This window comes from Dermochelys coriacea, chromosome 6 (genome assembly GCF_009764565.3).
Source record: "Dermochelys coriacea isolate rDerCor1 chromosome 6, rDerCor1.pri.v4, whole genome shotgun sequence".
NCBI lineage: Eukaryota > Metazoa > Chordata > Testudines > Dermochelyidae > Dermochelys > Dermochelys coriacea.
This window is the reverse complement of record NC_050073.1, coordinates 41,570,207-41,692,102: the sequence shown is the minus strand read 5'-3', so window position 1 is coordinate 41,692,102 and position 121,896 is coordinate 41,570,207. Positions and strand designations below refer to the sequence as shown.

Below are 121,896 nucleotides of genomic sequence, written 5' to 3'. Positions count from 1 at the left end.
TTCAACCCAAATTTGTGTTGACTCCTTCATAGAAAATAACTAATAATGAGGAAAATCAGAAACAAATATAAGAAAATATTTCCTTACACAGCCCACACTGATTCATATCAGTGGACTGGATTCTCACCATAGGAGAACCACCTACCATTTACACATGGACACACAGCGATGAAAATGTAGTTATAAAGCAATGGCTTTCCCTTTGTTGTGACATAAAACCGAGGGCCAGATTAGATTAAAATGTATGAAAAGCCATGGGAAGACACTTTTTACTTGAAAAGCTTGATGAAGAATCCGTTATGATTATACCAAATTGTCGCATTAAGGTGTGGGATGTTCCCCAACACACACAGGAAAGCCACTTTTAAACCTGATAGAGCCCAAAGGACCCACGCAGAGACCCTATACCTGCATAGTGTCTCTGGGCCCCATAACACATTCTCCTCTCCCCAGTAACAATGGGGTTGCACTGTTAGGAAACCCTCTAGCTTCAGCTGCCCAGTGTCCCCTGGCTGGTCATAGGGAATCTGCTGAAAGACACATCCAGCTTGTGGCTGTGCTGGGAACAATGTGCATCACACCCAGCCTCACCCCCTTACAGTCTCTGACTCTCCCCTCTTCCCCATGTGGAGCCCAGACTTTGCAATACTCTGTCGTCAGCCACTTGATTCACTCTCCACATCATTCTGCTCTGCGGTCACTTCTCTGCACTGTCAATCACTTGGCATGACCATTTATTTTGCTTTTGCTGACGTCAACCATTTCACTCGCCTTTCACCAGAGGTTAACCAGAGTCTCAGGCCAGCTGTGTTCCTCTGGCAAGATAGCAGTGCACTAGACACAGGATAACGTCTTACTTCTGGCCATAGCTAATACACGTGAGTGTTTATGGTTTCCAGCTGAGCAGTCTGTGTGGTAATGTGCGATAAAATGCTGACCAGCTGTATTTGAACCAGAATGTTGCTTCCTGTTCCTGAGAGATGAGTGTGAAGTTTTGGAACTGAAGGTCTGGAAAACATTTTCCCATGGGATTGTGGGATAGAGTGGGCAGACTCTGAGCTATGTCCACACTGCAGAATGTCTGAGCTTTGACCCATCACAGCGGAACTTGGGCTCTGATCCACCCACCTAGCAGGAACCACGGGGATGAGTCCAGAGGGATTCCTGGCCCACGTCACACTCATTTCTGTATGGACAGAAGGGAGGCTTGGGCTTAAACCCGAGTCTGAGCCCAGACTTAGTATGATGTGTAGACACCCTTCCCCCCACCCAACATGGTTGCAGAGCCCAAGCTCCAACCCAAGCCCAAATGTCTATACTTCAGTTTTATAGTTCTGCAGCCTGAACCCCACAAGACTGAAGCAGTTGACACAGGCCAGCCAAGGGAGTTTTATTGCAGTGTAGACATACCCTAGGCGCCCCTTTATGCCAAATGGCAAAGGGTGCACCCAACACACTGTCTTTAGATTATTTAGCCAAACAGTGTCTTGTAAGGTATATAAAAACTGGTGACATGCTGGTTATTAATATTATTGTGTGATGCATGTACAGTTAGCATGTAAAGAAATATGTATGTGTGCTGGAAGTATGTTCCTAAAATACGTGCAGCCCAAGCATTCTAAGGAAAGTGAACAAACAATCATAAGCAAAGGAACGTTGTTTCACTCATTTGCCTTTGTCTCTAATGTAAATTGAGCAAGGTGAGGCCAGAGACAATGGAAATACATTTACATCTAAGGTAAAAAACGTGATTAAGACAATCAAAAAAGCAAATTGAATAGAGGATGAGGAAGACAGCATAGCATCTACCAGCAGGGGAGAGAAACTTTGTCTGGATTTACTTTGTAAAGAATACAGTTCAAAGGTTTACTGGACTGTAAGAGGAAGGGGAAAGAACCCCCTAGTTATCCAAAGGGGACAACACCCTCTGATTCTGTTAGAGTTGGAGCCTCAGGCCTGAAGGACTGGAAATGCTGTAAACTTGATGTAAGTGAGAAAACTTCCTAGGCAAAGATTGCAACCTACTAAAATTGAGTTTTAGTCACTAGACCAGTGGTTCTTAACCTGGGGTGCATGCACCCCTTGGGGGGGGGTGTGCGAGATGCCCTTTCTGGGGGTGTAAGGCATGCCAGATTTTTTTAGAAGGTAAATCATCAAAAACACAAATTAAGCACAGGCACGTAAGTACAACTACTATGTTTCATCAAACCTATGTATTTATTAATATTATACATTTTTAACGATAACTGTAATATACAAACAACAAATATATCTAGGTTTAAAGAACTGACCTACTTCAAAGATTTTTTATAAGGGATGCGAGAACATATTTTGATTTTTGATAAGGGATGTGAGAACATATTTTGAGATCCAAAGCGGTGCAGGCTGCAGTACAGGTTAAGAACCACTGCACTAGACAGATTTTTTGTGTCAGAACCGTACCCGTTTATTTCTCTCTTGCTTGGTATCACTTAAATCTCTGTTCTTTATTACTAAACTTAAACTTACCGTTACTATAAAACATCTCGGTGCTGTTATATTGAGTTAAAGTGTGAGTCTTCAGTTAAACTGAGAGACTGGAGTGTGCACTGTCTCTTTGGAGGCAGCAAACGTAATCATTTCTAAGAGTGTCCAGTGCGAGGGACTGGACACTGCAGAGAAATGTTTCGGGTGTGGGGGGGGGAGACATTGGTTCACTGACTGTTACCTGCAAGGCAAAGACTAGCAAAGTCTCTACAAGTTTGCTGGTGAGGTGGACAGGGAGCTGACACACAGTCCAAGCCCCAGCAAAGCATATGCCTTGCTGAGGCAGAGGGGTAACACAGTGACTCACTGTTCTGGCTCTCCTGAGGAAAGAGTCACAGCTGGTATTATACTTATTGCTTAGTGATTATATTAGAGAGACTGAGAGACCTTGTAGGAAATGAAAACAGCAGGAAACCTATTTATTTGAAATGTAACAGAAGTGCTCAGTGCCAAGATCATCAGCTAATCATGTGAAGGGAATGACCTCAAAATTAAAAGTAATTTTGAATTTTATGTTAATGAACTATGAAGGGGAGGGTTATTCAGAAAACACTTGCAATGTGAAGACTGATTATCTGAGCAATGAGGGGAAACTGAGGCAGTGCATCCAAACTGAGGCAGAGGATGGATTTGAAGCCAGACAAGATAAGTCCCTGCTTCAGGGACCAACAGAATGCTTGTTATCTTATGACCAGGAGGAGTTTTTAAATTAAAACTTCAGTCTGGCAGTAAATCACTCTTTTCTTCTACACAAAATAAGACAGAGGAGCCAACTTATGGATAATGAACAGGAAGAATTGAAGTTGGGCTTGCATAGAAAAGGCTGGTTGTGGGGAAGGTGGGTTTTTTTTGTTTTTGCAACTAGCAGCTGAAAGAAATTAGAAGCAAAGGCAGAATTTGGAACCATACAGAAAATCTGTTTTGACTCACTTTCAGCTTTGGGAAAAAGCACTTCAGATTTCCATCCAGTGTAATCAGACACCTGCCTATGTAAGGAACAACCTCCCCTCCTCCTCTGTAGATGCAGAGCCATTATATCTGTGATATTATTCACACATCTGTCATGTCAGGGAGCCGGGCAGTTACCTTAGTAAGTGGGTAATTACAGGAGCAAACAGCTTTACAAAATAGTACAGTATATGGGATGAGGATGGGGAGAACACCTGGCCAGGTAAGTGCTTGCCATGTCTCTTTTTTTTAGGTGGTGGTGATGTTCATGATTTCATATAAAGCTTCATGTGTGAGGTTTCCTAACTCAGTGTTTAAATACAATTACTATAGTCAAGGCAGTCATGGGCAATTCTGGGACTTTATAGTTAACTACTGCAAAAGATATCAACAGTTTATAGTTCTTAGCACAAGAAATGAAATAATGAAGTGACACTGTCATCAAAGAAACACTTTCTTTGTTCCTTTTAGAAATACAGATTTTCATAACCCATTTTAGAATCTCTTTCTTGCAGTCCTGATACAGTATGGCAAGTGGTGGTAAAGCAATGAAAATAGAGTACAGTCCACAAAACATATAAGAAATAGGAGTGGGGGGGAATTCTTTCATTCTTTAATATTGTACATTTAACACAAGTAGATCATTTCTTATGGTAAGAACTGAGGTTTAGTTTGATTTGTAGAGCCAGATTTTTGCATAATATTATCCATTTCTGTGGGCATTGAATAATTGCGGATTCATTTTGTCCCTGCAATCGTGTGCCCCAAATCAAGGCTTCTAGATGGCTAAGTGAATCAAATGTTGAACAAATTATGGCTGGACTGAATATTTAGTACTTAATCCATCTGGCCAGAATGTGATGTCTGTACTCAGGAAGAACAATAATTTGCACCAAAGGTACTCCCTTTGAAATCAGTGTGGCTAGTTGTGGATTAACATACTTCTCAATGTGCATAAGGGTATCACAGTCTAGCCCCTAGTCATTTGTTACTAAGGACAAATTTGAAGACTGTGGCATGAGTTTGGATTGTCCTCTCACACAGTGCAAATCAGGAGTTACTCCATTGAAATCAGTGATGTTACACTGGAATAAGAGGAGAATAAAGTCACAAATCTTTTTCCAGGAGACTAGGGAAAAGTCCATTCCAGAGGTCCTGGTCCCTCACTAATTTCTCTGGGACTGATCTCTCATTGATGTGAGAGGATAAAACACAAGTTCAGGATGCAGCTCGCTGGAGTCCCCAGAGATTCTTTGCTAAAAGATATAGTCACAGCAAGGGAAACAAAAGACCATATAGAATGACACTTGATAAAGCAGAACTTCTAGATCTCAAGTCGTGCTGGTGACTTTAATATACAGCAGTGGATGATTACTTTATTAAGTATATTTTCACACCTTTTCTCTTCATTAAATGTCTGCTCACAGTTTTCTCAATGATTGCAATTTCTGTGAGTGCATTTTGGTCCATAGCTCCTTTCACATTATGAAGCTCTAGTATATGAAATTCAAGCTTTGTTTAACTAGTTTTCACCTGGCATATAGGTTACACTGCATGTTTTTGGCCCCTGATTGGATTAGCATAACTTCTAGGAACAGGTTTTGGTGCAGATAGTGACACTGACAAACTAAAAATATGTTTACCACAATTATGCTCCAATATTTGCTTACAATTTTCTATTTCTGGAAACACTCCCACCAGCAGACTAGTTTACTTGGAAGTTCACAGACAGCAAACACAACATGGATATGAACACTAGCTAAGTGAATTCACTAAAATGAATACTAATGAATATTTTTCATTTTGGCCCTATTCTAGCAATGAAGAGTCAGAAGAGCTGATTCTCTTCTAGATTTCACTGTCTTAAATCAGGATTAAGTCCACTGAAGTCAGTGGAGTTACATCAGTGTACATGACAGATGAATCAGCCCTGGAGTTACTATTATGGTTCTTGATCTAAAGCCCATAGAAGTCAGTGGAAGTCTCTATTGATTTCAGTGGGCTATGGATCAGAACTATAAATGATTTATTTGTCATGACAAGACCAGTGAGCGAAGGCTCAGATATCTCATCTTGGATATGATGGGAGGCAGACAGACTTTATTCAGTTGATAACGTTGAGCTTCAGTGAAACCAGTTTGCTTTTTATTTGGACAGAAAGCAGAGGCAGACTTCTGTGGAAGTGCTGGCTCCATCCTGAGGACTCTCATCCCAGGGACCTTCCTCTTCATCCTGGCTGTGGGACTAACTTTGAACATGCCCGTCATCTGGATCCTCGTGTTCCGGGTGAAGTGCTGGAACAGGAGCACTATTTTCCTTTGTAACTTAGTTTTGGCTGACATCACTTGGATCTTAACCCTCCCCTTTCTGATCTCCTACCATCTGAATCAGCTGCATTGGATCTTTGGAGATGCTCTTTGTAAGATTACCAGGATAATTTACCATGTTTGCTATTACTGCAGCATCTACTTTGTCACTTGTCTGAGCATGGATCGCTATTTGGCTATAGTGCATCTGCTAAAGTCTCTGTGGTTGTTGAATAAACAACAGTCACTACTGATTTGCCTCTCCGTATGGGCAGTAACTAGCTTGGCCAGTGTGCCAATCCCCTACGTTGCCAGCACCCAGATATGCCCAGACAACAAAACTATTTGCTCTCTTTATGTATTTTCCAGCTCCACCTATATAACGCTTCCCCTTTCCATGTCCTGCACAGTTGTTGGCTGCTTGCTGCCTTTTGTTGCTATTTGTTACTGTTACTGTTACTGCAGCAGTGTCAGGACACTGCAAAAGACTGGCCTTCATCACTTTCAGAAAAGGGATAAGCTCACCAAGCTCATGTACTCTGTTCTGATCATTTTTGCAATCCTTTATTCCCTTACCACCTGTCAAGAAACACCTGCATCTTCTTAAGAGCATTGTGGCCCAATGCCAGTAGGTCCATTGAGCATGCAGACATCGTGTTCTTTGTAGAGGTACCAGTGTGTAGCCTTAATACTTGCATCAACCCTCTCTTCTGTTTCCTGTCAGGAGGGGATTTTCGAGACCAGGTTTGTAAAATAGCCTCCTCTTATTGTCACACCAGAACCTGGAGGAGTCAACAACAAAGGACATCTGTATACCCAGTATAACTCCATTCCCTCACAAAACTAATTTTGTCAAGCTGAAAATTTTAGCCCCATTGAAGTCAACGGCAAAACCCCATTGACTTCAGTTGTCAGGAGTTCACTGTTTATATAGTACCTTGGAGATGCTTTGATCTCTCAGATTTGTAAGAACCATTACCTGGGGAAATTTAATTCTGGAGATGTGGGAGATGGTTATAAGCAATAAAATTATTCAGGAAGTCCTAGAGTCTAAAATTTGTGTGAATCCTGGTTCCATTTTATTCAAAACACGAAAAATTAAGGAGGTAGAGAGTAGAGCTGGAAAATGAAGTTAATGTCACAAAAAGTATTACTTTTCAAAGGGTTCAAAACAGATCTTTTTTTATCAGAATTGATCATGAAATTTTATAAACAAATTTTGTAGCAAATGTGTCATTGAAAATGTTAACAGAATGCATACTGGTATTTTTCATTTACCAGATCCCCCATTCCAATGAACAAACATGTTTGTTTATTGAGTCTTGTTTTCAATTTTGATAAAATTTCAATAAACTTTTCAATACTTTGATTTTTTTCAAAAATATTTTTAAAATGTTGTTTTTAAATGAAAACAAAATTGTATGTTGATAATTTTTCATAAATTTTGTTTTGAGAAAAGCCCATCTTGCTACAAAAACTTTTCACTCAAAAAATAAAACCTTGGGTACAAGAAAATGTCTGCATCTGGCAATAATTTCAAAGGTTAAGGGGGACAGATGTGTGCATTATTTTTGCTCACCTTAGAAAGTAGAGAGTGCCTTTTCTTCTTTCTGGGGCTTCTTGATCCTCCACCAATTCTACCTCATGAGTAATATACAATTTCTTCATTTTGGTTGCATTGCAGCTACCTGGATTTACTCCTTGTGCAGATTTTCTCTGTGCTATAAGGCCTACAGAAAAAAATCACTGTATTGTGATAAGGCTGCAATACCTTTTGAAGCTTATTCATACCAAACATATCGTGATGGATAAACATCATAGGCCATCTCATTTCTATAAAAGAACATATACTGAAATTGGGAGATACCAGGTGCTTGGATGCAATCAGGAACCAAAAAGCTTGGTTACACTATCTTTCCTCCTCATCCACAGAGACCAGAATGGGCTTGGTTCTAATCTTCTTTACATTGACATAAATCAAAGTAATTACACCTGAATGAAACTTTTGTAAGTGAGATCAAAATCAGGTCCAGGTGTTTTGCAATCCTTATCAGCCACTTGTTAATCATTTTCATTTTAAAATGTTTATTAGCTGCTTTACATTTTTCCATAACCCTTTATGAAACAGCAAACGATTCATTAAGAAAAGGTCTTGGAGGAGAGGGTGAAAGAGGTTAAAATCTCAGATGATGGAATCCTTAACTAAATGGAATACATTCATTAAGAATGAATAAAGCCTCATTTTCAGAAGCACTGTATACCCAGAGCTCCCACTGAGTTTAGTGGGAGCTCAGCACTTCTGAAAAATCAGGCCACAAAACTAACTGGAGACAACTTCTGCTTATAGAGTGGCATTCATCCACATGCAGGGTGCCCATACCTGGCCTTTTGCACTACTTTGCTCCTTTACAGGGAAGTGGAGTATGGATAGAATGTCCATTCATGGTGACTCCTATCCCAATATGTGCCAAGGAGGTTTTCATGCTGGCATTCAGATAGCTTACTGGGAGCAGACAGGGAACAAGATAGTGGATCAGTACTTATGAGGATCCAGAACCCATGCTAAGGGCTAGCAAGAATCTGCTTTCAGCCCCACAGACTGTCCATAGGTTGAGAAAGGATTTCCAGCCCTTGCATCCTTGAGGAATTCCCTGCATAAGCACCAATACTTTCTAAGAAGATTCCATTACATTTAAGGTAGTACTTAGCTTCCTGTAGTTGAGTCCCAACAGAGAAATTTGCAGACTTTCTTATAATTCCTTCCCTTCGGTGCCCCACCAAATCCTACTATTTTTCTCTCACTTGACATACACTCCCATTACCATTCAGGATTTATGACTTACTCACCATGCTTCTAGTCAAGGAGGACTGATGGGGGCTCTCTGTTAATACCGCTTCTTAACTGTCCGGAGGTGGGGTGGCTTTTGAATAACAGGCAATTGATTTATTAAGCTTTTTGGAAAAGAACAGTCAAGGCACAGTGTATATGTGAAGTTAAGATGCCCATGCAGACTGAGACAGACTGCAGTGCTTGATACCTTAGGTGTAATGTTAACCAGATGTGAAGGTACTTCTGGATGATTTATGATGCATACTGATGATGAGGCATGCACCATTCAGAGGGTGATTAATATTCTTGCCATAAATCATATAAAGCAGGCATCATGCAATGAAAATCTGTTGAAGCAAAGAAACCAATTCAGTTTAGAGGGTGACATAATATTAGACTGGCTGGACTCGTGGATTCAATAGAGATCTCTAGCAAGATAAATTGTCTCCAGGGAATGCTGTTTCCATGAACTACAGGTGCCTCCCAGTAGAAGAGAGTGTGAAGGTGAACACAACCATGCAAACAGAAAGGATTTTTAGAAAGCATTTGCATCCCAGAAATTCAGTTTAGGAGTTTGTGGCTAATGAAGAACTTTCAAATTAGTGCTAATAAGAAGTCAAAACTCTATTATTGGCCTGATTCAAAATTCACTGAAGTCACTGGGAGCCTTTGCAATTAATTCAATGGGCTTTGGATTGGGCCCTTACAAAGGAGCTGACAGCCAAAAGTCATGAATATCTGACAACATGCTCAGTGTGAAAGGAACGGGTGGTCTCCAATTCTTAGTAGACAAGTGCTTTGTCACAAATGGCTCTAATTGATACCAATATTGGGAAGCTGAATCTTCATCAGAAACTCTGAAGGGGCATGAAGACTGGGTTAGTTTCTAAACCTGAGAAGTGTTGGACATTGTGTTGGGCATATTGCATTGCCCCTGCCCATGCTGTCCATGTTGTGGTGGAAAAATGCAGGCAGACAGATGACAACTCCATTTTCTAGGTCTGTTCATCTGACACCTTCTGAGAAAGGGCTCACAAGCAAGTGTGAAAAGTCAACATACTGTGACTAAGTCAGGAAACTAAACTGTACAATTAAAATGGAGAAAGACTCTGACACTCTTACTCATGTCGTTCAGTGCTCTTAACTTTGGACAAAACCCCTTGATTTTAATGGAACTACTTATAGAGTATGGTACTGGTACAGTCACAGTGAGTAAAAGCTAGCCCATGGTTCAGAATGGGTGAAACTGTTGAGAGAGAACAAGAAAATAAATAGCTAAGTTTAAGAAGTTATATACTGCAGGAATTAATTTATCCAACGAACTCTCCTCCCTCCCTTTGGTGTTTTCTCAGTACCTGTGGCAAGCAGCTATAGCACTGCATTTTCAGTGCTCAGATGGTGTTCTTTCCTTCCTGTTTATAGAGGTCTCATGTTTGACCCCTGCTTTCCTGTAGTTTAATGGATGTTTTTCATGATTAAGACATGCTTAATGTTTTGGAAATAGCCCTTCTATATTCCTGAGCAGGACTTTAGAACACCCTAAGTGAGACAGTCACTGAAGTACCTATGGCAGGTTTAGGATCAGAGCATAAGGAGACAGGACCCTTGAGATGTTTAGTTAGGAAAGGGTAGAATACTACCCAGCAAAACACATTGTGCTTAGTAAAGCTGCTAGATTTTATATTGGGTAAAATCCTCAAATCCCTATTTGATTTTTTTACTAAGGACTTTTTTTACAGTCCTTACAGAGACAAACTCTCCATTGGCTTCAGTAAAAGTGTTGCCCAAGTAAAAACTTCAGGGTTTGTTTTCTTATTATCAATCACTGTTATTTCTTAATCATATATACAGTAGTGGAAATTTGCATGGCATTTTACACACACACATGCACAGAGTAAGATGTGTTCCTTGTAGGACTGTCAAGTGATTAAAAAATTAATCACAATTAATCGCGATTAATCACACTGTTAAACAATAATAGAATACCATTTATTTAAATATTTTTGAATGTTTTCTACATTTTCAAATATATTGATTTCAATTACAACACAGAATACAACATGTACAGTGCTCACTTTATATTTATTCTTTATTACAAGTATTTGCACTGTAAAAAAACAAAAGAAATAGTATTTTTCAATTCACCTAATACAAGTACTGTAGTGCAATCTCCTTATCTTGAAAGTTGAATTTAAAAATGTAGAATTATATACCAAAAAACCCCCTTTGCATTCAAAAATTAAACAATGTAAAATTTTAGAGCCAGCAAGTCCACTCAGTCCTTCAACACAGAGTACAACATGTACAGTGCTCACAGCTTCCTCTAACAAAGCCAAATAGCTCTTCCAGGGCATAGCGCGTCCTTTTCCAACATATAACAAGAATGTTTGTGTATAAAAGGTGTAAAATTAGCCATCATATGATGAAATGAAATAAAATGAACCACATCCCCAGCCTCAGGTTAGTCTGTTCCCCAGCGACATTTGGAAATGAACACTGTGTTCAGGAGAACAGTTACACAAGATCATGTCAGGATCACAGATATTTCAAAAGCAATGGAAAACAGAAGGGTGCAGTGTTTCATTCTCAAACTAACAAGTGTCTTACACCCCTGATCCCTTGTTCTCTTGAACACAGCACAGTCATCAGCATGCTCATTAGCAGTGTCCTAAAATAAAGCAGAGGTTTTTCTGCTACTTTTAATGATGTACTGTTTAAATGTTCCCAGAGGGAAAAAACTGAGAAACACCCTAGTTACTCAACAAAGCTGTGGCAATACACTCATTCGGTTGCAGAGGCTTCCTCAGAACCTTTCAAAAGCTTCATCTTTCCTTTATGTCTTGTGGTAAGAAAAAGGACATTTATTCTCATGTTTGCCTTGAAAAATATGGACTCTTTCCCCAAAGAAGCTATCTACCATCATTTACCGCTTTAAATATTTATTGTGAAAAAAAAGCCAAAATCTTTCTTGCTCATAGGCAGTGAAAGAATCGTGTTTCAAAAGATAACAGAATATCAATGAGAGCTTCTAACTTCAACAAGACCTGAGACAAACAACAATTAGAACTGACTGGGTATTTTTTGTATTATTGTGGTAATGAGAAAAATGAAATAGAAATTTCCTCAGAAAATTAAGAGCCATTACAAGATTTTTGCCATCTTAAACTGTTCTTATAAGAAACTTTGCAAGAAAGCACTGTGTCTGTTCAAACAGAATAGTTACATAACAGACAGGAATGACACATTAGGAGTCAAAGTTGCTCATTAACATAGTGCAGTTATCCTGGTTTTCTAAAAACCTTTAGTTGAGCATCTCCATAGATAACAAAACCCCTCCAAAATGGGGTAATCTATTGTGGGAACTTTTTTATGCTTAAGAGGTATTTTTAGAACTGGAGGGTCAAGGACCCAAAAATGGCCTTTAAAATAATATAAAAGCAACAAAGCAACAAAAGGAAGTTGACACTGTGCTTCTAGAGGGGCTGGGGCTGATCCTTATTTACACAAAACTCCTTTTACATAGCTCTGGCAATCTGAAGGTATGCTGAAATAGCATAAATTATATTTATATTCACTTTAAACCCCCCTTTATACTGTCAGGGTGGTGTAAAGTAGCCTTAATGTAATTAAGAATAAGCCACGTCTGTTGTTTAAGATTTAATTCAACTTTTAAATCCAGCAATAAAGGATGTTATTAAAACACAAACAAAAATAGATTAGATTATATATAATAAGGTAAAACAGAGGTCTTGACAATTTATGATAATTAAATATCTCAGAATAGCATTAATAAATGAACACACGTTAACACCAATGTGCTTGGCCAGATTTCAATGTAGGTAATTACTTCTCATTGACTTAAGTTCCACCACCATAAACTTTTGTATAGTGTTCCTATGCACTGCTAAAATTGTTGCTGTTTCATCCAGAGGTAGTTGCACTTCGATATGTTATATGACTGATTGCTAAAGACCTTTGGGATCCTTTGGTATTAAATTTTAGATGAGCACAAGAATGTAAAGCATCAATGTTGCTGTGATAGACAAGAACATAAAAACGGCCATACTGGGTCAGATCAAAGGTCCATCTAGCCCAGTATCCTGTCTTCTGACAGTGGTAAATGCCAGAGGTCCGAGAGGGAATGAATAGAACAGGTAATCATCAAGCGATCCATCCCCTGTTGCCCATTCCCAGCTTCTGGCAAACAGAGGCTAGGGACACCATCCCTGTCCATCCTGGCTAACAGCCATTGATGGACCTATCCTCCATGAACTTATCAAGTTCTTTTTTGAACCCTGTTATAGTCTAGGCCTTCACAACATCCTCTGGCAAGGAGTTCCACAGGTTGACTGTGTGTTGTGTGAAAAAATACTTCCTTTTGTTTGTTTTAAAACTGCTGCCTATTAATGTCATTTGATGACCCCTAGTTTGTGTGTTATGAGAAGAAGTAAATAACACTTCCTTATTTACTTTCTCCACACCAATCATGATTTTATAGACCTCTATCATACCCCCCCTTAATCGTCTCTTTTCCAAGCTAAAAAATCCCAGTTTTATTAATCTCTCCTCATATGGAAGCTGTACTCCTAATAATTTTCTTGCCCTTTTCTGAATCTTTTCCAATTCCAATATATCTTTTTTGAGATGGGGCAACCAGATCTGTACGCATTATTCAAGATGTGGGCGTACCATGGATTTGTATAGAGGCTATATGACATTTTCTGTCTTATTATTTATTCCTTTCTTAATGATTCCCAACATTCTGTTCAGTTTTTTGACTGCTTCTGCACATTGAGTGGATGTTTTCAGAGAACTATCCACAATGACTCAAAGATCTCTTTCTTGAGTGGTAACAGCTAATTTAGACCCCGTTATTTTATATATATTGTTGGGATTATGTTTTCCAATGTGCATTACTTTGCATTTATCAACATTGAATTTCATCTGCCATTTTGTTGCCCAATCACCCAGTATTTTGAGATCCTTTTGTAGTTCTTCTCAGTTTGTTTGGGATTTAACTATCTTGAGTAGTATCTGCAAATTTTGCCACCTCACTGTTTACCCTGTTTTCCATATCATTTATGAATTTGTTGAAGAGTACTGATCCCTGTACGGACCCTTGGGGAACACCACTATTTACCTCTCTTCATTCTGACAACTGACCATTTATTCCTACTCTTTGTTTCCTATATTTTAACCAGTTACTAATCCATGAGAGGACCTTCCCTCTTATCCCATGACAACTTACTTTGCTTAAGAGCCTTTGTCAAAGGCTTTCTGAAAATCTAAGAACAAGTTAAGCAAGCATATTTATTTATAAGGCATAAATAAAATTTATGATATCAGATTTCTCTATAACAAAAGCAGAAAAGCTGCAAGTGTTGTAATACAGTGCTGCTTTGTTTGACACTTTAACTGGGCTTTGTCAATTGTTCAGAATTTCCATTATAAGTTTTTGATCAGTATCTAGCCGTCTATGTTAAAAGTAAACTAGTTGGAAAAAATGAAACTAGAACCTCCCAATGTAGCTTGAAAATTTGTAACTGCAGAGCAGTCAAATATGCTAACCTAAAATCAAACTCTCTCTATGTTCAGGCTGAAATACCATACATACTCTTACAGGAAAAATAACGAGGAGTCCTTGTGGCACCTTAGAGACTAACAAATTTATTTGGACATAACCTTTCATGGGCCACAATGACTCCTCGTTGTTTTTGCTGATACAGACTAACACGGCTACCACTCTGAAACCTGTTACAGGAAAAACAAAAACTTAGTCCCATTTACATTGCATTATTCGCTTCCACCACCAGACGGCACAAGCAGTGCCTTCTACCAAATAAAGCATGCTCTTGATTCTTATGTGTCAAACTTTTGAACCAACCCAGAATTAGATTCTGACATTATAATAAAACCCAAAACTTGAGTGCTTTAAAACAGAAAAACATACCTTTAAATAAATGCTCTGAACTAGTGCAATAATCTCATTTTTCTTTCTTCTTCTTAGAATTATTAATTTTATACCTTTGCCAAGCAAATGCAGCAACATGGAAGTGGAAGGAGGAGAGAGAGGACTTTGTAGAGTAATTTTTTCCACTGGAAGAGAAAACAGTGACAAAGGGAGTCTCAGAATATTTCCCAATTTAATTTATTCTGTTTACTTTGAACAGAGTTTGCCAGCAGAGCTACACACAGAGGATTCTACTTGCCAAAAGACTGCACAGTCCAACACTGCAGCCAGCTCCTTGTTAGATCCTTGGTGTCTTTCTCTCTCTCTCTCTGTATCTTTTCTTGTGACCTACCTGTGCCCTGTGCTCTCACCCCAAAGCCACAGGGCTGTATTTTCAATAAGCATGAGCTAATTCAGGGTAGATCTGAGCATTAACTTTGCTTCTGTCCAAGATGCTTAGGAATTCCTCAGCCTGATTCAGCTAAAACCATATTCAGTAGAGCCGCAAGAAGAGAATACTTACAGGGGGCCTTTAAATTGTATCTCAGACTGCTTTGTACTGCTATAGTGGAATAATATATTCCAAAGTATGGCATATGCAGAGATATTATTTATTATTATTTGCCTTGTGGGAACTTCCAGCCACCCCTGGGAGGATCAGGGTCCCACTGTGCTAGATGCTGTGCAGACACACTAGAAGACACCATCCTGTCCTTGAACAGTTTACAATCTAATAAACCAAGCAACATATGGAGGGTGGAGGAACAAGAAGCAATCAATTATATCCAGCTTTAGTACCTACATTACAGAATCTCTAAACATAATCCCTCAGTAGCCTTTACTTCCATATTTGCCTGTAGGACTGGAGTCATAACCTCAGGAGAAAGTGAGGCTAGCTGGTTATGAAGCAGATCTGCAGCTACTTCTGAGAAGGTACCTCAGGCAAAATCATCAAGGAAGCAATGTTAACCAAACTGAAACTCTATGTGACATTGGCTGGCATCCTGAGTGCTTCAACAACTGGGCTTCTGAGCAGGACACAGCACAGAGACCTCACTAATGGATGTCCTCCCATGACAATGGGTAGAGGCCACATTTGGGTTCTTAAATGATCTTGCAGCTTTCAACAGAGTTGACCACTGGTTAGGTGCTACTAATCAGGCCTTCAGGACATAGCTGGATCAGCCAAAGGCTGCCTAAATTCTGCCAAGGACAAGACCAGCACAGACCCCTGATGGGGAGAATGGTGCAAAGATGCATTGAAGCCATGTTTGTGTTTCCTTTTCTTAGCTGTAGCTAAGGATCTGCCACAGGATTTATTTAATGAGCAACCTATTAACATAAAACTAAATTATAAATCAGTCGTTCTCAATTCATGGCCAGTGGGCCACTTGTGGCCCAATCAGCACACATCTGCGGACCATGTGACATCCTCAGGCCCATACAGGTAGAATATATATTGTGTGGATGTGGCCCACATAAACATAGACAGCTACATATGAGACCCATAGTGGTAAATAGGTTGAGAACCATTGTTATAAATGCACAGGAAATAGATGCCCATAGGTTTAATGAGCTATTGCTTCTTCCAGACACATTCTCCCTTCAATCAATTTCTCTGCCCTCACACTTCCTATATGGCCTGACCTCTTTCCAAGAGAGATTATAGTTCTTTGCATTCCTTTGGAATTTTATAGTTCCCCAGTCCCAAAGGAGGTACCAAACTGCACCATTGTTAAGGTGAAATCCCGGCTTCATTGACGTTAATGGTCAATTGACTTCAATGGACCCAGAATTTCAGACTTAATCTGTGAGCCTGGCACACTAGTATCATTCCCAAATTGATTTGGATTCGGTTGCAGTCATGCACCTTACTGCTAAATTTTTATGGGATAAACAATTGTGAGCCTCAAAGAATTGTACTTTATATTATGCTATTTTATTGAAACAGATTTTCAAAGCCTCCAAGGGGCTCTGGATACCCCAAAGTCTCAGGCTGAATGTGAGTGTGTGCGTAGAGGGGAGGGGTCTTTTAAATCTTTTAAATTTACATCTACAAAGTTGCACTTTTGTAGATAGGATTCTATCATATAATACCACTTCATTGGTGGATCTGTGTGCATGTCACATAATAAGAAAGGACAATACATTTTGTAATGAGTGATATAGCTAAAGCAAGGTTGCGGCAATCTCTAGAGAATCCAAATATTTTTAAATTAATCAAAAATCATCAGTTTATTTTACTGATGCAATCTACAGATATCTAATATGATAACACTGTGCTGTGTTCATCAGCAACACAACTAAATTTAGCAAGCTGAGTCAGATACCCAGTCAGTGATATATATTATCAGGCTGATTCTATAAATCTCTAGATACTATTGTGATGAGTTCTATAGAAAACTTAAGAATGGATGGATCAATATTAATATGAAAAACTGAGTTTTGAAAAACCCAGTCATGAACTCTCAGCTTCCATTTTGCTTAATTCATTAGGAATACAGACAGTCAGAAGACATATAGGGAGACTATGCGAGACTTGGGGCCATTTCAGGCACCCAAACCTTCAGTTTTCAGGAGTGGGAATGCTGCCTGATCAAACGGTGCAGGATCAATCATGAATATAATTGTCTGCACTCAGCTCCATGAGAAAAACTTTGGAGATATGCAGCATCCTGCTGGACTCACACATCATCCCGCAATTGTTCCAAGAGCTTCTTTGAGAACAGTGTTCTTATTGGATTGTTTGAGACAGATTTATCTGCTTTCAACCAATGTGTGCAAACTCTCACAGTGCTATCATAACTGGTATTTACTGCATAAGGGCCTGATCCAATGCCCACTGATGTCAATGGAAAAACTCCAATTGATTTCAAGTGTGTTGACAGAAAGACTTTAATAATAATAATTAACAATGATTCATATCTTCAGGCCACCAATTAAATAGGGAAATCTCTAGTGTCATTTAGAAGGCTGACTGGTCTGGGCATGTTTTATAGCACTGGCCATCATAGTCTCTTACTACGCAGTTGAAACTGCAGTTGAGACAATTAGTAGAGCTCTCACTGGGAAAGGACTCAGGAAACTGCTAATATGGTATACACTAGGCATAGTATGCCCACTTCAGAACTACCACTGCACCTATGGATGGTAGCATTTTAACTTTCCAAGGTCCATTGTTAGAGTCTATTTTTATATACGTAAGGACTAGTTCATTTTTTTCAATGCAAGAGCACATCAATCCTCTAATGCTATTCTTGGCTGGTGTTAGGCTGGATACAGATGGACATTATTTTTTAGTTCTCCCAAACCAGTGAGCAGTCCTTATTCAATGAGCTTTAGTAGTAGCAGTACAATAACAATGTGGCAGTGCTAAGGAATCTAATTCAGGCTCAGAGCCCATTCATAGTAGGTACTGTGCAAATGAATAATACAGAGATAAGCCTCTGAGGCAAAAACTAACACTATAAAGCCCTGATTCAGAAAAGCACACTTTAAATTTTAGATATGTGCTTAAATGCTTCCTGAACAGGGATGCTTTTCTGAATCTGAGTCTAGAACCTTTCTCCATTACTGACTGAATTATTCTCTATCCCTTCTGCCTCTTGGAAATTTCTATTAATAAATAGGTTTCAGAGTAGCAGCCATGTTAGTCTGTATTCGCAAAAAGAAAAGGAGTACTTGTGGCACCTTAGAGACTAACAAATTTATTTGAGCATAAGCTTTCGTGAGCTATAGCTCACTTCATCGGATGCATTCAGATCACTGATCTCCCCACTGTATTTTCCACTGAATGCATCCGATGAAGTGAGCTGTAGCTCATGAAAGCTTATGCTCAAATAAATTTGTTTGGTGCCACAAGTATTCCTTTTCTTTTTATTAATAAATAGGTTTTCTTAAATATCTGCAATGGTAAACTGGAGAAATGAAGCAAGGAGACCCAAAGGACAGATGCAATTATAAAAATTATGGATGGCAATAGAGACTGTAATAAATCCTAAAGTTCCTTTCAACAAACAAAATGAGAAGTATAAAGAAGAATCTATAATGAAACCTGCACTGAAGGCAATATCCAGTATTTAGCATTCTGTATGAAGCAAAGCTGAATTACAGTATGAGGAATCATCTTATTTTAGGAGCATATAGTTTAAATGTACTTTCTATTGTGGTATTTTATGGTGCTTTCATGTCTTTGAAATACCATTACAAACTGGAATCTACTATCATTGCAATAGCTGTAGTGTTATAAGAATCGGCCTTACTGATATGAACGCGCTTTGCTGATGTAAAATATCATTGTCCTTCCACCAGGGGGCAACATTAGTAAAAATATTTAAATAATCCAGAACAATTGTTTTTAGAATATTGTGGCAGGACTATATATTTTAGCAGGAAATTATTCTTTTCACCTTGATTTTTAAAATATGTTATTTATAGAAACGTTTGTTACAGAGAAAGTAAGCAAGTGCAAGGGCTTCAATTTTCAAATAAATTTGTTTTTAGGTACAGAATTATGAATTTCCTTTTTTCTAATTAATAAACATTGTAATAGAAACTCTGAGATGGATTTCATATTGGAAAGAGATCTAAGATAAATGTAATACATCATGATTTAGAAATAAAACATTACTTTTAACATGTACAATCAACTGCTAGGTGATTAAAATGATAAATGACTACCAAATTCTGTTTGCAGTGGATATGTGTACACTGGAAAGCTTGTCTCTTTCACTAAGAGAAGTTGGTCCAGTAAAAGATATTACCTCGTCCACCTTGTCTTTCTACGAAATTCTGGAAAGATAAGATGACCAAACTCTCAGAACGTACCTTGATCACTGAAGTGGTGAAAAAATATCATATGTAAAAGTTATATTAGATATTACACAAAAGTGTCATTAAAGGACAGGTCACAAAAGTATAAAAATTACACATGTATAAGCGTTAGAAACCATGTGCATGTCTAATATATAGATCTAAATTATGACAATATATTAGAGAGCTATAAATATTGAGCTAGAAATAAAATATGATTTTAAATGGACAGACAGATTCTATCTATTTATGGAGATGCAACTGTCAGATTATAGCTGGGATTAATATTCCGATGTATTTTGCCATTGGTGCCCTGTTTTTCCAGGAGCTCTGAATGACTATCTTTAGCGACATGATCACGTCCTTTGTTTACATTAACAGCACAATTGAATTAAGTGCAATAGTCTCTGTATGTAGCAAACTCTCCCGTAATGCTCTGTAGTCCTTGCCCTGAACAACAGGGTCGGACTATGCGTCAGAAAAAAGGGGAGGGGGGGCTAATGCGAGCGCCCAAAAGTAAATTGTCAGCGTTTCATAAACTCCAGTTTCCCTTTTAGCTGCATCATCCTCTGGAAAACCGGGAAGGGGACGATGACACGGCTCCTCTTTGGTTTCCATAGCATCCAGTCTTCAAGCCCCCCGCAATGAATCCGCCCAGTTCCCCATGAAAGTTGGCAGCCCGGGAGGCTCCCGGTTGCGCTCTCCCTGGTGCTGAGAACACTCGGGAGCCACCCGAGAGCCAAGGGCGCTGTCTGTGGTGCTGAAATCACTCGGGCACACGCGGGAGCGACAAAGGGCGCTGGGCAGATTAGAATCACCAACCCCCGAGGCGCGAACTCCCGGTCTACTCTCGATCCTTGCTCTGGGCGCGCTGCCCTGGCAGTAAGTGGCTGCTGACCTGCTCCCAGGAATGAAGTGCTAGGGCTGCTATTGTCCGAGAGCTTGGAATTTAGCCGTCAGGTTTTCTCAGGCTGGCACGAGCTGGGCATTGGGAACTTTTGCCTTCTTCTTTGGAGTGATAAATTAGATGACCCCCTCCCCACCCCACACATCTCTCAATCCCTACGGATTAGGGAAACGTTCAGCAGAAAACCAGGATTTTAAACACTGGACCATCTTCTCCTAGGAAGTAGGGTCATTCCTCCTCCCAAATCAGCCATGGCACTGCCTCCACCGTCTGCCAATGAGTCCTGCACTTCCGAAAAGACTTTCTAATTCTGGCTTCCAACTCTGTTCTGTTAGGAAATCCGTGGGTTGCATGTAGCGTGCTCGCTCGCTCTCTCTCTCTGGCTCTCCCCCCCCGCCTCTGTCTCCCTTTTGCTCTCTTGCACACACACACACACACACACACACACATAGACTCAGGCTCCCTTTATCTGGAGACGCACCGATAGCCATTTAATGGGAGAAAAAGTTAGAGATTAATCCAATATGAGCGATCTTAGCTGTTCATAGCAGTGCCCTGTTCAACACAGAGTGGAGCCCAGTGAAAACCTCTGGAGGCATGGAGTCGGTAAAACAAAGGATTTTGACCCCCGGCAAGGAGGGAATGAAGAATTTTGCTGGGAAATCGCTCGGTCAACTCTACAGGTAAGAAAGATCTCTTTCCGGGGGCTGGATTTCTTACTGGAAAGAATGGGAGGCTTTCCTTAGCCTAAAATTGCTGGATCAGTTCGAATATACGCTATTTGTGTACGTTTGGTTGCGGATAGACTGATCGCTATTTATAGGTTTTCTTGATATCATCCGGATCCTACAAACTAACGCTATACCATTACACTATGGCACCGAAATAACTTGCATAGTTGGCTTGCAGAGGATGTTTTTAAATATGTCCTAAGAGATTTCCCCCATCTTTCTACCCCAGAAATTTGATCTCATTTTAAAAATAGAATTTACAGAGAGCAGCACTCCTCTATTTTTATTTCATTTCAATGCAGGGCACCCATAGGATCCCTTTCACTTTCCTTAGAGAGCATATTTTTTTTTAAAAAAAATGAAACTATAAAATCTTTCCTGATTTCGATTAACCGGTTCCCTTGTGTAACCGCCCGTCAGATGAAGAAAAGCACTGAAATGCATAAATAATTGATAACTGAACGATTTTCTCTTTGAAGCTAGGACAAATATATTGAGAGAGACACCTTCAATTATTTATCCGTCTGCATAGAAAAGGGTCCATTTCTTTTGTAGAAACTGCACAACCGCAATGGATGAAATCATAAAGTTAATCCAGCAATAGGGGGGTGCGTGTATTTCCATCGTCTTCAGGTGTGTATATAGATGCACGCAACCACACACCTGAAGTGCATTGACACGGAATTTGAACACACCATTCCTCGATTGGAACACACCATTCCATCATAAATGGCCCTGTGAAATCTGACAACTTTAATGACCTCCCCCCCCGAATATGATTTTTTACGAGAAAACTCCAAAATAAAAATCGGGAGAATATATTTTCGGACATTTTCCTTTAGAACAAAGTACCCCACTCTCGCCAACGTTATTAGAATGTTCTGAATAAAGCAAAATGCGCGATTGTCTTAATACCTACAGTGGAAGTTGCTTTTCCCCACCTATGCGGCAGTGGAGAATAGGAACAGTATTATTCCAACAATAGTGGTACACGATTTACAACTTCCTCTGTAATTTTGAGAGGAAAGGAAATATGAAGTAAATCATCAAGTAAAATGATGCTTTCTATTGTAATAGAAACTAGTACAGTTAGAGTCTAGAAATATATGGTTATTTTACCACCAGCCTACATAAATTCAATGGTTTTAAACTGACTGAAAATATCTAAAATATCTGGAAAACAGAATAAATTAGTATGGGCCTCTCGAATATCATGGGAAATGTACTTTTCTTCTCTACGCATATAACTACAATGATCGAGTTCAGCACTAAGTATTCTTCGATAGATATGAAAACACACCTGCAACTCACAATACCTTCTATATCATATTTCAAACAGGTTTTTAAAGAATGATCTAAATAAGGCACTCTTTGAACTTCCGAGGATTTAACAAATATTCCATCAGGACTAGCCACACTTCAGAGAATCAACGTATAATTTTCTATTCGTAATTTTAAAGTGGAAATAGTCTGTTTATTATGTCCCATGATCTTTGCTTCATTTCAGGGGGAATCAAATCAATTCCTTGCGAAAGCTGGTGCTCAGATTTTATCGTTTGAATGAACCAGTTTTAACTATAAAATATATTGTTCTATTTTAATTACATTTTTAAAAGGATGGGGATCTTGCAACCCTGACTCCGGGGAGTAAGCCTTACACCAGTGAATAAAAAGAGTAAATTCAAGTGAGTACGTGTTGCAGGGCATGGCCCATCCTTTCTTTCTACATAATATGAATAATGTTTTGGGTCTGATCCTGCCAATCGTAACTCATCCATTACTCAGGGGAGTTGACCTGGGTTGAATTACTCACCTGCGGAGAATTGTTCACGTGGGCAAGGCTTGGCAGGCTTGGAGGCAAGGCAGCGGTCTAGCAAAATGGAATGTTTGGATGCAGTTTTCCAATACCCTGTTCTGCAGGGGCTGCACTTCTGAATAGTTAATCTGCCTCTTTTGCATCCTACTATAATGTGGGGAATGTTTTAGCGATAAACCCAGCACATTTTTCCCTCAAAAAGTCATATTAAGATTTTTCTCCCCTATAAAAATAAAATGCACGTACATGTTTTGAAGCATACTGTGTGGGTGCAAATGGCTGCATTGATTCATTATATTATAATCAAAATGTGTAAATATTAATGTATGGATTTTCCTTTAGACGTTTAAACTTAAACCCCTGGGAACTTCGATTTAATAGTTTGGTAAATGTGGTCACTGAGAGAGCAGCGGAAAAAACAGACCTAGAGTAAGTCTGGTTAATAATCAGAGTGCAGATTATTGAATGTAATCTTTACAAATTCATGTTATTAATATTGCAAGGGTATTGAGTCATCTACAGATAGGTAGATCTCAAACACTGGCATGTTTCGTTAAAATGGCTATGACAGCCATTTTGCAGATCTGGAATAAATAGAAATAATTGCTTATCTTTACAGCATTTCTTCCGCTTCCACATTCACAAGCACTGTAGAACTAATTCCTCTCATATTTATAATGTAATAACAATAGAGTTAAAACTCCAAGATAATTTTTCATCTCCCAGCAAATCCCTTTGAATTAGACAACATGGCGCCTCTGCAGTGTTGCAGCTGATGTCTTCTTAATGTTTCCTACATATTTAACCAGAGATCTTTAATGATAGATGAACAGTTCCATCTGCTGCTCCTCCCTCTTTTGGGGGGAAATGAATAATTATGCATCCCACAGGTCTTGCTAAAGAACAACTGAAGATGATTTTTCAGTCATAGTGGCTTTGCCATTCAAGTGACCTGTTCGGGAGAGTTGGCTTCAACTCTCTTGCTTGTCTTTTCCCCTTATGTTGGGCAGAGTCCTAGAGAAGAAACAGAAGCCTGGAGACAACATCGAACTCACAGAAGATGGGAAACCCCTGGAGGCGCCCGTGAAGAAAGCCCCAATGTGCGACTGTACCTGCTTTGGGCTCCCCCGGAGGTACATCATTGCCATCATGAGTGGACTGGGATTCTGCATCTCTTTTGGAATCCGTTGTAACTTGGGAGTAGCCATCGTGGATATGGTCAATAACAGCACCATACACCGAGGAGGAAAAATTATTAAAGAGGTGGGAATCACTCCCCTTTAATCCCGCAACACAAATATAAACCATTATATCCTCAGGATAGAGTAATAACAAAGAATGATAGACTAAGTAAGACCCCTTTAGATTTTTATGATATTTCCAATCATTCTAAAAATAACAATAATAAAATCGAGACGGTTTCCTCCTTCTGCTATAATCTGCTCGCTTCTGGGTAGGAGAAGCCTACAGTGAACTGCCCCAGAACAACGTCGTATTTTATTTATAACAGAAAGGACAATGATCCAAAGAATGTGGGGGGGGGGAATAAAAGCTCGATTGTGCCTATTTTGTTTTCTTTCTTTCCCAGACCAAGAGGTCATTCCGTGGCACAAGTGTGTGTACAGATATTTTGCTTTTATACCCAGCTTTGGGGACCTCAATCATTTCGTAAATTAAATGCACGGAATAGAGAACATGAGCATGAATAAAACGACTCCAAAGCAGCTGCCCAATTCTCTAAAGGAAATGGAGTGGTTTGTTGCGGAACGTTTGGAAATATCAGGATGAATGAGTTTTGGTTAACAAAATGCAACGCTGTAAAAGTAATCTATGGCCCAATGAGAAAACCATTTTCATTTATAAGGTGCTTAGCCATATGTATATCGTCTATGTACACAAAGACAAGAATATATCTGATGTGTAAATGTACACGTGTAGCAATGTATACATTTATATATCATATAGAATATATATTTTTGTATATACACATACACATGTGTACATACACAGAGGGATAAACAGGCAGCTAGATAGACCGATATGGCCGTTTTCGATTCCACTGAGTCCATGCTATAGATATATTCGACGGGCTCCATGCAAATGCAGGTGATCCACTTATAATGAGCCAAATCATTTTTTCCCTCCAAAATACCTTGAAGCACTTTCTTCATTCCCATGTTTGTGAGCTTACCTGCGATGTAGGCAACTGTCTCTCTCTTGGTCTCGCTCTCTCTGTAGAGAGATGTATTACAACTGGCTGTGTGTGCCAGGGAGCGTGAGAGTGAGTGTGAGTCTGAGTGTGTGTTTGTGTGCAGAGAGAGAGAGAGGGGCCCTTTCTTCTCTCCTCCCCGCACCCCCTTCTCTAGACTGGATCGGACAGAAAAAAATATACTTGTTGCCACCCCTTTCTCTAGGAGATTCAAGGGAATCTTTGGTTCCAAGATTCCCATATTTTTAGGGTTAACAACGATCACGAGATAGAAATCATGTCTCTCCTCTCTCCTCCAGTACTAATGCCAGATTTTTGTAGGCATTCTAGCATATTTGTTCTAGAGACCAATTTTAACGCAAATCGATTATTTATTTTGGTTGTTAGCATCTTGCCCCATTTCTGTATCGTACCGGCTAGTAAATGGGCATGTTCAACATTAATCGAAATTCCGCAAAGATTGCCTAGCGTTAAACTATTATTAACAAATGCTTTCGTTTGGCCTGCTTACATCCTTCCTGTTTTCTTTCTCCCCTTTCTCCTTGCTTTTTGCACTGGAAGAAAGCGAAGTTTAATTGGGACCCTGAAACAGTTGGCATGATCCATGGCTCTTTTTTCTGGGGATATATAGTCACTCAAATCCCCGGGGGATATATAGCATCCAGACTAGCAGCTAACAGGTAATGACGGTCTAATATAAATATATAAATGTATATAAACAGAAAAACATGGATACTATACATCGGATTCCTATGTTTAGATTTTGACTGTTAAAACAGTGGGTATAAATGCAGGCACATTATGCGAATAGCAGACGGAGCAGGGTGTCTGGTTCGTTAGTGCTATTCTGCTGATGGCTTCCTACAATTGTCATCTGTTGAATTCAGTATAAAGGCAGCTTTCCTCTCTTCTTTATGGCTGTTACAGGGGCAATAGCGGACGGGCACTTTCCTTCGGTAAAACTCCACTCACTGTAAGTAAGATGAGCCTTTATGGATGGTGTAGACGAGACAAAATATGTTAGGCTTTGATTCGTAGTATCAACTGCGGCGTGCAAACCAAACATGAACCCCAACGTAACCATCTGCCTCTGCAAGCCAGCATTTATTGCTGGCACTGCAGCACATTGAGGCAACAGTTATACAGCGAGGAATTACTATTCAACTCAAGTCACCGAGACGCATATTTCTGAAAAGCATGGGGTATTGAAAAATATGTCTGTGTTCATCTGTAGTCATAGGAATAATAATGCAATAATTTTGAAGGTCAAGAAACAAGCATTCGAAATAAATGAAAATGAATCTTGGAATTGTATTTTATTACCATTTTAATTATTTTCTGATTTTATATGGATTTCATGTTTGTTTCTTGTCCTTTAAAATGTATATTAAAATAAAGTTGCTATGATTATTTTTTACTTTATTCAGTTTCCTTTTCACTAAGATTATCACGATAGAATTTTACAAAGTTGAAAGACACTGAAATCCCTTTATTTATTTAAATACAATCTTTTTTAAAAGAAATGGGGAAAATAGCAGATATCAGTAGTTATTAATTGACATGGAACTGAATATAGTCCACTCTGAATAAAATGGAAGAAAAACATGTTTCAATGAGCTTTGCACAATGAAAAGGAAGTGCAGATGGTGCAGGGTCTTAAAGATTCGTTTCTATGGTGTCTGGCAATATTTCAAGCACCCAGGGTGTGATTCCACCTGTTAATTAGATCCACTGAGTATTCAAGACACACGAGGCATTCATATCCATCCTTAATGCCACAGACTCATCATTTGGAGACGTAGGAAAGGTCCTAGTGCCAGTCCTCTGGAGCAGCAATGGACTAGGTATAAATGGATATTAAAAGGGAAGGTGCAGTTTTAGCTCACAGGAGTGTGTAACATCAAAGGTAGGACTAGGAGCTTTAGACAGACTTATACAATTTAGTTCTCTCACCAGGACATGGTTTTTTATTTAAACAAGGACACAAATATACTTGCCAAGCCTGCAGTTCTCTTGAGAGCACAGAGCTCCATTAAAAAGATAAATCAATGAATGGTGAGATCCTTAGTTGTGTAAATTAATGTAGCTCTATTGATGCCCATTTACATCAGCAGAAGTTTTGGTGCATGATTTTGGAAATAAAACAAAAGCAGTGTTAATAACAGTAAAACAGTATGATTTTATCTTTTAGTTAAAATGTCCCTTTCCCCAGCTTTCCAATAATAGATTAGAAATATAAAGGCAATTTAAAAAAAATTCACAAGAGTTCATCCCCTAAAAGGCCTTTATTGTATTGTCCATCCAAATACACCACCTTTGCCTTCCTTTCTCTACCAAATCCTGTAATCTTCATCCAGTCCATTACAATTTACTTCAATGGGAATTTTGCCTTAATAAAGACTGTAGGATCTGAACCAGAGAGTCAAATTCCATTCTTGATTATCCTAGTGTAATTCCATTTAAATCATTTGACTCAGTACAGAGTTATAAAAGTAGAATCGCAATCAGAATTAGATCAAATAGGTGGAAAATCCCTGGAAGTCACCGGTAAAATTTCTGTAGTGGAACATGCAGCCTGGAATATTTGAACCAAATTCTGCTCTCCATTACACTAGTGTAAATCCAGAGTCATTCCAGTCACTTCAGTGAAGTAGTGTGTATCTACACTAGCATAGCAGAGAGCAGAATCAAGGTCACTAGCTGTAATAGCCAGGGAAGTCTTGGAGACAAATTCACCAGTGATGCAAATGGTAGTGTAAATTACACATCCAGCTTTATAAAACATCTGCAAATGGCAAAGTAATAGAAGTTGCACAGATTTTACATTCAATTTGTGGAAAACATTAATATAAATGTTAAGGGATAGAAGTGAGGTGCAGCAGGAGAAAATTTACAGATAAAGCAAGTTCCCAAACTTTAGGGCTTGGTGGTGCCACCCAGGTACTCAACTGAAATGAATGGGGTACTGGAGGAAGAAAAGTGCTACTCGGCGAGGTCTGAGAATCTAGCTCTTTTATATGCACACCATTCCCAACAATCCTAAGGCCTAAATGAAGTCAAAGTGAGATGTGGCTACTTAGGTGAGGGCTGAATTTAGCAGTGTAAGTTACCTACACCCTATTTCTAACCATATTATACCTGATCTTTAAATTATCTCCACCATTTTCATCAGTGATGAATTTGGCCAATGAGGTCCAATGGGAATTTTGCAAAGAGTATGGACTACAAAATTGGTCCCTATGCTCTCCTAGTTTGTACCACACCCTCCAATAATGCACACACATGCACAAATTCCCTGGGCCAGATGTTCAGCGGGTGTAGATTAACATTGCTCCATTAACTTCAAGGGGATATGCAGCTCCTCCAGTAACTTCAGTGTAGCCACACATGCCAGCTGGAGTACACTAATTTGAACCAGTAGAATATCCATTTAAAAATGAACCACCACATCTAAGTGGATGATAAAGTATTTTATTATGAACCTCATTATATGTCTTGGAAACATGTCTTGGTTTTTGCTTGCATACGGAGCAGCTCAGAAATTGCTAGTGGCTCTGAGGCTAGGAAACTAATTTCATGTGTGCTCTTCATACTTTGCAATACAATAGAACTCACCATCTTCCACAGAGGGTATTACAGGCTTAGTCATGAGCTAAAGAGAAAAAGATGACTCACTGTCAGAGAGAGTGAGAGACAGTGATTAGGTTGATGGGAATGGCATGAGCATAAGAGTGACTCCTAGCTTCCAGGAGTGTCAAGGAAAAGGGGGGTGGGATTCACCAGGCACTTAATTTGTTATTGGCAGGGTGCTGCTGAGTATGCAGGAGCTTGCTTGTTTGACATTAAGATTCAGTCCAGAAGCCCACTTGTAGCTAATTACAAGGATTTGGACATATCTCTAAAATGTCATTCATTTATTAAAACATGGAAAAAATCAAACTCCAGTTCAAACACATTCATGTTCACATCATGGAATCCTTCCTACAGTCCAGTAATTCTCAGTTTAAATTGAAGAATATTTTTATTTTGTTGAACTGAAACGCATTAGCCAGGCCTTTAAAGCTGTCCCCCCAAACCATCATCTTGATCTTGCCCCCTCCTGCCAAGCAGGAATCATCAATGGTGAGCCAAGCCATGGCTTCTATTTATTTTTCATCTGGTCAATCAATGGAGAGCTTTTTACTGGGATCATGGATTTCTTTGCTAATTGCAGAAACCAAAACATTTGCTGCACGTTGGCTCACTTCCTAATTTATTTGCAGCCTCAATCACAATTCTTCAGGTTCACATTTAGTGTCCTAAGACAAAGAGGACTGAATAGTGATTTCTAAGATCTGCTTATCTAATTATTTTTGCATGGTAGTTTGGCTCATGGTTAATTTCACATTTGCAACAGTGAGATTCTTGTTCCTTCAAGAACTGTCTGTTTTTAAATAAGAAATCCATATATCTCCATAATAAGATTGATGGTTTAATTCAAAGATAAATACATTTACAAGACTGACAATGGTGGCAAAGAAAATAATGGTCTTGGACAATTCAGAAATATATTTTTGAGTTGTCCTTGATTGACTCCAATAACATTTTCAGTTTTGAAGTCAATGGGACTGTTTGCATGAGTAGTAGGAGGTGGGTTTGGCATTGTATATTTCATTCTGATTTGCATAGTTGACGGACTTTCTAATCCTCTGTTGTGCTGAACACCCTCAACTCTCATTGACTTCAATGCATTTAATGACTCAAGACAGAATCAGCACTTTACAAAATCAGAATCAGGCCCTAAGTGCCAAAGCTCATTTTTAACAACAAGTTTCAAAGGTTGCATCTCCCTGTGTAGTAGCTAAAAATGCAACGGAGATCCCTCCGGCTAGAATGCAAGAGTCATCTCTTCTCCCTGAGGAGGTTCTGTTTTGTGGTTCTGGTTTGTGTTCTGCCACATAGGAATCAGGACTAACAATTTCTTTCTCCCCAGACCCTCAAGATCTGGGAATATTGTAGGACTAGTGAGCTCACTTCTGTTCAACTTCTCATATTAAACAACACTACTTTCCTCCCAAGGCTAATTTGTACTGGGAATGGAATTAATGGGATTTGCAGAAAGAGAGAGAGAGAGAGAGAGAGATCCTTAGCTGGAGGAAATGTTGTCATGACGCAGGGCCCTTGAGGTTGCTGTGGCAAAGGAGGAGAGGTGGATTCCAAGAACTACCCCAGAAAAATGTGCATGCACAAATATACTATAGATCAGTTGCAATACCATGCCCATTGATGGTCTCATGCAAGACGAGCAAGTTCAAGCTCATACTACTTGCCCAAAGGTCTAGAAATGACGAGTATTAATTATTATTGGTTTTATTGGATTCACTCTGGATTTCCTCAGGATAACTTACATCAAAATGCATCCCAAGGAAGGAAGGAGGGAAATGGGAGCACAATTATATTTGCATTTTTTAAAAATTCATTTGAATATTTTCAGTGAAACCAGGAAAATTCCACTGCACTATCACTTTTCTGCATTGCTAAATCAACTGAGTCAGAATTCACAATGCAAGATACTGCCAATTGAAAGTCCTAAAAATCATATCTGGATGCTTTTAAAGGTTTGAATGCCAGTATTACAGTGGCTTCCCACAAGAGTGCCTAACATTAGGGACTAACAGCATTTCACAGTGTCTGAGTGAATAGCACTCCATGAAATGCTGACTGTTCTCTAACCTTAACCCTCAGAGTTTAGAGTTAGGCCATAAAAATAATCATGGTTCATCTCAGACCAACAGAGATTTTTAAAGCAAATGCACTTTACACTGATTGAAGCTTTGTTAAATAAATAAATAAATAAATATTATTTGTGGTTTGGGAGTTCTTGAGCTCTTATAATTAAAAATGTCATATATAAAATTGATGACCAAGATGGTTAGGTATTTTATAACCATGTGGGGGATCGGATATTTTGCTAAAAACATGCAGAAATTATTTTTCCATAATTAATTTCACTGTCCATTTGTAGCACAGCAATGACAAAATATAGAATATTTTCTAAGTATTACCCTTACACCATAGTCCAGAGAAGGTGATGTAGTTTGTTTCATTTCACTAGTATATCAATTGATTAAACATACATCATAGGATATTACGGCCCAGTCCTGCAAATCTTAACACATGAATGGTTGTGCTTAAGTCAGAGGGCTCAATTGTTCCTTGAGTCTGACCTCTGCTTGAGGCAGGAGAAGGGTATTGGGGAATCAGTTACAAATCACTTATTCTGTGCCAGTCCAGACCCATCATTTGTTAGAGCAGCCTAGGGACTGCATTACCTTATGCCACAAGTACAGATTTCCCTATCGGAATTTAAATCAATGAAAGACTCATAGTGTAGTGGAGCTCTATCAATTCCCTTCCCATGTATCCTCTTCCCTATACTAGGGGAGCAGTTGGCACATGAGTCAACTCTACTGGGTTTATACCAGCAGGAAGTTCCCACTTCCATCATGGGATTTTCCACTGATGGGTTGCAGCAAGGATCTGGACCCTTTGCATCACCTAAGTGGTACAAAGTGGCTGGAGTGTAATGCAGAATCAGGTCCAAAGTGATAAATCTCATGACAAAGGTTTTACACAACCAACCTCTTACCTTGTAGAGGCAACATTGTCTAATGGGGTGAGAACAGGACTGGACAAAAAGAACTCTTTAGTTCTTATCCTGTGCTAACACTGACTGATGGTGTGAAACAACTCACTTAAGACAGTTCAATGGTGCCATTTAGGCAGGTCCTGCATTGTGGGAATCTACTGCCTAATGCCCTAATGGGAAGCTGCAGGAGGAATTCTGATGCAGGGAGACTGATCTCCTCTCAGAGCTCAGTGACACACAAGAGGAGTGAACCAATGTTAACTATTTCCCCTGTTGTGCTGGTCACACTCCAGGAGATAGCACAGAGGGAGGCACATGGGCCTGACTCCTTCTTGCCACTCGCACTCCCCTTTTGGGCACTGTGCAGCCCTGCAGGTGAATGGAAGGGATACTCCTATAATTGTGACAGGATCATTTAAGTAGAGGAGAGATTCCTTGTGCCTTCCATTTCCAAGCCAATGCCTGTAAATGAACCAATGCTGATGAACACATTGAGGGTGCTGTGAGGATTAGCTATGTGTGCATCCTTCAAAGATGTAAATCTCTATCTCTAAGTGCTGAGGGTTAACTGGAGTTTACCTTTAAACTAGAAAAGTAATGAAATTCTGAATTTAACCTTCTTCTACCTCCCACCTCCGTGAATGCTACAGAGGTCTGAGAATAACGTGTGATTTCATGTACCTGTTGTGCTATAACAGCAAAGTGAAAACGTGTGGAACTGTAATATCACTTTCATATTGTTTTGCTGCATTTGCCAAGCAGAATTCTAATAATCTACGATAGTTAAAATAGGATTTTTAATTGAAAACAATGGGACCACATTCTTATAAGACAGGCTAAAAATCCAGGGTGAAATCCTGGCTCCATCGAAGCTAACACCAAAATTCCCTTTGACTTCACCACTGATTGATTTCACCACTGATAGACAGCTAGATAGGGTAGGCTCATTGAAGTCAATGGAGCTATGCCAATTTACACTAGCTGAGGAGCTGGTCCCATGTGTGCAATTTCATGCTTAATGTAGGAAAGCAATACTTGTATTTGGACATGAAAATACGGAGTTGAGCATCCAAGCGGCCAATCAGATGGACAACTGGTCATGGGCACAAAATAAATACATAAATAAATAAATCCATTCAGCAGGAGTAATTATCAGTCATTGCTTGTGAAAATTTGGTTTTTGAAAATCAAACTATAAAAGAGTTGCATGCTTCTGTTGAGTAAAACAAAGGTCATGAACATTTTAAATGGTGAGTGTTCAGATGCTAGAACTTTCCCATATGAAAAATCATGTCAAATATAACAGAAGATAATGATTTTAAAAAAGGAAAGAAACAACCTATGAAATTCTATGGCAATGACATAAGGTTTTCTTTCTTTGTTGAATCCTGTGGGTCAGATTCTTAGATAGTGTAAATGGGTATAGTTCCATTAAAGCAGCTGGCCTAATATGTTTTTAGTTCATTTCACAGAATGCTGCTGAATTTCTGTAGAACCTTTGTTAATTTAATTTCTATTATATTCTATAGCATTTTCTCATGATGGCTTAAATAGAAATATATAAAGCAACCTGTGACTTCAAGATCTTCCTTTTATTTCAGTTTTTAAAATCCAATTCACGAAAGCAGTAAGGACTGAATTTCTGATCACCCTTACAGCAAGTAATCCTTTTGATTCCACTGAGATTACTTGCATGAATAAATTGAGCTATATTCCATACAGATATATCAATGCATTTCTTCCCAAAAGGTCAGAAATATTTTAATCTGAACTGTGGCATTAGAGTGAGAGTGAAATTGTTATTATTGTAACCAATGCCTAATTAGTAAAATAATAATAATAAAATAATAAATAATAATGTAAAGCCAAATCTTTCTAAACTATGGTATTCTGAATTCAAAGTGTGACTGCAGCTTAATATCTTTCTAATCACTTTTTTGCAGGATAAATTATTCCACACTCATTTTGTATACAGAAGTAACAAAGTATTCTTGTATTTAACATAGAGTATTGTTATATTTAACAAACAATAAATGAGTCATACTGTAACTGGGATATGTAGGAATGTTTGATTTCCTGTTTGGTTCTGCAAGTTCTAATTTCTTCCCTTCTAATGTAACTGCATTATAAAATAACCCCTGAGGCTATTCCTGCCAACCCTTCCTTTCATGTTCACTTCACAACCATGCAGCTTGAACTGGGTTATGCTGCCAGGCACAGGTGCATGCCTCTTCTGTTTCCAGGCAGAGCAGCCAACACAGCACAAAGCACTAAGAAGTCTCTGTCACCCCACTGTGTTGCAGAGCCTTTTAAGTACCACTCATGAGGGTGGCTGGTGGTGCTGCTCCCTGTACCATATGGCTCTGGATCCTTCCATTTTTCTGTCATGAATGATGAAACCATTTTCACAATTTAACGATTCACCAAGGGATTTGGGTGGGGTTTTTTGTTTGATAAAAGCAGGCCTCAGATGTGTGGCAAAATTAATAATGCAGCCAAGCCTTTATTAGATTGGATTAGATGGTGAGGGATCAGCTTTTACATATTAATGTTTCACAAAAGGCTTAAAATAGGATTTAGTATGAGTAGCACACAGACACCTCCCCCATCCCATGTAGATGCATGAATGGAAATAGCCGGTTTCACCACATTTTTTAGATGATGCGCAAAATTGCTGTTCTGGCACAGCTCGTTGAGATACACCACATTATTAACAGGACCAGCCTTAAGGCTAACAGTACCATGGACAAGCACAGACAAAACAAAAGCATTAGGGATAAGAGTTCACCTCTAATTTTGGTGGTAGCTTCTTGTATATGTCTTGCTTAGCAGCTAGGTTGGTAAGCCTTTCTGATATTCATGGAACAATCCCAGTTTTGTTGGGCTTATTCTGTATCATTTGTACTCGGAGGCCATTTCAGCAAAGTAATTAGGCATGTGCTCAACTTTGAACATGAGCCATCCTATTCCTGTTTAAGTAATTAAACATATGTTTAACTTTGCATCAAATGTTTCCTGAAATACCTTCAGACTGATGCAATGCCATCATCATGTTCTGAAAATGTTGAGACACACTAAAGACAATTTGGAGACTATACCTTATGGATCAATCCTGAAGAGTCTCTGGAAATGTGAAGTCTCTCTCAATACTTCTACTGGTAAATAAAATGGGATTGGAAGAGAACCACTAAATGATATAAATCTTAAACTTATTGAGAAGTTCTGTTTTTCTTCATGGTCAGGACTATGTCAGCTTGGTGACATACCTGCTCCTCACTTTGAAAAGAGTTGTGCTCTTAATGCAATAAATATAAGCATTTAAAACAATATCTCCAAATAGGTGTCTCAGAATCCTTGGACCAAGTTAATTGACCAAATTCTCAAGATCACACACATCAGTGACAATGCTGAATGTCACTCTCCTGTATTGCCATCTAACCCATGAAAATGTTTGCATATGGTGGGCAATGTACAGTGCTGGATGGTAGTTTGTCTAAATATTAGGGCTGTCAAGCAATTAAAAAATTAATCACGCGATTAATAGTGTGATAAATTAATTGCGTGATTAATCGCAATGTTAAACAATAATAGAATACCATTTATTTAAATATTTTTGGATGTTTTCTATATTGTCAAATATATTGATTTCAATTACAGCACAGCATACAAAGTGTACAGTGTTCACTTTATATTTATTTTCGATTATAAATATTTGCACTGTAAAAACAAAAGAAATAGTATTTTTCAGTTCACCTACTATAAGTACTATAGTGCAACGTCTTTATCATGAAAGTTTAACTTACGAATGTAGAACTATGTACAAGAAAAATCTGCATTCAAAAATAAAACAAATGTAAAACTTTAGAGCCTACAAGTCCTTGTTCAGCCAATTGCTCAGACAAACAAGTTTCTTTACGTTTGTAGAAGATAATGCTGCCTGCTTCCTGTTTACAATGTCACCTGAAAGTGAGAACACTTTCAGAAAGTGTTTGCATGGCACTGTTGTAGTCAGCATCGCAAGATATTTACATGCCAGATGCACTAAAGATTCTTATGTTCCTTGATGCTTCAACCCCTGTTCCACAGGACATGCGTCCATGCCGATTACGGGTTCTGCTTGATAACTATCCAAAGCAGTGCGGACCGACGCATGTTTGTTTTCCTCATCTGAGTCAAATGCCACCGCAGAAGGCTGATTTTCTTTCTTGGTGGTTTGGGTTCTGTAGTTTCTGCATCAGAGTGTTGCTCTTTTAAGACTTCTGAAAGCATTCTCCATGCCTCATCCTTCTTAGGTTTTGGAAGACACTTCAGATTTTTTGCATTTTGTCAAATTTGCAGTGAAAGTATTCTTAAAGCGAGCAACATGTGCTGCATCATCATTTGAGACTGCTATAACATGAAATATGTGGCAGAATGTGGGTACAACAGAACAGGAGACAAAAAATTCTCCCCCAAGGAGTACAGTCACTAATTTAATTAACACATTATTTTTAATGAGCGTCATCAGCATGGAAGCATGTCCTCTGGAATGATGGCCAAAGCATGAAGAAGTATATGAATCTTTAGTGCATCTGGCACGTAAATATCTTGCAACATCAGCTACAACAGTGCAATGCAAATGCCTGTTCTCACTTTCAGGTGACACTGTAATTAAGACATGGGCAGCATTATCTCCCGCAAATTAAAAAAAACTTATTTCTCTTAGCTATTGGCTGAATAAGAAGTAGGACTGAGTGGACTTGTAGGCTCTGAAATTTTACATTGTTTTGTTTAGTGTAGATATGTAACCAAAAACCCCTACATTTTTAAGTTGCACTTTCATGATAAAGAGATTGCATTACAGTTGAATTGCACTACACTATGAGGTGAATTGAAAAATACGATTTCTTTTATAATTTTTACACCGCAAATATTTGTAATAAAATAATATAAAGTGAGCACTGTGCACTTTATATTCTGTGTTGTAATTGAAATTGATATATTTGAAAATGAAGAAAAACATCCAAAAATATTTAATGCATTTCAAATGGTATTCACTTGTTTGACATTGTGATTATTTTTTTAGTTAATCACATGAGTTAACTGCGATTAATCGACAGCCTTACTAAATATAGAAGTTATGATTAAATCTGAGAACCATATCTTGTTCTAATTAAGGCTAGATTGTGCACCCATGTTGCTGCGAAGATATAACACCCAAGTTGGACTTCAAATGGGATACAGTGCTCCCCAATTGACAGTGTTACTGTGTCTCTCCTTGGCCCCAAGCACACAAGTATGAGCTTAACTTTAATCATGTGAGTATTCCCATTGACTTCCAGTTAAGCATGTGCTTAAATGCGTTGCTAGACTGTTGTAGAATAAGTGATATTCAGGGTCTTTGCAAATTCTCAGGCCTTGAGCCTGCAAACCCTAGCAGAGCATGCAGTAGAGAAAACAAGGTGGCTGCACTCCAGTGCCAGTGTGAGCAAAGACTTCATGTCAGCACAGTTAGTGTTGAAAACTCTATTTAGTCTTCAGCACCAAATGAGCAGCGTAGATATCAAATCACTTGTCGTCACGGCAGTTATCTCAGTTTATAACCTCGGGCTTCTCCTTAGTTTAAGTCCTGTATGCACACAAAACCTTTTAAATCATGTGTGATGGTGCTTTTAACTCAAGTTGGCTGGCCCCAGAGTGGGTTTAGACTAAGGCCTGAATTAGCATGATTCCTCAGCTGCTAACACAATTACTGTGTATAGTGCACACAGGCTAATTCCACACGAGTACCACTAGTCCTCCGACGCCTTCCCACAATTCTCCCTGTGTGCTCAGAAAAGACAGTTCCCACAATTCACTAGGAAAGAATTAATAGAGTAGCTCATCTTACTGTGGTGCTAAGAAGCATGGGATGTGCGCCAGAATTCTTAGTGTTGCACATGAGAGAGTACAGTGCCTGTGTGGACACAGCAACTTGAGTGCTATTTTGCAGTCTGGCTGCTCTTGCTTGTGCTAGGGTAACTTGAAAGGACTAAATTGAGGGTTGAGAACATGAATTTCCTGGGAATGTTGTGAAGACCAGAAGTATAACTGCACTCAAAAAAGAATTAGATAAGTTCGTGGAGGATAAGTCCATGAGTTGCTATTAGCCAAGATGGTCAGGGATACAATCCCATGTTCTGGGTGTCCCTAAGCCTCTGACTGCCAGAAGCTGGGACTGGATGATAGGAGATGGATCAGTTGATAAATTGCCCTGTTCTGTTCATACCCTCTAAAGTGTCTGGCACTGGCCACTGTCGGAAGACCGGATTCTGGGCTAGATGGATCATTGGTCTCACCCAGTATGGCTGTTATCAGAGTAGCAGCCATGTTAGTCTGTATTCACAAAAAGAAAAGGAGTACTTGTGGCACCTTAGAGACTAACAAATTTATTTGAGCATAAGGTTTCATGAGCTACAGCTCACTTCATTGGATGCATTTGGTGGAAATGTTATGTTATTCTGCAGTGAAAACATACTCTGCACCTTCTCTATGGAGGATTAAGCCCTTATGAATTTCTACCTAGGGTGAAATTCACCCACTAGTTTGGCTGTGTGAGTTCTGGATAGACTAGTGTTGAGGGAGTAATGTGGGCTGAGTGAGGAGAAGTGGCTGGTAAGTTGGGTCCATGAATACACAGACACAGTATTCCTACGCATAATTCATATGGGCCACAAATCCTGTTTCCAAGCAAGGGCTGGTGTAGAGTGATGGCTGTTCTGCCTGTGGGTTGTCCCAGCAAACCCAATGGTTCTCACACATAAAGCTTGTTTCATTAGGCTTTACATGAGTGTTGTTGTATTTCACCCAGAAGGAACGAAGAATGCTGAAATAGACCAAAAAGGTATCCATCATATTGCATGTTTTCACTGATGACAACTCCAGTCTTTGCTTAAAATGATGTGAAGATCACAAAAGGATAGGAAGGGGATGGTGAACAAAACTAAACAGAGTGTATTAGTTTGGTCTGAGATTGTTTGGGAATGGATGTGGGAAATGCTGTTCTTCTTGGTGAAAATACTTAGTTCAGTAAATATAGGAAGAGTAAAAAAAGGTAGGGGAGTTCCTCTCTCCTAAGGCTTAAAGATACAAGTGTGCAGTGGTGAGAGATCCTGGTGATCATGCAGAAATGCACACCCAATTGCATGCCTAGGGTTGTACATATAGCTGCAGCCATTGCAAACCAAATTCTGTCATCAGTTATATTGGTATAAATTGCCATTGTGGGCAGCACAGTAGAAACATGTGCTCAGGCTCAGTGCAGATCAATAGTTAATAGAGCAAGCAAGATACTAGGCCATATTTAAAAAGGGACAGAGAATAATAATGAAGATATCAGAATGCCACTAAAATCACTCAGTGGTATGCTCTCACATTGAATACTGGGTTCAGTTCTGGTCAGCCCATCTCTAAAAGGGAGTGAACAGAAATAGAAAAGGTCCAGAGAAGGGCAATCAATGTGATTAGAGGCAAGAGAAGGCATCCATATAAAGGAAGATTAAAGAGAAAAGGATTAAAATGAAAAGAATATAATCTGTAATTGCATTAGCTGGAATAAAAAGAGATAAGGAACATCTATCCTCATTCTTCAGGACATAATCAAACACTAACCACCAGGGTTTTTAGGACAGAACTTTCTTCATTACTGAGAAACATCTGGTTCTTGTCAGAGTTGGAGACATGAAACTGGACTAGCCACACCATTGATCTGAACCAGAATGGCAATAACACTTATGTTACTAAATCCAGAGTACCAACATTCACTCCAATGGAGTTAATTTCAGAGAGTTATATCAGTGTAATTGAATTCACCATTTGACCCTGCATGTGCAGTTATGACCATCAAAAATGAGAGCAAAAGTAGGCTGTAAATTAGAACTGAATATTGGACCAAATACTTTGCTGGCGTACATCAGCAGAGAACATGGCAATAATCTGTACAGAACAACACTTTGGAATAAAGCAGCATAAATAAATACAATTTAGCTAGATGAGATACCTCTGAGTCCTCCACATGGTAAATATATCACAAAACAATTCCATAAAGTATTTTAGATTAAAACATACTGGATTAATTCTAAAAACAGCCAGTGCATCTAAATTAAGAGAGAAAAGTGGGAATAACAAAATGAGACCAAGAGCTTTAGTAAGGTACTTTGAATGAGCTTCTCTTGTATTGCAACATGATCTACTAGATTATATATGTAAGGACTAAGGCATCCCAAAGCTAATGTATTAGAAAGAATGAGTCAAGACATTACCTAGACCTAGAAGATTATATTGAGCTGTAAAGTGAAACCCCTGGGTTGAGTGTTACCCTCCCATGGATCAATAAATGTCTTCCAGCAATGCCAAAATATACATTCACATTTCAAAACCAGCCTGTGAGCAAACAATGGAGAGGGCAGCTTGACAGTCACATAGGGCCACATCTGGGTCATTAGAGTCAGTGGGAATTTTGCCATTGGTCTTCTAAGTGCCTCGTAGCAAAATAAAGGCAGAAGTTATTATGCATTATTGATGCACTGGATCATTAAACTCACCCCTGGAGTTTCACTATGCCACTCAGTCTAGCCCTTCTAGATAATGTCTAGACTCCTCCTGGTGAATCAGTTAGCTTTTGGGTGTTTTATTCTTTCTTCCACATATGACCTGATGGATCATGTTGCAAAACAAGTGCAGATCACTGAAGTACTAATGCTCTAAACCAGATTTGTATATACTTGTACCTTGATGCAAACTCAGATGGATTTAGACTTGACAAAAATAAATTTAGTCTGGAGAAAAGAGGAGGCTTAAATACCTGTCTTAAATCTATCAAGCATGGAATGAGCAGATCATTTGTGGATCCTAGAGAATCTACCAGAAGGAATGGTCTTCCACACAGAGGCTTGTTACCTCTACACAGCCCCCTGGCCCACTATCTTTCCTTGAAAGTACAATTCCTGTAGTCACTATCCAGGCTACTAAAATACATACAGCCTGCTGTCCCCAGAGCCCTCTTGGAGTGGGGGGTTCTTAGTGAAGCAACTGGGGAAAAGATATGTGCAACTGACAACTAAAATTGTGGGAGGTGTAAGTGTTCAGCCAGTGCTCAGCACATCTCAGGATTTGGTCATCAATGTCTCTGGACATTCTGGGCCAGTTCCTGGCCTCTGCTATGTCCCCTGGAATTGTTCTTGCACTGAAAAAGAAATGGAGGGCTGGCTTAAATTTGCTGTATGGGAGTTACACAAAGGATTTCCTAGGTTATGTAAAGACAGTGTAGCTAGTCATATACTGCCTGCTGCTGGTATTCTGCTGTAGATGTGCCAGGGATAGGAAAGAGTAGGATAGGTTGTGGGCACAAGATGTTACACTCCATTAATTGTGGGCTGGCAGAATAATCCCACTGAGCATTATCAACTGGGCAAGTTAAAGCTGCCTTGCTGTAACTTGCACTGGGAAATGAACTAGCCCTGGCTTTCCCCCAAATCAGCATGATGGAAAGATAGCAGAAAGCAACCTATATTCATTCCTCAGGTGCTCAGCAATCAGACTTCAAACACATCTAAGGATCTGGTCCTGGGAGTTTTTGCACTTTTAAAAAATAAACTGCTTTCATTTCTAGCAATATTTGTACTTTTCCACAAAGGTGGATGCATCATCTGGGAGGAAGGAGTAGTGGCAGGTGCAATAATAGGCATCTTCCCAATCCACCAGCCTATCTACATTTCTGGATGCCAAATACTTGCTTCTTACACAGGGAGCAACACTCCCACCTCACTTTGATGGAAGAGTTTGGAGAAACTTTGTAAAGGGAAACTCATGGATTTCCCCTTTTCCTTAATCCGCTCCCAAAAGGTTTTCTGTGGCTACAGAGATCTGGATCTAAGACATCAAAGCACTGAGTACTTTAGTACTACACTGTTATATAGTTGTGTAGTACTAAATCCTGAACTCCTTTTACAGTTTCTACTCAGTATCTCAAACAGGCAAAAACCTCATTTAGTCACATTTGCAAACCTTCATTTCAATAACAAACTATTAATTCACTTTGGCTTTCCACAAACATTCCATTTTTGTTTTCAAGAATGAATGTGGAAAGGCAACATACTGTGAATACTTGTACAAAGGCATTCACACAAATGTGCACACTAGAAGTGTTCACACAATCATCTGGAAAAGTATGGGAGTTGACCAATCCAGGAGCGAACACATTAAGAATGACAATTATGAAAGTGAACTCGAAGAAATGTGATGATTGCAGCGTGTAAGTAACAAATAGGCGTGGATCATTCACTAAGAGAATACAATAAATTTTCTCTAGATTTAGCGAGTTTTGTTGGCCAATTAAGACGCTGTTATTGTGGCCGTATACAAGCACAGTTTATAGGCTTCAGTAATATATAATTGTTATTTTGTGATCCTTAAACAATCCTGCTGTTACTTCTTGGCACTAATAAACTGGGCGGTTTCTTCTCAGCTTCTGCTTCATGATCAAATAAAATGCCATGTATTATTTTGATGTACTTTACTGTAACAATATAATATGAATCTTTTGTCTCTGTTTCTGAGAACCTTGGAAACAAAATGCTTCATCTTCAGTATGTAGTTCCTTTTAAATAAAATGGAGCTTGGCAGCTTTGGGGGTGAAATACTCTTTGTTCCTTTTGTAGTTTAGAAATAGTTATGGATCCAAACCAATTTCTACTGAAGTCAATGGGAGTCTTTCCAATAGCTTCAATGAGAGCCTTGTGTGTATAAATAATTACATTTTTAATGAAATTTCATGAAAAAATCTTCATAATTTTGTTCTGTCATTTGTCACCTGGAAATATCTTTTTAATTTTTTTTTGCATTAAATGGCGTGGTTTAGGTTTGAACTCATTAAACCATTTAGCATCTTTCAATCTAAAATAGTCTCTTACAAATAACCAAAAAATTTGATTTTCAAAATTAAGGATTTTCTTTAATAGTAGTACAATATTTAGTGAAAATAATTTATATTTAAAAGGATTCTACATTTTGATTTCCATAGGATTTTTACATAACGTTTTTACATTCTGAGCATAACAGCTATGGTTTATCTAGCAATTTGTCAATGCTATCAGTGAATGGTATCAATAGAACTATGCCAGGTTACACCAGCTGAGAATCTGATCCCTCAATCTGTAAGCATATAGAAGTGGCTCTTAGCTTTTGAGTATCATCTTAATAGCTTTCATTCACAGTCTTTGGAGTTAAACACATGTCCACATTATCACCACCACTAAGGACACCTCCAAACCTGCACTCCTGCTTCGTATCATATCTCTAACCCAATCAGCCACCCATCTGCCTTTAAGGAATTTGAAACTTTTTTGGCATGTATCTGTACTACCATTATTTTCAGTTCACTTTGGGATCTGGTGTTTCTTCCCAGGCAGCAGCAAACAGTGTCTACAACGTTCCAAAATACTGTGTAGTCATACAGTGCCAGGTGCATGCCAAAGGCAGCTGACAACAGCGGAGCTGCAGGGCTGTGGGGATGAGAAACCCAGAGATGAAATACGTTTATTCTCTTTCATTTCCCTCAAAGGAGGGCTATGAACCAATCAGTTTAAAGGCAAAACAAACAAAAAAACCGAAGTTCCTTCTGCAACTTCTTTCCATTTTAATCACTTTCTTCCTGAGTCATCATCATCTTTTGTTTCCCCCATTCCCATCTCAACTATTCCAGTTCCTCCTTAAAATTGCTTTTGCTGTTATTACTCCTTGTATTACAGAAGCACAAATAGGCATACCTTTTGGCATTGAAACCTGCCAATGTGTGTTAGCATCAGTGGAACATTGGAGCTCAGTAATCCTGGGTACTACCCCTGGCTTTGGGAGAGGATTGCGTCTAGTGATTATACCAGTGATTAGATATAGGATAATCTAAGCCCATAGGTTTGGCACACTCACTCTGAAAGGGAGTATGGCTGCTTGGATAAGACTTGGGCCTACCTGATAAGTGACCTGAATTATAGTCCCAACTTTTCCTGAAGTGACCATGTGAAATTTATTTCTAAGAAGTGGAGTTAATACTTGGCTGATGTCTACACTTGAGGTATGAGGCCTTGTTTGGTAACAAAGGTTATGAAGTTTCCAGAATTATAACTAGCAGAGATGAGACCATAAACGTGTGATTTCCTCTCACCCATCTTAGTGCATATTCCCCTAGGCTATAGGATATTTGGAGGAGAGGTGTCTCTCTCTGAATGTTGTTTGACTTGCTGGTGCAGCTGCAGAATAGGCAAACAGATTCCGCTCCAATGTACTATGTCCAAGACAATCCAGTACACTGCAGATCCCCCCAAGATAGGGCCCCCATTATGATAGGTGCTCTTCACAGTCCCTTCAGTTCCCAGAGGTGTTTCAGCAGTGCTTGTGATGGCTTCCACAGACTCCCATTGGATCAGGCCCCAAAAGAGAGACTGGAAAAGATTCTAGGTAAAAAAAAGTTAAAGTGTCTAGTGACCTACAAGCCCAAGTGCCACTGACTTTCTCTGAAATGGTGAGGTGATATATGGGTGAGCTAAAAAACCAAGTAGGATGGGGAGCAGTGAGGAAAAGTAAGACAAGAAAAGATGGTGGCAGTTAAGGGAAGGATTGGGAGGGTGGCTTAAATAGAATAATGCAGCAGTAGCAGATGTTTTGAAAAATGGTACTCTTTGGTGCAGGGACCATCTTCTTGTTCTGCATTTGTATAGCTCCTAGCACAATGGGATCTTGATCCACAATGGGGACTCAGAGGTGATACCATAAGGCAAATAATAATGTTGCTAAGCTAATTTGGATAGGAGCTAAGTGTTTTAAATATAATTGGAGGAATCCTGATATTGCTTTAGACATGTATGTGTTTTAGAGTAAGATCAGAATATAGTGTGCAAATAAGTAATTTAAAAGACCAGAACTTTGATCACAAAGGATTTTAATTACTCAGATATTGATCTGGATAGGATTTCAGTAAAAACAGTGGGAAAATATTTCTGGAAATAGTGCATGTTTACTTTCTTATCTGCTTTGCTGAGCAGAGTACAGGATTAGAGACAATTCTGAACCTAATTTTATCAGATGAGCCAGGTATGAGAAACAGGACTGAAGCTAAGGAGCATTTCATGTATATTGATCAGAATATTATTAGAATTTAAAATACTAGCAAGAGTGATAACTAGAAGGAAGCAATCAACCAATTTTGATGTTAAGCAAACTGATTTTGTGGGACTATAACATATTCTGAGAAAATTGCAACTTCAATTCCAATCTGTGGGGGACATCTATTCAAATGGGAATATAAAATATATACTTAGCAATGTTATAAATGAAAACTATCCTGGTTTAGTTCAAACCAGAATAAATGTCAGCTGTGGAATATGTGGTTAACCAGGGTTATATAAAGTAATAAACAGAAGGCTTATAAAAATATAAACACTCTGCTAATGAGGAAGAATATGAGATCTATGGAGAACAAATAAGCAAAACAAGGTCAAAAGACAGATGAGCAAAAAGGAAACACTATGTTCAACTGCAGGAAATAATAAGCTGTTATATATGTGGGTGTGCATAAAAAGGCATAGGCAGATATAGAAGGATATATTTACTCAAGACTTAAGGTAAAATAGAAAACTGGCTCCCCAAAAACAGTAAGGCATTAAAATGGTGCTATTTTTAAATTTTGCAACAGAGAATGAGGATAAAGAGCTGCCTAAATATGGAATAATATTTTTGGTGCTATTTTATCCTAGATTTGAGTTCTTATCTATTTAGAATAAAAATAGCAGGGGAACAGGTTTTTAAGAGGCTGTGTTAAAGCATGATACTATATTTAAAATAACTTGTTATTAATAGCCTTGTGGGGTTCTCTGTTTATTGTGTCATCTGCTTATAAATGCTACTGAACATTTACTGTTATTTGTAGTTCTAAATAGGTCCCATTTGGGAGATATGTTTGTGATCATTCGGGGGGGGGGGCATCTTCCTTCCTCTTCTAGAAGAGGACAGGTTTAAGGAACCAACTTATATCTGTTTGGTGGAGACTGAAACAAAGGTCATTCTGGGAAATATAGCCTTAAATTGAAAACTAAACTGTGGAAAACAGGCTCTAGGGGCTGGAGTCTGAACTCAGTTACAGTTGTGTAGATTTGGAGTCAGTTCACAAAAGCAAAAATTTACACTTATTTCTGCATTCCAGTCAGAGAAAATTTTGGGAATTACGTTCTTATAAGGAGGTGGTAGTTTTTAACATACTATCCTTCCTGGCCTGACTGCTGAAGGGAATGGTGCTTTCCACTGATTTCAACTAAGTTGCATTGATTCATACCAGCTGAGAGTCTAGCCCAAGGAGGTGCATCAGTGAAAGAACAGACTTAAAACATGTGTGTTATTATTGCACAAGACACTTAGCTAGATGATCTATTCAAAAAATAAAAGGAAAAAAAAACAAACCAAAACCAAAGAGCCCTTCATCTCTACCTATGAATAAAATAAAACTCACCTTGCATTCTGTTTTTGCCACACTTGCATAGGACAGTTACAGTCTATTGCTCTAGAGAGGATGAAAAAACCACTCTAGAGCAATAATAAAAATGCATTTTTAAAATGAAGTTCCTAAGAAGCTGAATTTATTTTATTTGTAAAAAAGAAAAAAATATTTTAATACGACATCTCTGTAGTATGCTTGAACATCTGGGAGGGATCTGATTAAAATGAAAGGAAATGAACTGCACATGCTTTTGACGGGATTCATCAACCAGGAAAAATACCTATACATTAAAAAATGAAGAGTTAATACAGAATTCAGACATCTAGAAAAAAATACAGAAAATGTTGTCAAGCCATGCCATATATATATCCTGTCGGGAGCTAGACGTTGTTTAAAGTGTTGATAATAGACAGCAACAAAGAAGAAAAAAAAGGTATATAAACAGAGGCCTCTTCCTGTACAGCTGCCCTTTACCAGTTGTCAAAATTAAAAGTACAGTATATTTAATTTCCTATTCAGGGATTTGTATCAATCTGTAGCCTGAAATAGATATATATGAAACATACATATCTTTGGAATAATTCTTCCTTGTAACTAATCATTCCTTCCAGCTTGTTCAGACTAAGGCCTGGTTCTCACTAAGTTTGGTCGTTAGCCAAAGATAATGTTGACAAATGCCTTGGTGACCTCTTTCCTATCAATCAGCTCTAGATGTGATAGCAAAATGTTATGTAATTGCGGTCCCTATGATTTATTTTAGCATTACATCTTTTCATAAATAAATGGCCAAGCCTTGGCCACTGGCTGCATCCTCTTTGTGTAGCTCCAGTGGCACAAAGGGGACCCTGGGCTGGTGTAATGATAGCATGGCCAGTTGGATGCTACCTGCTCCCATCCCACCGTCCACCTAGCATATGGAACATTCTTGGGTGGACAAGTAGCGTGGACCAGGAAAGGAAGGGGACAGAATGCAGTGCCAGAGGATTACTGTGCTCCAGCAATGACTATCCAGTGGAGTGGGGCACCTCCTTCGACTCTCATAGATAAGTCCCTTGCCTCATCATGGTGTATGCTGTCCTCCTTGGGGAAGCTGGGGACGCACTTCTCAATATTCTGTGCCACAACTCTGTGGGAAGCACTCACTCCGTGACACTTTCTGGGCAGGAAGCAGAGGATGGGGAAAAAAAAGAATCATTTGATTGTAACAATGGGCATTTTTAAAGGAATCAGTTTTTCAATACAAATCCACTTGCAATTACAAGGTGACAGAAAGAAACATAATGAATACCAAGAGACAAAAGGGACAAATCATATAAGGCCCAAGACAAAGCCCACTTAGGAATCTTTCCATTGAATTTTGGATCAGACCCATAATAAATGTCAAGAGGTAGGAGAAATGGAAACTAAAATAGACAGCTGAGCTATGTACAGTCCTGCAGACACTTCTGTAGTAGGGAAGTTGAATGGCTCCCTCTTTGTTGGATCTTGTCCTAAAAGACGATATAATCATAGACAATAGTGACTAGACTGAGATCTTGTTATGTAAGTAACTCTTTAAAACATTCAGATTGTTTTCACTGTTATGAGCATCATGTAGATTTTGTATTAACAGACAAACTTCACAGGAATTAAGATTATAAATGATCTGGTTTAACCAAAATGATCGTTGTAGGTTTCACATGGCATGTACAAAAGTTGACATATTTTTTGGATAAATGTGGTTTACTTCAGAGACATTTAGTTAGTGAAAATGTGTGTGCTTTTTGAGCACTGCTGTAGAACTGTTATATACAGTCATATAAGCCATTCTGAGCTTTTATAATGAGCAGGCTATGGAAACAAATGATATTTTAGGAAGAATATATAAATTTCACAGAATTGTCATGGAATACACACAAAATCATCTATGCTGTAGAACTCATTAATTACAAGATATCTACAAACCACTTTAAAGATGAGAAGATCTATATTGTTTACTTTAAGCACTATTATGAAAGGCCAGATTCTGATACACTTTGAAATATTCAGTGGCACCAATAAAACTGAGGAGTAAAATGCTGCTCATCATAAGGCTGATAAAATTTGGCTCTAAATTAGCAGACATATTGTATATTGTTCGACTGCAGGATCAAGGCTTTGAGGTAAACAGATATTGTAATGAATGTTACAGTGGGTCATTTTCTTAAAGTGAAGAAGAGTTTGAATATTATTGTTATATTTCAAATCTGTTTGTTTTAAATATTAACAGGCTAAATTGTCAGTTATCCACTGTCAATTACACCGGTGGAAGTCTGTTAACTTCAATAGTTACTTCTGATTTATATCAGCATGAGACAAGAGTCAAGCCCTTGGGGCCTGATTTTCAGGTGTGTTAAGCATATATGAAAGTCAAAAGGAGTTATGGGTGCTCTGTAATTTCAAAATGAGGCCACTAGTTTCCAAGTAGACACTGTGATTAAAGAGTGTACCTAAGGAAGAGATTACATTATACTACATTAACTATGTTACACTACATTTAAAAAATGACATTTACCCTAATTTGGATAAAGAAAAGGAGTACTTGTGGCACCTTAGAGACTAACAAATTTATTAGAGCATAAGCTTTCGTGAGCTACAGCTCACTTCATCGGATGCATTTGGTGGAAAAAACAGAGGAGAGATTTATATACACACACACAGAGAACATGAAACAATGGGTTTATCATACACACTGTAAGGAGAGTGATCATTTAAGATAAGCCATCTCCAGCAGCGGGGGGGGGGGGGAAGGAGGAAAACCTTTCATGATGACAAGCAAGGTAGGCTAATTCCAGCAGTTAACAAGAATATCAGAGGAACAGTGGGGGGTGAGGTGGGAGGGAGAAATACCATGGGGAAATAGTTTTACTTTGTGTAATGACTCATCCATTCCCAGTCTCTATTCAAGCCTAAGTTAATTGTATCCAGTTTGCAAATTAATTCCAATTCAGCAGTCTCTCGTTGGAGTCTGTTTTTGAAGCTTTTTTGTTGAAGTATAGCCACTCTTAGGTCTGTGATCGAGTGACCAGAGAGATTGAAGTGTTCTCCAACTGGTTTTTGAATGTTATAATTCTTGACGTCTGATTTGTGTCCATTCATTCTTTTACGTAGAGACTGTCCAGTTTGGCCAATGTACATGGCAGAGGGGCATTGCTGGCACATGATGGCATATATCACATTGGTAGATGCGCAGGTGAACGAGCCTCTGTTGCCCAGTGGGAGAGCTTCTAGCCACTAACGTAGCTACCACACCTTGTTGTGGGTGCTTTAATTATGTCAACAGGAGAGCTATGTCTGTGTAAGGTCTCTAGTATAGACATTGCCTTAGAGTTCTTTAAAGGTGTCAGTAAAGTAGTGGGTAAAAGAGAACCTGTTGATATCATTAATTAGATTTCCAAAAGGCCTTTGATAAGGTCCAGTGCTAGATGCTACTAAAGAAATTGAGTGGACACACGGTGAGAGGTATTGTGATGGATAAAGGTGGGCTAGGAGATTGGAAGCAAAAAGTAGGACTGAAAGGTCAATTTTCATTGTGGTCAAAGGTTAACCACGGGCTGCCTCAAGGTTCCATACTAGGTGTCCATGTTGTTTAATATATTTATTAAAAGAAAATAAGAGAGGGGAATGAGAAGTGAGGTAACAACATTTTTAGATGATACAAGGTTATTTATGTTCGTCAAGTCCAAGAAGACTGAGGAATTTCAGAGGGACTTAATCAAACTAGGATAATGGACAACATGATGGCAAATGAAATTCAGTGTTGACAAATGCAAAGTAATGCACACTGGAGGGAAACAATTAAACCAATTGTATACATTACAGAATTCTAAATTAATGGTACCAGCTCAGGACCTGAGTGTAGACAACTCAACTGTAGACAACTCAATGTGCAGCTGTGATCAAAAAAGGAAACAAGACGTTAGAATGCATAAAGAAATGGGATGATAAAAAATAAGAGAACATTATAATGCCTCTATATAAATAGATGGTGTGACCTCTTCTGGTATAGTGCGTGCACTACTGGTCATCCATCTCAAAAAAGGTATTGCTGAATTACAGGAAGTTCAGAGAAAAGTGATAAAAATGATTGCAGACCTGGAAAAAATCTTTCATATGTAGAGAGATTATAAAGACAGGGATTGTTTAAATTAGAAGGGTGATGAATAAGAGGGGCATGATAAAAATATGTAATGGCAGAGAAGGTAGAACAGGAATTTCTGTTTTCTGTGTCTCATAATGCAAGAACAAAAGGGACACACATTCAACAAAATTAAAAGATAAGAAATTCAAAATTGATAGGAGAAATTTTTCACACAATGTTTACTTAGACTGTGGAACTCAATGCCACAGGAAGATGCTGAAGTCAAAGTCATTGAAGCCAAGAACTTTGGAAGATAAAAACGGTGATTGGACATCTATATGGGTATCAAGAAGGTTCAGAGTCTTCATAATTACTGTTACACATTTTGGAAAGGATATTAAACCTCATGCTTTAGGGCTTAAACCAGTCACAGACTATTACATATCAAGATGAGCCCTATGTGTGCAGGGGGACTGATTACGCTGAAATATACTGTGCTGGCCACTTATCAGGGAATATTGGACTAGATAGACTGAGTCTGCTCCAATCTGGTAATTTCAGTGTTCCTCTGTAAAGAATGTTCATTTAACATATACTATACATATATGTGTCCACATGTGTGTGGGTGTGAAAATTTCTGTTGTTTTGACCACTACTGCAATCATTTCTTCGGTTTTCTTTTACAGGGTGTTTGGGGCTGCTATATTGCTGACTGCCACTCTTAATATGCTAATACCATCTGCTGCTAAGGTGCATTATGGGTGTGTCATCTTTGTCCGGATCTTGCAGGGCCTTGTAGAGGTATGGAAAAGAAGTTGGAGTAACAAGAAAATGTGATTGTGGATGTTCTTTAGTTGCTAACCAGCAGTCTTTGTTATAAGTGAAAAAAAAATACGATTCCAGTTAAGAGTTGAATCCTAGTGCAATGAAATGCAGCTATTTGAACTGTTAGGTCACGTTTTCAATGCATCTTTCTTTCACTTATAAAATTACATGGTAAAATCCCCCCCAGCTGTTCAGAGGGCCAGCACAGGGCATACACACCATTTAATTTCCACTTAAGCCAACACTGCATAGACCTTGATCTGGGGGGTGTTTGTGGACAAGCACCAGAGAATAAACATTTTCTTTAAAATCAAGTTTGTGTTTCTATAATAGGCATTGACCATGCACCCACTGACATCAGTAGGAGTTTTGCAACTGAGTTCAATGGGAGCAACGTCAAGACTGTATTGTAAATTTGATTGTCTCATGAACATTTTTAGACCAGACTTTAATACATGGTCTCCAGATCACCAAATGAACCAATTTTTGAATGCATCTTATTATATAAAAACCTTAGATTTGGGTGAACAAGCTACATGCAAGGTGGATAATCAGTGTACTACCCATATTTCCATGTGAAAGTTTGGATACCTCACTACCTACTATATAAATTTCCATGCACAAATACAGGCCCAGTCTTACAAATTAATTTATGTAGGCAGATCTTTACACCTCCCATGGAAGAGGGAAAGAGAAAGAAGACTAGGAGATAAAAAGTAAAACAAGATATTTTTAGACTTGTCACATTAAACTATTCTCTTTCCCTCTTTGATGGAATTCTGCATGCAAAACTAGCTTCTGAATAGGATTGTGAAGAATGTTTGCATGGATTCTGGAAACATCCTAATTGGAGTTTTGGGTAACTTGTTGAAAATTCACAAAAAAAGTCCAATTTGTAAAAAAAGAAAAAGTTTTGAATTTTAAAATTATGTTCAGTTGAAGATCAAATATTACATTAAAAGAAGGGAAAATACTACTATTCTAAAAATATGCAAAAATCCAAATTTTAATTTTTAATGTGTGATTAGCTATTAAGTGAAATTTTTGTAAAAACTTACTGTATATTGCAAGGTTGCAAGATGGTCCATAAAAATATTAATAATTCTGAGTGAAATTCCATTATTTTTATACAGTTAAGGCTAAACCTGTGTTGGAGAGAAGAATCGTATTGTAAAATGAAATCAACTGACATTGTTCAGCTTTCCTTTTTCATATGTGCTTAAAAAATGTATTACAACAAAGACAGTGAGAAAGATTTCACTTGCAATATTTGCTAGTCTCCCAGAATCACAGTGCTCTTGTTTTCTAGGGTCAGGGAGAAGGGAAAGTGGCAGATTATTAGCTTCTATGTCATTGTACTTTCCAATTACATTTCTGGTGACTAGAACTTAGGATAGCTCAAGTATGGTCGGAGGGAAAAAAACCTGGGTTTAGGAGAAGTCAGGAGGCCCAGAGTTCTAATCCTGGCTCTGCCATGGATTGATGGGTGGCCTTGGGCATGTCACTTCACCTCTGTGCCTCACTTTCCCCACCTATTATTATTGTAATCATCTATTTCACAGGGGAATTGTGAATATTAACTAGTTATTAAAGAACATATGGTGTAGTAAACATATAGGACTTGATCCAATTTCCATTCAAATCACTGGGAGTTTTTCCACTGTAAAACGGGAGTTGGATTGTATCCATGCAGTGCTATAGAAATTCTAGTATAATTATTAGATCATTATTTTCTTTATATTAGTTTTAAACAGAAATAAATGCACAAACAATACACTGACTAATTGATAAGCTCAAGTTAACTTGTGGAATGCCGACTCCACAGGGTGTCACTTATCCTGCCTGCCATGGGATATGGAGCAAGTGGGCCCCTCCTTTAGAAAGAAGTAGGCTAGCAACCACGTCCTTTTGTGGTAAGTCACCCTTAAATATTGTCCTCTTCTCTTCTCCCCTGCTCCCCCAACAGCATTAAATAGTCCAGTAGAGAATGTATTTCTATTTTCAATCATGTCTCTCTTGTTTTATAGGTTCCTATGCAGGAGCTGTTATTGCAATGCCTTTAGCTGGGATTCTAGTACAATATACTGGATGGTCTTCTGTGTTTTATGTGTATGGTATGATAGTTTGTTTACCTCCCACCATTAATACAGGAATCTAGTCTGTGCTGTTAACAGCTTCATTGTTAACATAGGATGAAAATAAAGGAAGACTAAAGTTTGAGTCTAAAACATACAACTTAGAGAAATAGGTGTTGAAGAAGGGAAAATGTGAAGGAATTGTAAAATTAGAATAAGAAGCAATGGTCTTAAAGAGGAGAAATTTCGGCTGAATGAAAGAGAGAATTACTTTTATGATTATGGTACAAGCTAAATAGGAAATGTACAATCACCAATTCATGATGCCCCATTCTCCTCCCATTTACATCAGTGTAAATCAAGAGTAGCTGAACTGAGATTGATTGGCAGATCCTCAGATGGTGTAAGTTAATTAAGCTGCACTGATTTACACCAGTGGAGTATATGGCCAATGGAATTAATTATTCAGTGTAAAACTTGTATGAAGTAGAGAAAGATCCCATAAAGAATGAGAATAGATCTGAACTACTGGGAAAGATTGAGGAAGTTTGAAAACTGCCCTGCAGTAATGCAGAGAACGGGATTAGATGCCTCAAAGTGGCCACAATTTTTAGGGGTGTATTAGAAATGTATAAGCCAGAAGAAAGACTAAAGCATAATGGTAAAATTTTATATTATATGCATAAACACACACTCTACGTAATCCCACTGAAAACATGGGGTGTAAGGCATGGTTTGAATTTAGTCCTAAAGGTTTATTTCTCTAATCTAAAATGGCTTTTAACCAGAAAAAATACCTCTTTATGGTATAATATAATTAACCAAACTAATCACAGGAAAAAATACAGAATACCCACACAGCTCTAATTAACACTGTTCATTTCACATGCCTCCTAGTATATCACACCAACAGAATCTAGAAAATTTCACATAAGAACTGTTACTTAGACTAGACATTTTTAAAACCCATTTCAGTGTTGGTATGAACAGGGAATAAGTTCACTCAAAATGGCACAGAAATGTGGTGGAAACAGTGCCACAATCTTATATTTTTCAAGTAAAAATGTTAGTGTAGCAAATTACTAACAGTGACATAGGATAAGTAGAAATGAAATTTCACTCTGAAGCTGTTTCTATGCAGTGAAATGTACCAGTGGCTATTCAGGACTCAGTGATTCTTCATTTATAGCAAAGTCATTATGTAAATGAAATGACAGCCTCATTATGGGCCCAACCTGGTAAACACTTCTCACCGATAGTAAGTGTTTGTGGGATCTAGTCTTTGTGAGAACGACTCAGTAAAGAAGGCAACCCCAAATGCCATTGAAATGAGATGTGCTGGTATTTTTCCTGGTTTGTTGCTTTAGTGCATTTGATTTCCTTTCAAGGTCCTTCTTCCTTTTACATTTTCAACAGGGAGCTTTGGGTTGGTCTGGTATATGTTTTGGCTTTTGGTGTCATATGAGAGTCCTGCAAAGCACCCAACGATCACAGATGAAGAGCGCAGATACATAGAGGAGAGCATTGGAGAGAGTGCCAACCTCTTAGGTGCAATGGAAGTAAGGACTTTATATATATTTCCATACATACATACAGCGGTATCAGATTATAGCATGGTTTTTGGGTGGGGAGGAAAGGGGTAAAATAAACTTAATAGAGTTAACACCACTCAAGATAGGATGTAGTTATTCTAAACAATTCAACTCTCCAGAAAACAAATTCCATCAGACATGTCTGTATGGCTCGTGCTATTACATAAAGCATACAAGGCTTAACTCTTCCCTCCTTTTAATGGGACTACACATGGAGTAAAGGACTGCTCTATATAAGGGTGACAGTAGTTCAAAGCTCTTGATCATGGGAAAAGTGGCCTATGCCAAATGAAAAGGGCCTGAGATAACCTTTTCACATAGTTGGCAAATCTCATGAAGCTTCTATTCCTTTAGTTACCGTTCCCCAATTATCCCCCTTTGCAGCTTCCTTCACTTCTTTGTTAGCTTCCCAAAGCTTTCTGCTCCCTCTGCATCATCCCCCCCAGCTCAACACAATCCTTAGTATGTACAGATATCAAGTGCATAAATTAGGCTTTGTCCAGTGAGTTTGTTTTTGCACAATACAACAGAAATACTATGCTATGGAACCACTGATGTTCAGTTAATCTACATCAGTTGCATTTTTCAGTTAGCTTTTTTTAAAAAAATCAGTGTTTAAAAGTGGCCTATGCTATGAGTGTTTCTGAGGATATTCTTTTAGGAGCCGTGCTGTCTCCCTCACAGGTGCAGAGTAGCTGCCATAGAGGGGAACTTGAAGGTGCTAATCCTCCTTGGAGCAGTATTAACTCCTAATCAGACATTGTCTCTGTGGAGCTTTCCTGATATTGCAGGGAAAGCAGGAGCATGCTGTGGAGTGGGTGTTTCTCCCTCACACTCCACTCCAGATCTAGTGCCTCACCACATGTGAAAACCCTGGGGGTTGTTAGACTCTAAATAAGGTTTCTAGGTCTAGAACAGATGAAAGTGTTTCCATTTGATCCCTTCCCAACCATTTTACTGTTAAAATGGGGAACAGATAATGTAGAGGAGAAATTGGGATGCACAATGAGATGCTGAGAAGTAGAATCAGATAGGGCTGCATCACCATCTGGTCTAAGTTCAATTTGTCTGAAAGCTTATGAACTGAAGTAAGAGAAGCTCTCACAATTCTCTGCCTCCAACTATTGTTTTTAAATCATAGTATATAGCTTAACTGCAGAGATGTAGGGGGATAATAGTTCTCACCTCACCACAGCTTTGAGAAACAATTGTAACTTCATTATCTAAGGCTGACTTCAAGAAGAAGTCCTCACGATTCCACTGGAGTCTCTTTCCAGTTATAATGAGCCCCCTTTCAATGAATGGATCTTTGGGCCCTGTGTAGTTTGAGATTATCCTCTACAAATTTACATCTCAGAGAACACTGTGAAGTCTGGTATGAAATGGAGACATTCCTAACAGCCATTAAGTAAACCTACCCTGCAAAATGAGCACTTTCCTATTCCTTTAATTTCTAAAAAGGTTTAAAGAAATAGCTTTACAAAGGCTAACTAAGGAAAATCAGCCATTGCTATTTGTTTCTTAACTTTCTAGCCTCCTCTCTTACCCTACCCACCTTCCTAGTCCAACCTTCCTTTATCACTGATTCCCAGATATCTCTCTTTATTGCATTTTCTAATTGGGTCAGACCATTTGCTCTTGATTGAGCACAGGCTTAGGTCACTTTTCCCATGATCAAGAGCTTTGATCTACTGTAGACAGCTGTAGTATCCAGTTTGAAATTCACTGGTACTTGTACTCCTCAATGCCATAGGTGCTTTTGAAAACCCCACACTTGATGAGAGAAATATGCTCCAGATTGAAATTTTAAACACAACGTCTAAGGCTTGTGCAAATATTATTTAAAGAGAAGTCAGTATATTCTGCTCAGGTTTGGGTTGGAGATTTTCTGTTTCATTTATTTGTACTTTCATTATTTAAAACTGGATTCAGAATTATATTTGGAAGTGATTAGTGTGTATTAATGGCTTAATTGCTTTTGATATGTGCAGTATGACATTCTTCCCAGGGCATTCACCAGGCCCTCCTCACCAATTAAGACTCACTTAACCCTGTCTAAGGATCTTAAGTAGAACTTAATAGGTGCACAGGGCATTACACATACTCTGTGTATTAGAGTGAGTTTCACCACTTCCCTTTGGAACCATGCCAGTTTTCAAGACATAATGGACCTAATCCTACCTTCAGCTGCACCCAGGAAACCTCTTTGAAGTAATTTCCATATACTCCTATATCGAAGAAACCTGGCCCAATGTGGCGCTCTAGTCAAGTCACTGGGACCTGGATCATCAACTTAAACGTTGTGATAGTGAGCAACACAGTGCCTAGAAAAATCACAGGAACAACCGTTTGAGCCACAAAGCCTGAGCTATGTGCCTAGACTCCTTATACAATGCATGCTGAGAGACAGGCACCTAAGCATATGATACACAAAAGCCAACATGCTAGGTGGGGAGTCCCCTAGATTAACTAATGGGAGATGCTGAAGGAGGGCTGTGTCCTAAACCCTGCCAAGAATTAGATGCCGATCTCTCCATGTGATACACAATGAGGAGACCTTCTCCTGGAGTCAGGTGACTTAGGTGCCTAAGTTGTTTCTTGTAAGAATGAGTTAGGTGCCTACTCATTCCACATACAACAGCAGGAGGAGGAGGTGCCACCTATCTTATAACTTTTAATCCAGTGATTAGAGCACTCCCCTGGGACATAGGAAACCAAGGTTCAATTTCCTTCTCTGCCTGAGGGGGGATCAGGATTTGAACAAGGAGCTCACACACCACACAGAGGCACCTGTTAATCACAGAGCTATGAGATAGTCTAATGGGGGAGCCTCAACCTCTCCTGTTGAAGGTGTTCCACTGTGTTTAACTAATTAAAGAGCCATTGGAGCAGGTGTGTGCCCTAACCATCAGGCTATCGAGTCATTCTCTCTCTCTGGTCCAGTGACTATTTAAGTCTTTATCCAAAGTGGAATTGCTTTAACAGGCAAGGTCTGGCTCTGTAGTTCAGGAGGTTAGTGTTATGCCTTGGCAGGCAGGGGTAGAAAGTTCAAATCTTGCTAAGGGCCTAGGTAGTAATCTCTGCATGAATGGAAGGAACTCTCTATGAGAATGCCCCCTAACCTGCTCGTTGGAACACTCTCCTGAGAGAGGTGTGGAGCTCCCTGTTTAAATCCTTTCCTGTTCCTCAGATGGTGATGGAGGCAGAATAGAACCTCAGTCTCCAGAATCCTAGCTGAGCGCTCTAACCACTGAGCTAAAAGTCATAACGTGGGGATCACCTGACAGATTTCAAAATGGGACCCAGTCTCTGAGCATGCATACCAGACTGGGCTCCAAGAGTGAGACAGATGCTCCTCTGCCTATCTTCCCCTGGATCCTTTTGGGACTTAGGTAGGATATAGGTGTCTGAAAGCCTAGAGTGAGGTGGCAGTGCACATGCCCAGAGGCGGAAACTTAGGTGCTGAAGGAACTATTACCCTGAACACTTAGGTGCTGAGTGAGTTTAGGTACCTACAGAGTTTGGCAGCAGTCAGGCAGGAGTTTGGTGCATCACAGCATTGCCTAATATGAATGACTGTATTGAGTAAATTTGAATTGCTTCACTGAATACTATTGCAGACATTTGTCCATTTGCTCAGGTTTCTATGCCAAGTCTTTGATCCTCCACATACTTATGCATATGTTTTACTTTATGAACATTAAAGCTAATGGAACTATTCATGTGTAAAGTTAAGCACCTGTTCCCTTGAACAGTAGCTAAAATAGCATGCATGATAAGGGAAGCGTAATATTCATTAACCAAGAAAATATTAACTGGGCTTTTCTTTCCACGTTTCAGAAATACAAGACTCCATGGAGAAAATTTTTTACTTCTATGCCTGTCTATGCAATAATTGTTGCAAACTTCTGTAGAAGCTGGACTTTTTATTTGCTGCTTATTAGTCAGCCTGCTTACTTTGAAGAGGTGTTTGGGTTTGAAATAAGCAAGGTATTTAATCATAATGTAACATCAGATATTTTTGAGTAGCAATAACTGAAGAATCATGTTTGTAGATCTTTCCTTGGAGAGGGAAAACTGTAAGGCAGATATTTCCCAGTGTTTTATAATTCTTGAAGCTCCTCTCCAGTACAGAATATCACCATTCTTTTTATGTACCAGCATATGAGTGAAGTGACAAAACTGAAAAGGGATCGTATCCTTTTGATTAGGCTAAAATTTACACATAGTGCACTCACTAAAAAATTTTTAAGAGGAAATATTTTATAGTGACCTCTTTGGAGCCATATTGGAACATGACTTTGCACCAGTTTTTGGGGGTGAAGCATGCAAAGTGCCTCTGCCGAGTAGACTGCATAAAGGCCCATCACAACTGCAGTCTGTCAGTGTGGCCACTGGAGACCATGGTGCCCCCAAGACTGTGGAGAAAGTAGGAGCATCCCCTTCCACCTCCCTCCACTGGTCTGGAGAGTACACTGGTAATGAGGGGGACAGCAAGCTGCATCATCCAAAAAAAATGGTGCAGCTTGCATGGTCCCCTATGCATTGGGACATTCACCCAGGAATTGCACCTCCCATTCTCCCTGAGGTTGATGCTGTTATGCATCATCCCTTACATGGGTTAGTGGCACAATCTGACCAGTAAGGACTGATCCAAAGCAGTCTTTCCATGGAAGTTGGTGAGCAGATCAGGCCCTTGATTTGCACATTAGATAGATGGAATAATAATTTATCACCTGTGTGTCTTCGGTCCTATGCTGCAAAGACTGAATAGAAATTTTTCTTAGCTCAAGTGGTAGGGGCCTGAGGTTTTGGTGCAGGAAGGTTTAAATTCTATCCATGTTGTTACTATGAAGGTCCAAGTGTCTATGGCATGCAGCATATTAAGAATCAGAAAACTCTAGGTAGCCACAGAATTGTTTCAGTATTATAGGATAAAATCACAATTATGTTATGGCATTCAGCAGTCAGATGGGCATAAGCTGCAAAATTCATATCCGGATTCTGCACCACTCACTCTCTCTCTCAAAGTTCAGATTGAGTTTTGGGTTTAGCCATCACACAGAGAAAGGGACTAGTGGTGAAATTCAGGTCCAGATCCAGGATTGGATTCTGATCACTTATCTTCCCACCTCCAAAAACTGTTTTTGATTCCACCCCCTCCTTAATATACATTATACAATAGTGCAGCTTCAAAGATAAGTGTGAATGGTCTATGGGAATTTAACACTGCTTCTAACTTTTTCACAGAAGAGGAAATATTAGCAGTTCTAGTTCAAATTCATTATGCCCTTTCCATTTGCTGATGAACAAGCAACATGGCTGCTTATCATGTTTCACTTGTTTTTGTGTAGCAGATAAATTAATCTGGAAATATAAACGTTAGTCTTCATGTGAGCCTATGTACTGTTCAATGTTCTCGATTAAGGAAATGAGTCTATTTGGGGGTATTCTAAGAACTTTTTTGTAGTGTATGTTTCTAAAGAAACCTCTTCTATTGGGCATATGATTAGAATGGTCATTTCATATAGAGTTAGTCTTAATGTTTTAGCCCCCAAAATTATTTTAAGAGCTAGATATTCAAACAATGGTCCACCTATTGTAAACCTAGAAAAAAATATTTTTGGCATGAGGACCAATATTTTAGCTCTCTCGCATGGAGCTTGTTTACTGACAGTGGTTGCAACTGAAAAGCCAACATTTACCTGCCAGTATCCTATAGTGGTACCTGAAATACTGCAGCTACTTCCTATTCTAAATATCTGACTAAATTGGAGTAACACTTGCTTTCATGAGTGATGAATCTGGCCATCTGATTAGCTTTCTATCTTGTAAACTACAGCAAAGTACAGAATTTCACGCTTCAGATGGAAAAAGGAGGAGATCATTTTCTTCCTTTGATCATAGTGCATTTTGTAAAAGGTATCACAGAAATGCTGTTTCCCCACAAACCTTCATTTTTAATATTATCCTTGGCATAAATAATTATATTTTCAGTGAAGGATTTTCTGTGAAGTTTAGTGTGTGTATGGAGCCAATCGTCAGAAAAATACCACTGATTTACATCTGTGTGTGTCATTAGTGTGTAGCTTACATATGATTTCTAAACATTGAGTATTCTGGGCCTCATCCTCAATTCCTTGCCCATTACAAAGTTCCACTGGCCTCAATAGGAGTCTGAAAGTTCAAGGAATGTAGATCCAGGATCTCTGTGCTTCTTGATGCTTTTTAGTTCTGAAAACCCGTGACTTAATTTACCTATTGATCTGTATCCTGTAATGTTTAGTACTTAGAGTTCTGTGCATGATTCCCAGTTTGTCTTGCCTATCATTTAGCAAAGAAAATGGCAAGTTACAATCATGCACATTGTCACATTTCACTCATTTAATAAAATTAAAATCAAGATGCCTGCTTTAAACACCTACCCTGGACTTGTAGAGAATCAGTTAAGTAGTTGTTTGCCTGATGCTTCAGAAAATGATAAATCAATATTTTATTATGGTGCCAACACTTCCCATTTGTCATTATTTTAGGTGGGTATGTTATCTGCTTTGCCGCATTTAGTGATGACCATTATTGTGCCTATCGGGGGACAGATTGCAGATTTCCTAAGAAGCAGGCAAATTCTTTCAACCACTACTGTGAGAAAGATAATGAATTGTGGAGGTAAGTCACTGTACCTTATTTATAGGTTTCCCATATACCTTGAAGTTTGCAGATAATACTAAACTGCTCAAGATAGTTAAGACCAAAGCAGACTGTGAAGAACTTCAAAAAGATCTCACAAAACTAAGTGAGTGGATAACAAAATGGCAAATGAAATTTAATGTGAATAAATGTAAAGTAATACACATTGGAAAAAATAACCCCAATTATACCTACAATATGATGGGGGCTAATTTAGCTACAACTAATCAGGAGAAAGATCTTGGCGTCATCGTGGATAGTTCTCTTAAGATGTCCAAGCAGTGTGCAGCGGCAGTCAAAAAAGCAAACGGGATGTTAGGAATCATTAAAAAAGGGATAGAGAATGAGATGGAGAATATCTTATTGCCCTTATATAAATCCATGTGTGCCCACATCTTTAATACTGCATACAGATGTGGTTCCCTCATCTCAAAAAAGATATACTGGCATTAGAAAAGGTTCAGAAAAGGGCAATTAAAATGATTAGGAGTTTGGAATGGGTCCCATATGAGGAGAGATTAAGGAGGCTAGGAAAAGAGGAGACTAAAGGGGGATATGATAGAGGTATATAAAATCATGAGTGGTATGGAGAAAGTGAATACGGAAAAGTTATTTATTTGTTCCGATAGTATAAGAACTAGGGGCCACCAAATGAAATTAGTGGGCAGCAGGTTTAAAACAAATAAAAGGAAGTTCTTCTTCACTCAGCACACAGTCAACCTGTGGAACTTCTTGCCTGAGGAGGTTGTGAAGGCTAGGCCTATAACAGGGTTTAAAAGAGAACTGGATAAATTCATGGAGGTTAAGTCCATTAATGGCTATTAGCCAGGATTGGTAAGGAATGTTGTCTCTAACCTCTGTTTGTCAGAGGGTGGAGATGGATGGCAGGAGAAAGATCACTTGACCATTACCTATTAGGTTCATTCCCTCTGGGGCACCTGGCACTGGCCACTATGGGTAGACAGGATACTGGGCTGGATGGACCTTTGGTCTGACACAGTATGGCCATTCTTATGTTCTTATGAATGTGATTTAGAATATAGCCCATAAATAAATTGCATATGTTCATTTAGGAGCCATGGCTATGTTAAGTATTACTTTCACCTTTTACTTGTATGATAAAGATGTGGCTATTAAACAAATGTGGTTACTAACTGAAGATGACCTCCAAGCAGAGATATAAAGTTGTCCACTTATGCCTTCTTATTTCATTCACTGGAGAAATTATTTAGAGGGACAAAGGGACAGTTAGATATTTAAAGGTGCAGATAGAGCCTAGTGAGATTTTCAAAGATGTCTGAGGAGGTTAAGTATTCAAGTGTCATTGAAGTCAAGGGGGGTTTGGTGACTAACCAGTTTAGGAACTTTTGAAATCCCTTCAGACCTATCCACATCTAGACACCAAATTTCTTCTGAAAATCAGGCCCAAGATGCCCAGTAGAGTTTCTTTCTCAAGCTCCTTTCCCACTCCTTGATCCTCCCTCTTTTTTCTTCCTGGCCTTTGGGACATACAGAATTTTACTGAGGGAATGGTGGTTGCCACCATGGGATGAAGGTTTCATACATGTCTTTCCCCTGTTTTATTTCCTCCTGTCTGCCCATTTTCTCCTCACTGAAATTCAACCCCCTTCTGGTGTAGACATGTGTTAGCCATTACAAAAAGATTACAAAGCAGTGGCTTTAATAAGGAGACATTAGAAAAGTTCACACACTGTATGAAATGTGTTATAGGCAGAATTCTAGTCTAAGACTTCTTAGAGCTATTTGAAGTTACTCACAGTAAATTAAGGTAAAGGGCTTCCCAACAATTCAGTGTGCACCAAACAATATTATTCAAATAGCTGAATACATACAAATAAATACACTATCACATTATTGACCTCCACAATTGCAGACAGAGTCTAAGTGAAAAATGAAGTAGGGGGAAAAATTGGCCCAGTGTGTGTAATTTTTAGCCATCTACTATATACTTCTGTGTGCCCTTGAAAAGTTGTTATATGCTCTTCACATTACTCACAGTCTCAATTTCTAGTGACTGGACATATGAGAAGAGAATATAACTCTTACAGTGAAGCTCCTTAAGTTCGAGGGTGAAATTCATACTTAGGCCCTATGCGGCACTTCAGCCTTTAATACAGATAGCCATAGGGCAACTTTCACCTCCATAATGGAGGTACTGCATTTGGATCACTGTGAAAAGAGACAGACAGTTACAAAAAGCTGGTATGCAAGTACTGAACAAAGGGGTTATTTGACATTGCAAAAGTGTGTGTTTTCTTGGGGGGAAAGAATTGTATAATTATAATACTAATTTAAATAATGAAATTTAAAAAAATAATGGTTTTTCACTGCTTTTTCAAAATGAGTACCAGGTCTGTGCCTTATTGCTAGCAGTTTTTAATAGGTAGTTAAAGCTGATGTGTTTCCTTATATTATTTCCCTAGGTTTTGGTATGGAAGCAACTCTTCTTCTGGTGGTGGGGTATTCTCATAGTAAAGGAATGGCTATTTCATTCTTAGTGCTTGCTGTGGGCTTCAGTGGATTTGCCATATCCGGTAAGATACCATTTCTGCTAATAGGGGGAAGTTTTCATCTCAAGAAAAAGATAACATGAGGTCCTCACTCAGTTTTCAGTCAGTGACATTAAAATTGAGTAAGAACCTCAGGATTCAGCCTGGTGATAATTATTTATTATCATTTTCGGAGAAAAGAACAATGAATACCACACCTTATATATTATATTTGCTCAAGTATTTCCATTCCCTGCCCCCATATACCCTGCATGTAGATAAATGCAAATATATTACTGTAAATTTTGCTTTGGAATCTGCCTTCCAACAATCTAGCTTGAGTTTTACATGTTGTTTCTACTATGTATTGTTTTCTTGATGTAGTGCATATTCAGAAGCTGCTTTCTCTGTTTTAAGGTTCTGTACAACTCTGTTCCTGCCTACATCTCAGCACTCATACTTCCCTTCTCATGCACTTGGCATTACCAGGGTCACCTGCCTTTGCCTCATTTTCCCACTGTCATCTTTGCAACCTCTCCCATGCAGGCACAAATGGAGTTAGGCATTGTGATACTCAGCATTACAATGTGTAACTTTTAGGTGCTTAGAAAATCACTGCAATTCACAAATCTTGAGTTCAACACCTAAGTTTCTCTACAATGAATGGGGAGAAATAGGCACCTTAGACTGCAATTCACAAAATCCAGCATGCTAAGCAGGCAGTTGCCTAAGCTACCCAATGGGAGATGATGACGATAGGGGTGTATGCTAAGCCCTGCCCCAGTCTTGGAGATAGGCACCCTATCTGTGTTAGCAATTTTCAGCTGTGAACCTTCTCTTGCAGTCAGGCGCTTACACTGTTTTAGTAAGTGGCTGGCATGGGGCAGGGAGAGGAGCAGCAGTTCCCTCATAACTTTTAACCCAATGGCTAAGGTATTCACCTGGGATGGGGGAGACCCCAGGCTTAAATCTCCCATCCCCTTGAGCAGGAAAATGCATTTAAATGGGGCTGTCTCGTGTGAGTGCTCCAACCATTGGGCTATGGGATATTCTGGTGTTGAATATCCATCAGTCTCTGCTGTTGAACCCTCAATAAATAATTAAAGAGTCACTGGAGCACATGAACTGGATCTTTCATCTCCCAGCTGAATGCTCTAACCACCAGGCTATAGAGTCATTCTCACATTTGTGCTCTTGCTCTTTCTGGGGGGGAGGGGGAGAGAGAGAATTCTAGTCCCCCTATTCTAAAGTCTTTAATTATTTATCCATGGTGGAACAGGTTCAACAGCAGAGACTGAGGAGTTCCCACATCAGACTATCTCATAGCCCAGTGATTAAAACACTCACTGGAGAGGAAGCAAATCTCTTAGCCATTGGAGGAATTTGGGAGTGGTGGTCTTCCACCTCACAACTGAGTACCCTAGCCACTAGGCTAAAATTTATGAGGGAGTTCCCCCCCCCCCGACCCTTGGCTGTTGTGTGTGAGTTTGCTTGAGGCCCAGTTCAGTAGGCAACCTCTGAGCATGCCTATGGGGATTGGGCACCTCATGAGATTTAGGTGACTGAACTCCTATTTTCCCCTTGTTTGTGAATCACTCTAGGGCTTAGGAGAGAGAGAGAGAGAGATGACTGGACACCTAGAGGGAGGCAGCAGTGTGCATGCCCCGAAGCAGAAACATAGGCACTTAGGGAACGTTTACTGCAAAAAAGTAGGTGCTGATTGAATTTAGGGGCATAGGGGTTTCAGCAGAAGTTTTGTGCATCACAGTGATCCCAAAACTGGGACTTAGGCGCCTAACTCCTTTTGTGCACACAAGTCCTTATATCTGGAACAGCCTCCATGATCATTTATGTTAAATATTTACTATATCCTTATTCCAATCTCTCATTAAAACCCATTAATCCTGCAAGACCTATCAGCTTTTGTTCTTCTACTGAAACATAACTTAATTCCATCATTATAAAACACCTCTAAACCTAGTAACAAACAAAATACCTAACTAAGAGGACTTTGTGGTGTATCCAGTGTTTACCACAAACTTTCTGTAAGAAATTGGGTCCTGAAAGGATGTATTATACTTTATTTTTTATCAGTTATCCTCCCTACACCATCTGTCTTTTTTTCTCCAATGCCTAGAGATCCAGGTATTCAGATTCTGTTTTCATATATTTTTGGTGTTTATTTGGGGGAATTTTAGAGTCTTGTAACTTCCTAGAAACACTCCCTCCCCTCCCCCAGATTCTTAGAACAGTGGCAGTCTACATTTGAAAAGAATTTACTTGTTGGAGTTGCAGGCAATAAACACAAATTTTTTTTTACATCAAACAAATATGAAATCTTTTTAAAATAGTCTCCTTATTGATTTTATCTTACCCTCCCACACAAAAATGACCATTACCCTGATGCTTTGTGTGACCAAGAAGAGAAATGTGGAGAAAATGAAGAGGAAGTAACATAGGCTGTAACAGGAAGTGACACACAAAATCTGTAATTTACAACATGAAAAGGATGTTAATTACACTGCAAGTCCCTCTCTGAGAACTTTCCCCAAAGCCTAATCATTTTGTGGGTTCAATTTCCCGCCTCAGAGTTTGTTTTTTAAACAGATTTTTTTGGGGAAAAATACATTTGGTATCATTTTATAAGCTGTTTTCAGTTTAAATTTAAAACCCGAATCTGTCTCATATATTTAGTCTTACTTCACATTGTCCTGTAAAGCACCCAAAAAATGGCTCTATATAAATAGTCATGGACACATTTTATGGTGGGAATGCATGTTTGTATTTGTGTTGCAGGATTCAATGTCAACCATTTAGACATAGCCCCAAGGTATGCCAGCATCTTAATGGGAATTTCTAACGGAGTTGGGACATTGTCTGGAATGGTTTGCCCTATAATTGTTGGAGCAATGACAAAGAACAAGGTAAGCTGTAATGTGGTTTTCAAAATAATTCTCATTAAATTCAAGTGGAGCAGTTTAATTCCACTAGTATTAAAGACAAAACCCATTCCTAAAATTACTTTCCATATCCCTTAACTTCTGGCTTTATCCACTAACTATCCAGTACTTTGACTTCCTGGAAATCTCTGAGCAACCTTTATCATACGCCACCTCAGTCAGGAGTCTCCTGCCCTTTGACTTCCTCAGCTCTGTTGAATTTCCCAGACTGCACCGGTTTTTATGTGAATATTTATTACCCTCTCTTAAAGTAACCAGTTCCTTCATAAGGCTCGACCCTTCCAGCACACAAACAAGTGTTTAAATTGTTTAGTTGGAATTAATAGCAAGTTTGACACATTTCAAGTATGAATTTTGTACATTTAAAAAAAACACATTTAAAAATATTCCCAGATTAAATAGTCCTTGAAACTTTTCATAACTAAAACTAAAGTACAAAAGGAGAATAAGATCTAGTGACTGAAAGTACTCATGGAAGAGAGAACAAGTATAGTGCAGGGGAAAGCAGTAATAAAGCTGAATGAATTGGAAGCAGTGCATTTGTTTCATGATACTCTGAAATATAATGATGTTTTCCTTTTTTTAACTGGTTAACATTTTCACTAGGGATGCCCTCTTATCCTCTTTGATGTCAATGGGTGTTTGGCTATAGTTTTCAATGGTTCCAGGATTGAGGCCTAGAACTGGAAAAGACAGTCCAGATTCTTTGGTCTAACTGAGCAGTGCTTGACGCAGATTTTGCATTTCCCCAATACTGGGGCCAGGACCTCACCAGCAACACTCTTTTCCCCTCAACCACTGCCACACCTCTGCCAGATGCCAGCAGGCAGAATTTCCTCAGGCAACAGGATATTTCTCAGGGTGCTAAATATTTTGGGTTTCCAGTTGTTTTGCACTGCACACAGCAGTGCAAGAGAGCTGAAACCGACCTGAGTATTGGCTCAGATATTTTGGTTAGCTGGTCATGTTGACTTTTACATATGGATTAATGATAAAGGAAGTGCCTTGTTAATGGATTTTTACAGAAGTTAGCCAATAAGTAACAGAAATCTCCTGCAGCTGTACAAATTGATCTTTTAGACTAGGATTATCAAAGGAACCTGAGGGAGTTAGATGCCCAGGAGTTGGGCTCTTTTGAAAATTACAGCCTCAGTGCCTTAATTAGCCCTTTCAGCTCAGAACAGCCATCCAGTCTGTGCTGCTATTTTGACTTAGCAATACGCTTCTTTACAGACACGTGAAGAGTGGCAGTATGTCTTCCTTATTGCTGCTTTAGTGCATTATGGAGGAGTTGTATTCTATGGCATATTTGCTTCGGGAGAGAAACAACCTTGGGCTGACCCTGAACAGACAAGTGAAGAGAAATGTGGTTTTATTCATGAAGATGAACTTGACGAAGAGACAGGGGACATTACTCAGAATTACATAAATTATGGTACCACTAAGTCTTATGGTGCTACGACCCATGTCAATGGTGGTTGGCCAAATGGTTGGGAGAAGAAAGAAGAGTTTGTACAAGAGGAAGTCCAAGACTCATACAGCTATAAGGAAAGAGAAGATTATTCATAACAAATCTCAATATTGGATATAGTTTGTAGTGTTTGTGATTAAATTCATTGTGATTGTTTGCACACAAAGAATGTGGTATAAACATGTAAACACATATCAAACAGGAAGGTCTGTTTAAAAATAAGGTTACCATTAAAGTGCAATCTGTATGAATTGTGATATGTCATCACCTCTACTTGGGTGTATCCATTCTATAAACATTAGAGTTTTAAGGGTTTACTGGTCAAAACTATAGAGGCAACTAGATAGTTTCAGTATACATGAGCTAAAGCTCATAACTAAGAATTAAAGCACAACTAACCAACTAAGTTGGCACATCTAATAGTCTGTTTAGAAAGCCAAAACTACTTGATCTTTAAAAAAAATGCACTTATATATTTGTTACACTGTATTGGAAGAGATCATAAACTGATTGTGTTAACTATACAAGTTTAATCAGTAAAATGTAGAGATTGTGTGTTTGGTCTAAGACAAGGACTTTCTTCAAGAAGGAAGGATTCAGTCCTAGACATCTATAAAGGGATTGATACATTTCTCTCCAATGGGAATTGGATCAGGCTCTAAAAGGCATACTGTATATTTATGGTGGTTACATGCTGCAGGCTACTCTGTGATAAATAAAATAATTTATTTGGGTGTTTTATATCAAATGTTTAGGCACAAATTCTTATTTGTATTCTTTACAGAATATAATGAAATTATAGTATGTGTCATGTTCTTCCTTACATTTACCAACCAGTATAAAAACAACATATAATGTTCAATCAGAATTTTCATGCAGACTATAAAACAACTTTTGCAAGAAATGCTTCAGTGTATTTTTAGTTATAGTAAATTACTTTGTACTGGTTGCAAATCACTTTAGAAGAAAAATATATAGCCTACAAAAAGATATACACCCCCACCCCCCATAATCCAAAGAAAAAATTACTGTGAGCAAATAGCCCTACACAAAATGGATGTATTTGTTTTACAGAATATTTTGAACTAAATGAAAGAAACAGAAAATAATTTAATCATCCTTCTTCTCTTGATAGTTTTCCTATTTTGTCATATTGTGGCACAGTTGTATAAACAGATAAAAGTTTATTGAAGATACTGTAATTATAGAAAATGTTATTTTACAGATCCCTGAATTCAAAAATGTATTTGTCAAATAGAATTATAATAAATGCTGAATATGAGTAACAATCCTCACAATAAACCAAAGTGGCAAATAACTAGTGATGGATTTAGGAAGAGCATTACTTCTACTTTCATTATGCTTATCTTCTCTTAGCATAACTCAAGAAGAATTGCAACATTAGTGTACCAAGCAATAAGTGCAATGCATTATAAAGTGAATAATATTTTAGTCTATATAGTACCTTTATATTAAGCTTGTTGTAGACATTTGGGATTGTTGGGATTAAACCAAACCAAGCCAAATTAAAGTTAGCAACACTTGACCGCTTCCTAATGCTCTAAAAATGACAACGGTGATCCATTTCCCAACTCAAATCAAATGAATATTATTGTATGTAACAATCCATTCTGGATTTTTAATCTGTTCATTGTATTGTGCTAGTGTTTGGAGGCCCTGCTATTGCAATATACAACTTGAGGATTGTTTCTTCTTCTTCTTTTTTAAATGCAAATCATACCTTGACCTTAAGGGAAAAAAATATTTTGCTTTGTGCCTCAAAGTGATGTAAAATGTGACCATAGCTTTTGCTGTGTTTAATGAAAAGATGTGGACTGTGTCACTTTTGTTGCTGCAAAAAGTGTTAATAAAATGCTCTATTTATCCTTTTATATAAAAAAGAGTATTGTAATCTTGTTTGTTTGTTTGTGATGCAGACAAGTATAAACAATTTGAATCATGTTACTACAATTACTTATTCTGGGGTACCTCATGAGCCCTGCTGTGCACCTATGCGGGGGAGTAAAAAGATATAAAGAGCCCTGCATGGGCTATTCACATCACCTATCTATACACAGATGTGTAGTAAGAGAAGCAGCCACTACCAGATTGTTATTCCCCCTTCCCCACTCAGGTGAGCGAGGAGTGTGGGACAGGGATGGGGAACAGGTGGAGCAACATGCCAACCAGGGCAGCAGAGCTGGCACACAGAAGGAAGTAATCTGTGCCAGCAAAAAGACTGGTGCACTTTACTACCCCCTGGAACAAATGAGAAGCCAGGCTCAGAATATGACTCACAGAGCTGGAACCATTTCCTGCCCTGTTCCTACTACTCTACCTCTTACTTAGGCTACTACAGTATATAGGGTTGCAATCCATCCCTTTATAGCAGTGGGTCTCAACCAGGAGTACATATACCCGTGAGGGTACACAGAGGTCTTTGCAGGGGATACATCAACTCATCTAGATAGTTGCCTAGTTTTACAGCAGGTTACATAAAAAGCACTACTGAAGTCAGTACAAACTAAAATTTCATACAATGACTTGTTTATACTGCTCTATATACTGTACAATGAAATGTAAGTGCAATATTTATATTCCAATTGATTTGTTTTGTAATTCTATGGTAAAAAAGAGAAAGTAAGCAATTTTTCAGCAGTAGTGTGCTGTGACACTTTTGCATTTTTATGTCTGATTCTGTAAGCAAATAGTTTTTAAGCCCAGTGAAACTTGAGGGTATGCAAGACAAATCAGAAATCCTGAAAGGGGTACAGTAATCTGGAAAGGTTGAGAGCCACTGCTCTATAGACAATCTTAATAGAAATGAGTGAAATTCCACCAGTCCCAGAGTGAGGGTGGGTATTTTTTAATAGGAGCTTAATGGTGTTCAATTGATTTTACCCTGCAGAACAGAAGGAATTGTAGGGCTCAAAAAGATGAGGCAGAACGATTTTTGTCCCAGACTTTCCCACTCTTAGGCTAGACTAGTTATTAGAACACAGTGTCAGGTAACATTTGAAGTTATCTTTAATTGCTTCTGTGGGTCAGGGATGTCATGATGGGATAGATACAGAAGATACAGAAAGTATAATGAATAGCACCAAGAATACTGTGGTATTATTTGTAGAAAGTGGACGACTCTGACAATGCAACTAATTAACAAAATCAACTCGTCTCAGTTTTCAATCTATCTCAAAGCTTCTGTATCTTTAGGAATTATTTCCATCACATACTTTCACTAAGTTCAGGCAATATTTTTTCTTACTAGCTTGACGTCTTTTCATTTCTTCAAACAACGGAGGCACTTTAATTTATCTATTAAGTACTGCCCCATTCATCCATTCAGAACTCAGAAACCCAACAATGACCTTATTTTATAGGACTGTGAGAGCTCTGCCATTTTAAAGGAGATTTTTATAGGAACAGGAACACCTTCTGGTTTGCAAATTCTTTAGAACCATTGAAAAGAGTTCTGCATATTTTGCAAAACTTTCTAGTATGTCTGAATATGTAAGATTGGGCCGCATTGTAATATTCATCCATCATTTAAAACTATAATGTATATACCACTTTTCATCTTCAAAGCCCTTTATTAACACTAACCTGTAAGCACACAAGGCATCTAAGTGATTTTTTCTGTCTCTTCAAAAGATGTATACCCTCCCTGAGATCTCTCATTAATCCTCCACCTTCCTTGACTTTCTCCTCCACTCCATCCACAGGGTCTCCCGCCTCCTCTCTCTCTCTCTCACACACACACCTCCTAGTGCTTTCTAGTTTCCTGAGCATGCGGGAAAGGAATCTACATAGCAGGGCAGGAGGAGGAAGGGCTGTAGGCATCTTCCCTACAGATATGTGGGCTGTTATGCCCCAGGAGCCAGCCAACAGCAACGTGACCTCAGAGGTGAAGGGGAGAGACAGACTATTGTTTGATCCAGGGGACCATTAAGCAGGAGGAGGATATGTTTACGGAAAGGGGAAGCTTTTTCATTTTTAATTCCCCTAGGATGGAGATGGCAGAATTAGGAGGGAAGTGAGAAGGGAGTTGAGGAGACGTGTCCCTTTCCCCTCCCATCTTGGTGATTATATGTATGCCTCCCTCTGTTCTAGGCTTTATCTTCACAAAGTATCATTACTTAACCCCCCCTACTCACCTCTTCAGCTTCTCCTTGACTGTGCTAATTCCAGACCACAAGTCCCAGTCCTTCAATCAGTTCCATTGACTTCAGCTGAATTCTGCATAGGCCTTAAGGTACACCTGCCTTGCCCTTTATTCTTCCCTTTATTCCTTGCTGCTCTGATACATGTGACTTGGTGACTGTCGTGAAAGGAGGGGAAATGAATTGTCACACAAATCTTCACTGTCCCAGTTAGCGTTTAAATTGGCAGCATTAAATATAGCTCAAAGTCAGTTTTGCCATTGACTTCAATGGGGCCAGGATACCACCCTCTATGTCCAATGGCTAAGATCTGTAATGATTTCACATGGATGTTATCACTAGTCTAATGACCACTATGTATATTTGAAGCCACAATGGCTGACACCCTTTTCTGTTCACATGTACTCTTTGTTGCAGAGATGAAGTTATCATAAAACACTCTCTGCCTTCAGAGGTGGTCATGAAATTTAATGGAGCAAATTCCATGAAAACGCCTTTATATGGAGAAAAAAACCTTCAAGGTAAAGGCTGCATTATAAGTCACAAAAGAATATCTGTGAATCAAAATGAAATTCCCCTTCAGTATGAAGCTTAGAATGGGAACAAATACTGAAGTCAGAATAAATGTCACAGTTCAAAGCTGTTCTGTTTGAAAGATCACATCATAGTCGTAAGTCACTGCTTCTGAAAGATAAAAATGTTTTGTTCCTTTCAGTGAAAGCTATGTGGGAATTTGAAGATTGAGTATTTATTAGTCCAACTCTAGATTAACTATTTAAGAACAGATGCTTTATCCTTGGTTTTCTTTTGCCCTCTCAGCTTGTTTAAAAAATAGCTCATGCTGCACTCTGAGATTTAAAAGTAAATTATAATTACACCTAGAACTGCACTGGACTACTTTTAATTTGAATTTGAATATCTATATAAATTCTTTTCAAGCCACCAGCTGTGTCTGATGTTGCTAGTCTAGTTCTTCTTAATAATTTTTCAACATGCTATCGCCTAAGGCACAGCACAGAATAATCACTGACTGGTATTGTGCAATTGTATATATTTACAAGTGTGTATCTGTATAGTATATGTAATTTATTAAATCCAGCCAGAACCCCTTGTTGTGTGTGCTCTTTCTCCCACCTTTGGAGGTAACGCTATAGAAAGACTGCTAAGTAATGCACCCTTTTTAGGGTTTTTATACCCCCCCAAAATCAGAGTATTGTTCAAAATTTCTAATTTGGGATTTTGATGTATAGCAACCCCTAAGGAAAATGCCATGGATAATCCATCCTCAGGCAAGTCATTGTCTGCAGGAAAGAGAAGACCAATGCTGTCCGAAAGGCAGATGTGACCACATTGGAATTAAACTTTAAATATTAACATTTAAAGATAAATAAGAAATTACAGAAAGTAAAGCAAAGATGGTGTTTAGAAAGTTTAAATGATTAAATGTAACAAAGCAGCCTAGATTCTCTGCTACATCAAACTTCTGTTCAGGCAGCAGTGAGGAAGGGGACAGGTCAAAGTACTGGTAAAGCTCCCTAATTTTCAGCATGGATCTTGCAGCATCCTGAGCCTGGGGGCTGCTCTAACTTCTGCCAGCTGCCAACAGTCCCTAAGAGACTGTACATCAGATGAGCAAAGCTGGAGCACAGCATTTTCCAGCCATACCCCCACATTTGTCCCTCTTGTCTATGATATGCCCTCTGTACAGGAGCTAAGTGACAGTTGACACAGAAGTCAGCCATACCTGCCCCACATCAGTGGAGAACTCCCCCACAGCAGGGAAATTCTCAGCTGGCCAGATCTCCTGGGTGCTTTTCAGCCCATCATGATAAACTTATCCAGAAGCCATAACTCAAATCACAGTAAATCAAAGTCTTATAACAAAGTGATAAACTTACTCTGATTCTATGCTATTCTGTGGAGGGCGGGGGGTGGGGGGAGCGGCTAGGTTTGGCACTGATATGGATCATGTATCCTTAACACAGGCACTTATCTATTGCTAAACAAATTATGTCTAAATCAAAAGATTTCTGTTAGTGAGAAATCACACAAAAGTAATGATAAGTTAGATATTGCAACAATGACTTAATTACTTAAATATCAATCCTGTTCAAAATTATCTTCCCAGATAATGACAATTAATAGCCAAGCCTTTTCTATTCACAAATACACAATACACAAATATCACAAACCAACTTCAGGTATGCACTTGGGGACTGACCTATAGCCCATTGAAACCCTTAATGACTGAAAGATATTTCTAATTAATTTTAAATTAATTTACCATAGGGCATCCATAACCCAAATCTTTGTTGAAAAGAAACTCTTACATTACCCAAACTAAATATTAAACTCTTTGGGACAAATTCTCTGCTGGTTTGCATAATTCAATGGATTTATGCTGGCAGCTAATCTGATCCATTATCCAATAGTTCATCACTTACAGTAAATGACTTTTATCCTAATAAATCAAGCTTTTGGTATTGTCTTTGAAGCTATCATTTTAAATGATTCTGTAAATTGCGTGTTTTGAAAATATCTCTCTTCTAAAATTTCCCTAAGTAAGCATGCTGGTTTTAGCTATCTTTTCACTGCATGTAAGCACAGTTGCCTGCTCGAAGCACTATGCTGAACTAGTGCAATGAACTTTCCAGGTCTCAGCACTTTTAGCCGCTTATTGACTCAAAACTATTTCCATATATGTAGGATGAATCTTTTCATGAAATACAAGTACACATTATGGCTAAGATTTTCAAAAGGGGCAGAAGGGAATTAGACACCCCATCCCAATGAAAGTCAACAACAATTGTGCATCTTTAGCTCCTTTGTAAATCTCAGTCCAGGTTTTAGTTATTTACAGGCTTTTAATTACTCAGCTTTGAACTCTTTGAAGTGTTGAACTTTGAATAAGCAAGTAAGCACTTAGATAAAAGAGGTACACATAGAAACTTACAAAGCAGAACTTGCATGTAGATAGGTTCTCCAGCCTAGTGTGACCATTTGAAATGTCTGGTCTCAAGAGATATGTAGAAACATCAGTTCAGTTCTAAGCAGCATTAGCTAAAGATGGTATTATAGCAGCAGTCTTATTAAGGTGGTATTACACTGGTAGTGTTGCAACAGTCTTCCCTGGCATCCTTTCTGTGATAGGCGAGGCCATGTCCAGTAGAAGGAGTACTCAGGGGCCAGTCAATGCTTCCAGTTCTTTGTCTTTTGTGCTTCTGGGAAGTAGTCCAAAGCTGAAGCCATCCAAAGCTTTTATCAAATTTTATAGTGCAAGCCTCACAGTTATATTTCCTTTCAAGATACGATCTCTGACAAAGGAGTGGAAGAACCACACTTCCAACATCACTCTCCATACATCCAACTAGAGTAGGTAACATCTGCATGTTGTCTAGAACTTCCCTATCATTTATGCATTAATTTTTCAGATGGGCATACTCCTGGCTATCTGTGGGGGAGTCCCATTTAACTGCAAACCCTCCTTTGTATTATTTATATTCAGACTACTCATAACTAATGCTGTTTTCTGCTTACCACCAGCTATTCTCTTTTTGTGTAATGTACATGAAGATTGATTCAGCTTTTCCCTTGAAAGGCCAGTTTGTTTTTTACTATAGAGTTATTCAAATTATATTTTAACAGAAATTCTAGGACCCAGGGCAGTTTGTCTTTCAGACTGTTTAGAAGAGGTGATGTTATCATCAGCTCTTGCTTGCTTTCTCTTTTAACTGTGGGAGCCTTTGACATCAGTGCTCAAAATTCTTCTTACAACAGCTCTTCTCTCAGAGGTTATCACTGATGAATTTTTCTTTCTGCTTTTAGGCTATTTGTTCTGTAAAATACTAGTGTGAACTGTACAGTTTTAACATATCTTATGCTACTGTTACAGTATTAGTTTTTAATTAATTTAAAACTGTTGAACATTGCCTCAGAGAGCCTTTTAGTGTATTAGGACCTGACTCGGCAAAGACTTGCTCCTCTGCTTTTCTTTTCACATTGAACTCACACAATTAAGCACATGCTTAAGTCTTTGCAGAATCAGGGCCACAGATAGTTATTCCAATATAATTTTCCCTAAAATATATCCAGAGATTGATATATTTTATATTTCAGACATTGTATCACTTAAGTCTTTGTTTAGCATTCTCAAGATTCCTCTTTTAGGTCTGTCCGTCTCACACAGATGCACTATACCACTATCTTTCCATGATCTTATGTTTCTTTTACTAACACACAGGATGTAGAGCACTCTCTTGGCATGAGCAAAAGGCTCTGTTTCATTTGTCATTTGTGTCCTAATGAAGCAATTTCCAAGCTTTCCCCTGTGAACTCATCATAGCCAGTGGTGGATTAATGTATGGGCCCCCCCAGGGGTCCCAGCTAAGTTGGGGGCCACGGAGGCACAATGGAATCTGGGTAGAAGTGGGGGGGGCACCAGTGCCAGAATTGTAGCCCTGTACCTTGCTCCTCCTCTTCCCCTCAAGGCCCAGCTCCCAGGCCAGGCCAGAAGCTGGAGCTGGGTCATGGTAAGAGCCACCCAGGAAGCCTGGGCTGCTGTGGGGATTTTCGGCCTCTTCAGCTGCCCAGGTGCAGACAGCAGCTCCAGCCCATGTCCCCCCTCGTTCTGGTGCCTGTGGATCCTCAGAGTGTGGAGGACCAAAATGTTCTTTGTTCACATGACACCAATAAATGTTAATCCACCTCTAGCCACAGCCTTTTCTAACTCTGTTCAGAAAGCTGCTGCTATTACTGGTTTCCCTATCACCACTGGAGGTAGTCAACATCTCCTTCTAATGTAAGACTTATTTTCCAAAATGCATAGACCTTTACACAACTCCCGGCTTAGCATGGCTGCACAATTGCCCAGCATCTGTTCACAAATACAAGGAAGGACATGTTTTTCTTTGTCTTCCTACTAACCAGGTTCAGCAGTTCAAACAGTGAATGTGTTCCAACGGCAGCGTGCAAGACATTATAAAGACTACAGTACCTCTGTTCTAATGACAAGGAGTCAGCACGATAAGATGCATTGCTTGTACCCTGAAGATCAGCTGGCAGATTCTGTACACATACGCTAGTGAATGGGATGAGCATTTGAGACAGACATACAGTCCAAGTGTACTTGGTTAGGTGACGAGGACCCCAGTTCATTAAATGCTGAGTAGGTTGAATTCATCCACACAAATGCTCTGACAGGTACTCCTGCTGCCTACATAACTAATTTTTAGGTAAGCTGTCTGCTGATTTTCTCTTAGAAGGTATTGTGTACGCAGGAATAATATCAGGTTAGAAAGTTGGATATTTTAATTTTCAGCCTAACAAAATACATGAATGAACCCAATCAGAAACATGAGCAATTTACTTCAACTGGTAAATATCACATATATGAAAAGGACAACAGCATTTCCTGGACAAAATGTGCTATCAGAGATTAATGCAAGTCTGAAACTCCTGTTAAAATTGAATGTAATTCTGTCTAAAGTAGTCTTCTTGCATGCACCCAACAATATCGTGGAATGTGCCTGAAGAGAGATCTTAGTGGATATGAGGAAAGATCTTACTTAACTTTTGACAGGGCATTTGAACATCCGATGAAGTGAGCTGTAGCTCACGAAAGCTTATGCTCTAATAAATTTGTTAGTCTCTAAGGTGCCACAAGTACTCCTTTTCTTTTTGCGAATACAGACTAACACGGCTGCTACTCTGAAACCGATCAAAATCCTGATATTTTCCCATCTGCCTCATGAAGAATGTGTGCAGGGCCTCTCTTGAAAACACGGCACTTTAAATTGAACAAAGACATCAGTAACAAATATGATCAGTTATGTGGAATCCATAAAAAGTTTGGAGGTTCACGTTCGTTTTGGTAGCACCTCAAAGTTTGATTGCTTCTCTGAAGCTTTCCCCAGCTATCGATCCCTCTGAAATCTGCAAAACTGGGCTGGATAGTATCTCATGTTGAGGCACTGTATCTGGAGACTTTAACATATGGTCCCGGTTCATAGAATCATAGAAAATCAAGGTTTGAAGGGACCTCAGAAGGTTATCTAGTCCAACCCCCTTCTCAAAGCAGGACCAATTCCCAACTAAATCATCCCAGCCAGGGCTTTGTCAAGCCTGACCTTAAAAACCTCAAAGGAATGAGATTCCACCACCTCCCTAGGTAGTGCATTCACCACACTTCACCTCCCTCCTAGTGAAAAAGTTTTTCCTAATATCCAACCTAAACCTCCCCCACTGCAACTTGAGACCATTACTCCTTGTTCTGTCATCTGCTACCACTGAGAACAGTCTAGATCCATCCTCTTTGGAACCCCCTTTCAGGTAGTTGAAAGCAGCTATCAAATCCCCCTTCATTCTTCTCTTCTGCAGACTAAACAATCCCAGTTCTCTCAGCCTCTCCTCATAAGTCATGTGCCCCAGTCCCCTAATCATTTTTGTTGCCCTCTGCTGGATGCTTTCCAATTTTTTCACATCGTTCTTGTAGTGTGGGGCCCAAAACTGGACACAGTACTCCAGATGAGGCCTCGCCAATGTTAAATAGAGGGGAACGATCACATTCCTCGATCTGCTGGCAATGCCCCAAAATGCCATTGGCCTTCTTGGCAACAAGGGCATGCTGTTGACTCATATCCAGCGTCTCGTCCACTGTAACCCCTAGGTCGTTTTCTGCAGAACTGCTGCCTAGCCATTCGGTCCCTAGTTTGTAGCAGTGCATGGGATTCTTCCATTCTAAGTGCACGACTCTGCACTTGTCCTTGTTGAATCTCATCAGATTTCTTTTGGCCCAATCCTCTAATTTGTCTAGGTCCCTCTGTATCCTATCCCTACACGCCAGCGTATCTACCTCTCCTCCCAGTTTAGTGTCATCTGCAAACTTGCTGAGGGTGCAATCCACACCATCCTCCAGATCATTAATGAAGGTATTGAACAAAACTGGCCCCATGACCTTGTGGCACTCAGCTTGATACCGGCTGCCAACTAGACATGGAACCATTGATCACTACCTGTTGAGCCCGACAATCTAGCCAGCTTTCTATCCACCTTATAGTCCATTCATCCAGCCCATATTTCTTTAATTTGCTGGCAAGAATACTGTGGGAGACCATGTTAAAAGCTTTGCTAAAGTCAAGGAATAATATGTCCACTGCTTTCCCCTCATCCACAGAGCCAGTTATCTTGTCACAGAAGGCAATTAAATTAGTCAGGCATGACTTGCCCTTGGTGAATCCATGCTGACTCTTCCTGATCACTTTTCTCTCCTCTAAGTGCTTCAGAATTGATTCCTTGAGGACCTGCTCCATGATTTTTCCAGGGACTGAGGTGAGGCTGGCTGTCCTGTAGTTCCCAGTTTTCTTCTTCTTCCCTTTTTTAAAAATGGGTTGGAACCCAGGACTGTAGATGTGTCTGCCTGCCATCACTTCACACTCCATTAATTGGAAGAGAGGTGAGTTTGAAGAGTGTTGTAAGCGATACACTTTTATTCAGTAAGTTGTTACTTATTTAGACTAGATACAGTGAAGTACTTAAAAAGTTCATGCCAGTTCTACAGCTATATCCAGCTCTAGCAGTATTCTCCATTTTAAGAATAGGGAATATCCTTGAAACCAGAATGAACCTTTTAAGTGCCTCCACTGTACCTTTCACTTTAATTCTAAGGTGAAATATGAAAAAAAAGGGATTTCAAGCAAGGGATTTCTTTCACTTATTCATCTTCCTCTTTCCCACCCAATTTGTGTCTGTCAGGATGTCCAGCAACTGGGAAGGCCATGGAGCCAAATGGAAGGGCAATTGTCAGGACAAGAATGACAAAAGGCAGAACTGCGTAAAGTGAAAATGAAGCTTGGTAACAGAAAATAAACCAAATTAGAAAATGTTCCAATAGTAAAGGAGACTGTGGGCAAAATTACAGGGTGCCATCTCTTTAGGATTCGACATATATAGTTGGTAAAAATGTGTCACGATAGAATAATTGCCATAGCCAGCCTTGACCTAAATAATTGCATAGGGGTCAGGAACAGCCTTGGGGGTGGGTGACTGCCCAGAGCACTGTGGTCAGGGGGGCACTGTGATCAAGAGGCAAGGAGTGGGGTAGGCCTGGGGTGCCAGGCCATGGAAAGGAGCTTGAGGCACTGGGGGTGGGGGGAAGGGGCAGCAGAGCCCTGGGACAATGGGGGGAGCCTGGGAAGGCAGCAGAGGCCAGGAGCAATGGAGGGACGGATGGGTAGATGAGGGCTAGGAGCAATGGGTGGGGAGGCATTGGGAGCCAGCAGTGATGGGTGGGGGCCAGGAGAAGTAGAGGGGCAATGGGGAGATGGATGGGGAGACTGCAAGGGCCAGAGGTGATGGGGGGTGGGAAGCCCTGGAAGGCTGGGGTAGCAAAATGCAAGTTCACCCAGGGTGCCATTTTCCCTAAGGCTGGACCTCATAGGGGAATGATGATTTTCTTGAATGCAAATACCAGGACAAACAATATTTTTATTCAATCTCTACTCCATTCAATTTGAATTAGAAAATGCACAATATAATTTTCCGGTAAACATTTCTAAATGTTGCTTTGCAGAATGAAAATTGTGTTGAGCAAAGACTAGCTTATTCCAAACCTCTACTCTTTTCTTCTTGATCCTTCTTCTCCATGCAGGAGTGATTGATACCATGTGGGAAATGCTGAGTATCAGATGTTTTAGAAATGTGTACCAAGTAATGGAAAAGAACAGTACAAGAGGCGGGGCTGCGGGTAACAAGTTGAAGGACAAGGCCAGAAGATTTTGGCTGGACTGAGGACTAAACTTTGGCTGAACTAAGGACTAATGATATAAGCAGCACCTGAGAGTCTTTACCATCACAAGATAATGGAACCCAAAGATAAGAATGATGAGAACATTGGGTGATAAACAACAGAAAAGGAATAAACAAGTGCTGTATATATATGGCTGTGGGAAGGGAAATAAAGTGCTTTTACCAGCAACTGTTTCAGTTGTCCTGTAAGCCAGCCTGCTAGCAGCAACAATACCATAGCAAAGACTCTTTCTCATTGTAAGTATGCAGGAGAAGAGACAAATTGCATTTAAAGGATGAAAATCTGTTAGGCACTGTGAATATGCCCACATTAAAAAGCATTTTAATAGAAAGCATAAAAGAAGCAGCAGAAGCATAAGATGAAAGCTGACCACCTTGATTTTGCCATTTCAAGACTGTCATGGAGACACGGCTCCACAATTGCTCCATGGATGATGGGGTATAAGGGGATGGGATTATGGGGAAGTGGGTATGCAAATGCACTCATACATAACTGGCTGACTTGACCACACAGTGGTTCACACACACAAAGCCTTGCTGTAAATTATTCCTATTTGTAGCAGGAACATAATACGGGACTGCACATGGGGCGGATCTCTGACTGAAAACGGATTTGGAAAATGGCACAGAGGTATAAAGAGATGTATGGAGCCTGCCTCCTCTGAGCTTGTTAGCCGAATTGTGGGGGTTTGGATATGTGAGTGGTGTGGGGGGAGAAGCCTTACATTGCTTTTGCAGCATATATATGTGTCCATTTTATGGGGAGAGAACAGATTGTGACAGTTTCCCCACATTTTCCAGAATCGGATCCACAAGCTGGAGTGCAGGTCCACGTTCTTTCTTGAGTACCACCCGTTGAGGCCCACATTGAGTAATACCTTACTATCCAAGTGGTCCAATGGAGTTCAGTGGAACCACTCATGATATAAAATAATAGTCAACATGGCTGAGAATATTTGAAAATGTGTCAAAGGAAAATTGGGGTTTTGCCTATTTTTTTTAAAGTATCCACTTTTTGTCAAATAAAAACAAAACCAACCCTCTCACCTGAAAACCAAAAAAAAGGGGAAACCTTGGTGCCTCATGAAAAATGTTGTCTGGCCAGGGAGCCCTGCATTATAAGGAAATTGGGAACATGAGGTACTGAGAGTATAGCTCACATGCAGCACCTTCTGGCATTTCTGAATTTGTTTTTTCAGTTATAAAAAGAAAATTTTCAGTGAAAAATTTTCAAGCAGCCAAAATATTTGGATTTTATCCAAAATTTTTCAGCTTTTAATTTTTCACCAAAAAGTCAGAATTTCATTGGAAAATGTCAGAGAATTTTTTTAAATTATTTTTTAATTTTCATAGGAGTATTTGGGGGAGGAAAAAATTGCTGACAATTCAGTATGAGTAGGCAGATCACAGTCTGGCCCAAAATGTCTAGCAGTGCAATATATTTTTTGTCTGTATATACTAAACAGTCATGTTTATATTCTTTGCTTTATTACAAATCCTGCCCACTTTTTAATGTGCATCTATGTACATTAAAAATACCTAGCATAACATACAATAATAGAGTTTCATTTCCATAAGCTGTATGTACAAATCCTCATGGAACTTGTCATCTCATTATTTTAATCAACTTAACCTGAAATTCAGTTGCTGAATTTACAAGGTAGTAAAAAATATTTAGAAAAAAAATATAAACATTTTGATACATTGTTACTATTTTAGTAATATTTCAATCACATGCATGTTAACATTAAACTTCTTGTTCCTTTCCAGAGACAGAATCTCTTTAGAACTTCAGAACCATAATGAGAAGCTTAAAATTTGACCTTGTCATAAATCAATAAGCCTTATTTGTCAAACTAACCAATCAGTTTTAGATATTGAATATGTCCCACAGAGATGGAAATGGAAATGAAGACAATAAGAATTATCTTTTTGAATCAATAATTGTCACATGGCAATGTTTCTGAGTTTATTTCTCATCCTGTGTTTCATATGAATAATAACAGCAAAGGCAAAACATCTTAAACTCAAGCAAGCATTTGTTTTATTTGATTGTTTGTCTTAGAACATCTTTAGTAGGCTATAACCTTGATCATACAATTGGTGAGAGCTAGCTTTATTGCCACAGTCATATAGTGTATATATTACTAGATTTAATTACACTGTGTTTTATTTAGAATAAAATCCTCTGGGCCATAACTGATTCACTGGTTCTTGACTTAGTTTATAGAATGTATATAAAGTCTATTTGATAAGATACAAATTGTACTTAGAGCAGCCGCCATGTTAGTCTGTATCTGCAAAAAGAAAAAGAGGACTTGTGGCACCTTAGAGACTAACAAATTTATTTGAGTATAAGCTTTCGTGAGCTACAGCTCACTTCATCGGATGTATTTTCCACTGAATGCAGTGATGAAGTGAGCTGTAGCTCACGAAAGCTTATGCTCAAATAAATTTGTTAGTCTCTAAGGTGCCACAAGTACTCCTTTTCTTTAAACTGTACTTAGTAACAGAAAATATACAAATTAAAACGTTCACCAGGGTCCTAATTCAGCAGCCCATCCCTATTTAGAAAAGCATTTAATCATGTGCTTAACTTTAAGCATTTTCTTAACTCCCATTTCCTAAGAGATGGATATAAGTATGTTTTAAAACTTTGTTGAATTGAGGCCTATTCTCTGAAAAAGGGTCAGAGGTTGAGAATCTGTTCAATAATAATACCTAGCTCCTATATAATGCTTTTTAAAATCAGTAGATCTTAAAGTGCATTACAAAGCAAGTAAGTATAATTATTCCCATGTTACAGATGGAGGAACTGAAGATTGAGGTGACTTGCTCCAGGTCACCCAGCAGAGCCAGGAATAAAATCCAAATCTCCTGAGTCCCAGACCAGTCTCTAGCATCTGGGTCACAGTACCTCTGACAGTAAAGAAGCGCAGTTGTGTGAAACTCAGTGCTCTCAAAGATCCAGACTTTTGGGAAGAGAGCTGTGATCTCAAGAGTAGTATGTGAGCAGTGAGGGTTGGCACTTGAGGGTGGGGTAATGGATCTTCATTTCTTCTGGTTCTTGGGGAGGCTGCTGCATTTATTTCTCAGTTCTGAGTATATGAAAAGGTGCTTTGAGGTGCATTTTCCAAAAAAAAAGGTTGCATAGATCTTCATTTAAAAATAGCATGAGTAATTACAACTTTTTTTCTGTATTAGGGATTTGCATGTATATTGGCAACCACTGAGTTGCATTCACTTGAATATAGACAAACTCAGAGCAAAATTCATCCAAAACCACTGAGTTTTGTCTCATTTCAAGTAAAGATCATATGAAAACACTGAGGTTCATTCAAAATTATAGGTTCCATCCAAACCCATAAACCAGTCTATCTTTATTCAGGTCTTGACTAGAAATGCTCAAAATATTCCATCCAAGTTGAATACCCTTGATATCTATCCCTAGGCTTGCTCACAATTTGTCCAAGGTTCTCTTGAAACTTGTCTCAAGTGCACTCAATATTTGCCCAACTCTGCTCAAAATTTGACCTAAGTTTGCTCAAAATTCTGCTCAGCTTCACTTAAAACTTGTCCCAAAGATTCCCAGACTTCAGACACCTTTAGATACATCTTGTCTAAGATTTCCTAGCTTGGCTGTCAGCCTTACTCACTAGTAAAAAGGAATAAGGCTTCATTCAGACTGAGACTTTTGACAAGGAGGAATTAAGCATCTTATGCTTCCCCCTGAAAGCAAATGGGTGCGGATAGAGTGGGAGTGGATAAAACCATGACTCTGTCCTCTGCCATCCTCCATTTGCTAGCAAGAGAGCACATATTGGGAATTAGCTACTCCAGGAACTCTAGGTTACTTCTTCCGCAAAATGAAAGAGTAGCAGGGGAGAAATTGTGATTCTGTGGTTCACAATTCATTTGCTAGTCTGCTCCTGAGCTCATGCTGCTACAATATCTTTTCTACTCTGAATAGTAAAAGAAAATAGCAGTTAGCATCAAGGCAAATTTTAAAAAATATGTATTTTATTCAGAGCAGTGAATTCAAATGACACAAACAAGATGGGGTTTCACAAAGAAATCCACCCAACAGAATACTGAGTGTCAACACATTCACCCAATGAAACAAACTAAAAGCATTATGTCATCAGAACATACACTAAATGGATAATTAGTGGGCCTGAAGACAGGATACTGTTACCTAGGAATTTAGGACAGATTAACTTTCCCTTGGTGTTTTTATTGGAACTGTTTTATTTCCTTTTATGATTTTATCATTCCAAATTATGTTATAAAAAATTAATTGGGGCATTGCACACTAATTAAAGTCATTACTAGCACCAGGTCAGTGATCCTTGACCCTTTTCTCTAGGATTACTAAACCTTTTCATAATCCTTTCATTCCAAGTGGACTTGGCTCATAGATGAGACCAGATGTTTTCCCTCGGCAGAATCCCACAATAATAATCTAAAGTGGGAAATGGGGTTAGGTAAATTTGGGAAACAACCAAAGAGAAATGAATTCTGCAGTTCAGTGAAGGGATACGTTTTGAATATTTTAAGATATTATTATCAAAATATGTTGCAAAACCAAAGATACAATTTCTGCCTTAGGAAAAAACCCACACTAAGTGTGATTAAGAAAAATAGAATGCTACAGTAAGTAAAACAATGACATTGAGCAATACTGTGCACAGGTGTCATGTATACAAATATGTTTAAATTCTCTGTCACAAATAAAAAACAGAGGCCTCCTCATAACTTTAGTAAGAAGGTAATATTAACTATCCCTTTTTTCTTAAACCTTTTTGGCTGTATATAAAGATATTTGAAGTTTATATGAATACAAAAACCACTGATTTGGAATACCCTTGAAAGGTCCAGAATCTAAGCATGATTCTGCTTCTATTCCATGAGACAACAGTGTGTGAACCATTGAGTCTCAATGCCATTTGCAGTGAAATGGTGTTGTTCTCCTGGGGGAAAATGGTGGAGTAATTCTTGTGCTGCCATTAATTTAGTCTGTGATTGTCAGCAAAGTACAGGAAGATGCATACGGATGAATTATTGATTTAACTTGGGCGCTGATTGGAGAGAGCTTTCAGTTCATCTCTAAAACACTCTTTTATCTTGTAGTAATAAAAATAAAAATAAATGTCATTGGTCTTTTTCACATTCTTGCTGTTTGTGATTAATTGGGGATATAAAAACAAATCAGCATAAAGTTGATAAGACATTTGCAAATGAATCCTTGAGTTTTGCAAATACTCTTTTCCTTGTTATACATTTGTAGAAACAGCAGCTACTTTATATAACATTTTTTCACAGAATGCAAGACATGGTGTAAATTCAATTATACCCTAATCCTTGGCATATGGCGAATCAAATGTTTTTGTATGAAAACAGAGCAGGCAAAAACTATGGATATTTTATAAATAATAAAATAATACATTATCATAATTATCAACATGTAATTTTCTATTGACCATCTCACTCCCTGTCCCCCTCTTGATCTGCAATGTGACATATCCTGGCATATAGTAGCTAACCTGCAACTCCATTGAAAGCTTCCTCAGAGCCTCTCCTGTTGTTAGCTATATCCACAGTGGTGATGCAATACTCCTTTTTTCTTCCATTTGCTTTAGAGACAATTGTTCCAAAGAGCACTGTTCCAAAGTTCACTTCTGGCACTGACAGCTTAAAATACAGAGCCTTGCCACCTGTGCCGCAGTTCCAAATCTCATGTCACACCATAGCATTAGGATTTGATCTCCCAGGATTTGATTTAATGATAATAGAGATACAATCCCAGCAAGTCAAAATCAGTCTCCACAAAATATTACCTTGTAGCAGCATCCTCTATCACTAATTCATTTTTATTTTGTTTGCCAAGCCAACATGCTTTGGAGGATCCATCAGGATGACATGAAGAAAAATTTTGGCATATAATAAATATTTTAAGTGTGAGAGTTGAAGAAAACTACATGAAATATCAGTTTCCTTTATTTGCGCATCCTCACTTCTTCTAAAAATTGTACTCATGTTAGTTAAATTTATATCATGCTTATTACATTAATATTTTCATCACCTACCACATTGCTTAGCATAATTAGATTTATTTTATTCTGGAGAATATTACAATTGGAACAGACTCACTCAAGGTCAGAATCTGTATTCCCTCTGCACCTAACACTCAGTAGCTACTTGAGTCCACAGGGACAGCAGGATGGAGTGCTAATGAAATTCCCTTTGCCTGCTTCACGCCTCTACGGACACACATGCATCAAACTGAGCAGGTGCAATATGTTATCAATATATATTTTATAATACCCAAACTATCTGAAAAAATGCTAATGTTGCAAAATCAAGCACTCAAAGTTAAGAACTGCCAGGATTAAGGTTGCCTGTGCAACCCTAATTTGGCCCCTGGGTATATATGCAAATCAATTAATTTTTAAAACAAATAAATGATAAGACATAAGTAATATCTAATTCACGCAGATTTAAATTTGTTCAGTTCTTTCAGTTTCCCAACTGAGATTTCTCAGAAGTGCATCACAGCAGTTTGCATCATCTGGCATTAAGTCTTGCCATATTATGTATGAGTGCATGTAACCCAGTCACCGATCTTTCAAAATGTCCCTATTTGTTTTCCATTTTTCAGGATAAAGTCAGAAAGTTGTAAGTGAGAAATGTTAGTTTGTGTAGAGGTTTTTGTTTTTTTAATGGAAATTTATGGGGACATATGTTTACTTCATCAATCACTTTGCAGAGAAGACAATATATACTCTCTGTGGGCCTGATTCTGGACTCACATTGGGTTTACATCAGTCTAACTCTATCAGCTTCAGTGGAATTGATCCTAATGTACTCTGGCATAAATGATAGGAGAGACAGGTACTGGTTTTTAAACAGAGCTTAAACAAGCCGTGCAAAGTTAAAACATATACAAACCAAATTTTGTTCTCAGTCACACTCATTTTGACAGATAAAGAGGAATTGATCACAGAACTAAAATTAGTGGTTGCTTAGGTACCAGTGGTCAAGACTTGATTACATTTGTTATCTGAGGTTTCAGAGTAGCAGCCGTGTTAGTCTGTATTCGCAAAAAGAAAAGGAGTACTTGTGGCACCTTAGAGACTAACAAATTTATTAGAGCATAAGCTTTCGTGAGCTACAGCTCACTTCATCGGATGCATTTGGTGGAAAAAACAGAGGAGAGATTTATATACACACACACAGAGAACATGAAACAATGGGTTTATCATACACACTGTAAGGAGAGTGATCACTTAAGATAAGCCATCACCAACAGCAGGGGGGGGGAAGGAGGAAAACCTTTCATGGTGACAAGCAGGTAGGCTAATTCCAGCAGTTAACAAGAATATCAGAGGAACAGTGGGGGGTGGGGTGGGAGGGAGAAATACCATGGGGAAATAGTTTTACTTTGTGTAATGACTCATCCATTCCCAGTCTCTATTCAAGCCTAAGTTAATTGTATCCAGTTTGCAAATTAATTCCAATTCAGCAGTCTCTCGTTGGAGTCTGTTTTTGAAGCTTTTTTGTTGAAGTATAGCCACTCTTAGGTCTGTGATCGAGTGACCAGAGAGATTGAAGTGTTCTCCAACTGGTTTTTGAATGTTATAATTCTTGACGTCTGATTTGTGTCCATTCATTCTTTTACGTAGAGACTGTCCAGTTTGGCCAATGTACATGGCAGAGGGGCATTGCTGGCACATGATGGCATATATCACATTGGTAGATGCGCAGGTGAACGAGCCTCTGATAGTGTGGCTGATGTGATTAGGCCCTATGATAGTATCCCCTGAATAGATGTGTGGACAGAGTTGGCAACGGGCTTTGTTGCAAGGATTTCCTCGTGGCTGGACTTTACAAAAACTAGACAAGCCATTTACAAAACACACTTTGATTCTCTACAAAAGAAAAAGGACACTAAGCTATCTAAACTACTATATGCCACAAGGGGCCACAACAATGGTTCCCGTAACCCACCCAGCAATATTGTTAATCTATCCAACTATACTCTTAGCCCAGCGGAAGAATCTGTCCTATCTCGGGGCCTCTCCTTTTGCCCCTCCACCCCCACGAACATGATACAGTTCTGTGGTGACCTAGAATCCTATTTTCGACGTCTCAGACTCAAGGAATATTTCCAACACACCTCTGACCAACATATTAACCCACAGAGACCTTCCTGCCAACACTACAAAAAGAAGGATTCTGGGTGGACTCCTCCTGAAGGTCGAAACAGCAGCCTGGATTTCTACATAGACTGCTTCCGCCGACGTGCACGAGCTGAAATTGTGGAAAAGCAGCATCGCTTACCCCATAACCTCAGCTATGCAGAACACAGTGCCATCCACAGCCTCAGAAACAACTCTGACATCATAATCAAAAAGGCTGACAAAGGAGGTGCTGTCGTCATCATGAATAGGTCAGAGTATGAACAAGAGGCTACTAGGCAGCTCTCCAACACCACTTTCTACAAGCCATTACCCTCTGATCCCACTGAGAGTTACCAAAAGAAACTACAGCATTTGCTCAAGAAACTCCCTGAAAAAGCACAAGAACAAATCCGCACAGACACATCCCTGGAGCCAGGACCTGGGGTATTCTATCTGCTACCCAAGATCCATAAACCTGGAAATCCTGGACGCCCCATCATCTCAGGCATTGGCACCCTGACAGCAGGATTGTCTGGCTATGTAGACTCCCTCCTCAGGCCCTTCGTTACCAGCACTCCCAGCTATCTTCGAGACACCACCGATTTCCTGAGGAAACTACAGTCCATTGGTGATCTTCCTAAAAACACCATCCTAGCCACTATGGATGTAGAAGCCCTCTACACCAACATTCCACACAAAGATGGACTACAAGCCGTCAGGAACAGTATCCCCGATACTGTCACGGCTAACCTGGTGGCAGAACTTTGTGACTTTGTCCTGACCCATAACTATTTCACATTTGGTGACAATGTATACCTTCAAATCAGCGGCACTGCGATGGGTACCCGCATAGCCCCACAGTATGCCAACATTTTTATGGCTGACTTAGAACAACGCTTCCTCAGCTCTCGTTCCCTAATGCCCCTACTCTACTTGCGCTACATTGATGACATCTTCATCATCTGGACCCATGGAAAAGAAGCTCTTGAGGAATTCCACCATGATTTCAACAATTTCCATCCCACCATCAACCTCAGCCTGGACCAGTCCACACAAGAGATCCACTTCCTGGACACTACGGTGCTAATAAGCGATGGTCACATAAACACCACCCTATATCGGAAACCTACTGACCGCTATTCCTACCTACATGCCTCTAGCTTTCATCCAGATCATACCACTCGATCCATTGTCTACAGCCAAGCGCTACGATATAACCGCATTTGCTCCAACCCCTCAGACAGAGACAAACACCTACAAGATCTCTATCATGCATTCCTACAACTACAGTACCCACCTCTTGAAGTGAAGAAACAGATTGACAGAGCCAGAAGAGTACCCAGAAGTCACCTACTACAGGACAGGCCCAACAAAGAAAACAACAGAACGCCACTAGCCATCACCTTCAGCCCCCAACTAAAACCCCTCCAACGCATCATCAAGGATCTACAACCTATCCTGAAGGACGAGCCATCGCTCTCTCAGATCTTGGGAGACAGACCAGTCCTTGCTTACAGACAGCCCCCCAATCTGAAGCAAATACTCACCAGCAACCACACACCACACAACAGAACCACTAACCCAGGAACCTATCCTTGCAACAAAGCCCGTTGCCAACTCTGTCCACACATCTATTCAGGGGATACTATCATAGGGCCTAATCACATCAGCCACACTATCAGAGGCTCGTTCACCTGCGCATCTACCAATGTGATATATGCCATCATGTGCCAGCAATGCCCCTCTGCCATGTACATTGGCCAAACTGGACAGTCTCTACGTAAAAGAATGAATGGACACAAATCAGACGTCAAGAATTATAACATTCAAAAACCAGTTGGAGAACACTTCAATCTCTCTGGTCACTCGATCACAGACCTAAGAGTGGCTATACTTCAACAAAAAAGCTTCAAAAACAGACTCCAACGAGAGACTGCTGAATTGGAATTAATTTGCAAACTGGATACAATTAACTTAGGCTTGAATAGAGACTGGGAATGGATGAGTCATTACACAAAGTAAAACTATTTCCCCATGGTATTTCTCCCTCCCACCCCACCCCCCACTGTTCCTCTGATATTCTTGTTAACTGCTGGAATTAGCCTACCTGCTTGTCACCATGAAAGGTTTTCCTCCTTCCCCCCCCCCCTGCTGTTGGTGATGGCTTATCTTAAGTGATCACTCTCCTTACAGTGTGTATGATAAACCCATTGTTTCATGTTCTCTGTGTGTGTGTGTATATAAATCTCTCCTCTGTTTTTTCCACCAAATGCATCCGATGAAGTGAGCTGTAGCTCACGAAAGCTTATGCTCTAATAAATTTGTTAGTCTCTAAGGTGCCACAAGTACTCCTTTTCTATTTGTTATCTGACAAACACAATTAAGTCTAGACCAGTAATATATATTTGGTCCTTAAAAGGGACAATTGCACAAAGCTGAAAACAACTGTGAGCTAAATCAGCCAGGAGAAAGAATGTAGAGAAAAATGTGAGTGATAATTGGGAACTATTTAAGTTTACTACATTCTCAAGAAGTCACAGGGCTAGATATACAAAGGGACTTAAGCATTGTAACACCTAACTTTTGGGCATGTAGCCATCCAATGGAATTCATAGCCCCGAGTTAGGTGCCAGACTGCCTATACAATGCCAAAGGAGGGGTATGCATTTAAGAATGGGATTCACAGAAGCCAGCATGTCGAGCATCTAAACTAGCCAGTAATAAATGCTGAGGTGGGGTGGGGAGTGACCTCAGCCTCACTCTTCAAAAATAATTAGGTGCCTTAGGTCTTGTCTACACTAAACAATTTTGTCAACAAATGTCAGGTTTCATTGACAAAACAGTGGAGGTGTTCACACTACAATGCTCCTCCCACTGATTTAACTCTTGTTCTGCCAACAAAATAAAACCATCTGGACGAGAGGTGTAGTGCTTTTTGTGACAAAGTTAGATCGATGCAGTGTCAGTGTAGACACTGCACTTGCTTATGTTGCCCTAATTGGCCTCCAGGAGTGGTCCCAGAATGACCATTATGACTGCTCTGGTCAGCAGTCTGAACTCCGCTGCCCTGAAGGTACACAGGCATGTACCCCTCCACATTTAAAGGCCCAGGAATTTTTGAAATTCATGGACAGTTCACACAGTATCTTCCCAGACGACCATGCTGACTTTCTGCAGTAGATGTGCTCCTTAGTGGAGTACACCAGAGCTGTTGGATCTGCTGGGCTTGTGGGGAGAGGAGTCTGTGCAGTAGATACCTATGGGCTGATTGCTAGTGGGATGTAGCCTGTTGTTGAAGTGCTCCTTGATGCTGTCTAGGTTCCCAGTGTAAGTCTTCATGAGCCACAGGAGCAAGGGGTAGGCGGGTCTCCCAGAACCACTATGGGCATTTCCACATCCTCCATTTGAATCTTCTGGGCTAGAAAGAAAGTCCCAGTGTGCTGCTTTCTATACAGTCCAGTGTTCCTAAAGACGTGGGCATCATTCACCTTCCCTGAACACCCTGCACTGATGTCAGTGAAATGGCCCCAGTGATCCACCAGTCCCTGCAAGACCATGGAGAAGTAGCCCATCTAGTTATCAATCACAAGATGGTCTGGGACCAAAATTTGGATGTGTGTTCTATCTATCATCCCATTGCAGTTATGGAATCCCATTGCCTCAAAGCCATCAAATATTCCCTGCACTTTACTGAGAATCACAGTCCTTCATAGCAAGAGGCAATTAATAGCCCTGTACACTTGCATCATTGCAGTCCCCCCCTCCCCCCCGCAGTGGACTTTCCAATTCCAAACTGATTCATGACTGACTGGTAACAGTTTGGAGTTGCCAGCTTCCACACAACAATTGCCACTCACTTTTCCACATTGATGGCAGCTTTCATTCTGTTGCCCTGAACTGCAGTTCTGGGGCAAGCTCCGCATATGGTTCCAGGAAGGTGGATTTGTACATCCAAAAGTTCTGCGGCCACTTCTTGTCATCCCATACGTGCATCACAATGTGATCCCACCACTCAGTGCTTCTTTCTCGGGCCCAGAGCCGATGGTCCACTATGTGCAACTGCTCCAGGAATGCCTTCAACAATCTTGAATTATTTCTTTCCATAGCAGGCACCACCTATTCACTTTCTGATTCACAGCTCATGAAATACCGCAAGACCACCTACATTGTTTTCATAAGACTCATCACCAGACTGGTCAGCAGTTCAGGATCCATGCTTTCCAGGATCCAGGCAGAGATGGTAGGTGCACAGTTAACAAGAGGCATTGAAAATAGCATGAAACAAAGTCAGAAGCCTGTGAAATGATGAGTCAGAAAGAAATGCATCATGGGACAGTGAGCATGCCCCATGATGCACCGTAATCCATTCCGAGAGCTCGCAGTGGCAGAGGGTGGCAGAAGGTGGTGAGTTGCATAGTGGGATAGCTACCCACGATGCAACTCTCTCTCTGTTGATGCAAGAGCACTGACTGTGGATGTACTCCATCAACACAAGGAGCATCGTGTGGATGTGCACAACCAGTGTAATTAAAGCAGCTCATGATCGCTGACATAACTTAAGTCGACTTAACTCTGTAGTGTAGACATGGCCTTGCTCTGGGCTGAAGGGAGTTAATTATCTCTATTTGAGATTCACAGCTTTGAAACTTCTCTCAGAGTTAGGTGCCTAAGACAGGTCAGCCCTTTCTCTCTGTAGGGTATTTGACTTGTTGCTGGAAGAATTTTGAATTAAGAAACTAGAATGATACAAAATCAACATAGCACACTTTACATGGATTAAAATCTGGCAAACTGATAGGTCTCCAAATGTAACTGTAAATGAGGTTATCTTAGCTTCTTAACCCTTTACAGGTAAAAGGACTTTGCCTCTGGCCAGGAGGGATTTTATAGCACTGTACGCAGAAAGGTGGTTACCCTTCCTTTTATATTTATGACATGCCCCCCAAATCACAGATAGGGTGAAACACTGGCTGTGATTTCTTCCTGGTGCTCTAGGAGAAAACAGAGTTAATAAGACACACACACCTCTAAATATACTACCAACTGTGTAAAGCCTAACAATATTTTCCACATCTCACAGACAATTTTAACCAGTTAATTCTGGGAAACTTTCACAGGAGAGTGCATCAGCCACTTTGTTAGAAGCTCCTGAGATGTGTTGTATGTCGAAATCAAAATCTTGGAGACCTAAACTCCACCAAATAATTTTTTTGTCATTTCCCATGGCGATATGAAGCCACTGTAGCGCAGCATGGTCAGTTTGCAGGTGGAAACGTCGTCCCAAACGTATGGGAGTAGCTTTTCCAGAGCGTAGACAATGGCATAACATTCTTTTTCACTGACTAACCAGTTGCTTTCCCTCTCAGACAGCTTCTTGCTGAGAAACACTACAGGATGGAATTCTTGATCCGGTCCTTCCTGCATTAAGAATGCTCCCACACCATGCTCGGACGTATCTGTGGTTACTAGGAACGGTTTGTCAAAGTCTGGGGCCCTTAGTACAGGGTCAGACATGAGTGTTGCTTTAAGCTGGTTAAAGGCCTTCTGACACTCTTTGGCACTGGGCTGTTTCTTTTTGGTTAGGTCTGTCAGTGGGGCGGTGATTTGGCTGTATTGTGCTACAAATCGCCAGTAATATCCGGCCAAGCCTAAGAAGGATTGGACCCATTTCTTTGACTTTGGGACAGGCCACTTTTGTATAGCATCCACTTTGGCATGGAGGGGGTTGATAGTTCCTTGACCTACCTGGTGTCCAAGGTAAGTCACTCTGTTTAGGCCTGTTTGACATTTCTTAGCCTTAACAGTTAGTCCCTCCTCCCGTATGCGCTCGAAAACTTTTTGTAGATGTTTCAGGTGTTCTTCCCAGAAATCTGAAAATATGGCCTCATCGTCAAGGTAGGCGACGGCATAGTCTCCTAATCCTGCTAGGAGACCATCTACAAGTCTTTGGTAGGTGGCAGGTGCATTCCATAGCCCGAAAGGGAGCAAATTAAATTCATACAGCCCAACATGTGTGGTGAAGGCTGACCTTTCCTTGGCAGATTCATCGAGCGGTACCTGCCAGTACCCCTTGGTTAAGTCCAAGGTAGAGATGAACTGGGCCCATCCCAGTTTCTCTAATAATTATTCTGTGCATGGCATTGGATAGTTGTCTGGACAAGTTACAGCATTTAGCTTACGGTAGTCCATGGAAAAACATATCTCCCCATCTGGTTTGGGAACTAGAACCACTGGAGATGCCCATGCACTGCCAGAGGGGCGGATTATACCCATCTGTAGCATATCCTGGATCTCCTGTTCTATAGCAGTTTTAGCTTGAGGAGACACCCGGTAAGGTTGGGCTCTAATTGGGTGAGCATTACCTGTGTCAATGGAGTGGTATGCCCGTTCAGTCAGTCCTGGGGTGGCTGAGAACATCAGCACATAGCTAGTGCACAGCTCCTTGATCTGCTGTTGCTGCATACGTCCAAGGATCATGCAGAGGTTCACCCCTTCCACGCCACCATCACTTTTCCCTTCATAGTAGACACCTTCAGGCCACTCAGTGTCATCTCCTCCCTGGGCTGTAAACTGACAAACCTTTAATTTTCTGGAATAAAAGGGCATTAGACAATTAATATGGTATACCTTAGGCTTTCAGTTTGAGGTGGGGAATGCTATGAAATAATTAACAGCTCCCAGGCGCTCTTGGACCGTGAATGGCCCTTCCCATGATGCTTCCATTTTATGGGCCTGGAGCGCCTTTAAGACCATGACCTGGTCCCCTACTTTGAAGGAACACTCTCTGGCATGTTTATCATATCAGGCTTTTTGCTCTTTTTGAGCATCCTATAGGTTTTCTTTAGCAAGGGCTAAAGAGGTTCGGAGGGTGTTTTGTAGGTTGGTTACAAAGTCCAGAACGTTAGTTCCTGGAGAAGATGTAAACCCCTCCCATTGCTGCTTCACCAACTGTAATGGCCCCTTAAACTTGTGGCCATATACAAGTTGAAATAGTGAAAACCCTAAATGGGGATGTGGTACAGCTCTGTAGGCAAAGAGCAACTGCTACTACACTAGGTCCCAATCATTGGAGTGCTCATTTACAAATTTACGTATCATGGCCTCCAAAGTTCCATTAAATTTCTCCACCAGGCCATTTGTTTGATGATGGTAAGGGGTGGCAACCAAGTGATTCACCCCATGAGCTTCCCAAAGGCTTTCCATAGTTCCTGCCAGGAAATTAGTTCCTGAATCTGTGAGGATGTCGGAGGGCCAACCTACCCTGGAAAAAATGTCTGCTAGTGCCTGGCACACACTTTTAGCCCTGGTGTTGCTTAGAGCTACTGCCTCCTGCCATCGGGTGGCAAAATCCATGAAAGTCAGTATGTACTGCTTTCCTCTGGGTGTCTTTTTCTGAAAAAGACCCAGAATATCTACAGCTACTCGCTGAAATGGAACCTCAATGATGGGGAGTGGCTGGAGAGGGGCTTTGACCTGGTCTTGGGGTTTTCCCACTCTTTGGCATACCTCACAAGATCGGACATAGGTAGAAAAATCCTTGTCCATTCCCTCCCAGTGGAATGACCTCCCCAATCGGTCTTTGGTCCTGTTCACCCCAGGATGGCCACTAGGATGATCGTGGGCTAAGCTCAAGAGCTTTACCTGGTACTTAGTTGGAACTACCAACTGTCTCTGAGGATGCCAGTCTTCCTGGTGTCCACCAGAAAGAGTTTCCTTGTATAAAAGTCCTCTTTCTACGACAAACCTGGATCGATTAGAAGAGCTGAGAGGCAGTGGGTTGCTCCGAGCCACCGTCCAAGCTCTCTGGAGGCTTTCATCTGCTTCCTGTTCAGTCTGGAACTGTTCCCTTGATGCTGGAGACATCAGTTCCTCATTGGATTGTGGACCTAGGCTTGGTCCCCCTGGAGGTGCTATAGGGGATGGGGCTGTTTCCATTGACTATGAACCGCACTCTGCTGGTGCACTGTGTTGGGGTTCAGGCTCTGGCTGAGCCTCTTGTTTAGGGTTATCGGTTGCTGCCGGTTCAGGTTCGGTGGGGCCCTCTGGTGTTGGGGTTGCAAGTACTGGATTCAATGCTGGCAATGGTTCTGGTGCTGGTTGTTCCACTGGTTCCGGTTCTGGGACTGGCTCTGTCTCGGTCTCTGGGACTGGATCTACTACTGCTGTTGCAGATGTTGGCATGGGGCCAGTTCCATTACCTCTGACTGGGTCCTGGTAGAAGTTTTCAGAACAGAGCTAGGCATGACAGCTTGCTTAGCCTGGCTGTGGGTGACCATTCCTACCCTCTTGGCTAGCTTCACATGATTGGCCAAGTCTTTCTCCAACAGCATGGGGATGGCATAATCATCATAGACTGCAAAAGTCCACGTTCCTGACCAGCCCTTGTACTGGACAGGCAAGTTGGCTGTAGGCAAATTGAAAGAGTTGGACTTGAAGGGTTGAATTGTTTCTTGGATCTCTAGGTCGATTAAATGGGGTCCACTAAGGAAGCATGGATAGCTGACACTTGCGCTCCGGTGTCCCTCCACACAGTGACCTTCTTCCCACCCACACTCACAGTTTCCCTCCGCTCCGAGGGTATCTGGGAGGCATCTGGGCCTGAGGACCTCTGGTGTGATTCCAATGCAATGCACCGTAATCTGTTGGGGTTCTTGGGGCCGTTGGCCTTTACATGCCCTGGCTCGTTACATTTAAAACATAGTCCAGCTGACATTGGGGTGAGGTGGGTTGCTGGAGAACAGTGTGATGGGATGATAAGGTGTCTGGAGTGTTCCTTGGTGTGTAGTTGGGGTGTTGGGCTGCCCCCAGTAGTAGGGTGTGGCCTGAAGGTGTCCCTTCTGGTATCTGCTCCAATTGCAACCTAGGTAGTTCCTCTCTCCTCCCTCCACCCGTTTTGTTCCAGCTTGCCCTGCCTCTCTGGTGGTCTAGGACTGCTCGTATTGACCAGCATAAGAAGCAAGATTTTCTGCTGAGTCCATTTTTTTATCCCATAAACACTGTTTTATATCCTTCTTGGACATATTCAGGACTTGTTCCTGTACCATCAAATCCCGCATTCCTCCAAAGTTAGTTACAGCCCATCCGTTGAGCCATTTATCAAACAGATCTGTCATCTGGTTTACATAAGCCACATTACTTAATACAGGCCCTCTCTTAAGGGTTCAAAATTTTACTCTAAGTTTCAGGAGTAATTTGAAATTGCTTTAAAATCAAATCCTTGAACTTATTATAGTTAGAAGCCTCATCAATAGGCTTCTTATTGAATATGTCCAGAGCTCTTCCAGTTAATTTTGCGACCAATGTGGTCATCTTGTGAGCTTCAGGAATTTTATGGAGATCGCACAGTCTCTCAAAGGTGAGAAAATATTCAGCAATATCACTGGATTCATCATACTGTGGACAGTCACTCCCATTAATGGATTGTTGGGGAAAGATTGTCAGGGTTATCCAGTAGATTCTGCTCAGCTTCTCCAACTCCAGTTCATGCTTTCATTCTTTTTCCTTTGCCTCCATAGCTCTCCTGTGGGCAGCCTCCATGTCATTTTCCTTTGCCTCCATTTCTCTCCTGTGGGCAGCCCCTTTGGCTTTTTCTGCCTTGGGGTCTGTCATCTTAGCCTCTCAGTTTTTAACTAACTTTACACCCAAGAGTTAGAAAGAAAACAAAAAAAACCCTGACATGTAAATTTTTGTTGTGCTGTAAACTGATACCTATGTTCTCTGATAGGTTTTTTTTAACCCTTTACAGGTAGAAGGATTTTGCCTCTGGCGAAGAGGGATTTTTATAGGACTGTATGCAGAAGGGTGGTTACCCTTCCCTTTATATTTATGACACCCATATTTTATTCCATTTGTGCCAAGGAAGTAGCTGAATAGATGCTACTTAATTTCCCTTACATAAATACATATCTAGTTTAAAACAGGATGCTCACTTCCAAATAAGACATATTTGTGAGACAGCTGTAACTGCTGTAATAAATATAAGCCATGAAAAATTATATTCTTGAGATATTTAAATTAAAACCTTGAGTCATTTTGAGCTAGATTGTGCCCTAAACTTGCCCCACCACACAAGGGAATAAAGGGGGGGGGGCATTTCCTCTCCCTGCAGAGAAAGCTTTACCTGGGTCTTGTTTCTTGTGCAGAGGGAAGACCCTGCAAATGGGCAGGGAATGGTCAAGAGATGTAAGAAGTGGCTAGAGCCTTGGCTCTTCTGTTCTATATGGGTTATTATACTGAACACCTCCCAGTAGTGTCTTAAGCAACATGACTAACATCTGCCACATACCTGCACCTGGGGGAGAAGCGTGCACAGTGAAGTGCCCCGTCCTTGATCTTCCCTGCTCTTTTTGTTTCTAGTAACTGGCTAGAGACACTCATGCATGAGGAGGAAGGAAGCTCCAACATTGGCAGTAGCTGACCTCCCTTCCCCTTTGGAACAAGAAGAAAGCAGAGGAAGAAGTGGAACTCTTTGAGGGCTTCCATCCTGTGGCTGGTTTTGGGGAGGCTTAGCTAGGTCCCACCTCTTGCTCAGGGTTGAAGCTAATGGCTCAGACTAGCTCTCTGTAAGAGGTCTTGTGTGTACTCTCAGTAAAGAAACGAATTGGCCTGTGGGAACATGGTGTATTTATGAGCTAGTTAAGAATATTTATGAGCTAGTTAAGGTCGCTGTGAACCTTTAATGAACTATTGAGAAAGAGTTACAGGCTGGAACATGACCCAGGCAAACTGGCAACACCAGACTTTGTTGACAACAGATAGTGGACAGCTGTGCTCCAATCAAGAGGAAGGACACACACGCATAGCCCTTGCTGAGGCTGCTCGACCAACGAGATGTCTCCGTGATCGGGTGATGGACTTTGGAGGGGGTTGAAAATATTATGTAAAAGGAGTGTATAAAAGCAATGAGAAAATAACAGATAAACGGCTTAGCTGCCAACCATATTGGCTGTTGTGCTTTGTCCGGCTCGCATGAAAACCCACAAATGGTGATCCCGACGTGATCCCTTCTGAAAAAGCGAGGGTTCTAGCCGCGGCAGAAGGCACCGGCTTTTCAGCTCCTGGGCGTCCGAGAGTGACGCAAGTGCGCACAGGTGAGCGGCTTTAAGTAATAATGGGTACCGCTGTATCAGCCGAAGAGAAAACCGTGCATGAATTTTTACTTCGTATCATAGAGAAAACAGGCGAGAAAGTAAATGCAGAATCCTTGTCTCATCTGCTGAAATGGGGACAGAGGAGAGGGTTTCTGAAGAGGCCAAACCATACTTTTGATGGACAAGTGTGGGAGCGATTGGGACAGGATCTTTGGGACTCCGTTGCCCATGGGAATAAGGAGGCTGTGTCCCTTAGCCAGACCTGGTGCAAGGTTAAGAAAGCTATAGCGGCCCTTGCAGCTGAGGCAGAGGTGCAAGCGACGGTTTCTGAGATGTTCCGCCCCAAACCTAAGGATGATCCCCCACAGGTTCTTCCTGTGGGGGCTCGAGACTTTTTCGGTGCCCCCGAGACCGTGATTCCTGTGGCTCCCTCCGTGCCCGTCCCGGCGCCCGACCCAAGTACTGTTCCACTCCCACCAGATGATGTGCCTATGGATGCCACCGAGCATGTCGACCGTTCTTGGGTTAGAGATATGCCTACATATGACCCCCACCCTGTCGTTTCAGATACGCTTCAGTGGGATCCGGGGCAGTCAGTGCCCTTTGCAAATACTTCTCCCGCTGTTGTTCCCCAACATGCCTCCCAGCCTGCCTATCCCGATCTTACTAAATTGACTAAATCCGACGCGTTTCTGCAGGAGATGCGCCAGCAGGGCCAGCAGCTGACTGACATGCTTCGGCAGCTGGCCCTTATGGCAGGCGATCCGCCTCCTGGCCTTCTCAGGTGGCGAAAGTATTAGGGACTCGGGGTGGTTTGCCCCCACCCCCGGTCTACTCCTCTGATGAGGAGAAGGAATCCCCTGAGTTCCCGGGGCAGAAGCGGGGAAAGGGCCTCCCAAATCCGGCGCGACGCTGGCACGGGGTGATAAAGGATGCGATTATCGAAGGGGAGTTTTTCCCTTCGGCGTACCCAGTAGTGCTTGAGTCGCCCGTGCTTTACCCTGTTACTACGGACGCTAACGGGCGCCGAAGGTGGGCCCCCCTTGATTGGAAATTGATTAGAGAAGCACAGAAATCCGTTATGGCGTATGGCTTAGATAATCATTATGTCCAATCTCTAATTGAGCAAGTGTTCACTAGTCAAGTTATGTGTCCTTATGATGCGCAAAAATTTGCAGATATGCTGTTGACCCCGACCCAGCGCCTGCTATGGAAGGATAGCTGGCGTCGCAGGGCTGAGGTGGCGATTATTCGTAATATGGATCAGCCGGACGACAGCCCCTTACGGGCGGTCACCCTAGATGTTTTGATGGGCACTGGGGAATATACCAACCCTCAACTCCAGGCCCGCCTAGACCCTGGCGTCCTGCAGCAGGCGCAGGGTCTGGTGTTGGCGGCGTTTAAAGAGGTACACTAGATGGGAAAACCTTCCCCTCCTTATGCAAAAATTGTTCAGGACGCGTCAGAGCCGTATTCCGCCTTTTTGGACCGCCTTCAGCAGGCCTTAGAAAGATCCCCTAACTTAACGGAGGACGCCAGAACGGCGGTGGGAATGGACTTAGCAACGCAGAATGCTAACCCTACTTGCCGTCGCATTTTGGCCTCATTGCCAAAAACAGCCTCCTTAATGGAGATGATTGAGGCATGTAACCATGCCACGGCGGTTGAGGAGGCGGAAAAGGCTACTATTCATGCGCAGGCCCAAGCGACAGCCTTAGCCGTCGCTCTTAAACCGCTCATTGGCCGTGCCCCTGGGGCCCGCGGGCCCGTTCGGCCCCCAGGTTCGTGTTTTGCCTGCGGGCGCCCCGGCCATATGAAACGAGATTGTCCCAACAGAAACGACAGGGGTGGGCAACGGGTTGTGCCTTCTGTCTCTTCTCGCCCATTTGCTGGCACATGCAATCGCTGTGATAAGTTTGGGCATCGTGCTTCGGAATGCCGTTCTTGCTATAAGAAGGATGGAACCCCCCTACCGGGAAACGGACAGATGAGCGCTCAACGGAGGGGCGCGCGGATACAAATGCCTCCCCCTCGTCCGGCTTTCTGGAACACCCCTCAGGAGCCACCGCCGGCAGTGCCGGAGTGGACCTGGCCCTCGCCGTTGACACCTCCATAGATGATGAGCAAGTGCATGTTCTCCCATCCACGGCCACGGGACCCTTGGGGTATGGGCTAAGTGCCCTGATAATCGGTCGCTCCTCCGCCTCCCGACAAGGTATTTTTGTTCTTCCGGGCCTTGTCGATGCAGATTATACCGGCCCGATAAAGATCATGGTGCATGTTTTTTGTCCTCCTGTCCTCATTTCGGCAGGCACTCATATCGCACAATTAATCCCTTTTCAGAGCGCAGTTCCCCATACTAATCCAGTTCGTCGAGGCTCTGGTGGTTTTGGGTCTACTGGAATTCCTGAGATCGCTTTTGCAATGAGAATAACTGCCAGCAAACCGCTTCGAGCCGTATGTTATAAGGGCCCCGACGGACACTTGCTTTATCATGATGCCCTTTTAGACACTGGGGCCGATGTTACTGTTCTCCCACTCCAATCATGGCCTTCAAATTGGCCCCTGCAAGAACTTAACACCCCCGTGCGTGGCATCGGGGGAACTCAGAACACCCGTATTAGTACCGAATTTATTGCTGTTACTGACACTCAAAACCCCTCTACTGTTGCGTGGGTACGCCCATATGTTATTGCTACTTCTGTTTGGCTCCTAGGCTGGGACTGTTTGAACCAATGGGGCATCACGCTACAAAATGAACCCCTTTTTGCTTAGCGGCCACTGATGGGCGACCGACCCCTCGACTTGAGTGGTTGACCGACTCTCCTGTGTGGGTTGCACAGTGGCCGCTTACAACAGAAAAGCTCGCGCATGTTAAAAGACTTGTAAACGAACAGTTATTGGCGGGTCATTTGGAGCCTTCCACTAGTCCCTGGACCACTCCTATTTTTACCATTCCCAAAAAATCTGGACAATGGTGCTTATTACAGGACCTCCGTGCGGTCAACACTGTTATGAAAGATATGGGCGCCTTGCAGCCTGGGCTGCCAACCCCTACCATGATCCCCCGCGATTGGCCCCTTCTTATTGTCGATTTGAAAGATTGCTTTTTTACTATTCCCCTACATCCGATGGACCGCGAGAAATTCGCCTTTTCGGTCTCGTCACTGAATAAAGCTGAGCCCGCTGATAGTTTTCAGTGGACCACATACTCCCACAGGGCATGAAAAATTCTCCTACCATTTGCCAGCTTTTTGTGGCCTGGGCCATTGCTCCCCTTTGCCACGCGCACCCTCGCTGGCTTATTTACCATTATATGGATGATCTCCTATTTGCTGATATTGATTTGTGTCCCGATACAGCTATTCAAGAAATTCGATCCACCCTCCAGGCGGCTGACCTTGTAGTTGCCCCTGATAAAATTCAGCAGAGTTCCCCTTTTCAATACTTGGGCATGGAAATTACTGATGCCGTTGTGCAGCCCCAAAAGCTTACCTTTCATATCGATATCCGCTCCCTTTACGATGTACAGCGTTTGCTTGGAGATCTCCAGTGGGTCCGCTCTATATGCGGTATTACTAATGATGATTTGCAACCCCTCTTTAGTCGGCTTCAAGGCGGACAAACACCTACCGATCCCCGTTCCCTTTCTCCGGTTCATATTGTGGCCCTTCAAAAAATTGCAGATAAGGTTGCACGTCAATATTCTGGCCATATTGCTCCTGATCTCCCCTTTTGTATCGCCCTACTCTCCCATGATGCCCCCTTGGAGGCCCTTTTATTTCAGTGGGACCCCAGTCTCTCTGTTCCTCTTATTGTGATAGAATGGATCTTCCCGCCCTCGCGTTACTCCTGTACAATCACCACTCACGTTGATGCTATTGCCTGGCTTCTCATAAGTGCTCGAGATCGCTTGGTGTCCCTCGCGGGTTGTGACCCGTTCATTATTTATCTCCCCTATGATTCCTGCACCCTTACTCGTTTACTTGCAGAATCTTTGCCTTTTGCGTTGGCCCTCTTAAATTATGCTGGCCGTCTGGACAATCATTACCCCCCGCACCATCTTTTCTCTGCTCCCCTTCCGTTGGAACGTCTGCCGCTTCTTTCCCTGGCGCCTCTCTCTGGCCTTACGGTCTTTACTGACGCCAGTGGCCGCGTTGCCCGTGCTGGCCTTTTTTGGCGTAGTGCTGACCGCTGGTGCCATGAGGCCATTGTAGCGGAAGGTTCTGTCCAAGTTCTCGAATTTTGTGCCATTATTCGTGCTTTTGAAAAATGGCCTACTACACCCCTTAATATTGTTACTGATTCCCTGTATGTTGTTGGGGTGGTATGCTGGATGGAATGTGCCTTTCTTCGCCGCGTTCCTAATCCTATCTTCTGGCATGCCTTTTTACGATTATGGCACCTCCTTAATGCTCGTTTGGTCCCCTATTTTATTATGCATATCCGTAGCCATTCCGGTCTTCCTGGGCTCCTCGCGGAGAGTAACGCGCGAGCCGATGCGTTTGTTAATCCCCCACAATTATATGCTCAGCTTCTTAACTCCTTTGCTCAGGCTTGCCTTTCCCATGATTTTTTTCAATCTGCACGCGCTCTTGCACGTCAGTTTAGATTACCCCTTGAAGATACCCGTGCGATTGTTGCCTCTTGTTCAGATTGTCAGAGGCATTCTCTACCCCTTTCTTCCGGTGTCAATCCTCGCGGTCTTGCCTCCCTCCAACTATGGCAGACCGACATTACTATTTTCCCTGAGTTTGGCCGCCTTCGCTCCGTTCATGTGTATACTGACACTTTTTCCGGCTATGTCTGGGCTACTGCCCTTTCTTCGACCGGCACTCGCGATGTTATTCACCACTGGCAAAGTTGCTTTGCCGTTATGGGCATTCCAACCACTATTAAAATGGATAATGGTGCCGGTTATATATCTTGCCGCACGGCTCGTTTCCTTGCTCGTTGGGGTGTGTCCCATATCACCGGGGTTCCCGGTAATTCTACGGGTCAAGCTATTATTGAACGTACTCATGCTTCGCTTAAATCTTTATTACTTAAACAAAAAGGGGGAGTAACCCCTAACCCACACCCAGATGCACTTGAGCATACCCCGCAGGCCCATCTGTTAAAGGCATTATATGTTTTAAATTGGTTACAGCCTGGCCAACATGACACACCCCCCGCGTTCTGGCACCTCTTTGGGTTGACCCGGGACGAACAAATCGCCCGGCCACAAATGCGCTGGTTTGACTATCGCCAACAGATGTGGAAAGGACCGGTGGAATTGTTAACCTGGGGAAGGGGATATGCTTGTGTTTCTACTGATGCAGGTCCCCGGTGGATCCCGGCCAAGTGGGTACGTCCATGGCTACAGCAACCTCGCTCACCCTTGAACCCGGCGCCTGGAGAACAAGATCCCACCCTTGGAGAGGAAGCATCAGAGGAGGTTGTGCTTGCGGCCATATCCTGTTTATTTCCAGAATGAGGATGTGGGTTGCCAAAATTTTTATAGTATTATTGCTTGGGTTGCAAAGGGGGCTCCTTGTACCCCTACGCGTGCGAATGACGTATAACCTATGGGAATGCCTAGCATTGATAGCCAATGTCACACACTTTTGTTTGTCTGATTCTGTGGCAGCCGGGGAACTACTGGGCACTTGTCTTGTGCCCATATGTCATCATCCCGAAGAAATTGGCAATCACACCATGTTTGTAGCTTATGCCAATTTGTCTTCACAGTATTCGAATATGGCAAATTGGGGCCCCGCCAATTATTCCTTGCCCCCTGGGGCCCTATCTTTACATACCCCGTATCCACCCGGGGCGAATAATGTAACGTGTGCGCGAGTGGTTAATTGCACACGCGCAAAAGTACCCATGGGCTGCCAAACAGTAAGCGCCCCCTTTTTGAATTGTACTAATGCGGTTAATGTTTCTTTTAATTATGGACATATTATTTTGCCGTCTGGTTGGTTTTTTACCTGCGGCGCACGGACTTTCAGTTATATTCCTGCTAATTTAAGTCATAGTACCTTATGCTGCCTTAGCCGAATGACCCTTTTGTTGCCTGGAAAGAATCAGCAGCGAAGTCGGCGGAGTGCGACCCTGCAAGATACGTGTTCAGCCGATGTTAACTTATACAGTCACTCGGAATATTTGGCCTTAATGAATGCCGTTGCAGGCATTCCTGGTTTTTCAACTTATTACACGGTACAAACTTTGAATGCATTAGCTTGCTTTGCTGTTAAGGTGCTTAATGCTACATCACAGGCAATTGCTCTTTTAAATATGGAACAGCAGGAATTGAGAGATGCCATTTTAGATAATCGAGCTGGCGATCTGATTCTTATTGCTTAAGCATCATATGGGGATTGTATTCTTTAAACATATGTGTTGCTTAACCTTACGGATAATAGCCGATCATTGAGGAGCGCCTGGATGATTGACTTCTCTGCACTGAGCACATCCGTCAAGGAGAACCGGGTTTGCGGGATTGTGGGACTGGCTACAGGGTGCGTCGCCTTCCTTTGGGGTGGCATTCGGCAGTTTTTGGAATTATGGTTTTGTATGTATTGGTCTTAGTTGCCTTTGTTGCTGTCTGCAATGTCCGCCCCTCCTTGTTTGATATATTTTGTAAATGCAATCGCATCGCAACCCTCCGGTAGGTCACCCCTGTTAATGAACGAAAATTGGATGGAACTACGCAAGTGACTGGTGGTCCGTGTATCATGTAATAAAAAGGGGGGAGATGTGGGAACATGGTGTATTTGTGAGCTAGTTAAGAATATTTATGAGCTAGTTAAGGTCGCGGTGAACCTTTAATGAACTATTGAGAAAGAGTTACAGGCTGGAACGTGACCCAGGCAAACTGGCAACACCAGACTTTGTTGACAACAGATAGCGGACAGCTGTGCTCCAATCAAGAGGAAGGACACACACGCATAGCCCTTGCTGAGGCTGCTCGACCAACGAGATGTCTCCATGATCGGGTGATGGACTTTGGAGGGGGTTGAAAATATTATGTAAAAGGAGTGTATAAAAGCAATGAGAAAATAACAGATAAACGGCTTAGCTACCAACCATATTGGCTGTTGTGCTTTGTCCGGCTCGCATGAAAACCCCACATTGGCCTTGGGAAAGGAAGTATTTGGTAGTGTCTAAATTTAGACCCTCCACCTCAGAGATGAAACACACAGCTAGGCTGGAGAAGCTTGCATTCTCACTGCCCATGCCATATATTGCCTATGAATAAATAGGACTTCCATATATAGGGCTGTCAGTCATGTTTTATTCTTTTTTTAAAAAAATAAAAGAAAGAAAGGAAGATGTGTAATAAAGAAATTCCTATAGGGCTCAATGCTGCAAGGTGCTGAGCAGCTCTTGGACATGCTGAGAGTCTCTAGTCCCATTGACCTGAACTGCTCTTCACCTTACATCATAATATATTAAAAGCTCACTTCAGCCCAGTTTCTAATTTAATACACGCAGGCAGGTATTTGCACACATGAATGCAGTAATCTGGTGCCTAATGTACTGCACTTGAGCAGATAAATGTGATAATTACACATGGCAAATCAGAGGCCATTTTTCAATCATTTTGCCTCCAATTAGTTAAATATGACCATTTTAATGCATTAAAACTTAGTTAGTTATTTAGTCATTTTCCCATTAGCAGATCATCATATCCCCCCCAAATTTTCTTCCTATTTTGTGATACAGTGATTTCACTTTTGCCAGTGGGATAGATGAGTACTCACATTTCATCAGCAATTTTTAACTGAACAGCTGTGGATTGGGATGGAATGTAGCAAGTTGGTGGCAACAAAGCGAGACCATTATTAAGAGAGGGCCATATCCGCCACTGGTATAAATCAGCATCACTCTATTGAGTAGGCCAATTTATTCTGTCTGAAGATTTGGCCCATAAATGTTTCAATCAAATATGGATTGATTTCAAAATATGTATTTTTATGAGTTAAAACAACACTGAAGCAAAGTTGATTAAGCAAGATGCCAAGAAGCAGAAAAGTATCAAGTGAGCACAGTGAGACTACAAAACTGTCTGCTCATGTACTATTGTGTTCCAATTTTAAAACACCTCCTTTTCCTACAATATGCCATTTAAAACATGACCTGCTCCTCTATAGGTTAAGACAAATACCTCTGCATCAAATACTGAATTATGTACAGGCGTTCAGTCTAAAAAAGGCAACTCCACAAGGAGCCACTAGAGCCTAAGAAATTTCACTAACTTATTCTTAAATGAGAGGAACCCTTACTCAAGTCCAAACAATGAAATATGAATGAAGAATAAAATGAGATTCTCCATGACAAGGAAAAAAATACATATAATAAACAAGCCAGAGAGAACATTGTTTTTATTGAAATCCTGGGAAAACTAATAAAATATATAATAACTGTGGATGTAGAAAAGATTTTTTTATCTACAAATAGTCAATCTGCAGATAAAGTGCGTGTCTTATCCACTGTTTCCATGCAGAATTCAGCGATGAATTCATCAATTCTGTTATCTATCTATCTAAGGTGTTTCTAAGGTGCCTACCATCTTGGTAGCTATTAATATTTCTTGCCCTGGCTGAGACCTTAAATATTGTTTGTGCCTAATTCTGTTGCTCTTACCTCATCTATGCTTTGGTTTTGTTTGGGGTACACAATAAATGATGGTATAACTATGCTTTTAGAGAAGAGAGGAAAAGAGGCAAAACAAAAATAGTCAAAGACATTAATGAATTTAGGTCTATAGGCTATTAGCTATTCATAATTTTCACAAGTCAAATCAAATTAAGAAGAGGGTAAATACTCTCTGTGGTTCATTTTTCTCTATTGATCACTGGAAGTTTCCCCTTTTATTCACTGTTTCATCAGTCTGTAAGGCCTATAAGCAAATACATCTGTGACAAAGTTGGTGACATGACCACTGTCATGATCTCCTTTTCTATAAGAGCAGCCTCCTTCACCAATAATAGTTCCAGAATGGCAGATTTGCTATGAAGAGCCAGAATTGCTGGAAATAAGCTTTTACCACAACACATAGGGGAGAGTGTACACACATCAGCACATAGGGGAGAGTGTACTAAGCTTCACAAACAAAAAGTACATTGATTTTTTCCCCCCCGGATCATAACTCACTGAACCAAATCCTGTTCCCCTTATTTATGCAGGATATCCCAATGACATCAAAGTCCTACTGTCAAGACTCATGTATAAAAAAAGGGTTCTCCCAAACCATAGTGTCATTATTTTATAGCTAGATATTCTCTCTCTCTCTCTCTCTCTCTCTCTCTCTCCTGCACACACACACTCAGCATATGGTGTATAGGTGATTAGTCATTGAGGCAGTGCAAAGCAGCTGAAAAGCTACCCAAAAGGGGAAGCCAGCATTCTTGAGGAAAGAGGAGCCCTTACACCCAGATTATATTACTTCCTCTCCCTCCTTTTGGGGGATATGCTGGGGGCAAGACAGAGCACATGGCATTCTGCCAGAAGCTTAGCAAGCATAGCTTCCCTCTGAGATTGCTGCAACTAACATAAGTTACACTGAGGGAAGGTTTTTTTGTGGCCCGCTCAGGCTTAGAGGAGCAGAAAATGGCTTCGAACTATCTATACTTCCCTCACCCCACTCTCCTAAACTGCACTGGGTTTAAATTTGGCACAGCTGAGGAATATGTCCCAGTATGTGATGTCTGCATTACTCATAAATTACTCTATTTTTCTGGCATGTTGCTTTTATAAAAGGTAGTAGTTATGGGGCCTATCTGACAGCTGCTCAGCTGTTTGGAGGATGAGAAGTAGTCCCAGTGGAGATAGATTAGTGGGCAGAGTACAGATGAGGTGGTCAAAGGTGGAAGATTATTGCAGTGTATCATGTTGCTCTGTAATTTATCACATACACATGTCTTTATTTGTATATTACCATTATTAAATCTCTGGATAAGTGCATTTTTAGAACAGAAATGAATAAAATATACTGTACATAAATTATATAAACATACACAAGTTATACACATGCAGATTGTGTTCAGCATCTGTGCATAATTTTTTTCTACGATTTCTACCAATATTCTATATTATAATAAGTGCTGGCCAGAGGAATGCCCTGAGGCTAGAGAATATAATTTCTTTGTCCTATTACATTTTTTTATTTTTTTTCTGAAATATAAATGGTTGAAAATCACCATTTCCCTGCTGTGGCTTATGTTATTCGGGCCAACACTGCCATCAAAGCAGCTGTAAATTGGGAATACCTGGAAGCTGGTGGAGCAGCTATAAAAAAGATGGGGGATAAGACTTGGTGGGAGATTGATAGGACAGGTTTCCTTCAGTTACCCCCTGGCCCTAGGACATGCCCCCAGCTGCCAATTCCCCTCTGGGGGCAAGCAGGAATTCCATCAACTCCTGGGTGGGAAGAAAGAGACAGCTGAGCCAGGCCAAGCTCCCCTGGCCTGACCACTTCCTTGCACCTGGTTCAGGGGCCTAGCCCCAAATTCTTTTAGAATAACAGCATTTTCTGACTGTCAGCCAAATATAGTTTTGTAGTTCAAGTAGTTACAGTCTGTGCTGCAGGTTCAGGATTTAAGCCTCATTGATGATGCATGATGGGAGGGCTGTTACAATTAGTTTGACCTTTGTTTTCACCTTTTTTAAAAACTAGAAAATTACATACAAAAAACAACATTAAAAGAACATTGTTTATGTTGCAAAGTCAAGCACTTGAAAACAGGAAATGCCAGCAATCTTAATTTGGGCTCTCTGTGCATATGCATTATGATACAGTCTTTAATGTCATGATCACACTTTTTTTTCCCCACAGGACTCCTGCCTCCTTCAGTGCACATGATATGAACACTAGCAGGAAGAATTTGGGGGCCCAACCAACCTTACATTTGCCACTTCCTAACTTTTGAAGTCCTTAGGTTTGTAACATAAATGATATCCTTTTAACATAGATCTTCTGTTTGTATTTTGTATAGGATATCTCTCTCAAACCAGTACAATTTTAGTCCCATAGCAATAGTATAATTTCCACTACCACTATGAGCATCTTCCTTCTGCCAATGGGTCCCTGTCACACACAGGTAGCGATCAATATGCTAGAATACATCAGATATGTCTGGCTTCCATTCTTTTTCTCCATCAGGGCCATGGACTGTGCATTAGTTAACACTCCTGGATTTCCCACAATACTGTTCTCACTGACAGATAATTGTCATATTTGCCAACATTTGAAAGCCATACCTATAGCCATCTGAGTGTGGGGAGGTAGATAAATATGAATAGATGGACAGTGACACCCTTTCACCTAATTGAAATGCATTGGATTAAAGTGGTGAAATAGTCAACGTACATAACTAATGTCTCTCTTGAGTAGGGCCAGTTGGCATATACAGCAAGGAGTAGTCAATGTATATGCTGTGACTAATGCATTATTAGAACTAACCCCATTAAAAAACCTGTTAATTGAGATCTTATACGAGTGACATCTGCATCTGTGCACTGGAAGCTAATGTGGCTTTATGGAGGGATTGAGTCTGGCAGCAGGCAGCCGATGGGGTTGACAGGGAGAAAGACTCAAAGCAAGAGATTTGTTATTCTTAAAGTCTGCGTCTTCAATCCAGAGCTGGAAGGGTTTTGATTTATTTTTTTTTAATGAAGTCAGGCTTTGGTAGTGATCCATCTAGAAGTTACATGGAGGCAATTATTTTAGGTTAAGATGTGGCAAGTCAGTGATCTGAAAACTATGACAATTTAAACTTTGTTATTGTACACCAGTGTTTACAGCAGAAGATGAAAAATGAGTGATAGTCATGCTTCCAAAAATAAAAGAAGTGGATCCACATACTGCATACTATATGCCAGTGGATGCCCTTGACTACAGTCAAAGGAATACTTGAGAAAAAGATAAGGGATAATAATAGGAGATTTTTGCCTGGAATGTAGGCTACTGACAGACCAACTAAGGCCTCAGTCCTGCAGTTCATGGTGTGTACCCATGGCAGCAACCAGGGCTGGGACAGCAGGGCAGCCGCCCAGGCACAAAGCCACAGAGGTAGAAAAAAAGGGGAGAAAAATTACAAAAAAATGGAAGGGGGCACAAATATGCTTGCTCGCATTGGGTGTTAAAATGGCTATGTGTGTGCTCACTGCTCTGCCCACATGGAGCCCCAATGTAGTCAGTAGGGGCAAGATCAGGGACAGAGAACTAAAAAAAGGCAGTGGGATTTATAAGATTGTTCAAAGTATTTGCTTTATGATGAGAATGATGATTATAACAACACTCGGCTGTTATGCAGAGCTTTACATCTCTAGGTCTAAAAGAGCTTTTCAAAGAGAGGTGAGTATGAAGGTCATTTTACAGAAAGTGGAAACTGAGTCACAGAGGTAAAATGACTTGCTCAGGCTCACTCAGAAGGCCAGGTGCAGAGCTGGGAATAGAATCCAGGTTTCCCAGTTCAATGTTGTATCAACCAGCTTATTCTGCCTTCCTGATTAGTGGGAAAAAAATATAAACTTATCTGAAAAGTTGGGTTTTGACATGGATTAACCTAGACGTTGTTTAAAACCTGATTTTTACAGGGCAATATACTATATCTGTGATTAAAACTAAACATAGCTGAATTGCTTGCAACATCCTTTAGTAACTTCTCTCTTTTTCTCCAATATGATTTGCATCAACAGGACATTTATAACCTCAGTTTGTGGGAGATGAAGGTATTCAGCACCTTTTAGGATTGGACTGTAAAGCACTGGACTAGGTAGTAATGAGTTTGATGCATAACAAAATGATTGCCATAGTCCCTTTTGGAGGCAGCCTTCAGAAGACACAAATATGTTTTTCACCTAGGAAGATGCTATTGTTCTCCTTTAAGAAATGAAGAGCTATGAACAAAATGTTGCTGGGCACTTCAGTGAGCCACTTAGAGCCGCTAGGCTTTGCTTACATGGAATGAATGAGTAGCAAATGCTTCTTGAAGGATCAGCACAATCTTAAGTGAATGAGATTACATGTAGCCTCCTGCTGCTGCATCTCCCGGTGTGGAGCCCAAGCCCAATATACAGGAGCTTTTTAGGGGTATATTATGAACATGATAAATGGTGTGCTCTAAATCCCGAGATACTACCATTATCTCCGACTAAAACAATAATGCATTTCAGTTTCTAATCCTCTTGCTGTATAACACCAGAAGGAAATGGAAACACGGTAATCCTAGAGGAAGAATTTTATCAAAGTATTTCTGAAAAAAAGGCTTAATTTCATTATACTAAACACATAGCCACATTTTCCCCAAAGTATACCATAAAGCTGAACAGTCAGAATAAATGGCTAGCTTAGAATGTATGATGAATGACATGCGTTCTGTATATGAAAGAAATTATTTTAGGCATCAAGTCACAGGGAACATGCAGATCCCACTGCATAAGAAATAAATTGGCTCGTGTCCACACAATTGTCACCAAAAAGTGTCTCAGATTAATTTTGTGATCCAGAAAAACCTCTTTTCTTTCTCATGCATAATGAACTCATTTCTATTTTGCTCTTGAATGATCTGCACACAGTCTCCAAAAGAAAACTAGTTTGATGGAAAAGATATGCATTCCATTTAAAAACGACAATATATTTTCACCACAGCTAGTGACTAAGCTAACAGATCAAGGGCAGCTGTAACTTGTGTGCCAACAACTTATGTGGCTCTCACTTGCCTTTTGATTGTGCTGTTGAATAAAAAATGCATACAGGTAGTTACCATGGTAATTCCTGCATCACATGATGATCATCAGCTATTGCAGAGATATAGAGAGCATCTTCTTAAAGAAACACACATATACAAGCAATAAGAAATGTCAGGGGAACTTTTCTGCTCTGTACAGTTTTTAAAGACAAATATTAGACCAGGGTTGAAAACATACTAGTGCACAACGGGTTCGGGGCCAGATTTTCAAAGTGCAATTGTGTGCATATATTTGACCATGACTCACTCAATAGGCACAGCTGAGATGTGATCTGTGAGATTTTAATCTCTTTTGGGAGGAACTGCCTTCATCATTTTGTGTCTTGTTCAGTGCTGAGAATATTGTAGGTGATTCATAAATAATAATCATAGCAACAAATGCCTGAAGTGTGCAATCCTATCCAGTTTTTTCTTTTCTTGTCTTCACTAATGCATATGAAGGTGCCTGCATCGGATGAAGTGAGCTGTAGCTCATGAAAGCTTATGCTCAAATAAATTTTAGTCTCTAAGGTGCCACAAGTACTCCTTTTCTTTTTTGCTAAATATGCATGTGCAAATAGTTAACCTGGCCCCAAATATATCAGATCTGGGAGTAGCCATAGGTGTTTTGTTCTCTGATTACCATCAACCACATCAACATTTGGGACTAGTAGTTCAGGGGGATCAAACAGTCAACAGCATTTTAAATTAGGGGGAAAATCCTTGCTTTAGAATCAACTCCAGAGAACAGAGCTCCCCCTGCTCCCACTTCAAGCAGCCATTTTAGCTGACTGTGATGCTCTCTCTTTCTCTCTCTCACATGCACACACAGTCTTTTGGCCTCCATTTCGCTGGGTCTCAAGCAGTGTTTTGGGTAGGACTGGGGAATGATAGGAAGGCATAGGAAAAAAGGAATATAATAGAAAAATCCTTCACCAAAAATGTGTGTGTGGGAGGGGAAAAGAGATGGCTTTGTTTTTCTTATCTCTGACCTGGTTTGGCTGAGCCGATTCCTGCGTTTCTGTGCAGCTCGCGGCAAGTAGTGCAGGATAGCCCAACAGGGATTAGTCAGCCTTGTCTCCATCGTCTGCACACTAGGGGCAAGGCAGGATTTTCATTTCCTACTCCACATCATTTACAACCTGCTGCAGTGATTTTTTTTTAAAGAACTGTTCTGCACAAGATCGCTCTGGGCCAGAGTCACTACAGCCAGCAAGGTGAGATGTGAATTATAGCTCTCTGCATAAACCTGTTCCCAACACACTAATATACAGAAGAGTCAACACAAGAAAGGGCAGGTGATATTACCACTACTACCTTCTATCAGGGCTTGTGACCAGTTTAGGAGCACTGAGAACAGAGGTTGTTGGGTGGATGACCCCAGCTATCCTAATCAACTCCATCCCTGGCAATACTGCTTTCTTTGTGTGTGTGTGTGTGTGTGTGTATGTGTCCTGGTGGTACAGAGGCTGCATCTTTCAACCCTCCCTCCATTGCAATCTCCTCCCCAGGTTTTCTTCCTCAGTTATGGTAGTAGACATGTTTTCTGGTAAGAGGGAAAGTCACTGAGTTTGATTATGATCTCACATTTATTTTACACCAAAGTAATTGCACTGATTTCACTAAGATTACTTCATATCTAAACATGCCTGAAGTTCAAATCCAGCTCTGAACTTTGGAGCTCGATCCCACCGCTGCCTCTGATATCAGTGAATATATTTTATACAAACAATGATGAAAATAGCTTAAAACAAAATTATAATTATTTCATGTATAAACACCTCCCCCGAAAGGTACTGGGAGTGCTACACAAGGAGTCAGTTTACAATACTAAAGCCTGCAGTATACAGTCTCCATGCACCAATCTATGGACTGTCACTGGCAGTGTCTTAGCTGATAGTAGTCAGGGTGGTACATGAGGAGAGATAGGGATAGATCTTGTCTCCATTCAAATCAATGGAAGCTTTACCTTTAACTTCAGTGGGGCCAGTATTTCACCTGTGGTCTGGCTGGGTATGTTAACAATGAACCGTCCCCTCCCAAAACTTGCGGCAGTGAGTCTCAGAGCTTGGATCAACTGACTTGAGCTCATGGGCCTCCTGCTACAGGACCTCCTGCTAAAAATAGCAGTGTAGATGTTCTGCTTAGGCTCTGAAACTAGTCAAGAGGGGTGGGTCTCAGAACCTGGACTTCAGGTATGAAGCAGAATCCAAGCAGAAATGTCTACACTGCCATTTTTAGTCCCACAACGTGTGCTTCATGTGCTCAAGTCAGTTGGCCTGGGCTGAGACTTGCTGCTGTGTTTTTTTTTAATTCAGTATAGACATACCCTTAGATCACCAGGTGTAAATCTTTTGGGTGCTCAAATCAATATTTTGAACTGTACCTGGAAACTGAGCCAGTGCAATCTGTGCAGAGCAAAGGTATAGCACGTTTTACCTATAAATACTGCTGAGTTAGTGAGCAGAAGGTTTCTTCACTTATCCACATTTCTGAATAGAATTCAAGGACAGAACCATCTGGAGTGCATTGCAGAGATATTAGCAGACATAACAAAGGCTTGCCTGGATAACTGTGGAGAACTCTTGCTTTGAATGCCAAGGTTGCAATCTCCTTGCCAAGTGAAGATGTATGGGGAGAATCACTGTAAGATCTAGCTTGGCACACTGGGCACTGGAATTCACAGCACCTTGTGCCCCAGTGCTGAGCAACTTTGCAAGTAATGGAGCATTGTTAGCTCCCACTAGGGTCTATGGGTGATGACTGGACTTTATGTACTTCACAGAACTGGCCCTAGCTCACCAATGTCTTCTCCATCATTTGAAAGTCCTTTTTCACATGTTTTTTTTTGGTGTGTATTTTATATCACAGCAGACCCTGTTCAGTATCATAAGCTACTTACAGTTTACAAAACTCAGTCTCAGAAAAATGTCAAGCATAATGAAAAAGAAAGGGGAAAGTTATAAAAAAGAGAGCAAGTTGGCAACAGCTTCTCCTGTGGGTCACATTCTCACAGGTTCTGCAAGTTTTTCTGTTTCATCCACTAAAAATCATGCTACCACCTCAGTTGCTTCTGCTGCTGCCATTGCTGCTCTGGCTTATGTCACTGGTGTATTATTCATCAAAAGAACACTTCCTAAAGAACTGCATAATGTCAGTGCTGGCTGACAAGCTTGAAAAATAGCCTTACTATTGAAAACCACCAACACCACAGCACTGGGAGTTTATCCCTTTCCTCTCCTTAGCCACTGAACAGACTGATAAAGAGACAAAGAAGAACTGTTGTAGCAGAAATAAAGAAAGTAAGAACTATTTCCTTGTGTTATGCCTAGTGGCTAGGGTCCCAGTGACACTCCAGGATCACATTGCCAATCACCAGAATACATCACAGACCAGAATCTGAGCAGATGCTAGAACAGTACCATGTTTTGGGGTCCTCTAGTCTAACAGAGGTTTGAAAACTGAGAACCACAAAGAAAGAGGAAATGCCACTGGTTTGAGTTTGACATAATCAGTCATAATGAATTTATTCAACTCCTGGGAAGGCAAAGAGAGCCATTACTAACTAGCATAAGAATGACTAAGATTAAACTAGAGGTTAGTGTGGGTGTGTGTTGAAAAATAACAGAAGGCACGTCAGGGGTCGAAAAAAAATTGTATTTAATTGTCTATTGGAGCCATATGTTAACAGCAATTGATTTGTACCTCCAGTGAAATTCATCCTTGAGACAATGTAGAGATTGTCTATCAATCATACACCCAACCTGAACATAATTGAGAAACTCAGTAAAGATTCCAAAGGCACCTTGAATATTTTGTTGACATTTTAAATTGAGCCAGGGTAAACAACAGTGACTCTGGGGAACATCACTGAGCAAGTTTTAATATGAGGGAAGATAACACCTTTCCTCCATCATTCATTGGTGCCTGTGAATACCAACTATAGGTAATTGACTTTGGCCAGTAAACAGCTACATTTGTTGCAAGGAAAGTACCAGTGGAGAATATTGTTATAGAAGGCCTCAAGGGATGGCACTATTACCCATAATCTTCAAAGTCCTCTTTCTTGGCATATAAGCAAATCATAGAATCACAGAATGGGCTGGAATGGGACTTGAGAAGTCATCAAGTCCAGTCCTCTGCACTGAGGCATGGCCATCCCTGATAGGTGTTTGTCCAACCTGTTCCTAAAAACCTCCAATGATGGGGATTCCACAACCTCGCTTGGAAGCCCATTCCAGAGCTTAACTAACCTCATAGTTAAGGCTACGATTTAGTCATGGGTATTTTTAGAAAAAGTCATGGACAGGTCATGGGCAATAAACCAAAATAGAATGTGTACTGCTCATTCTAACAAATGTAATGCTGCCATTAATTAAAAGGTATGTCTGTACCTAGTGTATAAGCAAATAAGATTAGTAAGACCCATAATCTTTTCTTCTTCTCTGATATATGAGGTGCCATGTAATTGGAAAATGCTGTTAAATATGGAGATTGCTGATTGATTAATAAACCTTCTTGCTGCCTAAAAAACAATTTCCTTTTTAAACCGTTAGATGTTGCCTGAAATTGTTGGCTGTGATTTGCAAAGTTGCCTGAGGCACTTGGGCACATGTTTACTCTTGATTTCAATGGGAACTGGGCATCTAAATCCTTTCGATTGGGATTTTCAAAGGTGCCTTAATGTGTTGCTGATTTTATTCAGTCTTTTTATTCACATAAGTGAGATCAATTCATTCTAAGATCCATGCCAGATTTACCCCAGAAATAATAGTTGTACTGGTAAAAGTCCACCATTGCGAGGTTGACAGCATTACATTTGTTAGAATGAGCAGTACACATTCTATATTGGTTACAATGGAAACTAATAGGTTTACTAGGACCGTGCAAAATATTTTACTTATTACTAACTGGGGTATCACTTACATGCAGGCAGAGTTAGTTAAAGAAATTTGTCTATATTTAGTGGTTTCTGCATAAGCCCACCAAAGGCCTAAAAATAATCTATCCTTTAGGGGTTCCCACAGCCTTTAAGTGGGTTTCTGTTGTGCAGAAATATGATGAGCTCTAAAAGGAAAATGGTATCCTAACTGCTGATAGTGTTGTTTTATACTACAAAATATACAATTCACTCTGTGTGTTGTGTAGGTACAGGGCCTCACTTTCTCCCATGCGTCCCCACTGATTTCAACTAGATTTGAAGTGTTTAGAACAGAAAGTATTCCTAAAATTTCTGGGATGAAACGGCACTTTATTGTACTGAAAATCTGTACACTGCACATCTACTCCTGTCCATTCCTCAGAGAGAGCACATTCAGGCCACAGTGGCTACTGAATCTCAGGTTTCCTGGTACCCCTAATCTCCCAGCACAGCTACCCCAATATTCACCCCCATCACTCATCAGGAGCTAAGACTGGTCTGTATTTACCAGCTCCTGTGCCACCACTGCCAAAAGCATCAACCAGCTTCCTCCTCCTAACACCCACTCTGAGGCAGCCCTGGAACTAGCACCTGCATTTTTCAGTATTCCTAGACTATGTTCTGTAAATGAAGTAGTAAGAGCATCAACACAACACTAAATCTTTAGCAAGCTACTGAGTACTGAAAACTCTCCTGCCTTGTCTTCTCTCCATGGCAGACTCCCTGCTTCAAGACTGCTTATAGATGTTATTTACATTATCAGCCCAGAGTGTGATGGGAAGACTCAGTAAAGCAGGAAGCTGGTAATTAAAGCATAAATGAATATTTAACACTTTTTTCCTGGGATGTTTTTTAATTATGCACACATAGGTAGTAAGCAGCTTCTGGTAAGGCTGGATTGTGGGTTTTTTTAAAAAAAAGAAGATGTAAGTAATGCTTTGGGCTATAGATTATAAGGGCATCTGCTCTTCCTCTTTTTTTATTGATGAAGGACTGACTTGGCTATGGAGCCAAACTCCAGGTGAATCTCAAGTGGAGGGAGGTGTCTTTTGAGGCCACACCCTCTCTTTGGCATTTAGCAAGCCTAGCTGGCTCTTCGTTCTGCGTGCTGGTGTCTGTGAATCCTTTCTTAGGCACCTGACTCACCACATTCATTCTGTAGGGAGCATGCCTGTCTAACTGAGGGCTGTGAATTCAATTAGGTGGCAAGATAACTAAGTCTCCGTTGTTATCCTTCTCCCCCACCCCGCCCCCATGATGCTAACAAGTATATTTGAAATATTCTGAAAGGAACAACCTCTCATACAGTAGCCAGTTTTCAAAAGTGAATAACTTGGCTGAATACATTTACTTTTAATTTTTTTTAAAATCTTCTAATGCCTATGTATTAATTCTCTGAGCGTTCCAGGAGAAGGCTGGACACTTCAGGGCAGATGGTTATGGGGAAATTTGGGACTAAGGGTGTGTTGGGGTCACCTTGCAAGTAGTAACCAAGGCTGGGAGAAAAGAGGTTGGGGCTGTTGTGTTGCCTGCTGCGATCAGAGTGCTGAACTGTCGCTGCACAGAATATAGACACTCAGAACTGTACACATGTCTCCTGGCTGTTGCTGACCAGGCTGTGAGCCACTGCAGCAGAGCATTTAAGGCACCCAGGGTTTCCAGGCAGGTGGTAAAACAACACATTACTAGTCAGGGTTGCACCCCAAAATATGACAGCATAATAGTCTGATTGTTATATTGTTTCATAGCTCTACACTCTGGTATAATAATGCTGCCTAGGATGTACTGGGGTCTGATAGCCTCAGCTCTGGGATATAATAAATAAGCAAAATGAAGAGCAACACTTTACATTAGTTAAGGTTTACAGTGTTAACAATAATGGGAGAAGCTGATCTGGCATTAACAAAAGCACAGATAGGAGGCTGCCAAGGTACCCCTCCCAATTACTAGGAGTGAAACCTAAGGTTCTAATTCTGCAAATACTTAGGCAGGTGAGAAAAGTTACTGAGGGTATGTCTACACTGCAATTAAACACTAAGGGTGTTAAGTGTTTGTAGGATAAGGCCCCAAGAGGGGAGTGAACAGCTGAACACTATGGGCCAGATCCTCTTCTGGGGTAAATTATAGAGCTCTAAATTAATACAGTTATGCCAATTTATACCAGATCAGGGTCTAGCCTTGGTTGCGTAAGGGACTTGGGACTTTCTTTCCCACAAGGCAGAGGATCAAGTCCTTTGGTGATGCATTATTCCAAAGCATCCAGCAAAATCATAATTATATATACACTTATTATACTAGTTTGCTAGGCCATATCTACAAGGAGATATCACTATTATTTACAACAATCCATATTTAATGAGAAGAAAGGACAAGTCTTGTAGATTTGTATACATTGCACGGTGATGGTCTATACAGCTAACAAAAGGGAGCTATGTGTCTATTTAATTGAAGTATTTTTTTCAAATACCTGTACATTTTTCTAGGGATAATGTATCCCACTATTTATTAACTGGAATGATATTAGCATACTGAAGATAGATGAGTATTAAAACATCTATTGTGGAAAACAAAAGGCCAAGGTAAAGTTTTTGTCAGTTCTGTGGAAAGATTTAGTAATATTTAAGCAGTGTAAACTTTCCA

General features: G+C 40.4%; 2 protein-coding genes across 3 annotated transcripts; both read left to right on the top strand.

Moving 5' to 3' along the window:
• Positions 1 to 1,146: 1,146 nt before the first annotated feature.
• Positions 1,147 to 6,605, top strand: LOC119857916 (P2Y purinoceptor 1-like). The gene is given in 3 exon segments (XM_043516830.1): positions 1,147 to 1,240; positions 5,603 to 6,346; positions 6,349 to 6,605. Coding segments are annotated over 3 exon segments (1,095 nt in total).
• Positions 6,606 to 19,915: 13,310 nt separating this feature from the next.
• On the top strand, positions 19,916 to 70,286 carry SLC17A6 (solute carrier family 17 member 6). Of its 2 annotated transcripts, XM_038407589.2 has the most exons (12): positions 19,916 to 20,962; positions 23,837 to 24,089; positions 25,597 to 25,715; positions 50,952 to 51,066; positions 52,916 to 53,003; positions 53,118 to 53,204; positions 54,582 to 54,724; positions 58,598 to 58,747; positions 61,291 to 61,423; positions 63,889 to 63,999; positions 66,751 to 66,878; positions 68,148 to 70,286. In XM_038407589.2, the coding sequence occupies exons 1-12, from the start codon at positions 20,877 to 20,879 to the stop codon at positions 68,481 to 68,483; spliced, it is 1,749 nt and encodes a 582-aa protein (XP_038263517.1). In that variant the 5' UTR covers positions 19,916 to 20,876; the 3' UTR covers positions 68,484 to 70,286. The 2 variants fall into 2 exon arrangements, with proteins under 2 accessions (XP_038263517.1, XP_038263518.1); XM_038407590.2 differs by lacking the exons at positions 23,837 to 24,089; positions 25,597 to 25,715 and having other exon boundaries at positions 19,948 to 20,962.
• The last annotated feature ends 51,610 nt before the right edge of the window (positions 70,287 to 121,896 follow it).

Bases quoted from the DNA above. Each gene is read 5' to 3' on its own strand.
- SLC17A6 (XM_038407589.2), top strand. From the start codon at position 20,877: ATGGAGTCGGTAAAACAAAGGATTTTGACCCCCGGCAAGGAGGGAATG. The intron at 24,090-25,596 runs GTGGGAATCACT...TTGCACTGGAAG, and splicing joins GAGGAAAAATTATTAAAGAG to AAAGCGAAGTTTAATTGGGA. The intron at 64,000-66,750 runs GTAAGATACCAT...TTTGTGTTGCAG, and splicing joins CAGTGGATTTGCCATATCCG to GATTCAATGTCAACCATTTA.